We start from the raw sequence: 144179 nt of genomic DNA, 5'->3' as shown, positions 1-144179 counted from the left end.
CCAGCACCATTTGTTGAAAAGGATGTCCTTTCCCCACTTTATGTTTTTGTTTGCTTTGTTGAAGATCAGTTGGCTGTAAGTATTTTGGTTTATTTCTTGGTTCTCTATTCTGTTCCTTTGGTCTGTATGCCTATTTTTATACAAGTACCATGCCGTTTTGGTGACTATGGCCTTATAGTATAGTTTGAAATCGGGTAGTGTGTTGCCTCTAGATTTGTTCTTTTTGCTTAGTCTTGCTTTTGCTATGCAAGCTCTTTTTTGGTTCCATATGAATTTTAAATTGTTTTTTCTAATTCTGTGAAGAATGATGGTGATATTTTGATAGGAATTGCATTGGATTTGTTGATTGCTTTTGGCAGTATGGTCATTTTCACAATATTGATTCTACCCATCCATGAGCATGGAATGTATTTCCATTTGTTTGTGTCATCTGTAATTTCTTTCAGCAGTGTTTTGTAGTTTTCCTCATAGAGGTCTTTTGACTCCTTTGTTAGGTATATTCCTAAATATTTTATTTTATTGCAGCTATTGTAAAAGGGGGTTGAGTTCTTGATTTGATCTTCCACTTGGTCACTGTTGGTGTATAGAAGAGCTACTGATTTGTGTACATTAATTTGTGGAATTCTTTTATCAGTTGTAGGAGCTTTCTGGAGGGGTCTTTAGGGTTTTCAAGGTAGACAATCATATTGTCAACAAACAGTAACAGTTTCACTTCCTCTTGATTGATTTGATGCCCTTTATTTCTTTCTCTTGTCTGATTGCTCTGGCTAGGACTTCCAGTACTATGTTGAAGAGGAGTGATGAGAGTGGACATCCTTGTCTTGTTCTAGTTCTCAGAGGGAATGCTTTAAACGTTTCCCCTTCAGTATTATGTTGGCTGTGGGCTTGTCATAGATGGCTTTTATTACATTGAGGTATGTCCCTTGTATGCTGATTCTGCTGAGAGTTTTAATAATAAAGGAATGCTGGATTTTGTTGAATGCTTTTTCTGCATCTATTGAGATGATCATGTGATTTTTGTTTTTAATTCTGTTTATGTGGTTTATCGTATTTATTGACTTTCGTATGTTGAACCATCTCTGCATCCTGGGTATGGAACTCACTTGATCATGGTGGATTATCTTTTTGAAATGTTGTTGGATTCGGTTAGCTAGTATTTTGTTAAGGATTTTAGCATCTATGTTCATCAAGGATATCAGTCTGTAGTTTTCTTTTTTGCTTGTGTTCTTTCCTGGTTTTGGTATTAGGGCAATGCCGGTTTCATAGAATGAATTAGGGAGGGTTCCTTCCTTCTCTAACTTGTGGAATAGTGTCAAAAGGATTGGTACTAATTCTTTGAGTGTCTAGTAGAATTCTGCTGTGAATCCTTCTGGTGCTGGACTTTGTTTTGTTGGTAAGTTTTTAACTACCGTTTCAATCTCACTGCTTGTTATTGGTCTGTTCAGGGTATCTAATTCTTCCTGATTTAAGCTAGGAGGGTTGTCATTTTCCAGGAATTTATCCACCTCCTAGGTTTTCTAATTTATGTGCGTAAAGTTGTTCATAGTAGCCTTGAACGATCTTTTGTATTTCGGTGTTGTCAGTTGTAATATCTCCTGTTTCCTTTCTTGGTGAGGTTATTTGGATTTTTTCTTTTCTTTTCTTGGTTAATCTGGTTAATAGTCTATCAATTTTATTTATCTTTTCAAAGAATCAGCTTTCTGTTTCATTTATCTTTTGTATTTTCTTTTGTTTCAATTTCATTTAGTTCTGCTCTGATCTTGGTTATTTCTTCTGCTGGGTTTGGGTTTGGTTTGTTCTTGTTTCTCTAGTTCCTCGTGGTGTGATCTTAAAATGTCAGTTTGTGCTCTTTCAGTCTTTTTGATGTAGACATTTAGGGCTATGAACTTTCCTCTAAGCACCACCTTTCCTGTATCCCAGAGGTTTTGATAGGTTGTGTTATTACTGTTGTTCAGTTGGAAGAATTTTTAAATTTCCATCTTAATTTCATTTTTGACCCAATGCTCATTCAGGAGCAGGTTATTTAATTTCCATGTATTTGTATGGTTTTGAAGGTTCCTTTTACAGTTTTATTTCTCTGTGATCTGAGAGAGTGCTTGATATAATTTCAATTATCTTAAATTTATGGAGGCTCATTTTATGCCCTATCATACGGTTTATCTTGGAGAAAGTTCCATGCGCTGTTAAATATAATGTGTATTCTGTGGTTGTTTGATGAAACGTTCTATATATATCTGTTACGTCCATTTGTTCCAAGGTATAGTTTAAATCCATTTCTTTGTTGACTTTCTGTCTTGATGACCTGTCTAGTGCTGTCAGTGGATTATTGAAATCTCCTACTATTATTGTGTTGCTGTTTATCTCATTTCTTAGGTCTATTATTAACAGTTTTATAAATTTGGGAGCTCCAGTGTTAGGTGCATATATGTTTAGGATTGTGATATTTTCCTGTTGGACAAGACCTTTTACCAATATATAATGTCCATCCATCTTTGTCTCTTTTAACTGATGTTGCTTTAAAGTTTGTTTTGTCTGATATAGGAATAACTATCCCCACTCGCTTTTGGTGTCCATTTGCATGAAATGCCTTTTTCCACCCCTTTACTTTAAGTTTATGTGAGTCATTATTTGTTAGGTGAGTGTCCTGAAGGCAGCAGATGGTTGGTTAGTTCTTATTCATTCTGCAGTTCTGTATCTTTTAAGTGGAGCACTTAGGCCATTTACATTAAATGTTAGTATTGAGATGTGAGGTATAGTTGCATTCATCATGCTATTTGTTGCCTGTGTACCTTGGTTTTTTTGTTTTTGCTTTTTAACTTGTATTTTTGTTTTATATGTCTAGTGTGATTCATGCTTTAAAGAGATTCTGTTTTAGTGTGTTTCCAGGGTTTGTTTCAAGGTTTAGAGCTCCTTTTAGCAGTTCTTGTAGTGGTGGCTTGGTAGTGGTGAATTCTCTCAGCATTTGTTTGTCTGAAAACAATTGTATATTTCCTTCATATATGATGCTTAGTTTTGCTGGATACAAAATTCATGACTGATAATTGTTTTATTTGAGGAGGCTAAAGATAGGGCCCTAATCCCTTCTAGCTTGTAGGGTTTCTCCTGAGAAATCTGCTGTTAATCTAATAGGTTGTCCTTTAAACATTACCTGGTGCTTTTGTCTCACAGTTCCTAAGATTCTTTCCTTCGTTTTAACTTTAGATAACCTGACGGCAGTGTGCCTAGGTGATGATCTTTTTGTGATTAATTTCCTATGTGTTCTTTGTGTTTCTTGTATTTGGATATCTAGGTCTCTAGCAAGGCCAGGGAAGTTTTCTTCAGTTATTCCCCCAAATATATTTTCCAAACTTTTAGGTTTCTCTTCTTCCTCAGGTACACTGATTAATCTTAGGTTAGGTCATTTAACATAATCCCAGACTTCTTGGAGGCTTTGTTCATATTTCCTTATTCTTTTTTCTTTCTCTTTGTTGGATTGGGTTAATTCAAAGACTTTGTCTTTGAGCTCTGAATTTTTTTCTTCTACTTGTTCATTTCTATTGCTGAGACTTTCCAGAGCATTTTGCATTTCTATGAGTGTGTCCATTGTTTCTTGACGTTTTGATTGTTTTTTCTTTACGCTTTCTGTTTCCCCCTTCACATCTGGTATCGTTTTTTGGATTTCCTTGCATTGGGCTTTGCCTTTCTCTGGTGCCTCCCTGATTAGTTTAATAAGTAACCTCCTGAATTTGTTTTCAGATAAATCAGGGATTTCTTTTTGTTTTGGGTCCATTGCTGGTGAACTAGTATGATTTTTGGGGGCTGATAACCTTGTTTTGTCATATTACCAGAATTGGTTTTCTGGTTCCCTCTCATTTGGGCAGGCTCTGTCAGAGGGAAGGTCTAGGGCTAAAGGCTGTTGTTCACATTCTTTTGTCCCACAGGGTGTTCCCTTGATGTAGTACTCTCCCCCTTTTTCTATGGATGTGACTTCCTGTGAGCTGAGCTGCAGTGATTGTTATCTCTTTTCTGGGTCTAGTCACCTAGCAAGTCTACCCAGCTCCTATCTGGTACTGGGGGTTTTCTGCACAGACTCCTATGATGTGAACCATCTATGGGTCTCTCAGCTGTGGACACCAGCACACTATTTGGGGAGTCTCCTGGGTCCTGCAGGAGAAGTCCGCTTCCTTCAGTGGGTCTGTGGGTCTTCTCGGGATCTGTATGAAGCTCTTAAAGTTCAAACTGAGATATAAAGCTGAAACAGGTCAATGCAAATATGGAGTATCTAACTTATATAATTTTTTATGTTTGTCTATTTTGAACTGTGGTAGCATTTACTTTTGCTTTAGGTTAACGCTTTAAAGCCTTCAGTTGCTCCAGTGGGAGATAGAATCATTCCCCCAGCTTTCTGAAGGAATGACCACTTCAAAATAGGAGCCAAGAGGATAATCTATCCTCCCTCTGAATGTTTACTGTTTTGAACACAGATTTCTGAGATATTATGTGTCTGGAGAGGACCAGAGTGCTGATATTATTTTTGACTTGAAAATATGTCAATGATAAAATAGGAGTCAACACATAGAATTGAGGTTCATAGAGCAGGCACACATTTTCATATAAAGTGATCCATCTCCTCAAACCAATATTAGGTTATGATATATTTACTTAACATACTGTAAACAGAGCTTTTACTTCATCTATGTTAGAACATTAACTTCAGAAGGGACCTTGGAAGTCTAGTTGATGCATGAATTTTCAGAATCTATATCCAACCTCTCTATAAGTTTCTGTGCTCTATAGCTTCATCTCCTCATGACACGGCTAGTCTAATTTAGGATAGCTCTGTTAGTTGAATAGGTCTTTCTCATAAGGAGTTGAAATTCCTTTCTTTATCTTTGGATAGATGCTAGTTTGCATTGGTACCTTTTGTAGGGATCCAAGGGATGGAGCTGTGACTGGTGGGTGAAATTTATCTGGAGGCTGATCATTATTATTTAAAAAATTTCCACTGGTAAAAATTATCTTGGCATATAGAATGGACTGCTTCAGGGTGGTGCTGGTAATGAATTACCCCTTACTGGAAGAAATAGTTCGAGTTAGGCTGAGTAATCAATGGGCCAAGAATACTGCTCAGGAGAGTCAAGTATCTAAATAAAGATTGAGATAGGTGACATTTAAATGAGTCATTTAATCCTGAGACTTTATGATAGACTTCTTTGGATGCCTCTTCAGGAATCCGTATGTGTACACCCAACTGCCTGCTTGCCATCTCCATAGATATCTGAATATCATTTCAAATTCAACATATCTGATATTACACTCTTGATTTATTTTTTCAGTTCTGCTTATTCAACTATCTTCCTCAATTTTCATGTCAGTAAGTAGGTCCTCTGCATAGCCATCAAAATAATTCTTTAAAAATTCTCCTATCCCTTCTCATCTTACCTCCTGTTCACTTTGCCTGGAATGTCACTCTCCCTTCATATATTTGCATGACTAACCCTTCATTTCCTTGCCTCTGCTCAAATATTATCACTTCTGAAATGTTCTCCTGGACCACAATATCTGATGTAGCACTCCCCGGCACCCCTCTTTATTATTCTTTATCTCTCTTATGTACTCTAATTTTCCACGGTAAATTGACATCACCATCTAATATTTATTTACTTGCTTAATTGATTATTGTCTGTCTCCCTAGTTAGAATTTAAGCTTCTTAGGGAAAGGAGATTTGTTATATTCATTGCTATATCCTTAGTGCTAAGAACCACTCCTGGTCAATATTAGGTATTCAATAAATATATGTTGAAATGATGTTAATAGATAATAATAGAGATATAATGTAAACAGGAAAATTAAGAGTAAAAATGTAGCATAAGCTAGCATACACAGAAAAAGAAAGGAATGGTTCTTATTAATTTTTCATAGCAAAGCAAAATAACTTAAGGGCTTTGATGCATGCTCACAGAACCTTCCTTCCAAACCCATCATTTTCCTATGAACTTTGAATGGTCATTTGTGCATATGTTCACTCTCGGCTTTCATTTCAAAAGGAATGGAGACATTGCAAACCTCTCCGCCCTGATTGTGATCAGTTTCTGTAGAGAATACAGATCCCCGGACATATCAGATACCAGAGTTGGCTGACACTGAAAGATGGCCAGGGGTGAGAAGTAATCATTGGTTTTATCCCTAAATCAGCTTTATAGGTGGAAGACAGATCTGTCTTTGTTATCTACAGGGAAATCCTTATTTGCCCCTTCCACAGATATAGTCTTTCTAATTCCAAATCCTCTGGGTCTAGGCTTTCTAACCCACGCAAATTATTAAGTTTCAAGGTCTTTGTTTAAACATAACAAACTTCCTATCTCAATTAAACTTAGATGGGATGACAGTCACTTTCAATTTTGCCACAAAAAAATGTAATTATTTCTCTTTTTTGCTTTAATAAGATAGCTTTGTTCTAAATAATAATATGTAATGATTTGTATTTTTTCTAAAATTAATGTTACTATATTATATGTCTATTTTTTAGTTTCTATTAATAATAGGAAAATCAATATTCTCTGAGTGTATACATTTTAAATCTTTCCTATGTAACAAGAATTTTCTTTTTCTTTCTTTCTTTTTTTTTTTTTTCTTTTTTGAGACAGAGTCTCATTCTGTCACCCAGGCTGGAGTGCAATGGCATGATCTCGGCTCACTGTTAACTTCCGCCTCCCAGGTTCAAGTGATTTTCTTGCTTCAACTTCCCAAGTAACTGGGATTACAGGCATGTGCCACCACGCCCAGCTAATTTTGTATTTTTAGTAGAGATGAGGTTTGACCATGTTGGTCAGGCTGGTCTGGAACTCCTGACCTCAGGTTATCCACCCACCTGGGACTCCCAAAGTGCTGGGATTATAGGTGTGAGCCACCGTGTCCGGCCCACAAGAGTTTTAAATGCTAGCGGGGAAAGCAGTGGATTTTTATTTTTCTTAAAACTTGAATACATCATCTTATAATTATTATATCATAGAATTTAAATTTGTTGAGAACAAATTTTGTGGGGATTATTTATTTAACTTCTGGAAGACTTCTATTTTAATGAGAAATGTATCAGAGAAAATAAAGAAAAATGTTTCTAGATTCTTCAAGGAATGAAGTTGTTTTCTTAATAAGTCACACTTAGAGTGATACATTAAATGAGAGAAAGGTGGTTGTCAATATGTTCTATTCTGGAACAGTTTAGCAACTTGTGAAATATCAGACTGTTTGGCCCAATATCCCCACTTCTAGGCATTTTCCCTGTGGAGATAATCATACAAGAGTGAAAAGACGTAAGCACATGAATATTTCTTATAAATCTGTTTTTAATATAGAAAACTTGGAAACATCCCAAACATTCACCAGTAGGGGACTGATTAAGTAAATTACTGCATATACAAATAATAAAATTCTCAAGTCATTAAACTTGATGTAGCTCAATATTTATTGACATTAAGTGATATCTGTGACATACTGCTGAGTGGAAAAAACAAGTGAAAAATGTCTAAGTATGGTTCCATTTATGTAAAATTATATCCTTTAGAAAGACATTCATTGAAATGTTTTTTTATGATTATTTATGGGGAATGGAATTTTGATTTTTTTTCTTAGGCTTTTTTGGTTTTTACAATTCTGTTATGTATATGTATAATTTAAATAAAAACAATGTGAATTTATAGGCAAATTTCTTAGAATGAAGTAAAATGTAATTGGAAGCATACTGCTTGGACCTATTTATGGAAGCAAATCTAACCAAAGTCAATTTGGAATCAGTTTGTTTAATGTAAGAAGAATATTGGAAATAATATTATATAAGGAATTTCTTAATGAAAATAAAATTTTAAAAAGAATTTTAAAAGGTAATATAAACAGCATAACCTAAAATGTCATTTTTCCTAGCTTCATTGAGGTATAATTAAATATGAAAATTGTATATCTTTGAGTTGTATGACATGATGTTTTGATATATGATACATTGGAAAATATTTACCACAATCAACCTAACTAACGTATCCATCACCTCACCTAGTTATCATTTCTTTTTTCTGGTGAAAACTCTTGAGATCTACTGTTTTGGCAAATTTCAAGTATGCAATAAATTACTGTTAGCTGTAGTTATCATGCTGTACATTAAGCCGGCAGAAATTACTCATCCTTTAACTGAAAGTTTCTAGCCATCAACATCTTCCTTTACCCTACTCTGCTGCCTCTAGCCCCTGGTAATCTCCATTCTACTCTCTGTTACTACGAAATTGACTTCATTTGCCATTCTGTGTCTGGCTTGTTTAATTTAGCATAATGTCCTTCAAGTTCAACTATGTCACAAATGACAAGATTTCTTTCATTTTAAGGCTGAATAATATTTCATTATATATAAAATATTCATATATATATCCTTTACTTTCCATTCATCTCTCAATGGATAATTTGGTTGTTTCCATACCTTGGCTACTGCAATGAACATGGGAATGCTAATATCTCTTTGTGATAGCAATTTTATTTCTTTTGGATATATACCCAGAAGTGGGATTTCTGGGTCATACACTAGTTCTATTTTTAATTTATTGAGAAACTACCATACACTTCCCATAATGGCTATTCCAATTTATATTCCCACCAATGTTTTATAAGGGTTTGCTTTTTTCTTCACATCCTAACCAACACTTTTCTTTTGACTTTTTTTGATAACAACCATCCTAACTAGTGTGAGGCAGTATCTCATTGTGGTTTTGATTTGCATTTCCCTGATAATTATTGATGTTCATATACTTGTTGGACATTTGTATGTCTTCTTTGGAAAAATGTTTTTTAAGATTCTTTGCCTATTTTTAATCAGGTTATTTGGTTTCTTTTTTTTTTTTTTGCGATTGAACTGTAGGAATTCTTGTATATTTTGAAATATATGATGATATTATATTTTATATACTTTTTATGTATTTTGGACCTTAACCCCTTAACAGATATGTGCTTGCAAATATTTTATCCTATTCTGTGGGTTGTCTTTTCATTTTGTTGAGTTCTTTCTTTGCTGTGCAGAAACTTTTAAGTTTGATGTAGTCCAACTTAAAAATTTTTTTTTGTTTCTGGTACTTTGATGTCAGATCCAAAAAAATCATTGCAAAGACCAATGTCATAAAGCTTTTCCCTTATGTTTTCTTCTAGGAGTTTTACAGTCTCAGGTCTAACACTTAAGTCTTTAATCCATCTTGAATTAATTTTTGCACATGGTGTAAGATAAGGGTCCAATTTCATTCTTTTGCTTGTGGATATTCACTTTTCCCAACACCATTAGTTGACGAGACGGTCCTTTCCCCATTGTTTTTTCTTGGAGCCTTTGTCAAAAATTAGTTGACAATATATGTGTGGGTTTATTACTAGTCTCTCTATTTTGTTCCATTGGTCTATGTGTCTGTTTCTATGCCAGTATCATACTGTTTCGATTACTATAGCTTTGTAATATAACTTAGAATCAAGAAGTGTGATGCTTCCAGCTTTGCTCTTTTTGCTCAAGATTGTTTCAGCTATTTGGAGTCCTTAGGGGTGCCATATGAATTTTAGGATTGTTTTTCTATTCTGTGAAAAATGCCACTGAGATTTTAGTAAGAATCGCATTGAATCTGTAGATCAGTTTGGGGGCATTTTAAACAGCATTGTTGTATGAACATTTTAACAATATTCTTCCAATCCATGAACATGGATATCTTTCCATTTATTTGTGTTTTCTTTAGTTTTTTTTTTCAATATTTTATAGTTTTTAGTGTATTGGTATTTCACCTCCTTGGTTAAAATTGCTCCTAAGTATTTTATTCTGTTTGATGCTGTTGTAAATAGGATTGTTTTAATTAAGAAGTTAATTGTTTTCTTAATTAAAACAATCCTATTTACAACAGCATCAAACAATTAATTACATTGTTATTGTTAGTGTACATAACATAACTAATTTTTGTATGTTGATTTTGTATCCTGCAAGTTTACTGAGTTCATTGATTAGTTCTAACAGTTTTTTGGTGGAGTATTTATGGCTTTCTATATATAATATTATGTCATCAGCAAACAAAGGTAATTTTAATTTTACTTTTTTTCTCCAATTTAGATGCCTTCTATTTCTTTTTCTTACTCTGGCTTGGACTTCCAGTACTATGTTGAATAGAATTGGTGAGATGAGCACCTTTGTCTTTTAGTTTTTCTCTGGTGAGAATGACATGAGCTGTGGGTTTGTTATATATCCTTTAATATGTTGAAGGACATTCCTTCTATACCTAATTTATTGAGGGTTTTTATCATAAAATTATGCTGAATTTTGTCAAATGCTTTTTTCTGTATTTATTGAGATGCTCATGTAATTATATTCTTCATTTTGTTAATATGTGGTTTTACATTTATTGATTTGCATATGTTAAACCATCCTTGCATCTGAGGAATAAATACCACATGATCATGGTGAATGATCCTTTTAATTTGATGTTGAATTCAGTTTGCTTGTATTTGTTTGAAATTTTTGCATCTATGCTGTTCAGGGATATTAGCCTGTAATTACCTTTTCTTATGGTATCCTTGTCTGGCTTTGGTATCAGGATAAAGTTGACCTTGTAAAATGAGTTTGGCAGTATATCCTTGTCTTCAATTTTTTGGAAGAATTTAAAAAGAATTGGCATTAATTTTTCTTTAAATGTTTGATACAATTCATCTGTGAAGCCATTCAGTCCTTGACTTATCTTTTTTGTTTGTTTGTTTTTTGAGACAGAGTTTCGCTCCTGTTGCCCAGGCTGGAGTGCAATGGCACAGTCTCGGCTCACTGCAACCTCCACCTCCCAGGTTTAAGTGATTCTCCTGCCTCAGCCTCCAGAGTAAATGGGATTACAGGTGTGCACCACCACACCTGGCTAATTTCGTATTTTTAGTAGAGACAGGGTTTTGCCATATTGGTCTGGGTGGTTTCAAACTCTTGACCTTAGGTGATCTGCCGGCCTCAGCCTCCCAAAGTGCTGGGATTACAGGCATGAGCCACGGCACTCGGCCCCTTGACTTATCTTTTTAAGGAGAGTTTTAATTACTGATTTAATCTTGTTTTTGCTATCGGTCTGCTCAGATTTTCTATGTGTTCATGATTCAGTCTTGGTAGGTTGAATGTTTTCAGCATTTATCCATCTCTTCCAGGTTATTAATTTTTTTTGGTGTGTAATTGTTCATAGTAGTCTCATGCATTTCTATGGTATCAGTTGTAATGTCTCCTCTTTCATTTATAACTTTATTTATTTGAGTCTTCTTTTATTAATTAGTCTAGTTAGACATTTGTCAATATTTATCTTTTCAAAAAATAACTTAGTTTCAGTGATCTTTTGTATTGTTTTTCTCATCTTTATTTTGTTTATTTCTGCCTTATCTTTTTTATTTTCTTCTATCTGCAGACTTGGGGCTTAGTATTTTCTCTAGTTTCTTGAGGTGCAAAGTTATATATATATATATATAGATATAATTTTTTTTTTTTTTTTTGAGACGGAGTCTCGCTCTGTCGCCCAGGCTGGAGTGCAGTGGTGCGATCTCAGCTCACTGCAAGCTCCACCTCCCGGGTTCACGCCATTCTCCTGCCTCAGCTTCCTGAGTAGCTGGGACTACAGGCACCCACCACCATGCCCAGCTAATTTTTTTGTATTTTTAGTAGAGACAGGGTTTCACCGTGTTCGCCAGGATGGTCTCGATCTCCTGACCTCGTGATCTGCCCGCCTCGGCCTCCCAAAGTGCTGGGATTACAGGCGTGAGCCACCGCGCCTGGCCCAAAGTTATATTTTTTAATATGAGATCATTCTTTTTTTCTTAATTTAGGCATTTATCACTATAAAATTTCCTTTTAGAACGGTTTTGCTGCATCCTACAAGTTTTAGTATGCTGTGTTTTCATTTTTGTTTGTCTTAAAATACTTTTTGTGTTCCCTCTTGATTTCTGCTTTTATCTATTGGTTTTCAGGAGTGTGTTGTTTAATTTCCACATATTTTTGAATTTTTCTATTTTCTTATACTACTGAATTCTAGTTTTATATCATTTTGGTTAGAAGAGACACTTGATATAATTTCAATCTTCTTAAATTTTTTAGTCTTTGTTTTGTGGCCTAACACCTAGTTTCTCATAGAGAATTCTATGTGTGTTTGAAAACAATGTATATACTGCTGCTATTAGGTCAGTTGTCCTGTATATGTTTGTTAGGTCTATTTTGTCTGTAGTGTTATTCAAGTCTGCTGTTACCTTATTGATTTTCTATCTGGACAGTCTTTGTATTGCTGAAAGTGGGGTATTGAAGTCCTCTACTATTATCATATGGCCGTCTATATCTATCTTCATTACTGTTAATATTTAATTTGTATCTTTAGATGTTCCAATGTTGGGTACATATATATTTACAATTGCTATGTATTCTTGATGAATTGACTCCTTAATCATTATGTAACACAATACTTGGTCTCTTGTGACAGTTTTTTACTTAAAGTCTGTTTTATCTGCTATAAGTATAGCCTGCTCTGTTTTGCTTACCATTTCCTTGAAATATCTTTTACCATTCCTTTATTTTTAACCTGTGTGCACCCTGAAAGCTAGTCTCAGGTATGCAGCATGTAATTGGATGTTGTTTTTTTAAAATACATTTGGCCACTTTGTCTTTTGATTGGGGAATTTGATCCATTTATATTTAAAGTAATTATTGATAGCTAAGGACTTACTACTGCTATTTGTTAATTATATTGTGACTTTTTTATAGTTCTTCTGTTCATTCTTTCTTGCCGTCTTTCTTTGTGACTTGATAATTTTCGTAGTGGTATGCTTTGATTCCTTTTTCTTTCTCTTTTGCCTATCTACTACAGACTTTTCCTTTATGGTTACCATGAACCTTACATAAAACATCTTAAAATTATAGCAGTCAATTTTAAGCTAATAATTAATTTGACCACATAAAAATCTCCACATTTTAACTTCTCCTTTCTGAACATCTTATGTTATTGATGTAGCAATTTTTAAAATTTATTTATTTATTTTTGAGATGGAGTCTCTCTCTGTCACCCAGGCTGGAGCAGTGGTATGATCTCGGCTCACTGCACCCTCCACCTCCTCAGTTCAACTGATTCTCCTGCCTCAGCCTCCTGAGTAGCTGGGATTACAGGCATGCACCACCATGCCCAGCTAATTTTCGTATTTTTAGTAGAGATGGGGTTTTGCTATGTTGGCCAGGGTGGTCTTGAACTCCTGACCTCAAGTGATCTGCCCACCTTGGCCTCCCAAAGTGCTGGCATTCCTGGCAGGAGTCACCATGCCCAGCCCTGCAGTTTACAGTTTTGTGTGTCATGTATCCATTAACAAATTATTGTAGCTGTAGTTATTTTTAATACCTTTGTCTTTTTATTTTTGTACTATACTAAAAAGTGATTTTATGCATCATCATTACATTATTATTCTACATTTGACTATATTACTTTTAGAGTGAGTTTTATACTTTTCTATATTTCCATGTTGTTAGTTAACATTGTTTTACTTTAATTTGAACTACACCCTTTAGCATTTTTTGTAAGGCAGGTTGAATGGTGACAAACTCCCACAGGCTTTGTCTGGAAAAGTCCTTATCTCTCCTTCATTGCTGAAGAACAGCTTTGCTGATTATTGTATTTTTGGTTGACAGGTTTTTTTTTCTTTCAGTACTTGAGCATATCATTCTACCCTCAGGCTATGGGTACCTGATAGCCACATAGGGGTTCCTTTGTATGAAATGAGTTGCTTTTATCTTTTTGCTTTAAAAATTCTTTCTTTGTCTTTGACTTTTGACAATTTGATTATAATGTGTCTCAATGAAGATCTCTATAACTAAATACAAAATTAATTTACTTACGTTTCTTTGTGCTTCGTGGGTGTAGATATTCACTTCCCTCTCCAGATCTGGGGATATTTCTGTCATTATTTCTTTAAGTGAGCCTTCTACCCCTTACTCTTTCTCTGTTCTTTTGTGACTTTCACAATACATATATTGGTTCACATGATCATGTCCCATAAGTCCTGGAGGCTTTCTTTTTTCTTTTCATTTCTTTTTTCTTCTTGTTTTTCTGGGTTACTTCAAATGACCTATGTTCAAGCTCACTGATTCTTCTGCCTGATACAACCTGCTGTTGAAGATTTCTAGGGTATTTTTCAGTTTGGACACTGGTTCTTTAGCTTTAGAATTTATGTTTGGTTCTTTAAAAAAATCATTTCTGTGCTTGAACTCCTTATTGAGTTTTTCATTTTGTTTGCATATTGTTTTTCTGATTTTTTTTTTTTTTTGAAATAGAGTTTCACTCTTTTTGCCCAGCCTGGAGTGCAACGACACGACCTTGGCTCTCTGCAACCTCCACCTCCCAGGTTCAAGCAATTCTCCTGCCTCAGCCTCCTGGGTAGCTGAAATTACAGGTGCCCACAACCACACCCAGCTAATTTTTTGTACTTTTAGTAGAGATGGGGTTTCACCATGTTGGCCAGGCTGGTCTGAAACTCCTGACCTCAGGTGATCCACCCACCTCAACCTCCCAAAGTATTGGGATTACAGGCGTGAGCCACCTCTCCCAGTCTCTGATTTTTTTTTTTTTTTTTTGGTACACTTGTGTTCTCTTGTAGTTTACTGACCACAGGTGACTGCCTGGCACTAGAACAGGCCTAGAGGCTGGGTTTGCATGGGCAGACCAGTGTTCTGGGGCCACAAGGGCCAGCCTAGAACCTGGGTCTACTGGGATAGATATGAACCATATGTCTGCTGGAGTGTGGGGCTGCAGTGGCACCTGGTTAGAGCCTGTATTTGTAGGAGCTGGCCTGGAACATGGGTACATGTGTGCTGGTCTGGCGACTGGAGTCACGGTGGCTGACCTGAAGCTGGGGTTCATGGGTACCAACCTGGCACAGGAGTGGGCCTGGAGGCTAAATCTGCTGGGAATTGGGACCTTGGAGGCCAGCAGCCAGCCTGGAGCCTGTGTTTGCAGGGGCTGACTTGATTCTGGTCACGTCTAGAGCCTGTGTCTTAGGAGGGTGGCCACCTTAGGTCTGTGTGTGCTGGTCTGGTGCCTGCAGCCACAGCAGTGTGTCTGGAGCCAGAATCCACAGCAAAATCAGGTGCTCCATTCACTTTTATTCTCCACTGGGAGTTTCTTTCTCCACACTATGCTGCCCAGGCATGGAAAAAGGCAGTGTATCTTTTCTTCTGTGCTACACCAAGGCGTTGCAATTTTTCACTTGAATCCTTTAGTCTGTTAAAGGTATTTTAGGGCATGGTTAGTTGTTTGTGATGTTTCTCTGACAGAATAAATGCTGGAAAGTCCTATTCTGCCATCTTGCTGATGTCACTCCCCCATATTTCTTGACAGTAGACACTGCCATTGCTCAGTTTCCCTCCCTTCCCTTTTACTTCTTCTGTACACCCCTCCACTGTCTTTAATGTGATTTTACTTTTAACAGCTTCTAACCTGTCACTCTTCTTCAAAGGACTGTCCTTAGGCCACTGGAACAGCTTTATTCACAGACACAGAAGACTAGAAGAGCCTGGAAGTTTTTGATCCCCTACGATGATGCTTAGCCAATGAATAATCGATGAAGGAAGGTAGATGAAAGTCTACCTTCCTTGCCTTAGGGCACAACGACTTTGAGGCTCTAACTTATGCTTCAGAATCTCCTACAGAATCAGACTGAAACTACCCTCCTAGGAATTTGCTAAAACCATAGTATCCTTGGTTTCATTGTTTTTCTTTTTCTTTCTTTCTTTTCTTTTCTTTTCTTTTTTTTTTCTTGAGATGGAGTTTTGCTCTTGTTGCCCAGGCTGGAGTGCAATGGTGCATCTCAGCTCACTGCACCCTCTGCCTCCTGGGTTCAAGAGATTCTCCTATCTCAGCCTCCCAAGTAGCTGGGACTATAGGTACCTGTGACCACGCCCGGCTAATTTTTGTATTTTCATTAGAGATGGTCTTTTGCCATGTTGGCCAGGCTGGTCTTGAACTCCTGACCTCAGGTGATTCACCCACCTGGGCCTCCCAAAGTGCTGGGATTGTAGGCATGAGCCACCATGCCTGGCCCATTGTTTTTCTTTGTTATGTTTCCCCCTCTTCCTTGTTCGCTTCTTATGGGAACACTTCCTTGTGCACAAATCCTCATCTCAAAGTCTGCTTCAGAGGAATATAACATGACAATAGATCCAGCATTGCTTTCCAAGTATTTCTAATGAGTTTCCAGAATTGAATTGAACAACAAAACATCCATAGCTTCCACATTAGACTAAAAGCTCTTTGCTCTTTGAAGGCAGATAGAAATGTTTGATTCTGATACTTATTTGCCACTGAACCTGAAAATAAAAGTTTACACTGAGTGAGCCAAATTAGTGAATCGTTGGAAGATATTGGGTCAGTAGTCAGTAATTTTATTTAGGATTGTCCCTAGGTGAATTAAATGAGAAGTCTATGTCTCTCATAATCTTGTGACTAAATTAGTCTGATGTCTCCAGACACAAGTTGCTTCATTTCTATCAACCACTGTTAAGGATTGGATGACAGAGATACATTCTACCTTGAACATTTCTTAATTCTAAAGAACCAGATGAATAAGGACAGTACTTCCTCTTCACTCAATTATGATAAATTACCTTATCTTTTATATTGTGTTGGAGAGCCAGGGGAGTGATTGTTCTTTTTGTTGCTTTTCAATTTGTCCTTACTTGCATAGTTCTTGAAATTAGAGGACATATGTGGTTGGTAGAAGTCAAGCTGGTAAGTTTGCAATCAGTGTAATGTAATGAAAGTCATCTAATTGAGGTCTGTTTCGTTTTCTTTTTCTACATAATGGGGGCATAGTAAGTATTATGGGATATTAAGTTAACCGGTGATATTTTACTATTCATGCCTAGCATCCTAGCATGAAAATCCATTTCCCATTGATTTGATTTAGTTCTGTGCATCAGGAAGTAGATAACTAAAGAAAGTGATTAAATTATTAATTAAATATGGTTTCTTTTCTTAGTCATTCATCCTTAGAAACCATTACATTATTTATCCCCCACTCTGTGGAAAAGTAAAATCCTCTCCTCAGATAAGTTTTATTTTCCCTAAGTGATTTTCGTAACCCTAGTATATATTTGCTGTTCGAGAAATAAGTGGTCAGAACTATAATTTGTCTAATGACTTCATTACGAATAGAAATGTAACTTAGATGTTCACTCTCTTTTACTTCATTTTTTTCCTTTCACAGTTATTTTTCACAACTTGGTAGTATCAAGAAAAATAAGACCCAGCCTAAGAATTCTTTTCTTTCTGCTCTCAGCATCAGTTAGTGAATATATATGCATAACCCTCCAAACAAGGAAGATTAACAGTTTTGAAACTTGTCCCTACCTGCAACAGGGACACTGAAACATACCCTTTCTGAAGGCAGACCCCTGAGATTTGGGTTCTGCCTGGTAATATGGGAAGAGAGATCAAAATTAGTCAACAGCTGGATGTACACTAAGTATTTGTTTCCTTTTATTATTTTTTAAGCTCTCTTGGATTGCATCTTTTAGAAACACCAGAGTTATGCTTATTAAATTGAACGAGTTAGCAAATATAGAGTACTTAGAATAGCTCCTGGAACATTGTAAGTTCTCAGTAAATATTAATTATATTGTAGGTCCCCAAACCCTTCTCTTACACCTTTGGAGTCAGATGTATTTTTGGGATTCAGAATTTTTTGGATTTTGAAACAGTATGTATAGTATCTCTAGCACCCCAAAATCAAACACATTGATTATTTCTGCATTGAAACACATGAATATTTACACAAAGTATATAGCAAATAGTCTCATGTTAATTCAGGTCAGATTTTCCACTGAATAAATTATTTTAAAGCTTAGGGCTTTTGGCTTGGTGTGGTACCTCATGCCTGTAATCCCAGCACTTTGGAAGGCCTAGGCAGGTGGATCACTTGAGGTCAGGCATTCAAGACCAGCCTGGCCAACATGGTGAAACTCTGTCTCCACTAAAAATACAAAAATTAGCTGAGCTTGGTGGCGCACACCTGTAATCCAAGCTACTTGAGTGGCTGAGGCATGAGGATCGCTTGAACGCAAGAGGTGTAGGTTGCAGTAAGCTGAGATCATGCCACTGCACTCCAGTCTGGGTGACAGACTGAGATTCTGTCTCTAAATAAATAAATAAACAAAACAACACTTTGTTTTTTTTTAAAGCTCTTTGAATTTTGTCATTATAGATAGGAATTATAAACTTGTATCATCATCATCATCAGTTTTTCCTTAAAACTTACTTCTAAAACATACCTCCTTTTTTGGCACTAGGTAGGGCCTAAATAAATAAGGAAGCAAACAAAATTCTTGGAATCCTTTTGTTAAAAAAATTATTTCCAAGAGATTTTAATTGCATGAAAAAGATGTTACCAGAAGCACAGTAGATAATTATTTAATCATAATTATATATTCTGTCATTTTTTCTGATCTTTAGCTGTCTTTAGGTCCAAACAAACCTAAATTTCAATTCTGGTCCTGTCCTTTATGGAGTGGGCCAATCAACTTCTTTTTGGAATTTCAAGGAAAAGCAGTTCAAACATCAGCAAAAAGTCAGGACCAAATGAATATATTTACTTAACAGCCCTGAAAGAATATGAGACAAAGAAGGGCATCTTTATTTTAGATATCCACACAGACACATCAGACCTTTAAACTAAAGCAGTCGTTTGAATGTTGTTGTCATTACTTTGAGAATTTACCAAGAAAAAATTTCTGAAGGCTCTCAAAATGACAGTCCATATTTATCCATATATTAACCATTCTAAATCGCTTTATTCCTTTGTGTAGAAACAAGTTTCCATATGATATCATCTTCCTTCTCCCTAAAAAGTGTTAACATTTCTTACAGTGCATTTGTTAGTAATGGATTCTCTCAGATTTTGTGGTATGAATGTCTTTACTTTTATTATTAAAAGATATTTTTACTGGCTATAAAATTTAGGTTGAGTTTCTTTCAGAACTTTAAAAATGTCATTCCATTGTCTTTTCATTGGCATAGTTTCTTATGAAAACCCATGGTTTTCTTCTGTAGTAATGTGTCCTTTTCTCTAGCTGCTTCCAAGATTTTCTCTTCATCACTTGTTTTCAATAATTTTGCTTTCTTTGTGTTTAACTTGCTTTCATTGACTAAAAGCTCTTTGATCTGGTATATGGTATTCATCAAATTTGGAAAATATTTGGCCATTAATTCTTCAAATATTTTTCGAACCCTTCTTCTCCTTCTGGAACTCCAATTACATGTGTTAGACTGCTTGATATTGTCAATCATGCCTCAGTCTTTCTCTCAGTGATTAATTTGCAATAGTACATATCTTCAAGCTCTTTCTTTCTGTATTATCTAATCCACTGTTAATTCTATCTTTTGAGTTTTTCATTTAAAATATATTTTTCAGCTCTAGAAGTTCCCTTGCTTCCTTTTTATGTCTTCCTTTTCTTCTCCTCATTGTGTTCATATTTTAAATTCTTTAGAATGTTGAATGTATTTTTAATAGTTGTTTTAAAGTTATTATCTATTAATTCCATCATTTGTGTCATTTCTGGGTCTCTTTCTATTGACTAATTTTTCTCCTGCTATGGGTCACATTTTCCTGAATTTTCATATATCTATCAATGTTTTATTGGATATTTCACCTTGTGAATTTTATATTGTTTCATGGTGAATATTAATGTATTCATTTAACAGATGTTGGACTTTGTTCTTGTAGGCAGTTAAGTTACTTATGATTGACTTGAGTCTTTAAATTCTTTATTTATAAACTTTATTAGGGCAGTTATAGAGTAGCATTTATGACCAGGCTATTTTTAGCCCCACTACTAATGTGTAATCCTTCCCAGATGTCTACTGAAGACACTTGTATTTCACAAAGTCTCCACTTTTGCCGTACGTGAACCATTTGTGAGCCCTGAGAATTGCTCGACTTAACCTCTCTGGCAACTGTCCTTTCCCTAACACTTATTCTTTGCTTGGCTTCATGGAGTTTCTCCCTATGTGTGGGTAGACTGGCATTCAGTCAAAATCTCAAGGAAATGCCCTAGCAGATTTCCAGAACTCTCTGTCTTTTTTTTTTTGAGACGGAGTCTCGCTCTCTCTCCCAGGCTGGAGTGCAGTGGCCGGATCTCAGCTCACTATAAGCTCCGACTCCCAGGTTTACGCCTTTCTCCTGCCTCAGCCTCCCGAGTAGCTGGGACTACAGGCGCCCGCCACGTCGCCCGGCTAGTTTTTTGTATTTTTTAGTAGAGACGGGGTTTCACCGTGTTCGCCAGGATGGTCTCGATCTCCGGACCTCATGATCGGCCCGTCTCGGCCTCCCAAAGTGCTGGGATTACAGGCTTGAGCCACCGCGCCCGGCTCTGTCTTTTTTTTTTTTTTTTTTTTAATTTCCTCCTCTCTACTACTATGCCCCATTCATATTAGCCTCCAAAGTCAAAACTTCAATCTCTGTCTTCTCAACTCAGCAAGATTGCCAAGCTGTTTGGTGTCTGCCTCTCTATACTGCATCTAGGCAGAGAGCCAGGGCAGTCATAGACTCACCTAATTTTTTTCCCTCTCTCAAGGATCACAATCCTGTGCTGCCTAGTACTTAATGCTTAAAGATAATTGTTTTATATATTTGTCTAGTTTTCTAGTTGTGTATGGCAGAGGGTAATTCTGTAGCCTCGGCCACTTTTTAGCTCCGTGACCTGGGCAAATTACTTTGTCTGTCCAAACCTCACTTTTTTCATTAGTAAATGAGGATTATATTCTAATGACTTTTAGTGTGGTGAGTATTAAATGAAAGAATATGTCGGGTACTCTGCCCATTCTAAGTTCTCAGTAAAAGGTCGCTGCTGTCAACAATTTAAAGTCAAAAGTCACACAAGAAAACTTTATGGAACCAATTAGGCCTTTTCAGATTGAAATGTTCCATCTTATTGAGTGATTCATTTTCCCGTTTTGTTTTGTTTTTTCCTCTATACTCATCCACTCACAATAATGGGCTAAGGTCATTTACTTCTAGCTTGAACAACAGACAGGGAAGATAGGCCAAAAGATAATGAACTTGAAGGTTTGTATGTGACTATAAACAACAGAATACAATGTACTTAGAGTAATAGCTGGAAAACTAGCTAAGCCTGGCTGAATATCAACAAGAGAGTTCATGTGTGACATGAGAAAGAGGTAGGGGATGAGTATAAGCAAACAAAAGCCATAGCAATTTATGGGACTGAGGAGTTTGTAATTAAGATGATTTCACCTTCAAGTAATGGCAAACCCTTATTCAAAGTGCTTAAAGCAATGGTAAATGTATTATCTCATATGATACTTTTACAATACATACAAGATGTCTAGCATATGCTAGCATAAAGGTCAACCTTTTAGAGGGAATTAATTATTTTTGAATGGTGACATTTATCCATCAATTTTAATGTATAGCATGTTCCAAAATAATACTGAGCTGGCTGTTTTCCAAGTTTGTAAATAGCAAATATCCCCTTAGAAGCATAAGGATAGAATTAATATAAGAGAAACACCTTCCAGCAATCAGCTAAATCAGAGCTACAGAATTAAAAGAATAAATGTATAATTAAAAAAAAGTCAAGTGTACCAAAAGGTATAAATGAAACATGCCTTGACTTAGAGGTGGTGTCTAACCAGGGTTTAGTTAGGTTAAGGTTGGCATTAAACTTAAGCTGGGAATACATCTAACACACTGAGTACTTAAAATATACCAGGCAGTGTTCTAAGAAATTCTCATGTAGTAGTTCATTTAAGCCTAACAACAACCCTATGAAGTAGGTGCTATTATCTCCATTTTGTAGTTAGAAGAACTGAGATGCAGCAAAGTTAAGTGATGGGCACAGGGTCACCTAGCTGATAAGTGTTGAAGCCAAAAATTGAACCCCAGGCAGTTTCACACTGGTGGTCATATACACAACCATGAAACAATTTGACCCTGGAAGCGGGGAAATAACTTTCTGAGGATCTCAGCTCTTGCTACACTCAGTAACGCAGTACTAAATATGGGACTGCTTAGAGGTTAACGGTAGAGGTTAAGAGCCAGCTCCTGTTGCTTAACTTGTCAGGAAATCGTAGTTTACTTGAATGCCTCTGTTTCCTCATCTGTTAAACTGGTCTAATACAGATGCTCCTTGGCTTATATGATTGAGTTATGTCTTGGTAAACTAATCATAAGTTGAAAATATCATAAATCAAAAAATGGATTTAGTACACCTACCAAACATCCTATCTTAGCCTAGCCTACTTTAAACAAGCTCAGGATACTATCATTAGCCTACGGCTGGGACAAAAATCACCTAGCACAAATATTTTATAAAAAATTGAATATCTCATGTAACTTACTGGATACTGTACCAAAAGTGAAAAATCAGAATGGTTATATGGGTACTTGCTGTGATTTGAATGGTCCCTCCCAAGTTCATATTGAAATTTAATTTAAATTCTGCCCACATGAATGGATTAATCCCATCATTGCAGGAGTGCATTGCGTATCACGGGACTGGGCTCCTGATAAAAGGGTGAGTTAGGCCTCATTTCTCTCTGTCTCACATATTCTCCTGCCCTTCTACCCTTCCGCCACGTTTTGACACAGCAAGAGGCCCTTCATCAAATGCGGAACAGATGCTGGCCTCATACTCTTAGACTTCCCAGTCTCCAGAGTTCTGAGCCAAATAAACTTCTGTTCTTTATAAATTACCCAGTCTGTGACATTCTGTTATAACAGTAGAAAATGGATTAAGACAGTACTTGAAGAAGTGTGGTTTCTACTGAATGCATACGGCTTTTGCATCACCTTAAAGTCAAAAAATCATAAGTAAGTCAAACCATTGTTAAGTCAGAGACTATCTGAAATTGCATGTAGCTCTTCCCAAAATTTACTATGCATTAGATCCAGAATGTTGTGATTCAATAAAACTGTGGCAGGGCCCAGGCATCTGCATTTTAAATAAGTGCCTCAAGTTATTCTGATATATTCTGTTCTTGAACACCTTTTGGGAAATACTGAGAGATGAGATCATGCCTGTGAACTAATGGGCATAATCCTGGCACATGAATATTGGGCAGAAGTGCCAGTTCTTGTCTATTTCAGTGTAACAGAGATAGACGTAGGAGGGGTCTCTCAGATCTCAGATGATATTGCAGATGAAGGAACATATTATGCTAGGATGATGACAGTGGCATCAACAAAGATGATAATGAAAATAATCAATATTCTGGTATCCTCTATTTTGGAATAGATATCATGAGGAGAAAAGGAGGTTACCAGTTCGTTTTATTCCCATCCCCAAAGCTTCTTAAAAGGACTTTATTGGAGGCCTAGGGGGGCAGATAACGAGGTCAGGAAATCGAGACCATCCTGGCTCACATGGTGAAACCCTGTCTCTACTAAAAATACAAAAAAAAACTAGCTGGGCGAGGTGGCGAGTGCCTGTAGTCCCAGCTACTCGGGAGGCTGAGGCAGGAGAATGGCGTGAACCCGGGAGGCGGAGCTTGCAGTGGGCAGAGATCCAACCACTGCACTCCAGCCTGGGCGACAGAGCGAGACTCCGTCTCAAAAAAAACAAACAAACAAACAAACAAACAAACAAAAAACTTAATTAGGTTTGTCTTCAGGTTTAACAGAAGAGATTTATTCTAATTTTAAGAGTCCTGGCCAGGCGTGCGTGGTGGCTCAAGCCTGTAATCCCAGCACTTTGGGAGACTGAGGAGGGCGGATCATGAGGTCAGGAGTTTGCGACCAGCCTGGCCAACAGGGTGAAACCCCATCTCAATAAAAATACAAAAATTAGTGAGGCACGGTGTCAGGCGCCTTTAATCCCAGCTACTCCTGAGGGAGGCTGAGGCAGGAGAATCGCTTGAGCCTGGGAGGCAGAGGTTGCAGTGAGCCAAGATCGCGACACCGCACTCCAGCCTAGGCGACAGAATGAGACTGTCTCAAAAAACACAAAACGCAAAAAACAAGAGTCCCTTGGCTAATTCTCTTCCCATGTTTCCTTACTTACTGTGTATGCCATTTTTTTTTTTTTTTTTTACTGGAAATAATCTTTCACCATACAATTCAATGTAAAAAACAAAATGTAAATGTCTAGATGAAGTAATGTTTAGTTTGAATATGTTTCAGCAAAAGGTCATTAGTCATTCAACAAGTTCATATACCTCCTTAATAAATCCTTCCTTGTTTTGATAGAGCAAAGTAATGAGGGAAACTGGGGGTCTTATGGTACCTAAAACAAGGGAAGGAAATCCATGAGGATGGGGAAGTGGAGTAAGGTGCAAAAAAGTAATGAATATGGAATGCTAATCTGTGTCTAGCTGTAATTGACTTTGTTCTTTTAGTTGGGCTGGTGTCATTAGAACTCTGAAGGGTAATTTGTCATACAACTGCAAATACAGGCATCTCTTTTGCATAATTTATGAAGTTTAATTAAATACAATGTTTATTTGATTTTCTTAAACTCAGTTTTTAATGGAGGCAGGGTTATATTATAGTGTAATGTCTGGGCCACAGAAATCTAGTCTTAAAATATGTCCGTAACCTAGCATAACTAAATGTTGTGGATATGCTTCAATGTAACAACTTTTACGCTACCAACAAAATACCTTAAAGTAGAAAATTTATAAAGCGTGCTCCATTCCCTTAATATATGTTAGAAATCATGGTGCATAAGCAGAAGTTGGAAGCATTCAGGGACTGTAGCTTGGATTTTGGTGTAAAGCAAAAGGAAGGCTCCATGCCCCTGAAGGAAGGTACAGCATGAAGTTTGAAATTAGACTCACCAGGCATAGGGTTTGTGTGACCTTCTGAAAATCACTTTACATCTCTGAACCTCAGATTCATAATGATGAGTCATGAGAATGAAGTAAAATAATGCATGTAAAATGTCTATTTCAATGTCTGGTACATAACACAGAAAGACATTCAAGATGCAGTAGCTCTTATTGCAATTCCTTAAATGTTTATTATATTTTCTCTGCCTTAGAATCTCAATTTGCATGTGCTCAGAAAATTATTATATATTTAAAAAACTAACTTAGTTTCTAAAATGTTGTGTGTAAGGTGATTTGTGGTATTTAAATACATGTGACAAATGCCATAGTCTGCACTTACCTGATTTTCAGCCTTAGAATCACTTAGAAAATGACTTGATGCTTGAAAGTGCAGCAGGCATTTTGTAACCATGAGACCATACACATGAGAACAAAAGATATCTAATAATAGTGGAACAAAAAGACTGAGAGAGCCTGGGATTGTGATGGAATTATTGAGCCATTATTTTAGTGCTGGACTGATTATCTCTGCACACCTTGTTGTATTAGAAAAGGAAACCTCTATTTCTTTCAGTCACTCTGTTTGTTTAATTCTTGTTATATTAGAAAAGTAAACCTCTATTTGTTTAAGTAACTGTAGCTTAATTTATGATACTTGCAGATAAATGTGTTCCGGTCAATTAATAAAGACTAACAATCCTGAATGAGATAAGGAGAGTACCTGAGACAGATGAATCAGCTGACAGGATGGAGTATGCTTGTCACTAAATACAAACTAGGAGCATTAAAACTCGTGGGAGTGGAGTGGCCAGAGGATCTTGTAAGAACGATAACATCTAGCATTCAATGTTTTAGTAGCCAGAGGCTGCTAAATTCCATGCATTTAATGCTTTAGTGGCCGGAGTCTCTGGTAAGAACTGTGTTGTGTTCTTACACCTTGCAATGCAGGATTGTTTTTAGTAAAGTCTGTTAATCTTATTACTATTTTATGAGTGGAATCTTGTGGAAATTAGAGAAGGGTTAAATTTCTCATCTGGATCAAAAAGGACATAACAGAGGCAGCACATGTGGGAGTAGGAGTCACAAGGTCAAGTTGAATTTAGAAACATAAGTTCATGTGGAATTCACAGATATTTTGGGGTAAGCTGTAGGCTTGCAGGTTGTAGTATCCAGAGTTGGAGTTTGAACCAATTTTGCTTGGGTATTTGGGGTTGGAAGGCTTCTGGCTGCATTTGATTTGTGTATCTTTAATCCAATGACTTTACAGTAAATTGGCCAAATCAAAGAATCTTAATAGTATACCTTTACCACTAATACATCAGAATGCTTTAAAACACTTTTTGTTTTTCCTCTTGTAAATAGAGGAAAATCTGAAGATAAAATAGTGAATTCATTCTTGTGAGTCATACTACATAAAAATATATACAACAAAGGATGCCATTTATGCTAGATACTATATATTAGTTCAGATAACCTGTATTCCACTGTTTCTTCCAAGAGGGGAGATTGAAAAGTGAAAACTACTTTTCCTAGATTCCCCTGCAGCTAGGGCTTTGGCTATAAATTCAATTTTGCCAATTAATGTACCCAATAGAGATCTGAATCAATTCTTATGAATCTTAAGAATTTCAGTGAATCTGATGAAGACATTTTGGTTATACACCATGTTTCTTGGAGTAGTTATTTTTAAAGGTTATTTAGCTATATCTCAATTATGAAGCCGTTATTGTCCCTGAACACTCTGGAAGCTAGAGAATGAATACTAGAATTACTCTACTTTCAAGGCTCCTATCTCCACATTCAGAATAATATTATATCAGAAGTTACAATGTGTTAAGTATATATTTTTAACCAGTCTTTTGATTTCTGTTTTATAGGTGAGGACAATTAGGCTCAGAGCTATGAGAAACTCACTGAAGGTCACACAGCTAGATGTTAGTTCCAAAATTTAAACACAGGGCTTAACACTGATTTTTCATGTTCCTGTTTCATAAACACAAACATGAGATACGTAAGTGAACAAAGCAGAACAGAGTTCCTGACCATTCAATGCTTACATTCTATGGGGGAAGATGAAATAAATAAATATAGATGCTAGGAAGGAAAATCATGGTAAAGAGGCTGCAAAGGGACGGGGCAAGGTGTGTGTGTGTGTGTGTGTGTGTGTGTGTGTGTGTTATATGAGGTGGCAGGGGAGGGCTTCCTTGATAAGGTGTCACTTCAGCAGAGACCTGAAGGCAGTGAGGGAGTGAGCAATGTACGTATCAGGACAACAGCGCTCAAAGCAGAAGAGAATGCCCAGTGGGAAGAAAATGTTCAATGTGTTGTTCTGAGAGGTAGAAAATATGAACAGTATGAAAACATACACTTTCTTAGTTGTCTGATTTCTCCCCTTTAATTTTAGAATTATTTTCCCCTTACTCCACTATAACCCAACCCTCACTCACAAAGTTGAAAAATTATTTTATATCATCTTTATATATATTTAAAATTTCCTGGGCATCAGTGACCTACAATTGTGTTAATTACTTGGTCTTCCTTTCACAGTAAAACAGAAAAGCAGTCTAGAGACGTCACAACCAGAACATCAAGTAAACATATATCAGATTCCTAGAGCTGCTGTAACAAATTGCCACCAACTCTGTGGTGTGGAACAAGAGAAATTTATTCTCTAATAGTTCTGGTGGCCAATAATCAAGGTGTCAGCAGAACCACGCTCCCCCTGAAGTTTCTAGGAAAGCGTCTTTCCTCGTCTCTTCCTTGCTTCCCATGGCTGCTGGCATCCTTGGCATTCTTTGGCTATAGGAGCATCACTCCAGTCTCTGCCTGTGTCATCACATGTTCTTCCTTCAAGTGTGTCTCTTCTGTGTCTCCAAACCTCCTTCTTATAAAAACACATGTTGTTGCATTTAGGGCTCACACCAATTGAGTATGACCTCTTGTTAACTTGGTTACATCTGCAAAGACCCTATTACTAAATAAGGTCACTCACATTCATAGGTTCCAGGGGACATGAAGGTGGGGGACTCTATTCAATACAGAAGGGAAATCTCAAGTATAAACTGCCTTTCAGTTCAATGGAAATTCAATTCTATTTACCCCAATACAGGAAGGAAATTCGATTCGACCCAATATAGGAGGGAAATCTCAAACTGCCTTTCAGTTAAATGGAAATCATCTCTTTCATTCCATCCCCAACCTCAAACACATAAATTGATTCACTTAAAGTCTTTCGTCTATAGCAAGAGTCAGCAAACTTTTTTCTGTACAGGACCAGATAGTAAATATCTTAGGTGTTGGGAGCCATTAACTCCGCTGTTGAAGTGTGAAAGCAGCCACAGACAATACATATACACATGAGCAAGGCTGTTTTCTAATAAAACTTTATTTGCAAAACAGGCTACAGGCTAGATTTGGCTTTGGGCTTTAGTTTGCCAACTCCTGATGTATAGCACTGAGAAATTCCTAAAAAAGAAAAGAGAAATACATACAGCTACCTAAATTCCTTTGAACTTTAGTAAAGAGTCCAGTGAAACTTTGGTTTAATTGTAGATCAGAAGAAAATGAAATTTATAACTTTTCCAAGAAATTAAATTTACTGATTTGAATAACTCTTGCCTTTCCCTTTCTATCTCAGCTATTGAAGAGCACTAAAATGGGAGAAAAGAGAAAGGAGAAGTTTAGGTGTGCCAGGCATATTAGAGTTAAAGTGCTAGCTGAATATTACTGTGAACACAATGTGGTTTGTAGCATTTTACAGTAAAATAAATGTTGAAGCCATTCCAGAAAATACTGTAACAGTCATACGGGGTAACCAAGTGGTGCCAATTTAGTCAAGTAAAAATAGTGCACTGGAGTACAATTTAATATGTTATGGAAGATATTCATGAACTTGGAAGTCTGGTTGTGACCATGATGATTAGACCCCAGAGAAACCTAAGGGACTTGACTCAATACTTGAAAAGATGGAAAAGAGCAGGATTGCCTTCGTGAATAACCAGCACTCCTATTGATTGTGCCATCTAGTCCATGACAAGAAATGCTGACACAAAACAAAGTAGAGATCCTTAAACAGCATTCAACAGTGAGAATGGTACTTAGAGAAAGAGGGTTTTACCTTTGGAGAATGACACGCCACTGAATGGCCTGACGTGAGAAGGCACTAGTAGGATATCTGTAGGGGAAGGTAGCGGAAAGGGGAGAAACCTACTGTGTAGACTGCTATACAACTGTGGTACCCCAAGAGTCTAGCAAAAGTGGAATTTAGGAGAAACAAAGTCTTCAAGATCCAGGGACATTCTCCTCATGGCAGCGGCAGCCTCGGTGAGGGAACACGTGCCCCTTTGAGGTTGTCTCTTTGTCTGGCTGATCCTGAGACTCTCATCAGTACAAATGAAGATAGATGGCAGCTTGATATACTTCCTCATTTCAAAGTGATGCAGAGTATATAGATGATGTCATTGCCAGGTCTGATTTAGAAAATTCAAATGGGGCTATTTTCTCTCTCTCTCTCTCTCTCTCTCTTTTTGAGTCAAGGTTTTACTCGTTTGCCCAGGCTGGAGGCCAGTGATGTGATCATGGCTCACTGCAGCCTCAACCTCCTGAGCTCAAGTGATCCTCCCACTTCAGCCTCCCCAGTAGCTGGAACTACAGATGCATACCACCACACCTGGCTAATTTTTGTATTTTTGGTAGAGATGGGGTTTCGCCATGTTGTCCAGGCCAGTCTCGAGCCCCTGGGCTCAAGCAATCTTCCCACCTCAGCCTCCCAATGTGCTGGGATTACAGGTGTGAACCACTGTGCCTGACCAGATGAGGCTATTCTCTAGTGGTAGACATTACTTGTTGTCAGTGGAGCTGAGAGTTCTCACTCCATGGAATATGCTAGCTGGTTTGTGAAAATATTTTCCATCTGGGCTTCCTCCCACTGATAAGTGGGCAATGTGAGCCTTGAACTGAATATGTGTGATTAGTGCTTGGGGCTGAGAATAAAGTAATTACTTGTGTATTAGAACTGGAAGTATGCATCAGAACATGGACAAAGGCAAATAATCTTGCTCTTAGTGTTTGATTAGTAAAATGACACAGATAACCTATGATGAATGAATATGTTAAAGAGGAGTGCAAGAGTATCATAGGAAGAATGGCAAGGACTGGAAGTCTAATCAAATCCAGATGGAATGTGATAAAAAGTGGTTCCCTAATGATTGTTACTATTACATCTGGAGGACTACTCTTGGAACATGAAGGATGGGAGAAGTAAGCCAGAGACAAGAAGCAAGCCTGAAGAATATGGAATTGAGTGGGTGTCACCAGCTCAGCCCATTAGCAGGGGTGCTCTGAGCAGCTGGTAGGAGCATTCCCACCCATAGGCTGGCATACTGACATAGCATTACTGTTATGAAATCTATTAATTGTGCTAAGTACTTTATGTCATAACATCATTCAATTCTGGCAAAACCTCAGGTGATTATTATCATCTCCACATTACACTTGGGTTGGCCATGCCTCAGCAAGGTTAAATGATTTAACTGCTACTTACAGCTAGTTAGTGGCAGAGCCGGGGCTTCAGCCAAGTTTGTCTGAAATGAAAGAGCATGCCCTTGGCTCCTTGTTCTGTTGCCTCTTCCATATGTTTCCCTCCTGCAGGTGGGATATTGGGCCATCGCTGATTGATCCCACTAGCCTTTCACACCATTCAACTCGCATCTTTGGCTTTTTACTCTGTACCTGTCAGCTGGATTGGTTGGAGCAGATCAAACTGCTGTACCAAATAGACCCGAAAGCATAATGCCTCGAACACAACAGAAGATGTCACACGTTTAGTACAGTCCCCACCCCAATAAATATTAGCTATTTATTATTACATACCTGACACACTTTCCTAAAGATATCTCTGTGACATAAACATTATCCTAATTGTACAGAGGAGAAAACTGAAGTCCCACAGCAAGTAAATGGCAGAGCAGGGACTGGAATCCCAAGCCCATGCTCCTAACCACTGAACAATCCCTTCTCATAAGTTAAGTGGAGGAAATAATTGGCCTCTGGCATGAGAGAACTGAGCTCTTTACACTCTATTTAAATGTTTTCCATGTTAATTAGATCTAAAATGTAACTGTCAGTATTATTCTCCGTTTTCCATCCAACCTGGGTCTGAAGAAAGGCAGTCTGCCTTCAGTTAATTGTATGGCACCAACAGCCTGCTGGCAAACAGTATGTGCAAATACTTGCTAACACAGACCAAAAGTTTGAACTTGAATACGTTTATTTCCAGGGAAGACTTTTAAAAATACTTCCCTTTAGAGAGTAACCACAAGACAAGGTTATACTTTAAGAAAACAAGTTGAAGTGGAGAAGATAATTTTTTAAAAATATTATTTTACTTATTATAAGTCAGAAACCATATGGAATTTCCACTCTTGCATAGCTCGTAAATGACTTTGCCTGGTTTTCTTGAAACTTGACCCTCCAAACTCCAAACTCAGCAAAGTCGAAAGATGAGTCGGTATCTGGAATTGATATTCTACAGGCCAGCCTCTTACACAAGGCAAGTTGTTCAGGAAGGAAGGGAGACTTAAAGATTGGGGGAATGAGACATCCCTTTCAGCCATCACATTTTGACCTGATCTTACCTCTCAAAGCCCTAACATTTCTGTTTCTGGACTAGAAAAGTACTCCTGTTGTCATTTACTTTTGCTATTTTTCGAGGAAATGAGGACAATTAGTGTATTCTTCTAGGAGCATTTTTATGCCATGATATGTATACAAAGCAGGCAATTGAACAGAAACATAGGTGCACCTGGGGCGTCTGATTACTTGGTATCGTTTGGTTTAATATTTTTAGGTATTTGGCAGGGTGTGGTGGCTCACACCTATAATCCTAGCATTTTGGGATGCCAAGGCAGGTGGGTCACTTGAGCTGAGGAGTTCGAGACCAGCCTGGGCAACATGGCGAAATCCTGTCTCTACAAAAAAATACAAAAAATTAGCCGGGTGTGGTGGCAGCGCCTGTGGTCCCAGCTACTTGAGAGGCTGAGACAGGAAGATTGCTTAAGCTGGAAGGGGGCAGGGGATAGAGTGTCAGTGAGCCAAGATTGCACCACTATACTCCAGCCTGGGCAACACAGCGAGACTCTGTCTCAAACAACAATAACAACAACGTTTTTAGGTGTTTATTAAATGTTTATTTAACAGTGGTGTGGTTGTGACTAAAAGGAGTAATTTTTGTTTTTCATGTAGTAATAATTTCTACTTTCCCAGAAGCAGGAGCAATATACATTTTGCCAGTTACAAAAGAAAGCTGTGGAAAGTAGAGGTAGTTGGCATATATTTTATCTCTCTCTCTCTCTCTCACACACACACACACACACACACACACGTATGTTTCTGTGATACTTGAGTGAATCTTTGTGGGTTTGTTGGGCTAGCCTGCTCCTCAATCTGGCTCTGAATGCCAGGTTTCCCTTGTATCAGTTAGCAATTGCTGAATAACAAACTACCCCAAAATGTAATGGCTTAAAACAACAGCTCTTTATTATTCCCTAGTCTATTGGGAATAGACAGTTGGTAGAACTCTAAGATAAACAGACCTGCCCAGTAGACTAGGGAATAATAATAAAGAGTTTTGTTTGTTTGTTTGTTTTTGAGACAGAGTTTCACTCTTGTCACCCAGGCTGGAGTGCAATGGCACGATCTCAGCTCACTGCAACCTCCGCCTCCCAGGTTCAAGCGATTCTCCTGCCTCAGCCTCCCAGTAGCTGGGATTACAGGTGGCTGCCCCCATGCCAGGCTAATTTTTGTATTTTTAGTAGAGATGGGGTTTCGCCTTGTTGGCCAGGCTGGTCTGGAACTCCTGACCTCAGGTGATTCACCTGCTTCGGCCTCCCAAAATGTTAGGATTACAGGCGTGAGCCACCATGCCTGGCCAAGAGTTATTGTTTTAAGGGCTGTGCTTTACTAATTTAGCTGGGCTTGTTCATGTGTTTTCTGTTATCTGGTTGAGGAGGGTTTCTCCTGGCATGAATTTACTCTACTCTAAGTAGTCTCTCTCATCTTCCAGTTGGCTAACCCAGACAGTTTCTCAGGGTTGAGGCAGGAATCCAAAGATGAGAAAACTGAAGCACATGAGTTCTCTTGTGGTCTGGCCTCAAACTGATGTCATCGTTTCTGCGGTATTCTATTAGCCAGAGCAAGTCACAAAGCCAGCTGGGTTTAAGAGGTGAGGAAATAGACTCTACCAGCTGACAGGAAGAACTGCAATGAGCATGGATAAATGGGGTGAGTAGAGAATAGGAGCCATGTTTATGATCAATCTAGCATAGTCTGTAACTGTGAAATCATGATGTGAATAGAGTTTGTCTTTGGTAAGTCACTTTTTCCTTTTTTATAGTATATGTTAGTGGAAAGATGGGTGGATTTGGGGTCAAGGACCCAGGGTTAAGTCTAAGCTCTGCTTTTGTCTTTGGCAAATCATTTTGCTCTCTAAGCGTGAATTTGTTTGTCTTTAAAATGGCATGATGACATTTGTCTACCTGTCTTCTAAATTTTTTTGCTGTATAAATTCTTGTGTTTAATAAGTAAGGTGAAAAAGACTCTCCTCCTTAGCTATTCAGAGTCTTTATGGTGGTTCTTGGCTGCTGAAGCCCCATCCACCACCACCACCACCATCTTGTTTCAACTCATGCAAATATCTTCTGTTCCCCTTAGGTTTGCTTCTCCAGTCTCTTCTCCCACCCTGATCTGGACCTTCCTCAATTCTCACTTTATTTCCCCGTCAAATGTGAACTCTTTATTTTTCTTGCTTTAAAATTGTGTAGCTAATTTGATAAATGACTTCAACCAAAATTGATATTGTTTCTAGATGAAACTGGTATTTTTGCATCAGCCTACGGAAAAAATCAGCTATGTCCATGCTTCTGTTAAGCTGCCCTAGATTTGCAAAGCACTTTCTGTGTGCCTCTTCAATAGTTATCACCATTTCTGGAGCCCTGATAAGGGCTTCAGATACATTTTCCTCATAATCTTGACCAAAAGTCAAGAGCCTCAGCCCTGCCACTGACTAGCATTGTGATTTTAGGCGTGTCACCTCCCTTTACACTTATTTTTTTCTTACCTCTAAACAGGGAAGATTTGATAAACTGATCTTGAAAGGCCTCTGAAATACTTGAACTTATGACATTCTAGAATATTTACAAAATAAAACATGGAGTATCCAGTATTGTTTTGAATATTTCTTTATTTTGTAGTTTAGCAAGTCTTTTGTAGCCAATGATGTCTCAGAAAAGAGGTAATTATAATCATAATTAAAACAACAAATATAAGTAAGCCTAAATCCCTTCTTGGCAAGAGGTTGTTTTTTATAAAAATCATCTCATCTCTATTTTGCTGTGCTAATATCATTTGAAGAGTTTTTATTCTGTAATCAATGGTAATATCTTAGATGAGAAATATGATTTATGTAATAGAATGGATGATAGAAAGAGAAAGGTGAGAAAGGAATGAGAGAAGGCAAGAAACTAACACTAACTGAACTCTTACTGTGTGCATAGTAAAAAATGATTACAGAAACATGACCCTTGGCAGAGATCGCTGGGTATTCTCCAAATTCTAGGTTCCTTTCTTCCTGGGCACTTGGGCAGGTTATATCTCTCAGCTTCCTGTAGATGGCTGTGTCTCTGTGCCTGAGTACCAGCTGATGGGATGTGAGTGGAAGTGGTGTCCCATCTCCTGTTCTGACTTCCAGAAGCCTCTCAAATATGCTCTTGCCCGTTTTGCCTGCTTCCAGCTTCCCTGGGTGAAAATGATGCCTAGGCGACCTTGAAAGTCCTGTGTTGATGACCGCAGAACCGCCATCAACCTGTGCCCCTCAAGCAGAGGTGTGCTGCTGATGAGGCATGCCTGCCTTGCCCTGCAAGGTGAGCGAGAAGAAAACCTGCATAGTGGTTGAATCATTCTGCACTTTGCAGTCCGTTTGTTACAGGAGTTTAACATCCTCCAATTAATACACAACATTAATCTTCAAATCATTCCTAGGAGGTACTCTTTATTTTTACAGGGGAAAAACTGAGGCCCCAAATGAGATGGGGACTTTCTCAGGTTATGCAAGTGGCAGAACAAGAGTCAAACTGGGGTCACTTCAACTCCCCTCATACCACAAACATTTCTTTCATGCATCAAGAGACTACCAGAATTTTAATGTAGAAATTTTCATCATACTTCTACATGTTGGGCAAAGATGTTGAAAGATAGTAATTCCCACATCATTCTGTGTCCAATATGAGCAAGAGGCAATGTGCCACAATGGGGTTAGGTTCTGACAGAATCTAGGCCAGTCATTTAACTTCTAAGGGCCTGAGCTTTCCAATCCAGATAATTAAAGTAAAAATTAAAATAGAAAACTGGCCGGGCACAGTGGCTCACGCCTGTAATCCCAGCACTTTGGGAGGCTGACGCAGGCGTATCACGAGGTCAGGAGATCGAGACCATCCTGGCTAACACGGTGAAACCCCGTCTCTACTAAAAAATACAAAAAACTAGCCAGGTGAGGTGGCGGGCGCCTGTAGTCCCAGCTACTCGGGAGGCTGAGGCAGGAGAATGGCGTAAACCTGGGAGGCAGAGCTTGCAGTGAGCTGAGATCGTGCCACTGCACTCCAGCCCTGGTGATAGAGGGCGACTCCGTCTCCAAAAAAAAAAAAAAAAAGATAGAAAACCAGAGTTTCCTAAGACTGACTGGTAAGCCAGTTTCCATTCCTATTTCCCTTTCCTTAAAACAATTAAGTCCAACTCAGTCTTAAAAAGTTGTCCCATTCTGAGGCATAAAAACCTTCAAAAAGTGTGATTGAGTATTAAAATAAAGCATGTTAAGCACTTGCATATTGCCTAGCATATAATAGGTGCTCAATAAAATAATAATCTTTTAAATAAGGCAAAATTGGCACTTATGAATACAGTGTTTGTGTACTATGTTCAGACTTGCTCAAGCATTCTGGATTTCCTTTTCTTGCATTTATCTATTGGGGTGGGATTTGCCTTATGATTAGCATATGTTATAAGCATCTTGGTCTGTTTTTCAGGAAAAGGAGGTAATTTGGGCTGCAGGCATGTTCTCATTAGAGAAAATGAGGGCAGTTACTGGTTAGTGTTCAAGAACAGCAAAGCTCTTTCAGTTGCTTAGCAACTGAAGCTAAGGGGTGGGGAGACACTGTGTGAACAGTGGGGAAGAGAGAAGCAGGGAGGAGTGTAAAAATGAATTTAATGTCCGGCTCATTCCCAGGTGGGTGAAAAGTGATTTATATAGCTCTGGTATTTATAGCTATTTATTTGTTATATGACTGGAAATTTTAATGAAATATTTTGAAATTCAGCAGTGGTAAGTCACAGTGGACATTTATTGCTCTAATGCAGGGGAAATGTAAACTGTTTATTTAACACGTTGATTGCAAATGAAATATGGAAATGGTTTAGAAGTCATCTAGCTTTGGAAATCCTTCAGGCTGCACAGACACTACTGCCACCGTGTGGACAATGCAGGGAGCCTAGTGGGAGCTGAGGGATGGGTATAAGAAGCTCCATCTCTGAGGCCTTCCGATGGTTTTGCTCATGTGCCCCTGAAAATAATTTTGAAAGCTTTTAAGTTGATATGTAAACATTTTAATTATAAGTTTAAATGGTTGTAAAGAATATAATCTCCTATGGTTTATGAATATTGACATTTCAAAATAAAATTGCTCTATTTCTCCTTTAAATGTATAGAAGGGAATTTAAATACCAGAGGGATTTGATATTCACCAGCAGCTATTTTTAAATTACACAAAAAAGCTTTTTTAAATGGGTAATTTTCACATAATTCCTTTTCCTCCTTGGACTTATATTTGAATTCCATTTCCCCAACAGACTTAAATTCTGTTTTACGCACATTTATGTTTTAATATATAATGCTATATTTAATATTATGTATATATAAAATACTATATGTTTCTCTGTAACAAAATAAATATATAAGTTAAAATTTAAAGTATGATTTTTCTGTTGACCACAAGGCTTTAGTTATCTACATTTTTAAGTATACAATTGATTGAAACACAAATATGTTAAAATACTTATCAATAATTATTAAACATTAAAAAGTAATACTTTAGATATACGAGGCTTTAAAAAATTAGTTTACATATCCATGATGAATATTCATATTGCTAGAATGAGACAAGGGTTAGATTGATACTGATCATATTTATCATTTTTCTCTAGTTGTAAGCCTCAAGAAACTTCACTCACAGAATTAAGAATGGAAGAAATTTTATTAGGTAGCATTAACTGAATTTTTAGGACAATTTCCAAGTTATTTGCCTCAAATGATGTATACTTTTTAAAAAATTTTATTTTATTTTTGAGACAGAGTCTCGCTCCATCGCCCAGGCTGGAGTGCAGTGGTGCGATCCTGGCTCACTGCAACCTCCACCTCCTGGGCTCAAGAGATTCTCCTGCCTCAGCCTCCTGAATATCTGGGATTACAGGCGCTCACCACCAAGCCCGACTAATTTTTGTATTTTTAGTAGAGACGAGATTTTGCCATTTTGGCCAGGCTGGTCTCGAACTCCTGACCTCAGGTGATCCGCCCGACTTGGCCTCCCAAAGTGCTGGGATTGTAAGCATGAACCACTGCGCCCAGCCGACTTACACTTTAAATAATTTTCTTTTTTTAATGACCAGTGGACAACCCGATTAGGTTTTGCTTCAAGGTTGTTGACAGCCAAAGAATCAGAAACCACAGGACCTGCAGCAGGATTTGGTGCCCAGTCATCAGAATCATTTACTCCTTCAGCACAGACACTAATATTTCAAATCATTCCCGTGATGGATGTTCTAGAGGTTTCTATACCCCAGACAGGGAACCTTTGTAACCTTCAGTTGCATGGGAGGTAAGCTCTTCTTTTGCAATGAGAGGGAATATTTAGAGAAAGGGGCGATGGGAACAGAGAACTAGCTTAACAGTTGACCAGAGATTACCTAGGCAAATACATTTTAGAGATGCATACAGATGGAATTTGAAGATATAAATAAATTAATCCCGCTAAAATTATCTGTATAGATCTATCCTTTGAAAAGTCTTTCCACACCAATGCTGAAATCACTGGTTTATCCTAAAAGCTTGTCTATAAGGAAGCTTTTCATAAGGCTGATGCCAAATGAGCTGCCATGGTAGGGGTTGAGGGGGCATAGTTAAGGTTTCAGTGTTGGATTCACTGAGTTTAAGTAACTATTATTTGGCTATAATAACTTCTGCCTAAAAAAACCCCAAAAAACCAAACCAACAACAAAAGATGGTATTGGAAAATGTTAGCAATGATTTTGAAAGCTCTGATTTTCTAAAATCCCATGTTGGCCATGCTGTGTTGGTCCCCTCACTTATTATTATTAAATTGTGCCAGTCAGGATAGCCTAAATTAGGTTGAGATAGCAAACAACCCCAAAACTCAACAACTTGAAGACAAGTCCTTGTTCATTACAATTTGGCTACAGCTCTGCTTCTTGCCCAAGACAGTAACAGAGCAGCAGCCCATTTGGAGCATCTTGTTTCTTGGCAGAGAAACAAGACCTTATAAACCATGAGCAGTCTTTCAAAACTTCTGTTCCAAGGGAAGACACATCATTTCCATCTAGTTTCTTTAGAAAAAGTAAGTTCATGGCCTCTCTTGAGTTCAACATGGTAAGGATGTACAAACTTCCTCCAGGAAGAGATCACAGGTCTTCAAGCCAATGTAATAACTTATCACAAAATTCCAAAATCTAGGAACTGTTGGTAACCACAGTAAACAGATGGTTGTTATTTTCTAAAATGGTTAAAAATACAGTTGACCCTAGAACAACATGGGTTTGAACTGTGTGAGTCCACTTATACGGGAATGATTTTCAACAACGGTTACACCCAGCAAGCCTGCTTCTCCTGCCTCCGCTTCCACCTTCTCCACTTCTTCTGCTTTTGCCACCCCTGAGACAGCAAGACCAACCCCTCTCCTTCCTCTTCTTCAGCCTAGTCAATGTGAAGATGATGAGGATGAAGATCTTTATGATGATCCACTTTCATTTAATGAATAGTAAATACATTTTTTCTTCCTTGTAGTTTTCTTAATGACATTTTCTTTTCTCTAGCCTACTTTATCATAGGAATACAGTATATAATGCGTACAACATGCAGAATATGTGCTAATCAACTGTTTATGTTATTGGTAAGGCCTCTGGTCAACAGTAGACTATTAGTAGTTAAGTTTTGGGGAAGTCAGAAGTTACATTTAGATTTTCAACTACATGCAGGTCGCAGCCCCAACCCCTTCATTGTTTAAGGGTCCACTGTATTCATTTAATTTTATAAATTACTCCATCATACAGAAAAGTACAGAGATCAATACAAAAAAGACATGAGAATTTATATCCCCAAATTACCACCTGTTAACATTTGCTATATTTATAGCTTTTTCCAGTCAGCAGTATATATTTTAGACATATCCATGTTGTTACATATAGATCTAGTTATTTCAGTTAAACTATTTAGTAGTAGTACATTATGGAAATAGATCTCAATTTATTTATCCATGTTGTTGGAACTTCAATTTGTTTATAGCTTTTGATTGCTGCGAACAATGGCACAGTGAACACCGTTATACCTGTCTCTCTGTGTACGAGAGTTTCTCTAAGATTTATGCCCACAACATAATTGAAAGGCTTCAGAGAGTGGCCTTGTACGGTTTAAAAAGCAAATTGCTTTTCAAGTTGCAGCTTTAGAAATGGTGGCTCTAAGGGGCCAGAGTTCACAGGAAATAAAACTGCCGCTTTTCTTGGCAGAAGGAAGACGAGACAGCCTCATAAGCCTCTCCTGGGCCCCTGAGTGGTGAGTAAGGCAGTAGAAAGCTTTCATAGAGCCTGTGAGTGCCGTGGTGACATTGAACTGAGAGCCAGCTGACCTAGAGTGGCCTTGCCTTCCAATGAGGAGGGCCGAGCAAGGCCTAGCCAGGTATTCCAGGTAGTGAATTTGGCGCCCAAGGAAGTTGCTGTGACATCAAAAGGGATAACTGGGGCCAAAGAGCAAAAGGGATAACTGGGGCCAAGGAGCAGAAGGGAAAATGTACATCTCAGCTGATGACAATTTGAAGAGGTAAGGACTGAGAACTAGTCTGCCCTTGCTCATGGCTTGATGTGTGACTGTAGGAAGCGGGTTCAGGGCTGTAGTGAAATTGCTGTTGCATCTATTTTATGCCTTTTCCATTCTAATAGAACCTGATTTTTGGTCAGGTGTTACCCCTCCTCCCCAGGTCCCAGGAGCTCATGTGCTTCAGTTCCAGGGTAGGTCTAAATGGAATAAAGATAATCCTATCTGGACCTAACTGATGTAGAAATGGGTATGGAACCCAGTTTGGACCATCAAGAATTGAGGAGAGACTTACTGGGGAACTCTGAAAAAGTTCTTACCCCTCTGGAAGAACTTTCATAAGTTGTTTTCTTCTCTTCCTTTGAACTTGGCTTGTGTAGAACCATCATGGCTGCAGCCTGCGGATTAAACTGACATATGGAGCAAAGCAGAACCAAATGAACGGGAGCTGAAACGAGCTGGAGTCCTTGCCCTACCTCTGTGCTTTTAGTGAGGTAAGCCAACAATGACCCTTATTGTTTAAGCCTGTTTGAATTATGTTTTCAAATACTTGCCACTGAAAGTACTTCAACTGCCTCTAGAGAGTTTCAGGGAGTTGTGTGTAGAGTGGGGGCTGAACTGACTGAGAATAATTTCTGCCAGAAGATAGAATGAGGGCTTAAAATAGAAATTAATTTCAATGCCAGAAATATATACACACACACACACACACACACATATATACACATATATATGTGTATATACATACATATATATACACACACATATATGTATGTGTGTGTGTATGTGTGTGTGTGTGTATATATGTAGCCCTTGCTTTGCCTGGTTCTAATATGCATGTATGTCAGTTGTCATGGGTTAAATAATATCAGTCTTCTAATACCATGGTTCAGATTTTAGTTACTATGATACCCTCTCTACATAAATAACAGATGCCCATCATGACCAACAAGCAATCATGTCATTTATTTCAAAGTCTGTTGTTGATGCACAAAGTCTCTCTTCATGTAGACAGCAAAGCATGGAGTAATGTTGCCTGTTTGTTTCCTGGTGATAAACACATGACATTTAATAAAATGAATAATCAGGAGACACAATTGGCCAGTAAAGACGAAAGTGAAGCACCATATGAGAAACTGTAGATATGCAGTTATGGAAACGTAATGAGGGTGAATGTATCAACCTGTGAGGCAAATGGCTGTAATGAAAACAATGAAGGTGTCCCAGAGAAAGAGATGTCTGCAAAAACTATCCATTAAATGAACTCTTGGAGATATTTCTGCAATCAAAAGTGCAAAAGATAAAATGTTGGAAGCTGATCCAAACTTAGAAAGGAACATGACAATTCCCCAAGGCATAGAAAAGACGTTCAGTACTTATCATAAGTTATATGTTGATGAGAAGGTAAGTGCTCTTCAAGCTGCTCTTGATAAGTTTTTACAAAGAAATAAAACACTTTAATTTTCAATCTAATATTAAAAATTATATACTAAATAAATATTAGTTTTAATATCTTTTCATTTCTCTATAGCCAACAGTAAGAGAATTTTTAATATCTTGATAAAAATTTAAGAGGTCACAGAACACTTGCAATTATGCATGCATGCTTTTGCAGCAGTCACTTGGCTTAAAATGCCTCCCACATTTAATGACCTCTTAAATTTAGCAATCTAATAGGCATCTTTCAAGACCAGTTCAAATGTGAAGATTGCTTTGCACATTTTCAGTTTGCATGATTGTTTTTATGGTCTTGCAGTACTGTGTAAAGAGAGGACTGTCTGCATAATAAAATTACAACTTCCTGCACATACAAGTGTGTTGTCTATAAAATTCATACAATCTGAGAATTGTATGGATGGGTTTGCATGGACTACACCTATCACATTTTGTTAAAACAATTTGTCTTAGTTTGGTAAGTGGCATAGCATAGGGGTGAGTGTGCAGGACTGGGATATTTGGAGTTTTGTGCTCTGGTCTCAGCTTTGTGGTTACATTACTGTATAATGCAGGACAAGTTACTTAATTTCCTTGTTTCTATTTCCTCCCTGTAAAATAGGTGCACAAATAAGACAATTTTTAAAGTTCCATTGGGCATTAAGTTTCTAGAGTTCTCTACCGTTATTAAAGAGAAAAAAAGAGGGTAGAATGCCCTCCCACCAAGGCTTCTTCTGTTTGCATAGGAACCATGAATGTTCATTGAGTAAATAAATAATTAGCATGACTATGGTGCAGTAGGGCTATGCATAAAATGTTTGATTTTGGTGAGAAGCTTCTGTTTATTGTACTCACTATTTTCATGTTGCCATTGCTTATTTAACCACAGCTACTCTAATAAGTCAGGGTGCACTATTATGTATCCTTTTCAGCATGGGTGACTATTTGTTCATACACTAAGCCCAATGCTGGGCCCTAGATGAGAAAAAGTGAATTCTTGCCTTGAAGGATCTCACAATGGGGTGAGGAAAACAACTTCTTTCTGAAGGATGGACATTTGAAATGGGTTTGGGAAGATGCATATGAGGTAGCCTGACAGAGGAAGAGAAATGGGGGTGGCAGGCCATGTTAGAAAAAGGGAATGGCTGGCACTAAGGCATGGATGAATAAAATAAGATGAAGGATGTGATCACCAAGAGTAGAGTGACAGGATGGGCAGAGGAGTGGGGAGAAGAAGGGAGTAGAGGTGGGAGATAGCACTGCAGGGTTCTGTGTAGAAATTAGAAAACACTCCAGGTATTTCTAACAGGAAGGTTCTAATACAGGGAATTAGGTGCTTACACAATTGTAGGAGGGAAGGGAAAGTGGAAATTAAGGGGCTGTTGTGAAGTGTTTCTGGATCGCGCCACCATGGCTGCTACTCAGAGGATGGGGCGAATGCTGCTGCTGCACGATGGCTGGAAACAGTGTAAAACCACTGCCAGTGTCACAACTGATACACAGTCCTGGACTAGACAGTAGAATAAAGCATGGCTGCTGCAAAAACTGAGCCTGCTGCAATTTGTGCATGAATTGCTTCTACTGTAAGAGGGAGAACAGCCTCAGCTTCCTTTCTACCTACCAAATCTTGCATGAGTCTATTTTACTAACAAAATCATCTGTAGCAAGGGAATGTGGGAAATGTAGTTGCCTACCTTGTTGCCCCTGTGATTAAAAAAACTTAGAAAAGGAGTGAAAATCAATGCTGAGGGTCAACAGGCAATATCTTGCATAGCTGGCAGGCAAGTTGAGAGCCAGGGTAGACTCTGTAGGAACTGGAAAGGCATGCCTAAGAGGAAAACGCTGCATGTCATGCCACTAAAGTTTAAATGCAGAGGCCAGGCGCGGTGGCTCACGCCTGTAATCCTAGCACTTTGGGAGCCCGAGGTAGTCAGATCACAAGGTCAGGAGTTCAAGACCAGCCTGACCAACATGGTGAAACCCCGTCTCTACTAAAAATACAAAAATTAGCCAGACGTCGTGGTGCGCGCCTGTAGTCTCTCAGGAGGCTGAGGCAGGAGAATTGCTGGAACCCGGGAGGTGGAAGCTGCAGTGAGCCGAGATCATGCCATTGTACTCCTGCCTGGGCAATAAAGCGAGACTCCATCTCAAAAAAAAAAAAAAAGTTTAAATGCACAATTATCATGATTAATTTTGTTTTATGAACATTGGTGATGCTGTGGAGGCCATTCTAAACTAAAACCAACCAACAAAAACAAACAAAACAAACAAGCTACGTACGCGGAACCGTGCAATGAAAGAGCCCTCTAAGGTTTTTAAAAAACAATGTTTGTGCTAACTCATCCATCCCATATTCTTCCCCCCAACTTTGTATTGGGTACACATTTTGTGGTGGGTATGGTGAATACGGATGTAAGTCGCCTAGGGGCTCTGCCCTTATGAAGCTAATATTGTTTTTCTTTTCAGTGAAGAGCAAACACATTTTAGGGGTTGTTTAGGGGATTCTTTGCTTCTTGGAGTATCTTCTGCTGCTTGTAAGATAGTCTAAGAAAAAATGGTCTCATAATCAAACCAGTTAAAAAACTTGAATGTATATTTCCTCTTATAAGTTTATGTCTCTAATCTTACAGTAAAAAAATAACTGTTTTACCAGTATTATCCACTTTTGATTCTTACTATTAAGAATATTGAGTTAATATCTTAATATGAAGAATATTGAGTTCTTCAGAGCACAGTGGGGGCAAGACTGGATGTTTCTACATTAATAGAAGAGACAGTCAAATTAAAGACTACCAGTGGGTTAGTTACAAAAAGAGGATTTTGATGTAAGAGAATGAAAATCAGAAAATAATTTTAGCTTTGGGTATGATTTATTAATTTCAGAAGCATTTTCGGGTAGAAAAGGACATCAAATTAAACTGATTTTCACACTAAAAACAAATTGATAGCTGTCAAAAGTTACTCTGATAAGTGTGAAATATGGAGTGCCGTAACTGCAAATCCTGGACAATGGCAGCGTGTAACTATTGTAACAGGAGATTGAATGGGAAGCTTGGCTATATCACCTAGTCACAGGAAATGCTGCATTCCAAAGGTGTTGGACTCTGCAGGATTGATGGAGGAAGTTTTACAAAACTAGTGAACCAAGTATTGAATGTGTTCACCTACAAGTCTGTGAAAGGGTTGAAGGGATGGAAAAAGAAATGGATTTAGTGAGGAGCTCTTTGAAGTTATGCTGTAATTCTTCGTTTCTGCCACTTACGAGCCAATAAGGGGAGGTGTTCAGGGTGATGCTTCTCTCTCACCTCTTTCCTGCAGTGAGAGGTATGCTCTGGTGTCTGACTCACCTAGGGGACCTATGGGAGATGAGTGGGCCAGCAGCTTTGGCAGTGGAGGGAGGGAGAAGCCTGTGTGTTTGGCTGGGTTTTCTCTCCTAGAATCAAGGTAAAGATCACTGCATGTGGTTGATAAGAGATAGGGCCTGTATTAGTCCATTTGGATGCTGCTGATAAAGATGAACCTGAGACCGGGTAATTTACAAAGGAAAAAGAGGTTGAATGGACTCACAGCTCCATGTGTCTGGGGAGGCCTCACAATCATGGCAGAAGGCAAAAGGCACGCCTTACATGGCAGCAGCCAAAGGGGATGAGAGCCAAGTGAAAGGGGTTTCCTCTTATAAAACCATCAGATGTCATGAAACTTATTCTCTACCACGAGTACAGTATGGGGGAAACCACCACCATGATTCAGTTAACCACACTAGGGCCAGACTAGGACCATTCAAAATCCTGCCCAAGGGTCTGTGTGGAATGGGCAGCAGGAGAACCAGCGGCAGAGGGAGAGCTGCAGCTGGAAGAGTATGTATTGCTTGCATCACAGGTCAGGCAAATGCTCTCAAGATGAGGCCTTTGAAGAATTCTCCATGTGAATCAGCTCAAACATCTCCAAGTGTCACCTCAGAATTTAGCAGGGGAGTCCGACAACAGTGCAACATAGATCACTCCGGGGATATAAAGAGCTAGGGGACATCAGATTAAGTCTGCTTGCAGGTCAATTTAAAAGTGAGGGCTAACGATAGAAATTGGCTTTCAGTGAAAGGTGAGCATTAGCTACACTGAGAAGAAGCATTTGACTTAATGGATGCCACAAGAAGTTGAGGGGTGGTCTGCATTTACCTGTGATTCCTAGATTGGATAAACATCAGAATCATCTGGAAGCTCCAAACCTACAGAGAGTGGGACTTAGAAGAAACCAGAAGCTCAATTACACAGTACCTCAACCCCCGCAAGTTCCCATGAAATTCTGATGCAGTAAGTTTCAGCATTTAGCAACCACAGGGTGGTGTCAGCAAAAAGATCTGACTTACGTTTATGAGGGCCTGGTTGGCTATGTTGTAGCTGTTCATGGTTTTACTCAAAACAGTATGCAAAAAAAGCCTACCAAAAATACAACCACCATCTCTTCTTAAATGAATTATTTTTTATTGCTATTTTATAAAGCTTAATATTTCCTAAAAATATTAGAAAAGAATCAGAACAAAAAAATCAGTTTACATGTAGTACAGTTACAAGTAAATAGCTATACATAATATAGCCATTAGGAAAAAGAACAGAGCTAAATAATAAGAAAACAAAAGCAGTAAGCAGCAATAAAATTAATACCTACATACAACTAGCAGTGCAATAAGATAAGCAGAAAGCAGCTTTACGTTAAAAGAAAGTTATTTAAATACAGAAATAGCACCTTACAAAAAGGAATTGAGAAATGTAAACTTGGTAGGTAGATTCAAGTATAAAAGTTATACCCCCGACTCTTGTACCAGAATGAAAGGGTTTTACAAACCCTGGTCAGTGTAGGGCACACACAGCCTCTGTGACAACTCAAAAAAGCTGCATTCTCTTAGTAGGACCACCACCGATTATTTTTTTCTTTTACTAAATTATACAATAATAGACTTAAGATTGCCATTGCTTCTTCACTACCCAAAATATCCAAGTCTAGCGCAGCAGCTTCAATTCCACCAGTTGTTCTGTAAGATTCCTTTTCCTGACAAACAACCACTGCATTATTATTTTTACATATAAAGCCACATTAAGAAGTGGATACTGAATACAGAAGCAATTGTGCTTGGTTTTCTATTCCTAAGTATGGTCACCAAGTCATAATATCCTCACCAATGGGACTGCTTCTTAACATCCCTCAAGAAATATGAATTCTGAGGTTAAGATGGTTATATCATGATCAGAATTTAAAAAGATAGCAAAAATGTTAAAATAAGCATACAGCATTCAGGAACAGTGAGGGGAAAGGCAATTTGTGTTTCCATCTAAATGTAGACCTCTCCATGAAATATTTTGTGGAAGTTCTTAAGCATGGGAGAGTTAAAATGCATACACCCTGCACAGATTGAAACCTGAAAAAGGTATATTTTTATTTGTTTTGATAGAGAACCCATCAGTTTTAGTTCAGGATCATCAGTACCATGCAATTGTTGATGTGGTTAAAAACCACATTTTTAACCTAACTCTATAGAAGACTGTAAAAAAGGGAAAAAAAATCTTGTAAACTTTAAAAGTTTAGTGTTGATAAAAATTTTTATATAAGTAGCAAATTTATTTAATGTAGCTACCTACCTCAAGTTTAAAAAAATCTTGTGGGGGTAATAAGGCTAATATTATCCTGTAGTTAATATAAAGCTACTTTATTCAGACTCCCAGAGTCTCTTAAATTAATATTTTTATTCTTTCATATAACATTTTATTGGGTCAAAAAATTAAAATAAAATAAAACCCTACACCAGGATTCTACATCTAAGATAGAAGTTTTAAGAGAGGAAGAAGGAAGGAAGAAAAGAAGTAGGAAGGAGGGAAGGAAGAGGGAATGAAGGAAAGTAGGAAGGAGGGAAGGAAGAGGGAATGAAGGAAAGTAGGAAGGAGGGAAGGAAGAGGGAATGAAGGAAAGTAGGAAGGAGAGAATTGCTCCCTTGTTCTCTGAAGAGACAAGAGAGAGGTAAATATCAGCAAGTCTAGGAATACAAAGAACTAGTATAGTTTGGCTACTTAATGCGCCCCTAAAGTAATGTGGGTTAAAAAAGGGAAATTGCATAACAGTTTCCAAAATTGTATTCATGCTAGAACAACCAACCCCTGTGCTCACCATACTTATTTTTCAGAGGTACCATCTAACTACGGTTTGAATATCCTTGGTTATGAAACATATGTCCATTTTCCCTCTTACTCTTCTGCACATGAAGTAGAAGAAAAACAAAAGAATCATCTCTTGCCCTATATCAATTTTCACATAATTACTCTTCAGAATTCAACGAAAAGGTCTCATCCAGGTTCCAATTTCCCATGTAATCACTTTCTACCATCCTGATTTTTACAAACAGCAATTGTTAGAAGACATCCATATCTCATAGCTCTACTGCTAAACATTTAAATAAAAAACGCAGGGCATGTAGTGAAGGAAACTGGGCACAGTAGGATTTTTAGAAACGAACAGTAATATCTCACTGTTCACACAGTTATTTGAGAAGCAGCAGTTAGGCTGCTAGAGTTCTAGAGTTCATCTTTGTTCTCATGCCCACAGTCAGGGTTAGCACAGTTCATTTACAGCAAGGTGTGTCATTCACAGTTATTTTGGTCTTGACATGTGTCATGTAGATACATTTATCCACATTATTACTAAGTTGTAGAATAAGTGCAGGGCAAATTATAGAATAAAAGTACAAACATTCAAGTCGTCATACCCTGAAAAAAATGTGTTAAAGACTGTAGTTGTAAACTTTTTGCACTAAATCCCATTTCAGGAACAAAATAAATAATACCATAGGATTCACAACTGAAGGTGGCTTCCTGATAAAGCCTAAGGAAGCAGTAGCTTTTTTAAACTGCAGAAAGGAAGCTTCTCTCACCACAGATTTACTCAGGGTAAGTGGAAATACATGTTAAGAATGCTTACCCTAGTTAAGTGCTAGACAGCGCCCCTCTTTAGAAAAACCACAAGGCTCCGGTAGCCTATTCAGATCTACTTCCAGCAATAAGACGATTCTTGAATCAAAACCACTAAAGTCAGTCGGCGCTTTCACTGTGACACCATGCAGAGAGTCGGAACTCTAACTGGTATTAAATGCACAATTAATTACTTTCAGGAAATCAGATGATTGATGATGGTGGGAAGTTAACAGAAGTGTGGATGAAAGACAGAGGAAGGACCCGTGCTCTGGACGGGAAGGTTCGCATTCCGTCTCGGACATCCGGGACTCTCAGGGCGTTTGATCCCTCCCCCACCTGGCAAAGCAGCAGGTCAGTCAGCCCCGCCGCTGGGGATTTCCAGTCTCCTCTGGGCCGAGCTGGTGTTTCGTGACTGGTTCCTTTCTCTTCTCTTCAGGACAGGGTCTCCAAGGCTGCCGGGTGTCTTGAAAAATGTCTCACGATGTGTGCGTTGGATGCTCTTGGGGGTCACTGGAACTGGTGACTAAAAAAAGAAAAAAGTAAAAGCAGAAGTGAAGTTACAATGTTTCTAATCCCTGAGTAGAAAGGCAGCCCTTTCTTGACCTGTGTGTTAGGATCCCAAGGCAGGTGTTCCTTCTTCTTTGCTTTCCTATCATACTTATGCCGTTTGTCTCCCCTGCTTACCACAACTGAAAATTAAATTCACATTTGTTGTTTTGGGTGCAGAAAGGCAGTCTATCAAAGAGGTTACAAGTATGGCATCTAGAGCCAGGGACTGGGCTCTACGACCGTTGACAAGGCAATCTGTCCCTCAGTTTCTTCCTCCATCCATCAGGGATGGTAAAAGTACTGACTTCACAAGGTTGAAGGAATTAAATAAGATAATAATTGTAAAGCACTTTAGAGCATGTGAAGCCAGCATGGTTTGTGTATTGGCTGTTTCTCTTTACTTGCTAATATTTATCCCCTAATGTTAAATGTTAAACATTTATTCCCTTAATGTGCCCTAAAATGGCAGGGACCATTACCCTGTTCACGGCTCTATCTTCATTGCCTAGATCGGTGCCTGGCACATGGTGATAGAAAATTCTGTGTTATGCTATAATCATCTTGTTTTAAACCTAACATGTTCATTTCAATGTCTTGCAAACTTTTGAGCCTCTGAATAACTTGTCTAATATTTTTTGGCTAAACATAATTCTTTGTCTGGGAGAGTAATCACTGTGAACAACCTAATGTATAATGGGAATTCAACAAATATTTGATTGAACCACAAATGGAGGTTGGGAACAAATATAGACCCATTAACTTATATCAATAATATATCTTTATGTATATTTTTATGTTTTCTGAGTATGTATAGATGTATATACATACAGACATTATACATATACACAGTCTCTAAACATCACATCTTAAGAAATGACTGACAGGCTAAGCATCTCTGAGTTACTATCAAGACTTCTGTTTCTTTTGATTGTTTTTAAAGCTGTATAATTAAAATTTAGGGTGGCTTCTTTTATTGACCTAGTGAAATAAAAGCTTGAAGATCATCAAAATAATACAACTATTTAGCATTCCTCAAAAATCCCCCCGAACTATGCCTAAAACAGGTCCCTCTAATTAAAAGAAACAGAATGACACCTAAAAACATACATTTTTGTCTCTAAAGCACAGGATCTCTCACCTCATGTCTCAGTGCTTTATAAAAGGAGCAGATAATTCTAGGTCTACAATGGAAGCCAGGTGGAGCCTGACCTAGTGCCTCTGTCCGGCAATCATGTGGCTAAAATGAAAGCTAGTTAAACACAGGCATACCCCTTCCCAGAATGACAGTGTCTTCAGGAAACTTCAGGCCTCACCTGATGTAATTTTACTACTGAGACTGGATGTCCCATGTAAACGGGGGACTCAGATTGGACGACACTGTGTGACCTTGACATCACTGGACTCAGGTTTAGTGAGGGCTGACCCTGAAGCTGAGGGTCTGCAGAAGGGAGTGTGGACGACTTTGGATTAACCACAGCTGTGGGGCCGACGAGAAGCTGGGCTATTGATCCAAGGCCAGGCAGGCTGAAATTCACAGGTCCTGTGTTTGGGAGAGCACCAAGAGTAGAAGAAACTGGGCCCGGCATTGCAGGAGAATAGAGAACAGGAAAAGGGCCCAGAGATGGAGATGGTAAGACCATGCAAGGGACACTGAAAGACGGCAGCTGACCTGAGGACGGGCCCACAGTAGGGGGGGTGTGACTGCCAGATAAAAGTACATTGAAACCATTTAATCCTGAAAGAAAAGCAGAACAGGTGAAAATCAATATATGTCATCATGAGGATACCATTCAAGCTCACATTTGTCATGGCCCTTTCAAACGGGAGTCCACAATAAATCAAAGAATGATGAGGCCTTCCCCCAGGCCAAACAGCCCACACCCTGCTCCTTCACAGCTGTGGCCAAGATTGTAATCCCACATTTATCTGATGCCTGTGAAGTTTTTAACATGAGTTCCACTGAACCCAAACTGAGAAGGCAAAAAGCTTGGATGGGAAAGATTACATCTTTATTTTTATTTATTTACTTATTATTATTTTTTGTTTTGTTTTGAGACACAGTTTTGCTCTGTTACCCAGGCTGGAGTGCAGTGGTGTAATCATGGCTTACTATAGCCTCAACCTCCTGGGCTCAAGCAGTCATCCCATTTCAGCCTGCAGAGTAGCTGGGACCACAAGCACACCACCACACCCGCTAATTTTTTTTAATTTTTTGTAGAGACAGGGTCTTCCTATGTTGCCTGGCTGGTCTCAAACTCCTGGGCTCAAGTGATCTTCCCACCTCAGCCTCCCAAAGTGCTGAGATTACAGGCATGAGTCACTGTGCCTGGCCAAAATATCTTCATAAGTTCCTAACTGAAAATTTTTATTTCCCTCAATTATCACAGGCAACAAATCAACAATTTTAACAGTACCTTGACTTTGTCACTAGGAAATAGTACAGACATGTGAAAATTACATTAAAGCTATTACAGATTTCTTAATATACTGTCAAGCTCATCACAACTTGGAAATTTTGACAGTATTGGGCTTGCTGCCAGGTCTTTTTATTACTATCAGTAATTTTAAAAATGGTTGTTCTAGTTGCATTAAATATAATTGGCTTCCTTTGTAATCCCATGTATTTAATTCTATGTATCCATAAACATTCTGAGGAGGAATCCATGGCCTTCACCAGACTGCCAAAAGACCCATGGCACAGAAAAAGTTAAAAATCCCTGTGCTGGGCTGTAATTTTCATTCAGCAGGGGCTGAATCTATTTTTGTTCACCTGTGTATCCCCAATATTCAGTGCTTAGAGAAAGCACTAAAAGATATTTACTAAAGGAATAAAGAATTTTTTTCTAGATAAGTGAATAATCATAAATACTAACCTAACCTGTTCTAGCAGGTTAGGCTTAAGCCAACAAGGAATTGAGGAAAATCAATTTAGGTATCTCTGCATCAAGAGTAGCTTTATGTACAAAGTATATATTTTTAAAATCTGGTGTCTACTGTATTTCGGCTTTAATTCAAAATAGTAACAGCATTTATTGAGTCTTGCTAAGTGCCAGGTGCTATTATTCTAAGTGCTTTAGATGTATTATCTTATTAAATTTAATTCAATTTTCACAGCATCTATATGAAGCAGGTGCTATTATTACTGCTATTTAACCAATGAGGATGAAGAATACTTAAGTTCACGCAATAATAAGTGGTTTTAAATGTCAAGCCCTCTTACTCCAGACCTGGCGCTTGGTCATGATGCTATATACTCAGTACCTCTAGATGTTCAAGACCTCAAAACACTAGCTGCACACAATGGCCAACAGGTTCATACTGTTATACTAAACCAATGCTAGATGCAGCTGAATTACCGTGCTTTTTCACCAAATAATGTTTAATGTATTTTTTTTTAATCATCTGCCTCAACTATTTTCCCATTACTCCTGAAGTTAGTGAAAGTAGAATCAGCTTCTCCATTTATAGATGGAGAAAACAAAGGAGCTAGGAGTAAAATGACTCAGGCACATCAATAAGCCACTTTGGTCAGGTGACACAGACAAAAATTTAAAAATCCAATTCATGATCTGACTGCCACAAGGGACTCTAAGACATGATGATATCCCTTACCTGTGGGAGACTGCACACAAAGATACTGTAGCAAAGAAGGCTCTTTGGTGCTTTCATTTTCTTTTGAAGGCTTTTCAACATCTGTATTTCTTGAAGGATTTCCCCACTCAGAAGAAACAGAACAGGTTGCTGTTGCTTTTCCTGAAGTCTCTTCTGCAGCAGGGAGTTGGCCATTCACATGAATGTCTTTGAGGTGTATAGATGCCCTGTTACCCATAGTCTTGGGAGAGGCAAGGTCTGTGGAATCTGAGAGTTTCTAAACACAACCAAACCAGGAAGCAGGAAAGTAAGTCAAAATTCCAGTAGTAAATCTCTTTTTTTTTTTTTTTTTTTGAGACGGAGTCTCGCTCTGTTGCCCAAGCTGGAGTGCAGTGGCACGATCCCAGCTCACTGCAACCTCCGCCTCCCGGGTTCAAGTGATTCTCCTGCCTCAGCCTTCCAAGTAGCTAGGATTACAGGGGTGTCCCCCATGCCTGGCTATGTTTTGTATTTTTAGTAGAGATGGGGTTTCACCATGTTGGCTAGGCTGGTCTCGAACTCCTGACCTCAGGTAATCCGCCCGCCTCAGACTCCCAAAGTACTAGGATTAGTAAATCTTTTTTTTTTTTGAGACGGAGTCTCACTCTGTCGCCCAGGCTGGAGTGCAGAGGCGCCATCTCGGCTCACTGAAAGCTCCACCTCCTGGGTTCACAACATTCTCCTGTCTCAACCTCCTGAGTAGCTGGGATCACAGGTGCCCGCCACCACGCTCGGCTAATTTTTTTTTTTTTGTATTTTTAGTAGAGACAGGGTTTCACTATGTTAGCCAGGATGGTCTTGATCTCCTGACCTCGTGATCCACCCACCTCAGCCTCCCAAAGTGTTGGGATTACAGGCGTGAGCCACTGCGCCTGGCTGGGATTAGTAAATCTTAATAACAGCTCTCTTAATATTGCTAACACATAAAGGTAGCATACAGCTGCGTGCTACGCTGATTTGTGTATGTCAGTGGTTTCCATTGTATTTGTAGGAATCGTCTGAAAATGTCATGTCATGTGCATTGATAGTATTGTGATTTCAAAGTAGAGAAATGATAGAGATTTTAGCAATGGAAAACTGGCCATGGTGGTTAGACTGTGAGATATATTTCTGAGCTAGTAACACACATAAAGGGTGTTGATACTAGTCTTTTGGGGTCTCATAAGAACTGTGGGCTGGCCCAAGATGTCTTGGTTACCTAAGACATATGCCAGTCTTTCACTTCTGATCTGCGACCCCAGGCTATCTACAAAATGAGAAAGATTCATTCTGGCAGGAGAAAAAAATAGAGAAAGGTTCTTAATTAGTGTAATGATTTCCAGGAAATGTGCCCAGCCTACCCACTGCAAACCACTGTAATGACAGTGCTCCTGCTTTCTGAGAGTTTTACTGGTCATATCTCATTAACCTCTGAATGGCTACTAAGCAGGAGATGTGGACAGCTCATATTTTTGTTCTTTTCATTTTGAAGCTAGGGAAACAGGATCACTGAGCAGTGAAGAGAACTGGCCAAGCAAAACATCTGATAGCCAGACAGCACCCACATTCCTCCCTCTGGAACTCAGCTGCATCCTGGATTAAAATGTTTATTTCAGTGATCCTAATTTGTTTTAAAAAAAGGATGTAAAAAAACAGGAAGGAAATATATAAACATGTTAACAGTGATACCTCTATGTGGTGGGATTCTGGGTAACTTTTCTTCTTTATACTTTTTAGCATTTTATAGAAAGTGTGAGTTTTATAAAAATCACCTTTCTTATGCACTATTTTAAGGCAAGATTTTTGGCAGAGCCACTCCAGTGCTTAATTAATTACGCAAGTGACATGAAATAGCCCCATATTCCAGACTCCATCGCTTATTAATATCAGTGTATCTTCATTAGGAAGCAGCTCAGGGCTAACAGGATGTCACCAGACACATCCACCTGCACTCCCTTACCTTGGGCATGACGAGTGACAGTGGGCCGTCTTCATATTCCCTGCTTTGCCTTTTCGTGGCTGGCTCATCCTCCTCCTGAGGTTTCCTTTCCTCACAGAGGCGCTTCTGAGCTGAGGGTGCGGATGACAGCTCTACTGTGGCTGTGGCTTCTGAGTTTCTGTCATCCTTCTCTGACCCTGACCCTGACGCTGGTCCCTCCTGCAGACTTCCATACAGCATGAACAGTGAGGCAGAGGGCACGTACACTAGAGGCTGGCCAGCAAGGAGTGCCGGCTTCAGGCTCTCCACAGCAGAGGCTGCAGAAGCAAGTGAGATGTTCACTTGTCCATTCAGACCGTTCTGCACAGAGAATGCCTGCAGGTCCGTCTGAGCAACAGAAAATACCGGGTGGGCTAAAGGATTAACACAATATTCTGGGTCAACCGAGAGGACAGGGAAAGGAGCAACAGGGTCCAAGCCACTTGATGGAGGCACCACTCCCTTACTGGCAAAGGCTTTTCCCCTGTAATAAAAAGAAACGTAATGAAGTTAGCACATTCTACCAACTCCTGACCCTTTACTTTCCCAAAGAGAGCCATGCCAAATCAGGAATGAGATAATACTCTTCAGGCAGATAGGAAAGCGCACTCGCTGAGCACATGTTAGCTCATGCCAGAGGCAGACACCCAGGTATGGCCTGGATAAATGGTTAGGATGGGGTAGGAGAGCCGATGTGGGAAGAGCCATTGGAATCTCAGGTGAGAGTGAACATTCCTTCCTCCTCCATCTCTTCCACATCTGATCGTTATCAATTACCGAGCACTTACATCCTTGCCAGGCATGTACATACTATTATAATTAGCATAATAGTATAACAATTTTATGCAATTATTATAATAATAGCTACTCTTTGGCCGGGTGCGGTGGCTCACACCTGTAATCTCAGCACTTTGGGAGGCAGAGGCGGGCGGATCACGAGGTCAGGAGATCGAGACCATGGTGAAACCCCGTCTCTAATAAAAATACAAAAAATTAGCCAGGTGCAGTGGTGGGTGCCTGTAGTCCCGGCTACTCGGGAGGCTGAGGCAGGAGAATGGCGTGAACCCGGGAGGTGGAGCTTGCAGTGAGCCGAGATCATGCCACTGCACTCCAGCCTGGGCAACAGAGCGAGACTCCGTCTCAAAAAAAAAAAAAAAAAAAAAAGCTACTCTCATTTCCCCCAATTTACTAGTGAGGAAGACTGAAGTGCAGCGGTTGATCACCCCGTCTTGGGTGAGCCAGTTCTGAAGTGGGAAGCTGGGCCCATGCCCACATCTGTTTGATGGCAAAACCCATGTTCTCAGTGATTGTGAGAGACCCTGGGAGAGTAACAGAGACTAGACTTTGATTTAAAAAAAGATTAATCTCATTTGTCTCATTTCACAAATCCAGTATGAAAGAAATGGAGTGGGCAGCGAGGAAACAAACGTGTCTTCTCAATTATTATTTTCTACCACTTTTGTCCCATTCTGCTCTGTGTTGTTAACAACATTTTAGGCAGCACACAGTCAAAATTAAGTCCCATAAATGTGCAAGTTTATAGGCCAGCACGGTGGCTCATGCCTCCTGTGGGGTGCCTAGGAGGATTGCTCGAGCCCAGGAGTTTGAGGCTGCAGTGAGCTACGATCGTGCCACTGCATTTCAGCCTGGGTGACCCTGTCTCTAAAATAAGAAAATGAAATAAATAAGATATAAACAATGTTGAAGCCTTTCGTTTGGAAAAATTTTGAAATATTTAAAACCATGTTTATGTTCTTAGTATATTTTTAGGAATAGAGAAGAACCATCCTTTAAGAAATAGTAAACAGAGGGCCAGGCGTGGTGGCTCATGCCTGTAATCCCCAGCACTTTGGGAGGCCGAGGCAGGTGGATAACCTGAAGTCAGGAGTTCAAGACCAGCCTGGCTAACATGGCGAAACCCCGTCTCTACTAAAAATACAAAAATTAGCTGGGCGTGGTGGCGCGTGCCTGTAATCCCAGCTACTCTGGAGGCTGAGGCACAAGAATCACTTGCACCTGGGAGGCGGAGCAGTGAGTCGAGATCATGCCACTGCACCCCAGCCTAGCCAACAGAGTGAGACTCTGTCTCCAAAAAGAAAAAGCAAAAAGTAGAAAAGAAAAAAGAAAAAAACACACACCCACAACAACAACAAAAAAACAGTAAACAGAGGACTAGGATTTCTTTCCGTCTTTCTGATAGAATCATGAAGACCTGTTTTGCCCACCATCTCACTGCCCACTGTGCTGCTGAGAATAAAATGGAGCACCCTGGGCCACAGAGATGAATCACCTCTCCAATCAGCTGCCTCTGGTTGAGTAATGGGGATTGCTCAGCTCTGTGAAACTGAACATGCCCACCCTGGGTATATCACCCACCATCCCTCCACCTAGCCATCCACCTTCAACTTCTCCATCTCCACCAATGGTATCACCATCACCTGACATGCAGACATTCTTTCTAATGCCTGTCTCCTTTAGCGAGCCTTGCCAACTCACTGTCTCACACTGGTTTCCCTTTCTTTCCACCTCTGGTGAGCACAGCTCAGCTCTGCCCCACAGCAGACCAGAACGACTGCAAATGCTCTGTTCTGTGGCCTGCCTTTCTCCACTCCTAATCCCACCTGCGAAAAGTAGCCAGGATGATCTTCATCAGTGAACCTATAGTAGCTCTTTATGGTTTCCCTGATGAATCCAAACTCTTCTCTGGCTTTCAAACTTGATCTAGTTTTTGCCAACTTTTTGCCAACTTGATCTACTTGCCTCCAACACCTAACCTCTTCTGCTGAATGGTTTTTCCTTTTCCTGTCCTATTTGGACAAACCATGACAGCAAAACGAGTCAGGCTTTGGTGTCTTCTACTCCCTGGCCCTGCCTTGTAATCTGCTTCTTCCCATATCTGTCATTAAACACTTTTATGTTTTTCAGAAGCTAGCTGTCATTAAACACTTTTCTAATTACTCTGTTTAGCGTTTCTTCTGCTTTCTCTGGTGATACAGGATACCTTTCAAAATCGGGCCCCAAATTTAAGTCAGACAGCCTGGGTATATGAATCCCAGCTTTGTCACCTATTAGCAATGTTACTTTGGGCAAGTTACATAACCTTTTGCACTTCAGTTTCCGCTCTGTAAAATGAGGGTAATACCTCTCTGTAAAACCTCAAAGGATTGCTCTTATGATCAGATGAGTCAATATACACTAAGGCTCCTGGAACAGTATATCTGGTAGGTAGTGGCAAAACCAACTATGATAATGATGAAGTGATTCATGGAACTCTGATACATCATTTCTCAGGGTCATGTTAATTATGAATTGTCTCTTTTCAATGTTGGTCTTTTTATCTGTTTCCTAGAAGCCATCATAGCTTACAGTATCCATTTTTCATACTTTGGTGTCCCTGATGCTAGTTCCTGCACAGTGTAGGGCACAAAGGGAAAACTTACCAATTCCTAACAAATAAATGGCTGACCTAAATTTTTTCTTTTGATAGGTGGCATCGCAATTTAGTCAAAGTTAACACTAGGAGACAGAAAAGAATACACTCTGAGCTTTTATAGACTACTTACTGTGAATTGTCTTCTATTTTCTGTCTGTAGACAGCTGCCAGGCTTCCAATTTCTAAAGAGTAGCCACCTGATCCTGAAAAGGAAGATGAAGGCTTAACAAATATAGCAAGAGACTTATACATACCAACTATATACTGAGAATTATATAGCTGAGAATTCATTATTCTCAGCTCAGAGATTACTCAAAACTGTTATGGTTTTGCTTCAAAGAGAAATTTTCAGAAGCTAACTGTTCATGGTGAATTCAGGTGTCATCAAGAATTCAAAATAAGCGTGGGCAACCCAGGGAGACCCCATCTCTACAAAAAAATAAAAAATTAGCCAGGCATGGTGATGCATGCCTGTGCTCCCAGCTACTTGGGAGGCTGAGGTGGGAGGACTGTTTTGAGTCTGAGGTCAAGGCTGCAGTGAGCTGTGATCATGCCACTGTACTCCAGCCTGGGTGACAGAGTGACCTTTCTCTCAAAAAGCAAAAAAAAAAAAAAAAAAAAAAAAAAAAATTATTCAAAACAAGCATTGCTTGGTAGGTCTAACGAGTTTCTGAGATACATCAAACAGGCCAACTATGCCAAACCAACTGGTCTACAAGGTGACTAGGATCAATTTTAGGCAAGGGGTCATGTTCATAGACTGTGATATCAGCATCTCCTTTGCCTCCAATAATTGCTTGACTTTAGCTAAGTAAAAAGTAGACCACTGGAAAAAACAGGCAGGGCTGAGAGAGTCAGTTTGTTCGGAAACGCCAGCACATGGGTGCTGCACTGGCATGGGCTACAGCTACATGGCAACGGATGGACTCCATAGATTATGCAAGGGCAGATACCTTGTTCTTCTCTGTACGGGCTGCTGGGTTCTGAGTTCACCTTCCTCTGGATCCTCTCAGAAGCCTGAACTGTGTTAAAAGAACCATGGCGAGCCAGCTTCTGTTTTGCACAGACTTGAATCTGGCCATATGTTTCTCTTTTCAATTCTGGTAAGACAGATGCAGAAACATCCACCAGTTCTTCATCTACATAAATGAGAGAATTGGTAGTGTTGTTATACAGCTGTAATTCAGGATAATTTTCGTCTATTTAAGAGATGGCTTTGAACCTATAATTGTAATGGAGCTACTACCCTATAAATCAAAAACTAAGACAATCAAAGGAATTTTATGAGCCTTGTCTCAAACCCCAATTTCTTTCAATGTACTTATTTTTTTTTAAGTTAGTGGATGACTATAAAATGAGACTGAATCCATGTATATTCTAAAATTATCTGAACTGCAACAGAAGTAGAGCAAGATGTTCTTCAACCCGAATTAGAATGAGCCTCACATTTTAGATGCTCTATTTGGGCAGAGAGTATCAAAGGAAAGCCCGACCATGCTCAGCCCAAAATGAATATTTTGAGATTCACTTTCAAGATTAACTGAGATCAGCTTCCTATGCCACAGATCTACAGCAATGAATAGGAGAATCTCTATTTTCTGTTATGCTTTATTATTTCTTTCTTATGCAGTAGGAGGCTCGAAAGGTTAGGCCCTGGAGACACTGTTTGTGTCTAACGGAGTGTATGTGGGGTTAAGATAGAACTTTCTATATAGACTCAGGCAGCTATCCATGTTGTACAGATGGTCATCTCTACCTTATTCATTTGTGCTAATTTTTTTCTAAGCTCAAAGCATGCACATTTTAGTTAGAGAATTGATGTAATAAACTGAAAGACCCAGCTAGATTTACATTTTCTAAAACATGCATTTCACATTAATTAAACTTTGAAATGAAAATAACAACAAAAAGTAATCTTTACAGTTTTCTTTTTCTTAGAACAAAAGCCCAGTTAGAAAAATAAGAAATTACAAAATCAAAAAGAAAACAGGTCAAGTCAGTAATAGGGGCCACATTTGCCTCCTTCCTGAAACAAAATATTGGACATACTGCATAAAACTGTGGCTCTCAACACATTTGGGCATCAGGACATGTAGGACAGTGATCTCTATGAGACAGGAATCAAATAGGGTGAGCTCTATGATGCTTTTAGCTTACTGCCTGGAGAATGTTTCTAGGTTGGGATGTAGGGAGAGGGACCTAGACAGAGACTGGAGGTCCCCCTAAGTTGAAGATAGAGCTGGGAGTCCTGGAAAGTCAAGGCAGCTAGGGTTTGCAGGGCAGAATGCTGGAGAGGAGGGCTATACAGAAAGAGAATGCTGGGGATTTGCAAAGGTCCAAACTGAACATTCACTGGAGTACTGATGCATGTGAGAAAGATACCCAAGGCCAGGGAAAGAACCATTAGAAAGTACTAGAGGGAACAATGTCTGCAGCTCATAGAGGACTGGGAAAAGTGCCTGTTGCCAATAGCTACAGTAGAAAAACCTAATTCAGGAGGGATTGGTTAGAGTACTAAAAAAGGTGTTGCCCCAATAAGGGGAAAAACATACTAAAGACTAAAAGCTCATAGAGTTTTGCTGAGCCAAACTTAAAAGCAACACCCAAAAGGATCACTGTTTCCGTATAACTTCCCAGAACAAAGCTAAAACATTTTTAGGAATACAGAAATGTCTAGCACCTAATAATGTATAATTATCAGTGTCTGGCACACAACTGAAAATATGACCCACAATGAGGAGAAAAATCAATTGAAATGGACCCAGAAGTGAAGCAGATGATAGGAAGTAGACCAGCACACTAAAACACATATTAGTATTGCATACCATAAATTTAAGCCACTAGAGGAAAGACTGGATATGTTATCTTAGAGACATCAAAAATGTAAAGGCTCAAATCAAACTTCTAGAGATAAAAAAATACAATGGTGGGGATGAAAAATACAGTGTATACAATTAATGGCAGATTAGAAAGTGTAGAAATAAATAGAGAACTTAAAGACATAGCAATAGAAACTGTACAAAAATGAAACACTAGAAAAAAGACAGAAATGAACAAAGAATCAGCAAACTGTGGGACAACGTTAGGTAACCAAAAGCAAGCATAAGTGGAATCTGTAAAAACAGCAGATGAGGGGACAGGAAAAATATTTGATTAAGTAATGGCTGAAAATTAGCCAAATTTGATGAAAACTTTAAACCCAAAGATCCAAGAAACTCAACAAATCTAAGTACAAGAAACATGAAGAAAAGGACACCAAGTCATACATCATCAAATCGCTTAAAACCAGTCATAGAGAGAAACTTAAAAGCAACCAGGGAAAAATGACACATTAACATATAAAGAACAGGATGATGGTTGATTTCTTGCCAGAAACTATGCAGGCTAGAAAACAGTGGAGCAACTTCTTTAAAGAACTAAAGGACTGAGTGTGTGGGCTCACACCTATAATCCTAGCGCTTTGGGTGGCTGAGGTGGGATGATCGCTTGAGCCCAGGAGTTTGAGGTTGCAGTGAGCCATGATCGTGCCATCACGCCACTGCACTCCAGTTTGGGTGACAGAGTGAGACCTTGTCTCTAAAAAAAATAAAATAAATTAAAAAAAAAAAAAAAAAGGAACTAAAGGAAAAAAAAAACTTCAACCTCAAATTCTTTTAGTTATTTGATACAGGGGCCTTACTGTATTGTCTAGGCTGGACTTGAACTCCTGGGCTCAAACAATCCTCCCACCTCCTTCCTCCTGAATAGTGGGGACTACAGGCATAAGCAATGGTGCCTGGCGTCAACCTAGAATTTTTTACCCAGCAAAAATGTTTTTCAAAAGCAAGGGCACAATAAAGACATTCTCAGACATACAACAGCTAGAAGAATTCATCATTGGCATACTTGCACTAAAAGAAATGTTAAAGTTCATCAAGCAGAAAAAAAATGATATTAGATGGAAACCTACATTTGCAAAAAAATGACAAGCACTGGAAATGGTAACAACATGGGTTAGGGTTAGGAAATTTTCTTATTAAAGTTTCTTTAAAAGGTAATTAACTGTGGACCAGGCGTGGTAGTTCACACCCCTAATCCCAACACTTTGGGAGGCTGAGGCGGGTGGATCACTTGAGCTCAGGAGTTCGAGACCAGCCTGGGCAACATAGTGAAACCCTGTCTCTACCAAAAAAACAAACAAAAAGCCCCCAGTAACACACCATGGGGTTTGTAACATATATAGCAGTAAAATGTTTGACAGCAATAGCACAAAGGCCAGGCAGGGAGGAATGAAAGCAAGTTATTGTAAGATTCTTGTACAATACATGTAGTATACTATCACTTGAAAGTAGACTGTGACAAATTAAAAATGTACACTATAAACCCTAAAGCAACCATTAACACAATAAAGAATTATAGCCAAGAAATCAACAAAGGAGATAAAATGGAAGCATAAAAAATACTTAATAAATCCAAAAGAAAGAAAAAGAGGAAAAAGAAACAATAAGCAAATAGGACAAATAGCAAGATGACAGATTAAAATTCAAGATCAAGAATCACATTAAGTGTAAATGGCCTAAATAACCCAATTGAAAAGCATAAATTGTCAGATTAGATTAAAAAGAATTCAACTATGTATACTGCCCACCAGACACTCACATTAAATAGAGACAGAAATTATTTAAATAAAAGGATAATATATATTATGCTAACTAATAAAAAGAAAGCTGAAGTGATTATATCACTATGAGACAAAGTAGATTTCAGAGCAAAGAATTATCTCCGGGAATAGAGGGTAATTTTATAATGATAAAAGGGTCAGTTCATCAAGAAGACTTAGTGATCCTAAATATTTATGCAGACAGAGTTCATTGAAGAGCCTCAAAATCCATTCCACAAAACTTTAAAGAACTGCAAGAGGAAACAGACAAATCTGCAACTATAATCAAAGATTTCAATATCCATCTATCAATAATGGCTAGAACAAGTAAACATAAAATCAGTAAGAATATAAAAGAACTGGACATTTATAGAACATTCTACCAAACAACAACAGAATATATACTCTGTATATTTGTGTATATTCACCAAGATGGACTGTGTCTGTACCACAAAACAGGTCTCAATAAATTTAAAAGATTCAAGTTATACAAAGTATATTCTCTGGTTACATGAAATGAAATTAGAAATCCATAAGAGAAAGACATTTAGAAAATCCCAGAATATTTAGAAACTATATGACACGTGTCTGAATAATTTGTGGGCCAAAGAAGACATCAAAAGGGAAAATAGAAAGTATTTTGAATTGGAAGACAATGAAAACACACATATCGACATTTGTTAGATACAGCTAAAGCAGTACTGAGAGGAAAATTTATAGTACTAAATGCTTATTGGAAGAGAAGAAAGGTCTCAAATTAATTATTTCAGCTTCTACCTTAATAAACTACAATAAGAACAAATTGAACTCAAAGTTAAAGGAGCTATAAAGAGATAATCTGAATAGCTCTATAGCTATTCAAAAAATGTAATCTGTAGTTAAAAACCTTCTCACATAGAAAGTTTTTAACTACAGATAAAAACCAGACCCAAATGGCTTCACTGAAAAATTCTTTATTTATCGATTCTTCACTGATAAATTCTTCCAAACATTTAAGGAAAAAATAATAACAATTCTACACAAACTCTTCCAGAAAACTGAAGAGGAGTGACTACTTCCCAACTCGTTTTAAGAGGTCAGTATTAGCATGACAGCAAATAGACAAACAGATCAATGCAGCAGTATGGAGAGTCCAGAAACATTACCATACATATATGTGGTCAATTTATTTTTAATAAAGGCACAAAATAAATTTAGGAGAGAAAGGATAATATTTTCAACAAATGGTGCGGGTACAACTGGATATCAATATGTAACCTCCCATCCTCTCAGAAAAGCACCCCATTGATCCATAACTCACACCACATGTGTGATCTCGTGTTAGGCAAAGATTTCTTACCTAAAAACTGAAAACATGACCCACTAAAGAAAAACATTAATAAAAATTAATATATTAGTGGAATTCCTGAAGATTAAGATCTTCTGACTTTCAAAAGACACTGGTAAAAAAATGAAAAGACAAAGCCACAGATGGAGGGGAAATATTTGGAAATCATATACCTGATAAAAGACTTGTATGCAGAATGTATATGCAACTCTCACAGTTCAATAATAAGAAAGCAGACAACCCAATAGCAACAAATGGGCAAAAGATCTGAGCACATCCTTCACTAAGGAAGATAAACAGATGGCAAAACAGATGCTTAACATCATTAATCAGTAGAGAAATGCAAATTAAAACCAAAATGAGATACCACTACACACCTATCAGGATGGCTAAAATTAAAAAGACTGACCATATCAAGTTTTGGCAAGATATGGTTGAAATAGAACTCTCATATACTATTGGTAGTAAAACGTCATAACTGCTTTGGAAAACAGTTTGGAAGTTTCTCAAAAATTTCAAACATCCACCTACCATACGTTGCAGCCTTTCCATTCCTAGGTATCTACCCAAGAGAAATGAAAACATATGCCCATACAAAGACATGTACATAAATAATTGCAGGAGCTTTATATATAATAGCCTCTTCAGCAATAAAAATAAATTACTGATACATGCTACAATATGTATAAATCTCAAAATAATTATGCTGAGTGAAAGTGAAAGGAGCCTGATCAAAAGGGTACAGTTATAGTTGATTCTCATTATTCACAGTAGTTATGTTCTATAAAGTCACTGCAAACACCGAATTAGCAAATATTGACCCATTGCTTCTAGGGGACATAAAGGGTTAGGTTCCTGTGAGCCTCTGGTTACAACATTTTCATTAGCTGATCAATATATGACCTTGTTTATGTGTGTTTCTTTTTAAAGAAATCTGTTTAATATTTGTTGATTTATTAACATTGAACTTGGCCAATAGTACTATAACTCATACCTGATCAAAGCTTATCTAACACATGTATATTCTCTGTAAGGCACAGTGCAGCTTTCTTGTGTTAAGAAACACTAGACAGCAATACTTGGGAGCCAAAAAGCACAAAAATGTGAAAAAGTGGCACTAAAAAGACTGCAAACAGAATGCTGGCTTATGGTATGAGAGCTGGAACAAGAAGGCAGAGTACTGCCTGATTCATCTGGGAACATGTGCATTGGGAGACCCAAATTCTTCACCAAGCTGTGCATGACCACAACTGACTGTGGAAACACCCTGAGTACTGACTTTGGAGTTACAAGTTAATTTTAGTAAGTAGAAAGATTCACGAATAAGAAATCTGTAAATAATGAAGATTGGCTATATATGATTCACTTACAACAAAATTATAGAAAATACAAACAAATCCAGAGTGACAGAAAGCAGGTCAGTGGTTGCCTGGGGATGGGAGTGGGGACCAGAAGGGAGGAATTACAAAGCGGGCAGGAGGAGGCTTTTGAAGGTAATGGATATGTTCATTATCTTGATGATTTCACAGGTACACACATATGAAAAACTTATCAAATTGTAACTTTAACTTCCTGCCATTTATTACGTATCAATGACATCTCAATAAAGCTGTTAAAAAGAAAACACCATTCATAATACACTGTGCTATGCTGGTAGGAAAGAGGAGGAGGAAGACATTTATAAAATTTGTGAGAAATGGCTAGGCAAGGGATGAAGAATGGCTCAAGGAATCAAAGGAAACTTGATGTTATCAGTAATGACACTAGGGAATACAGAAAGATCAGGTTTCCAGAGGGCAGAGGAAATACGTTCAATTTAATTTTCCTGACCTGCCTCCAAAGTCTTTCTCTCATGTCAAATCAGAGAGTTCTCCCCGTTCTGTCCCATGGTGCAAATACACGAACGTCTCGACTTCTCAACAGCTGCTCATCTTCCAGCTATTTTACTTTCTTTTTCTTTCTTTTTTTTTTTTTTTGAGACGGGGTTTCACTCGTTGCCCAGGCTGGAGTGCAATGGAGCGATCTTGGCTCACTGCAACCTCCGCCTCCCAGGTTCAAGCAATTCTCCTGTCTCAGCCTCCTCAGTAGCTGGGATTACAGGTGCATGCCACCATGCCTGGCTAATTTTTGTATTTTTAGTAGAGACGGGGTTTCATCATATTGGTCAGGCTCATCTCGAACTCCTGACCTCAGGTGATCCACCCGCCTTGGCCTCCTAAAGTGCTGGGATTACAGGTGTGAGCCACTGTGCCCAGCCCAGCTATCTAATTTTCTTCAATGGTACGACCACCTTTGAGTCCTTCCTCTCTTTTAATCATTGTCCAAAGACTCTTGGTTAATTCTGTCTATCACATCTAGTCCAAATTTCTTGCCTTAATTTTTGAGGCCTTCCAAAAATACAGTCCCTAGTGATCACACTGTAACACTGTATCTCATTATTTTTTATCCCATGTTCTCTTCATCCTTCCAAAACCTAACAGCCCATCAGAACTTAATCTGTATCCTCTCTGAATGCCTATAGAGCCAGTACCACCCCATCTAGAGTGTAATTGCTCTCCTAACTTTCAAATGTATGCTAACTATATGCCTAATTATAGAAGCTCATTAACCAAGTAAAGTGAGTAAGGCACTGTTCTGGATACTATGGGGTAATCAAGGATGAATAAAGATGATGTCTGGTCTCAAATGTGTAGGGTAGGGATGACACCACCGTATCAACCTCATCCAGCACAAACCGCACAATACTCAATTGCAGTCATTCAGATGAGACACTCTGCTCTGGGTTATCAGGGAAAACTTCATAGAGGAGTTGACATTTGAGCCAGATCTTGAAGTTTGAGAGTATTTTCATGTTAAAAAGAAGAGGGCTTCACAGGTGAAAAGAATGGGAGAAACCAGAGGCAGAAAGGAGAAAATGGCAAAGTTGTATGCTTCATGCAGGCAGGGACTGTGTCACCCATATCTTCAGTCTCTCAGGGCCCTTAATATAGTCACTGGCACACAGTGTTCTATGCACTGGGTTGAATTTGTTATACTTGATTTTAAGTGGTTTCATCTAGATCCTAAGTGAATAATGTGCTACAAGTGAGGTGGAGAGCTATATATTTATAAGTCTGGGTTAAGTGGCTCACATTTATACCACTAACACCAAAATTGGAAGGGTAATTTAAAAATGACTTTAATGGCTTCTTCCCAGGCAGTACAGCTGTATGTAAAATAGCTGGTGCAGTTGGATCTAGTCCCTGATTGCTCATATATTACCCATGAAATAAGTAGAAGATAATATCCTCTTTGACTCCAGTTTTGTAAAATTATATTTATAACCTTTTAAATAAAAAAAAGTCCATTACATTCATACTACATTTAGATGCAATCTTACCACATATAAGTTTTGTGATAGTAATTGACGTGATCTTTACTCATAATTTTTACATTACGTAGAATTTCAAAGAGAAACCACGTTTTATTCTGCTAATGTAGCAACAACTGAAGTTCAAAAGAGGTGTCATTTTTAATTCTGGGTCCCAAACTTTCAGGAAAAAGCTTCAGAACAAAATTTAAACAGTTAAAGAGCTGTAAATTAGTAGTTAGAGAAACTCCCACGTTATAAACGCTCAGTATTTCTTTTCCTACCGTGTGTGGGCAAACCAGCATGCACAATTTGTAGGCTAATGTTAACCGTTCCAAGAGTGGAGTCACTAGTCTATTTTGTATGTGACATGGGAAAAGATCAGTCTCACTGTGTAGTAGATGTGAGACCTGAAAAAGGAACTGAGAATTCGAAATAAAACAGCCTGCTAGCAAAACCACGCCACCTTACCATTTGAGCTGAAGTCCACAGGCCCGATCCACTTGAAGGCTGGTTTACGGCCTCGCTCTTCTGTTACATGCACTTTCTTTATCAGAGCCAAGCTGGTCAAAACATTGGCTATGTCATAGAGGCGTCGTACCTTTGCTTGAAGATATAAAACACGATTATGATCATGCTGCCTGTGACACCATAACAGTTTAGTTTATGTGACAGGTGACTTTTCTCGGCTGCCATATAAACCTCGGGTGGAAAGTAGCAAGTTGGGATGAGGAGACCAGTGGCTGTGTCATAAAATCACCCAGGATTTATGTACCTGCAGTATCTGAAGGCTAAGGGAAGGTCAGTGTGTCCTTCCATTCCCACAACTTCACACCTCTTACAAGAGGCACCTGGTGACACATAGGGAGCACTGTGATTGCAAAAACAGCAAGGGAGGGAACGGGCTGTAATTAAAGGCTTAGTAATTGTAATTCTGACATGGCACGTCAAAAGCATGCCCTGAGTTTCTCCCAGCAGGAGACTGTGGTGCCAGCTCCACCAGGCAGCTGATCTGTGAAAATGACAAAGATTCCCCAGAGTTTCCTGCCAGGCTGCACTCCTGGGCACACAGGATGCTCAAGGTCAACAGTACAACTGTGCTAAAGACAGGCAGCTCCTCACCTGAAATCGTAGCATTCCAGCTACCCAGTGAGAAGCGGTTGGATGGGCCTCACCTGAATCTTAAGTGGCTTTGGGAGAAACACTTAAATATGTACAAAGTAGAGGAAATACTCAGAAGGGGTGGTAGCACATGAAACAGGCAGGATAATGACCACAGAGTATTTTCTATTCAAGAAATGGATTTACAGGTAGGAAACCCACTTGACCTCGGTGTTAAGATCAAGCAAAGAAGTTTGAATTATCATCTAGAAATAGTAAGCATTCACCCCAGATGCAGCTTTCTTCTTCCCAATCCTGATTTTATCTAGCCATTTCACCCACAGGGTGACTGTAATTTCAGCTGGAAACAAAAAATAACTAGAGAGTGTTGCAGCTCATGGCTTCCCGGGGCTTACAGGCTACCAGCAGCCCAGGGCATTTGGCTCAGTATCCAAGCTGGACAGAAAAGGAGGATGCACTGGGTGTGATGCTTGGAAACTCTCTCCCTGTCCATGTCCCACCACCCTTACCCTGGGCATTCTTCTGGTTCTTACCTGTAGACAATTTTCATCTCCACCCTTCAGAAGAGTATGCAGGGGGTGGGGAAAAAAGGGGAAAGAAAACTCAGACATTCTGTCTTGGATGCAGCATTACTAAAGAGAAATGCAAAATAATTCATACCCTCCCTGACCGGAGTTCTCAGGATAGTGTTCTGTTTTTCACTCTACTGAAATCATCAAGAAAAAGGCACTGACAGGACTTTAAGCTGAATTCTAGTAGGTGACTAACTTACCTGTCACAGCACCAAAAACCTTGATGAATGCAGGAAAGGAGTACGTAAGTCAAAAACAATATATATATTTTTAATCTTGGAAGGAGAAAATATCAACACATGAAATCCCACCCTTTTTGTACTAGTAAGTTGATGTAGGTGAAGATTCTTACTTTTAAATTTACTGTGGTCCGGGGCATCTTGGCTTTCTTCTATCAGTATTTTGGCAGCCACATCCAGAGTGACAATCTTGGTTTTGGAGACGAGGAACAGCATGACAAACTTCTGGCTCATAATTCTCAGAGACTTGTCTTTTCTACTGTTTGCAGATGCTACACAAGGAATGAAACAAAAGCATCAAAGCACATGATTTTCTACAAGAAAGACTATACTTGCAGCTTCCCAAAATGATCTAGCCCTATCAGCAGATGGAAAGATCACCCCTGTCATAGGCAGAAGCTTACTGGATACACATCGCAGAAGTCAGCTCAGGAAGAAATGAGGCCGATTTTCTTGTGGCTCGTAAAATTACTCTACAGTAGGCATAAACTCTGAGATGCATATTTTAAACCACTCAGTGCTTTATACTTATACTTCCTATAATAGAATCCATACGGTAGTTTTACCGAGGCAACTTCTTGGAAAGATTAACGTAGAATAATAAAAAGATAGGGTAGGAAGATAGAATTGTTTTCAGAACATCAACTCTCCTCTCAAAGGCAAATTGCTACTCCATTTTTATTTCTCTGTGCCTGCAATATCTAGACTATACCCTAAACATAGTAGATGCCCGCCTCTTCCACTTCTTTTCAGAAATATGTGAATAAATGAACTATATATAAACAGGAGACAGATTAGATATGTGCTCCTGTGGATGGCAGGCAAACCATCTCCGACAGATGGCTGTCTTCTCTGGTTATTAAGATAAGTACTGGCTCATGAGGTGGAACTGAAAGGCATGAGGCAGTGAATCTAATGAAAACCAGGCCCACCTTTCTTTCCATTTCTTATATTTGCAAGTGAGACGTGACACTTGTACTCTGTCATCTTAACAACAGGGATGAAGATCAATGGCTAAAACAAGAATAGGCTAAATATGAATTGGGAAGGAAGAATGATGCCGATGTAAATAAAAATTCTGCACCAAATGAAAGCAGAGGTTGTCTGTCTTTCTTATCAACATTTTCTGCGAATGGAGTTATTTTCTAAGTAGTCTAAGTCTACTTCAGTATATAATTAGATAAAATTCTTTGAAAATACAACTTTTTCAAAGTAAATCTTACAGGTGCACAAAAAGCAGCAGCATGGGGCTGCCAATCTAAAAATGGGAGTACTGCTAGCGATCTATTCTCCCAACAGGCCAAACTCGAGTGAACTGCCATCAGCCAGGTTTGTTTAAATGAGGTCGAGTGGACAGTCCAGTTGGGGAGTCATCTGCTTTCCTTTCTTCAGTGAAGAGAATAAGAGGACATATCCCTCCAGGTTTGTCAACCTGGCACTTCCCATCCGAGCAGTGAATCTCTACAGAAAAGACCATCACTCGCTCTTTCTCTGCCATTACTCATGAAGTTACAATGGACTCACAAGAGGGATAGTCGGGTTCAGAGAAATCCAATAACTGTTGTTCCTGGGAATCTGGATCGCCATCTTTTTTACGTTCTCCAAATTTATAATCCATCAGATCCAGCTCTTTCTGTTGGAGGTAGGCCATCTGCTCTTCATATTTCTGCTCCTCTCCTAGTCTCTGGAGGTTCCTCAGGGTTTTTGGCAGGCTGTGCCGTCCATGCCAGCCATACTGATTCTTAGCCACCCGGCTGACCAGATGCAGCGATTCCAGCACATTTACAATGTCATAGATGCGTCTCCTTTCCACACCTGTTTAAAAACAGAGGCCGATGGACATCATGCAGACAAACATTTTTGAAGAGAAGTTTCTTGAGGGCCTGGACTATGTCTGTGAACTACTTTGTCTGATCCCCAATATAATGCCCACTGCGTGGATGCTCAAGAAATTCAACCTGTAAGGATGCAACCAATAGAAATTATTTTTCTTTTTCCTTCTTGAGATCCAACCCTTAAACAGATCTAAAATAAAACATCTATCCAGAGATGGTGACATTTCCATCTGTCTGACATAAACAGTACAGCAACTGCTCTTTAGACCCATCAGGCAAACCACACAAACATTTCAGCATGCTGAAACTGGTGGTCTGAGCAATACACGTAACAGTGTGCCTAATGGACACTTGATGAATGGATGGTTGACTGTGATTTGTACTCCTAATTATGCAGACTATAAAATCAACTGTGTCCAATAACTGACACTTCCCTATTAGACAATACTATCTATCCTTTCACGAAGTTCCAATGATATAAAAATATTACCTCGATAACGCTCTCAATGGACCAGTAAGGAAAATGGATGCAAATATTATGTTTTCTATTTTGAACTGGAAATGCAGGTGTCAAAGGCTTGAATACCCTTCTCATATTGCTGAAGGAAGCCAGAGCTGGGGTTGGAACAACATGGGAGTCTCCTTTTGTTCATCATGGCTATTAACAATTCTCTGTGTTCTCATTCACCATAACCTGGCAAACAGCCCAAAAGTGAAGCACAGATTCTCCAGTACAAGCTGACCACGAGGCTCGGCAGCTCACTACTCACCTTCCCAACACTCCCAAGGCAGCTAGGATTATAAGCTGTCCATTAAACCTAGCAAAAATACTTATAGTGGTTAAGGTGGGGGGTGCTCTGGGGTCAGACTGCCTACATTTGGATCCCTGATAAATCCCTTAGTAGCTGAGTGATCCTGGGAAGTTACTTAACCTTTTTATGTTTTTGGATTTATCTTATATAATAATGAGGATGAAATCTAACTGTAACTGTAGAGTCTCCAGTAGGTGTTAATTTTAAATAAATACTTTTGTCATTACTTTTGGTATGACATTGGTTATACCTAAAATCCCTGCTAGCATTAGAGGTCATAGTAGAAACAGATTTTAAAAATCTCATGTCTGTGATTCATTCTGTTATCTAACAGGCCCTTGGGCCTATAGCAAAAGCCTCCAGGCATCTTGCAGAAAACCAGCCCAGCTACAAAGATGCCTTCTTTCATTTGCCAGGAGCTGTTATATAATCAGGGCAGACTCTGAATGTAGCTGTTGGCCCTTCAAAAATTTAACATGAGAAATATACCAAATTACAATGAGAACTCCAGAGCTGAGAGGAAGTTCTATCACATGCATGAAGAAGCATTTCACAGTCAATCAGAACATTTCAGCTCATGACCCTGAAAGGCTTGTTACCCTCACAAGCTCAGGCTTTGGTGCCAGATGCCTGCCGGAAGGTGCTGGCAGGAGCAGGCAGCAGCTCCTTGTCCAGAACTGCCTGCTTCTTTATTCTAGTCTGTTTTCATGTATTAACACATCTTGTTTACAGCATAACATTCTATAAACCTTCCCATTATAAATGTCATGTGACTGCAACTGACATCCCAGGGCCAGCCATATGCCTGCTGTTTTGTTAGTTGATATCTGACGACAAGCTGTTAAGTCTCCATCTAGTGGCTAGACATCCCAAGAAGGGAAAATAAAAGAAGGTTCTGACCACCCGGATGATTCTCAGGATGCACAGTGGCTGTTCAGTAGGTGCTTTTGGTGAAAACCAACATGACAGCTGCCTGTCTGCACAATCCCTTAACCTCTTTCATCTGAACTGAGCTTAACTATCCACTGGCTGGTGCACTAAAAAGTTCCATTTCACAAGTCTCAAGACCCATAGATTACTCTGGGGGCTTGCTCTGTTAGAACGGTTTTCCCTGCATTCAGTCTTCTTTTTCTTTTGTATTGAAGTCATTCTATTAACCCCAATCATGGCATTAGTTATATGGTCAAGGATTTACTAATTTTTGCTATGCTTCCCTTAGTTGCTGGTGGGACTTACTAAGAATTCTCAGTCCAGAAAAATAGTTTCCTAGGCTGTGCTATTAAGTTACTCCCAGTTCTCTAAACTGTTACCCATGATATCCAATGTCAAATCTACATAGCACTGGAATCTGGAAAACAATGCAATTTGAATGCTCTGCACATCCTCAGTAAAATACCATCTTGCAATCTGTAACCTGGGATGTAGCACAGAGTTAAGACTCAACCCCAAAAGATAGTTGGCAGTGAAATAGCTTCCAGCAAGGAACCCCATTTTATGATGTCACATGAAAAGATGGCATGCTTGTTTAGCAGGTCTGGGTGATCAGGAGGCACTGGGAAGCTGTTGTAAAAATCTCTAGAGTTCTGCTCCAGGCAGCCATAACATGGGGTGTGCACAACCATCTGTAGTCATATGCAAGTAGGAGTCTACGTTTCTGTCCTCCCTGGGATGCAACACAGCCCTCAAACATCTAATCCTTTGTCTTCTGCAGGGACACCAGTGCAAGACTCCTTAATGGAAGTTGGGTACATGGAGGAAGTAGGCTTCCTGAACCCCAATGAGAAGGGTATCAGACAATCTGTCATTTTACCTTCCTTACTGTAAGACCAGTTTCTAGGACCCTGGACCCAAAAGCCCTCAACTGGCTCTTCACCATGCCTATTGGAAGATGCTGGCAGGAGCAGTCAATAGTCCCTTGCCCAAAACTGCCTGCTTCTTTATTCCAGTCTGTTTTCATATGTTAACACATCTTGTTGAGAGAGTATAACATTCCATACACCCTCCCATTAGAAATGCCATGTAAATGCAACTGATACACCCCAGGGCCAGCAAGGGACCCCATTTTTTGATGCTCAGTTGGCTCACTTTCCTTTTTTGATTAATTGCCCCCAATTCTAGAATACTATATTACACTTCTGGGCTCCAAATCGGCCCCCAAACCATAGCACTCGACTTCCTCTTCCTATAGAGATGGACAAGGCAGCTAGGGTATCGACATTCTAGTAAGAGCTGAGTAGAAACTGCTCCACATAATTAGAGCTCTCCATGCCAGCCATTGACTTTGGCATGTTACTGACATTATCCCTAACTTTGCTATGTCTCCGCAAGGTAGGTGCTGCGGTCTCTAAGTTATAGACCAAAAGAAAAAAAAAAAAGGTTAATTCACTTTTTAAAGCTCTTACAGCCTGTAAATTAGAGAGCTGGGCTTCAAATCTAGCCCCATGTGACCCAAAGCCCAGCCCATGGTCTTCTTATCATAACCCACTATCTCTTCTTCTCAGTTTCCAACAACCAAAATCTATTTAGCTTTCAGCTTGAATAATTCAAGTTGACGTTCCTCTACTTGGGCACATTTCTCTAGGATATGGAAGAAATAGAACTAAGAAACAAACTAAAAATTATAATCTATCATTTATTTGGCTGATTTCTTCAGAACTTTTTCTTTTTGTGTGTGTGTGTAAAACCTTCCTATTTTTAAGGGGACACCCTGACACCTTCAAGTCATTGTGATTTCTGCTTACTTAACGATTGTCAACAATACATTCATTCTGGAACTAACTGCAATGTCCACTAGGGGTCTCTATTCTGAAGCAGGTGTATACGTATTTCCAGCACATACACCCATCTCACATCATACACTCATGCACGTGAACACACGGATTCTTCTTTGTTATAAGATTTAGTTGTTTGAGTTATGTCCAAATGACCTTTTTCTAGTTTGACCCACTTGCTATGCCAATCATCGTATAGGGCTTTAAACATAATGCTCTTGCTCTCAAATCTTGCTTTACAAAGTTGAAATCACACCAGTTCTGAACTCCTGGAAGCATTATTAAAAATAAAAAGCAGGCTATTTCTAAATAGTTTTGCATCTGTCTGAAGTAGGATGAATTTAAAATGAGATACTAATTTGTAATGTAACTCTATTATAAAAATATTACTCACTACAAAAATATATTTTAAGGTTAAAAGAGACTGCATTCTCATTTGGTCCTGAGGTCTGAAAGTCTCCCTGAAATTCTGTGTATAATGAAAACAAATTTGACAATGACAAAGGAAGCTCTGCCTATTCCTCTGTCTTCACCCAATTGAGGGGCTCACACTACCTCAACCTTCAGCCTGCCCAAGGAAACCAGTTTCCCACTGTAACTGGAGACAGGCCTCCAGGTAATCTGATGATACATACCAAGACTGACAGCAACTTCATCTAGGGAGATGGTAGTTTTCTCAGTTGACAAGGGATAACTTGGATAGCGAGCTAGAAACTTCTGGCACAGGAGTCCTAAACTTTTCTGTTTTCTGCTTGGCCTTTGCTTTTCAAATTCGTCCACAGCACTGTCCCCAACAACATCAAGCTACAGAGGGCAGATAGAAGGGAGGGGGAAGATGTCACAGTTAACATCCTAATGGAGAAATGGCAATGGCCAGTACTGGCAAACTGGGGGGACATCTCAATACACACCACCTTAGATTCTGGTTAAAATACATTTCCTAATCTAATTCCCTGAATGTTTTATCTATTGTCTTCCCTGGACTGATTTTTTTTTCTCCTTTATAATTTGAGGCTGAGTCTATTAGTGAAAAGTTTGACAAATGAAAAATGCAAATCATTTACAGGTTGCTATGGTCTAGCTACTAGTGCACTCACTGGGCCTGTGGAATCAGCATCACCAAGAGCTTGTGAGATGCAGAAGCTCAGGCATCAGCTATATCAGAATCTGCCTTTTCATAAGATTCTAGGTAATTTTTATTGACGTGGAAATTTCAGATGCACTGGCCTACATTCTGTCACCAAACTGCTTTAGATTTTACAATTGACCAAAGGTTGATGAAAGTGAATGAAGGCAGTCCAATCATATTCTTCCTTATCCTTTTATTTGTAAATACATTAAACTATCATCCTGTCTCCTCAACCCACATTTGAAAGGGGCTCCATTCAAGCCCCAAGAAAGTAAAAGGCTTTTCGACAAATAGATTCAAGAGAAAAGTGATATAATCATTTCTATAGATTCAGAAAAAACATTTGATAAATTTAACAGTCATTCACGACTTTCAAAAACACCTTTAAAAAACTAGGAATAACACACCGGGGCCTGTCGTGGGGTGGGGGGGAGGGGGGAGGGATAGCATTAGGAGATATACCTAATGTAAATGACAAGTTAATGGGTGCAGCACACTAACATGGCACTTGTATACATATGTAACAAACCTGCACACTGTGCACATGTACCCTAGAACTTAAAGTATAATAATAACAATAATAAAAAAAACTAGGAATAACAGAGAGCTTCTTCAATGAAGGGTATTCATGAAAACATCTATTTATAAAACCTTGGACGTGTTCCCCTAAAGTCAGGAAACAATATGGATGCCCACTATCACTTTCTCTTCTATATCATATTGAAGACCCTAGTCAATGCATGAGGACAAGAAAAAGAAACTGAGGCACAGGGACTGGAAAGGAATCAGCTACTTTCCTTCTGCAGAAGATGTCACTATTCACACAAAAACTCAAAAGAATTTCAGACAAATCATTAAAAATAGTAAGAGAATTTGGCCGGGTAGTTGAATACAAGATAATATGTTTTTAAAAATCAGCTGCATTCCTATACAACAGTAACAGCAAATACACTGAAAAGACATCATTTATGATAGCAACAAAAATGGTAAGGATTTTAGAAATACATCTAGCAAAAATCTATTTGCATAAAATCCTAAAACTTAGATTTTAAAGAATACTTAAAATTTAGTGAAATACATTGTCTTCATAGATAAAAAACTCAGTATCTTAAGGAGGTTAATTCTTAATCTCTAGATTAAATGCAATCTCAATAAAATCCAATCTGAAACACATATGGAAGAACAAACAGCCCAGAGTAGCCCACACACTCTGAAGAAAAATAAGTTGAGGGTCCTGTTTTACCTGATTATCAGTGCTTATTACAATAGGGTATTAGGACAGGGATGGACAATAGAACAGGAAGAGTTCAGAAACAGACACCCATGTAAATGGAATTTTGATATGAAAGCAGTTGCACTGCGAGCTGAGGGGAAGAGAAAGATCTCCTGAAATAAATGGTGCAGGGACAACTGATGATACGTACAGAAAAACAAAGTTGTATTCTTGAATCACACCATACACAAAAAGCAATTCCAAATGGATCAAGGATTTCAACATGTAAAGCAAATTTTAAATGAAGAAAATGAAGGAGAATATTTTTCTAACCTTGGAATAGGGAAGAGCTTCTTCAGACACAAAAAACATTACCCTTAAAAGGAAAAAATGAACTATATTAAACTTAAGAACTTTTGTCCATCAAGAAATAACATAAAGGGAAAAGACAATTACTGAACTGAAAGAATAGATACATAACACATATAATAAAGGTTTAGTATCATTATATAATCAACTCCTACAAATCAATATAACAACAACAACAACAACAACAACAACATTAAAATTGGCCAAGAACACAAACAGGCATTTCACAGAGAAGCAAAAAAACATGGTGGCCAGTAAACATGTGGAAAGAAGCTTAATCTCATGAGTAATCAAAGAAAAGCCAATGAATATCACAAAAAGATATATACTGTATAATCATGAGATTAGCAGAAATTACTAAATTAGACAATTTCAAGTGTCAGAGAGGATATGGATGACTAAAACTTTATTTCTGGGGGGAGGCAAATAGTACTTTGAAAAGCAATTTGGCATTATCTTGTGAACATCTCCATATCTAATGACGTAGCACCTCCACCAGTAGGTATGTACCCAAAACAGTAGTTCTCAAACATTTTGCTCACAGGACCCCTTCATGTTCTTAAAAATTACTGAGGATTCCACAGGGCTTTTTGTTTATGTGGGTTATCTATTGATAGCTACCATGTTAGAAATTAAAATTGAGGCAGTTAAAATGTCTTGTGAGAAAGGGGTATTTTAAATATTATTTTTCAAATCTCTTCAGTTTCTGGATTAATAGAAGAGAACTGATTCTTGTGTTTGCCTTTTGTAGTCAGTCTGTTGCAATACCCACATCATGTACTTCCTGGAAGACTCCAGTGTATACTTGGGAGAGAATGAGAGTTCAAATGGCAAAGGTCTTTGTATAATTATGAAAAGAGTTTTGACCTCCTCACTCTCTGAAAACTGTCTGTGGACACTGAGGTCCCCAGATGACCCTTTGAGAATCACTATCCAAGGGAAATTGTTGTGTATGTACACCAGGAGACATAAACAAGAACGAATATCATAGCATAGTCTGTATTAGCCCTAAACTGCAAACAACCCAAATGGCTACAAACAGGAGAATGAATAAATTGTGGTGTAGTCATGCAGTGGATTATCATACAGCAATGAAAGAACTACAGCTACATGCAAAAACTTAAGGATGTATGTTGATTGACAAAAGCAAGTCCCCTAAGACTATACATACAAATTCAGAAGAGTGGTTACTCTGTTGGGGAGGGAGATGTAAATTAATTACATTGTACCCATTTTTGAGCTGAGAGGTAGATTCATGGTGTTAAAGGTACTGCAAAGGATAAGTGTATTTTAGATGATCAAATAGTCTATCAAAAGGTAACAAAGACTAGTTTAAAAAAGGTATTAAAAGTCTGTTTTAACATAGAGTACCCCGAGACAGAAAGAAGGGAACAATAGACACCAAGGCCTGTTTGAAGGCAGAAGGTGAGAGGAGGGTGAGGATTGAAAAACTACCTATTGGATATTATGATGATTACCTGGGTGACCAAATTATCTGTACACCAAACACTCGCAAAATGCAATTTACCCATGTAACAAACCTGCACATGTACCCAATGAACTTAAAATAAAAGTTAGAAAAAGGAAAAAAAAAAAAACCTACTTAAAATACTTGACTTTGACCTAATAAATCAGACATTAAAGCATCAGTATAATAAGTTTTCTGGATATAAGATCAATACACACACACACACACACAAATCAATTGTATTTGTATATACTAGAAACAAACTAGTGGTAATTGAAACAAAAAAAAATTTGCAATGGCATCAAAAAATTTGGAAACCTAGAGATAAACCTGACAAAAGATGTATAACACCTCTATACCACAAATTGTGAAACAATGCTGAAAGATATTAAAGCCCTAAATTTTAAAAGAAAGTCAGTTTTAAATCCGCCAAAATTTTAGGCATTTATTTCCTGCAGGTGGTGAACATTTCTAGCGACTGATCAGCTAAAATCTCTCTATAAAGCCTGGGTAGAAACCAAAATTTTAATTGTTTTAGGGGCATGTTTGGTAGAACAACTAGTTCTACCAAAGTAAGAGATTAACAATGTTACCTTGTGAAAGAGGTCACTAACAATTCCCACTGGCTGATTTTCACTTTGCTATATTTTTGTCAAAAAAAATTACAAAAAATCTAATACTTATATGCCTTTGACAACAAAAGGCATATTCTTATTTAGTTTTTAGAACCCCAATAAAACCAGGACAGGTACCACCAGCCTCATTTTACAGGCGAGTAAACTGAGATGCAGAGATCCTGAGTGACATCCCCCACTCACGCAGCTAGTGATTTGAACCCAAGGCCTTAGAAACCAGCTCGTGTGTGTTGCACATCAAATATAAAACAGAAAGGAAGCCAAAGAACAGCCCAGACTTAAAAAAAGGAATTGTGAAATTCCTCTGGCTTCAAGCACGTAGGAACTACTGTGTGATTTGTATTTAGTTACGTGAAAGAATCTCTTACTACTAGCACTAACCTACTACTGCAATATATATAACCGATTAAATTCATTTTGTTCTATGAATTTCAAGTTGTAATTCAAGACATCTTTTTTCTCTCTTCCCAATTATTTCATTTTGGCAATTTTTATAGCTTGAAAAATCCGCCAAAAAGAGAAAAATGGCTAAGAATACTGAAATCTGCAAAACTTTTCTTAGAAAGTCTGGGAAAAAGCTTGATGGGAAGTGAAAATAATTGACTTTTTTTTTAAAAAACAAAGTATAGACATACTGCTTATTCAACAGCACTGGTTCCCCACAGAACAGGTAATTTAAAGACGGCTTAACTTCAATAGAGCCCCAAACTAACAAACTGAACATATATAATAATGGAATTTCCTAAATAAAAAATATTTACATTGACATTATCCCTAAAATCTGGGCAAAATTAAAATTCACAGCAGCATTTAAATAATCCAAATTCCTTCATTAAATAAAAATGATTAAATATCATTACTTTAAAATAATTTATCATTTTAAAATGAGCCCTGGTCCAGGGACTATCATACAGAAAAGAAAGCATTCGTTATGAAAAATAAGATAGAATGAGAATTCTGCTATAAATCAAAAGATATTCAGTTTGCCATTGCTTTTGGCTTAATAGGAGCTGAAAAGTTGAGAGTTCTATGACTTTTTAATAATCAAGTAAAATTGTTTAAGTTCTATAAAATCCCTGAGAAGCACAGTCTGTTTACCTGTAGAGAATCTGTAAATGCATCGTCCTTGTTTTCAATGGGTCGGAATAGTCCCTTTTTCTTCTCCCGGTCCCTTATATCTGGGCTGGCAGCACTAATGAGCATCTTCAGGTTAGCTGTGGGTGTCCATGGTTCCGCTTGCTGTCTGTCAACAAGCTTAACTGGAGTAATGGGATTTCTTTCTGGAGTAAATTTTTTTTGCTTTGATAAATCAATTGGTTCATTTTTTATTGGAGTCTTCGGGGCCATCCTTGATCGATCAACAAATATATTTTCCTATTTTAAAAAAGAGACTTTTAGCAAGAATGAGTAAGGGCAGGTATCAGCTAAGAGTACACTTTGTTCCCACCATTCACTAAGACTTGAAAATACAAATAGGACCGTATGTTTAGGGCTGAAAAGTATCAGGAAAGGACTAACAAAAAGTAGAAGGCGTCATGGGAATCGAAGAGTGGCTCCAGTGAGAAGCAGATTATAATCTGCTACTCCTTTTACAACTATCTTTCATGATATCTCTGTAAGAGAAATCACAACGTATCTGTTACTGTTGCATGTTTGTAACAGATGAGGACTATGAGGGCAAATGCAGGTTGAGTCCATATTGTTTCTAAGTGTCATCTTTTTTCAAACACCACTTACAAGTTTGCATTGACTAGTGAAGAGCAACAATGCTTTTGTAGTTCAATGTGCACCACTGCTAATACAGCACTTAGTAGCAGGACCAGTTAATGGAAGAGCATCCAACAAAATCCCACATTTTAAGCCACCCTAGAGAGCTCTCTAATGTCATTCTCCTAGAGCAGTGCATCTCAAACTACCCATGGTAAAGGACTCGTTTTTTTAGATTTCCAAACTCCTGCAAACTGATATGTGACCTTACTTCATAGGACTAATATGCAACACAACTCCCACCAGATGTGATTTGCCATTTGAGTTTGTCACTCAAACTGACCCATAGCTTCTTCAACAAGAGACCACTAATCATAAGCTTAGATATGGTGGCAATACTGAATTGCTACTGAGGTTTATTTTTCTTCCTTTTTTTTTTTTTTAAAGATAGGGTCTCACTCTGTTGCCCAGCCTGAGTACAGTGGTGTGATCGTGATTCACTATAGCCTCAAACTCCTGGGCATGTGCAATCCTCTTGCCTTAGCCTTCCAAGTAGCTGGGACCACAGACATGCACCACTACACCCAATACTTTATTTTATCTTTTGGAGATAGGGTCTCACTCTGTCACCCAGGCTGGAGTGCAGTGGCATGATCACAGCTCACTGCAGCCTCAAACTCCTGGGCTCAAGTGATCTTCCCACCTCAGCCTCCCAAAGTGTTGGGATTTCCAGTGGTGTGCATAGTACAGTGACAGTGGTGTGCACACCATTTCCAGTGCACACCACTGCACCCAGCTAATTTTTAAAATTTTGTGTGGAGACGGGGTCTCGCCATGTTGCCCAGGCTGGTCTTGAACTTCTGGCTTCAAGTGATTCTCCTGCCTCCGCCTCCCAAAGTGCTAGAATTACAGGCATGAGACCCCACACCTGGCCTTTTTAAATTTTTTGTAGAGATTGGGATCTCACTGTGTTACCAAGTCTCGTCTCAAACTCCTGGCTTCAACTAATCATCCCATCTTGGCCTCTCAAAGTGCTAGGATTACAGGCATGAGCCATCACACCTAGACTACTGAGGTTTTTAAGTGCTTAACTCCCAAGTTTCATTCTTTTTTGCACCCTGGTGATAATTTGTGGAATAGCATCTGCCTCCAGACCACACTTTGAGTTAGAATGTCTTAAATAATTCTAAGAAAAGATTAACGATGGGCCCATTGTAAAAAAAGACTAAGTATATAGAATCCACCTTTGGAACTACCAAGTAATTAAAACATATCTTTCCCCTAAAAAAGTTTCAAAAATTCAATATGAGAATTTGGTAATTCCATATTCAAAAACAGAAAGATTCTGCTTTCTGTAGTATTCCCTTCTAGTCAACAGTGTCTTACATAATTACAAAGGTAGATGAATTATCTGTCACTCTGTCCCTGTACACTCCATACAGCTACTGAATGGTTGTGTTTTGGTTGAGCAGGGGTTTACAATAGTGTTTTCCTATAAATGAGCAATGTGTGAAGAGGTAAAATATTGGGAGAAACTGGAGTTTGTGTAGGCAAGGCAACTCTTGCTCCTTGGATCAGCAGAAGCTGCAAGCTAGTCATGGCAACATTCAGTCCTAGTGTAAGCAGAAGGAGAGGAGTCAGTGGAAGTGGCGATTTCTCATACTACAGTAAGTACCCAGCCCAGAGTGCTGCATCTACCCACCTCTTTTAACAAGTCCCTGTTAGCGTGCTATTCTGATAAAGGCTTCTATAGGTGAACTCTCAAGGGAAATTACTGTTTACTGTGTGCCACACCCTGTTTCATGTATTTTGCATGTATTGACTCTTCATCCAATCCTGTGACATAGGCATTAACATTTTTCCATTGTATAGATGAAGAAACTGAGGCACAGAGAAGTCAAATAACTTGCCTGAGGTCACCTATGACCTCATTCAGTGTAAAATCATTGGTATGCAAGAAATAGCTGAAGGCAGAACTTTCTGAAATTCTCCATCTAAAAACGAGCTTGTGTCCTGGGTACAGAGTGGGAGAAGTTATCTTTTTCACAGCTCCAACCAAAGGTAGCCAGCAAGCCACTGATCCCCACTAGCACCTAGGGAGAGGCAGCATGGGGAAATAGTTATATGTGCAGGATGTAGGTCCAGCTAACCTGCCCCTGCTACATATCAGCAGGGGTGAGTGTGGCAAGTTCCTGTACCTCACTATACTTTGTTTCTCTCAACTGAAAATGAAGTTCATAAAAATACCAATCTCAAGGGTTATGAGATGAGTTCCTGGACTATAGGGAGTGCTCGATAAAACTTAGCTATTATCTTTTCCCTCTTTTCTGTTCTTTATTACCATTCACTCGCATTTCAAGCTAAATATACTATAGCACATCATATTGCTATTTAACTTCCTGGATGTGTGTCTTGTCTCAATAATAAGACTGTGCTCTTGAGAAGGTCAAGAAGCAAGTTCTACATGTCCTGTTTGTCACAATTTTCGGCACAATGCCTTGCCTACTGCAGGTACTCAAAGAACACTGTGCTTTGATGAGTTATTCCAAAAGGTATCCTCATGGTGGAGGGTGTGGTCCAGGCATGCTGGGTGGACAGAGATTCACACGCCTTCTCCATTGCTTCCAACAGAGTTACTTTTTCCCTAGCGAGGGAGCAATTGAGAATGGATTATTTCTTTATACACTTTGATATATTTTCACTGTAGTTTACTGAATACTTAAAGTAGGATGGGAGTTAGGTCATGTGGTAGGTTATGATTGTATTACACCTCCACATCAAGAGAAAAAAATGCTAAGCCAATTGTATTCTAGGGTCTCAGGTGGACAGAAAGTCAACTGCAATCTAGTCACACCTTGCTCCATCTGTCTGTCCTGCTATGCTGACAGCACATACGACTGTGGAAAGGGCACTGCAATGGAAACCTGATTTGTGTCCCAGCTGTTTGTATCTTTTTGATCCTGGACAACTGTTTATTCTGTCTGGGCCCAGGTCTCCGTATGTATAAAATGAGGAATTTAGATGAACGTGTCTATTTCCAAGGTTTTCTAGCAAGGCCGCATAGCTGTGGAGGGGATGCTGGGATGCACCCTATCTCTTCAGACATGACTCATTCCCCGGCTGCTGGAAGTAATGCCAACAGTCATCCCATAACCGGAAGGCTTTGGCTGAAAACGGCTGACTCGTCCAAGGTCACACCACTTCCTGGGAAGCCTCTCCTGTACTCACTGGCTGGTAGAAGTAGCACAGACATATAAAAGCCAGGCCTCTGGGAGGCCAAGGTGGGCGGATCACGAGGTCAGGAGATGGAGACCATCCTGGCTAACATGGTGAAACTCCGTCTCTACTAAAAATACAAAAACAAAAATTAGCCGGGCGTGGTGGCAGGCACCTGTAGTCCCATCTATTCTGGAGGCTGAGGCAGGAGAATGGCGTGAACCCGGGAGGCAGAGCTTGCAGTGAGCCAAGGTCATGCCATTGCACTCCAGCCTGGGCGACAGAGAGAGATTCCGTCTCAAAAAAAAAAAAAAAAAGCCGGGCCTCCTTGCCCCAACTCTGGACTCCTCTGATGGCTGCCCTAGAACTCCCCAGAGGTAACTTCCACTGTGACTGTATTGCAGCTCCACTTATCCTTCTGTCCAATTCCATGCCTTCCTGTCCCTTCCCTAGGCATTGATCCCAAGAGTACTTCCTAATAAACCTCCTGCACACTTAACCTCTGGGTAAGATCTGCTTCAGGAAATCTAACCTGCAACAGCCTGGAAATCACTCCCTCCATTAGAGTGTCTGGAGAAATGTATCCTGTGAAATGGCCCTCTAGTTCTCTATATAAATAGAGGTAATACACCTTGGCTTACCTACCATAGAGTTGCTGTGATGATGGGCTCAGAAGGTCAAAGCACTCTGTCATCTGTGAAGTGCTATACAAATGTTCATTATTATTACTAATAACACCAGCACACTGACTATAAGGTAAACTGGTTTGTGCTGCCACAGAAAGGTCTTCGTTGTCTTGGTTCTAGTCCTGCTCCTGTGTCCGATACGGCTTTGATCATGTTATCTCAAACAATATACACAGTCAACTGTATATATTAGCTTGGGCCATATTTAGCCAGCCTTTTTCAGTTCCCTCTCATGCACATCCCACATTCTGCCCAAACAGTCCCCTTGCTACTCAGACCTGCCCTGCACTTTATCACAGCAAAGCTGGTGCTCACACCACCACTTCCTCTTTAATGCCACTGGCTTTGCCTGTTGAAATTCTGTCTGCTATTTAAGTCTCATTGCAACGACTACATGTTAGAAAGTGTCTCCTTCTAGCTATGGACCAACAACTCTCCTTCTTTCCAGAGCACACTTTCTAGAAGCAATCCCCACTGAGGGTTTTCTCTGCCTACCTCCTAGGGGGTCCCTCAAACTACCAGTCTGTTCTGATCCACTGGTCTTACTTAGGTCATCTCTCCATTGCCAGATCAAGTCCATGGCAAAATATCTTACTTGACCTCACTGCAGCAGTTAAGACTGTTGACTATTCTTTGCTCTATAGAACTCTCAGCCCTTAACTTGTGAGATTCCACTGTTTCTTTCTCTCCTGGTTCTTCTCATACTTCTGACTATGCCTTCTCAGCCTCCTTCTATTTTCACTCTTACAAACTAAACCACAAGAGTCCACACACAACCCTCTGCTGCTCTCTCACTATTTGCCACTCCCATGTATAGAGCTTTAAAATCGGCCTATATGCTGACAATTCCCGTTCGGACTTGATTACGACCTTTCCTGAATTCCAAAATCAGGCTACCTGCTGCTTTCTGCACATATTTATTTACCTATAAATCACACAGCTACAAACATATTCTAAACTGAACGCACCTTCTTTCTCACCCACTCCCAAAAGAGATGAATGACCTACAAAGAACACCCATGTCCATTAAGTTTGGGCATTGTCCCCAAATATGCCATGCTCCCCTCTTCTACTTGCTGAGACTCAGTATTCCTTCCTTCCAGCCACAGCTCAAGTGCTAGCTCCTTCACAAAGCTCTCCTAGCTTCTTTGCTCCAGACTACCTGTTTTCTACTTTTGTTGTCTCAGGTGCATTGTAAACAGGTAAGAGGCATAGTAACTTTGGATAATGAAGTCGGAAACTCCTTTATGTTTTAAAGAAAAGTTTCTCCATGACTGGTAAGAAGGTGCATGCATAATACAGTACTTACAGACCTTGACCAAAGGGCAAATGGCCAAGAAAGAAATCCTCTAAATGACCGCTGATCCAGCAAGACACCACTCCAGGTATTCCCCAGAGAGATTCCAAGAAGGAACAACTCAGCACCACTAGCTTCCAGTCACTCTTGATTTCTTGAACATTTTTTGAATGCTCATACCTCATGCTGTTTCTTCTGCCTAAAATGTCCATCTCATTCACTCTTGCTTTCTTGGAGGTTGAGCTTCCTCATCCACTAATGCTTAGCCCAAATGTCCCTTCCTCTGTGAAGCTTTTTAACCCTCTCTGAACTTCCCATGAATTTATTTCTTCCTCTTCTTTCTGCCCAGGTAATTTGTTCCTACTCCTAGTATAGCACTTACCAAATCACAGTATAGTTTTACATTTGGGCCCCTGAAAGTCTCCCTGGTAACTGAGGGCAGGGTGGACATCATGTTCATCTTTAGGCTATCAGTCTGATTCCAAACAGTGTGAAGGCTATATGCCTATGGGTGCTTTACAGAAACTCAATGTGGGGAGTATTATATATTAATTCCAATTTATGGAAGAAAAAAATGGACTTAGGGAGATTAGGAAACTCATTAAATCACCATATCGCCAGCATCTGGAACAAAAATATTTGTTGAAAGACCTTGTAAGTATATTTGTTTTAGGTCACATAGCTAACAAATGGCAAAGCAGGAAATCAAACCCAGGACCCCTTGGCTCTTAAACCCCATGTTTTCATTATCCCTAGAAAGCATCCTTCCTTTACTTCATAGCAGCATGAAAACGAGAGACAGAAGCCCCTCCTAGTAACTCTATGAAAGCACACTATTCTCATCTCTTGCCTTCTATTTGAGGTGACATAATCCCTGCTTATAAATGTTATTTCAAACATTTTCACTGCTTTCCCAATCTCTTTAAGTCACTTGAGTTTTTTTTCCTACACACATTAGAATGTGAAAGTTCAACTGAACACAGTAGCACTTTCTGATGCTAGAGGAGAAGGGTCCTTGTTGAAGGTACTTGATAAAAGTCATTGGCCCAGAGGAAGAGAAGTAAAGCACTAACTTAGACTTTATATAAATGTACGGATATATATTTTTTCAAGGCTAAACCATCCAAATTGGAAAGGAAAACAAAGTTTTGCTCTAAAACTCTCAAAGTCAAAACTCTGAATATACACTTTAAGTCTGGGCATTTCCACCCTCACGACTTAGATGATTAAAAAAAAAAAAAAGGGCCACTTTAAATAATCTTCGCTTTATCTGTGGTTTCACTTCCAGTGGCCAACTGTGGTCCAAAAATATCACATGGAAAATTCCAGAAATAAACAATTCATGAGTTTTAGACTGTGTGCAGTTCTGTGTAATGAAACCTCACGTCATCCTGCTCCGTCCTGCTTGGGATGTGACTCACCCCTTTGTCCACCGTATTTGCACTGTAGACACTACCTGCTCATTCATTAATCACTTAGCAGCCACTGTGCTATCAGGCTGGCCGTCATGGTATTGCAGTGCTCATGTTCGAGTAACTCTTTTTTGACTTCATAATGGCTCCAAAGCACAAGAGTAGTGATGCTGGCCATTTGGATATGCCAAAGGGAAGCGATAAAGTGCTCTTTTAAGTGAAAAGGTGAATGTTCTTGACTTAAGGAAAGATATGCCGAGGTTGCTAAGATCTACTGTAAGAATTAATTTCCTATCTGTGAAATTGTAAAGAATGAAAAAGAAATTCATGCTAGTTTTGCTGTCATACCCCAAACTGCAAAAGTTATAGCTATGGTACATAAGTGCTTAGTTAAGATGGAAAAGGCACTAAATTTGGGGGTGGAAAACATAAACAGAGTAAGCAGAAATGTGTTCCAACTAATGACAATCCGGTTCACTATTATCCACAGTTTCAGGTACTCACCGCAGGTCTTGGAACACATTCCCTGTGGATAAGGGGGACTACCGTATTTCTTTACCTAATAAAAATAAATCAAAATGCTGGACAAAAAAAAAAAAATCCCTAGATGGGGGAGCATACAATCTGCATCTATCCTAAATTAACAATTATCAAGTATTCTTCAAAGGCTCATATGAGCATGGGTTGCTTTGCAACCAAGGAATTTCACTGTTGATGCTAAGCCTAAAAATAAGACCAGGAGCTCAGAGAAGTTCAATGCCCAAGTTGCTACTCACAGATTTATATTCAAAGTTTCTAAAACTTATTTTGTTATTTCTATTTGCCTCTGCCGAAAAGTGCTCAGATAGTTTAGACATTGTTATGGCCAGTTTCTTTGTAATGCTTCTTGAAAACAACACCTTGGTCTTACAAATCACAAGGAGTGCAAAATGTAAGGGAATGGCCTAGTGCAAAACTAGCAATAGTATGGTAAAATATTCAGAATATACTGATGAGTTCAGCCACTTTATCTCCCTATATGGTAGGCACAGGTCTACCATATAGGACCTGTGAATGGAACAGACTGTGAATGGAACAGTCTCTGGGAGCTAGTTCATCGGTATGAAGACATTTCACAGCACTTTAATAATCCAGCATTTATGCCTACAAAGACATTTATGTCTATTTTCCTGGGAACTGAGGCTTAGCATTCCTACAGAGCATTAGCTACACTACCCTTGACAACTGTATTATAAACTTTGATTGCTGTAGCCAGCATATTTTTGACGAATATAAATTGGTTACAACATTACATGGAACCTCGCCTATTTTTCCCACTATATCTGAGAGTAGAATTGCAACAATAATGGTTTGGATCGCTCTATTTTCTAAAAAAGAATGTTTCTATAATGTTTATCAATATTACTTATTATGCTTAAATACAAATACAAATGGCATGTTGGAACACTTAATTGAATTGAACATCACCATCCTTAATATGTTAGAAACTAAGGTGTTTATGTTAGCTTACCTTTTGTGCATTTTCCCCATCTTCAATTGCAAAATCCAGTCTGGGCTGCCTGGGGCTGATCAGGTCTTTTAGTGTTAAACAATTTACCTCCATCTGCAATGCACAATTACACTAGAAAATGATTTTGCAATTAGGTACCTTTTCCTCAAACAAAAATATCTACATATGTGTTACTTGTTTGTCAGTATGAAACTCCCCCTTGCCTAAGCAAATCCTGGGCATTTCCAGGAGTTGTAGCCACCCTCAACTTTCTAAAACACACGAAAAAACTCTAACACCTCAAGTGTGCTTAGTAATACTGAAAATCTGGGAAGAAAAAAAATCTACAAAAACAGTACTTCTTTATGAAAAGCTAGACGGCAAAATAAAGTTACCAAGTCGGAAGGATGTTGGGCAAATCTGTCAGAAAGTACAGGGTCTCCCAGGTCAGTTAATTTTGGCGCAAAGAACTGAGAGGAATTCGGCTTTGAGGGGTTTTGAATCAGGGGGAAGGAAACCCGATCGCCAGACCAAACCCACTCAGCGCTGAGCGCAGCCACTTCCCAGGCCTCCAAGCAGATCCCCCAAATAAACTCCTCCAATGAAAGCCCCAAGTTGTGGGGAAGGGCAAATTCCCTCTACTGCCGGGCTAGAAGGAGAGCTGCGCCCGGCACACCCTCTGCGCACCGGGTCCCCCGGCAGAAACACCTCGAGCCCTCGCCAGCCGGGGGATGTGAGGGGTGGCAGGTTGGCAGCCGGGGCGGAAGGGGTCCCCGTATCCCAATTCCCGCCTCCCCACCAGAGCTGGGGCCGCACGCTTATCGCTTACCCCTGCTTTCCGAAGGAGGCTTCCTGCCTCTGCAGGGACCTCCACCGACCCAAGCAGATGAGGGAAGGTGGTGCGGCGATCAGCAGCCGGGCGGCGGCATCGGGAAGGGAGAGCTAGGTGCGCAGATCCCCGCGCCGAGTGCCCTGGGCTGGCGGGGACCCCGCGGCGTCCCGACAGCGCCAGCGTTCAGATCCGCCGAGCGCGACTCCAGCCTGGATCGTAGTCCCCGCTAAAACACCTCCTCTGGCGCCTTGAGACCGAATTTGAGAATCCACCAATCAGCGGCGGCCGGCGGGGCGGCCCCGGCCAATCGTGCGGCGGCACGGCCCGGGCTCACCGCCCCTCGGAGTCTTGGCGCTCCGAGTCGCGCGTTTTGCCCTCACCCGCCCAATTGTTGCCGCCTCGGCCCCCTCCCCCTTCCGGGTACCTGGAAACCTCGGGCCCGGGAGCCAATTCCTGCTGGGGACGCGGGCCCGGGAGGCCGCGGGAAGCCAAGGTGGGGGCGGCGCGGGGCGGCGCGGGGCGGCGGGAGAAGGAAGAGGAGGAGGAGGAGGAGGGCTCTTTTGTTATGCATAGAAGACCCGCGCACGTCCCCAAGGCTTGCCGCGCCCGGGGACCCCGGGCACAGCCAGAGGAGAGGAAAGCAGATGGGGTTTGGAAGAACGTTCTACACCCTCTGGATGCTGCTGCCGCCATCCCCACCCGCCCTCAGCAACCTGTGCGGAAGCGGAGTTGTCCAGACTTGCCGGGGCAAACTTCCTAACACCGCACGCTGGTGTGACACATGAACCATGGTTACCGCTCTGCTGTGAGCAGATGGCACGCCAGTTAGCCCTGGAGACCAGACTGGAAGCCAAACCAGCAATTTTTCTGTGTGTGTGTGTGTGTGTGTGTGTGTGTATGTGTGTGTGTGTGTGGCAAATCCGGAAATGTTTTTTGGTATTCCCTTTTCGGCACATTGCAAATAATTAGGAGGGAAAAAGCTTTACATAAAAAAGTAATTCTTTGCAATAGGGACTAGCATTCTGGGAGACAGTCTAGAAAATTTCCTCAACACCACTGATTTGTATTAACTGTTTCACTTCTTTCATCCTACAGTTTCTTGTTTAAAATATGAATGTTGGTAAAGATAGATTTTCTACAAAATAGACTTTATTGTTTAGAAGTTTTCAATTTACAGAAAAATTGAGATAGTACCAAGAATACCCATATATTCAGCACCCAATTTCACCCACTATTAACATTTTGTGTTAGTATAGAATATTTTTTGAAATTAATGAACTAATATTGGTAGATTCTTCTGAGCTAAAGTCATTATTCAAATTTCCTTAATTTTTTCCTAATGCCCTTTTTTTTTTTTCTGTTCAGGATACCACATTACCTTTAGTTCCCATGTCTCTGTAGGCTCCTTTTGGCTATGACAGTTTCTCATACTTTCCTCATTTTTGACACCTGGACATTTTTGAGTCGTATCAGTCATGTATTTTGTAGGATATCCCTCAACTGAAATGTGAGACAGCCTTAAAGCATCAGACATTCTTATATGTACAGACATTTCCCTACACCCCATATACTTTACAGCAAAGGTATCATTTTCCTTTCTATACCAAGGCTCCACTCTTCACCACTTACCCTCCAAATATTTTTATTTTATTTTATTTTTGGAGACGGAGTCTCGTGCTGTCACCCAGGCTGGAGTGTAATGGCAAGATCTCGGCTCACTGAAACCTCCACCTCCTGGGTTCAAGCGATTCTCTGCCTCAGCCTACTGAGTAGCTGGGATTACAGCCGTGCTCCACCACGCCCGGCTAATTTTTGTATTTTCAGTAGAGACGGGGTTCCGCTGTGTTGGCCAGGCTGGTCTTGAACTCCTGACCTCAGGTGATCCGCCTGCCTCCAGCTCCCAAAGTGCTGGGATTACAGGTGTGAGACCCTGCGCCCAGCCTCAAATACATATATTTTAAATGAACTCTCAGCAGAATTCAGAATGCTCAGTCAAGTCTTTCACTTTGTACTCTAGATTGCTGGTAAATAGAGCCTTAAAAAAAAAAAATCACTGCTAGGTCATACATTGAAAAGAGAAAAGTGTACGAAACATTAAACAAAAGAAACAATAGTAATAAAAATCTGACATTTTTATAGGAATAACATTTTGAACTGAAAACTCTTTTGTAGGTAGAAACCTAATGAGAAGTTTAAAGAATAAAAAACTGCAACTTACTAAATTTCGCACATATGTGGAAGCAGGAAGTAGATAAGGAAATACTTTTCCCAACGGTACTCATTTTCTATGGCTGTTGTAACAAATTACCACAACTGGCTTATGAGGACACAGATTTATTCTCTCACATTTCTGGAAAGTTAAGGTGTTCCCAGGGCTACACTCCAGGGGCTCTTGTCCTTTTCTCCTTCCAGTTTCTGGTGGCTGTTAACATTCCTTGACATGTGGCAGCCTCACTCCAATCTCTACCTCCATGGTTACGTTGCTTTCTCTTTTGTCTGTTAAGTCTCTCCCATGTGTCTCCTATGAGGATACCTGTCACTGAAATTAGGTCCTACCTGGATAGTCCAGGATGATCTCATCTTGAAATCTTCAATTTAATTGCATCTGGGAAGATCCTGTTTCCAGAGTCATAGTTCCTTCATGGGTTCTGTGGATTAGGACATGAACACACCTTTTTGGAGCCCACCAGTCAGCCTTCTAGACCAACATTCAAATTATTAAAGTCCATTCATTTCTCTGATATTTCAAAATACTAGTGATGGTTTCTTTGAGGTTAGACAGTTTCATGGTGCCAAACTTTTCCTAGCATTTTCAGAGTAAAAGTACTTTTTCTATTTTGATACAAATGTAGCCTCTATTCAAGTTACAAAAAATACTCTGTTGGATACATCACTTCAGGCACTTATAATTTCATTGATTATAGGAGTTATCTTAGATTTGGAGGAAAACTGGAAAATAAATATTTGATGGACAAATTCAGAGACGTTATTCCAACACACTTATATTGATGTTTTATATTGATGTTTTTAAGTCCCAGCATGCATACATAACCTGTCAATCTCTCGGTGATTCAGTTAACACTGATGTTGGCTGAGAACTAGGCTGGAGTATCAAGAAGAGTCTTGACATGTGACCTCTCCATATGGCCTGGTCCTCCTTACAGCATGGTAGCTCAAGATAGTTGGACTTCTTCCAGGGTGGCTCCTGGGATCCAAAATGAACATGCCATGTAGCAAAGTGGAAATAGTATCATCTTTTGTGATGTAGCCTGAGAAATGATAGCATCAATTCCACTACAGTTTTTGGGAGGAAGCAGTCAAAAATCCACCCATATTCAAGGGGAGAAGACATACCTCACTCTCAATGGGAGAAGTGTCAAAGAATTTGGGGCCATATTTCTCTCTACATATTTAAATTATACTTAAGTTCTGGGATACATGTACAGAACATACAGGTTTGTTACATAGGTATACACATGCCCTGGTGGTTTGCTGCACCCATCAACCCGTCATCTACATTAGCTCTTTCTCCTAATGCTACCCCTCCCCTTGCCTCCGTCCCCTGACTGGCCCAGGGTGTGATGTTCCCCTCCCTGTGTCCATGTGCTCTCATTGTTCAACTCCCACTTATGAGTGAGAACATGCAGTGTTTGGTTTTCTGTTCCTGTATTAGTTTGCTGAGAATGATGGTTTTCAGCTTCATCCACGTCCCAGCAAAGTACATGAACTCATCCTTTTTTATAGCTCCATAGTATTCCATGGTGTATATGTGCCACATTTTCTATTATTGATGGGCGTTTGGATTGGTTCCAAGTCTTTGCTATTGTAAACAATACTGCAATAAACAAAGGTGTGCATGTGTCTTTATAGTAGAATGATTTATAATCCTTTGGGTATATACCCAGTAATGGGATTGCTGGGTCAAATGGTATTTCTGGTTCTAGATCCTTGATGAATCACCACACTGTCCTCCACAATGGTTGAACTAATTTACACTCCCACTAACAGTGTAAAAGTTTTCCTATTTCTCCATATCCTCTCCAGCATCTGTTGTTTCCTGACTTTTTAATGATTGCCATTCTAACTGGAGTGAGATGGTATCTCATTGTGGTTTTGATTTACATTTCTCTAATGACCAGAGATGATGAGCTTTTTTTCATATGTGAGTTGGCCACATAAATGTCTTCTTTTGAGAAGTGTCTGTTCATATCCTTTGCCCACTTTTTGATGGAGTTGTTTTTTTTCTTGTAAATTTGTTTAAGTTCCTTGTAGATTTTGGATATTAGTCCATTGTCAGATGGAGAGATTGCAAAAATTTTCTCCCATTCTGTAGGTTGCCTGTTCACTCTGATGATAGTTTATTTTGCTGTGCAGAAGCTCATTAATTTAATTAGATCCTAATTGTCAATGTTGGCTTTTGTTGCCATTGCTTTTGGTATTTTAGTCATGAAGTCTTTGTCCATGCATATGTCCTCAATGGTATTACCTAGGTTTTCTTCTAGGGTTTTTATGGTTTTAGGTCTTATGTTTAAGTCTTTAATCCATCTTGAGTTAATTTTTGTATAAGGTATAAGAAAGGGGTCCAGTTTCAGTTTTCTGCGTACGGCTAGCCAGTTTTCCTAACACCATTTATTAAATAGGGAATCCTTTCGCCATTGCTTGCTTTTGTCACGTTTGTCAAAGATCAGATGGTTGTAGATGTGTGGCATTATTTCTCAGGCCTCTGTTCTGTTCCATTGGTCTATATATCTGTTTTGGTACCAGTACCATGCTGTTTTGGTCACTGTAACATTGTAGTATAGTTTGAAGTCAAGTAGCGTGATACCTCCAGCTTTGTTCTTTTACCTAGGATTGTCTTGGGTTCTTTTTTGGTTCCATATGAAATTTAAAGTAGTTTTTTCTAATTCTGTGAATGAAGTCAATGGTAGCTTGATGGGGATAGCATTGAATCTATAAATTACTTTGGGCAGTATGGCCATTTTCATGATCTTGATTCTTCCTATCCAAGAGCAGGGAATGTTCTTCCATTTGTTTGTGTCCCCTCTTATTTCTTTGAGGAGTGGTTTGTAGTTCTCCTTGAGGAGGTCCTTCACATGCCTTGTAAGTTGGATTCCTATGTATTGTATTCTCTTTGTAGCAGTTGTGAATGGGAGTTCACTCATGATTTGGCTGTCTGTTTGTCTGTTATTGGTGTACAGGAATGCTTGTGATTTTTGCACATTGATTTTGTATCCTGAGACTTGACTGAAGTTGCTTATCGACTTAAGGAGATTTGGGGCCAAGACGACGGGGTTTTCTAAATATACAATCATGTCATCTGCAAACAGAGACAATTTCATTTCTCTTTCTATTTGAATACCCTTTATTTCTTTCTCTTGCCTGGTTGTCCTGGCCAGAACTTCCAATACTATGTTGAATAGGAGTGGTGAGAGAGGGCGTCCTTGTCTTGTGCCGATTTTCAGAGGGAATGCTTCCAGTTTTTGCCCATTCAGTACAATATTGGCTGTGGGTTTGTCATAAACAGCTCTTATTATTTTGAGACATGTTCCATCAATACCTAGTTTATTGAGAGTTTTTAGCATGAAGCACTGTTGAATTTTATTGAGGACCTTTTCTGCATCTATTGAGATAATCGTGTGGTTTTTTCATTGCTTCTGTTTATGTGATGAATTACGTTTAGTGATTTGCCTATGTTGAACCAGGCTTGCATCCCATGGATGAAGCTGACTTGATTGTGGTGGATAAGCTTTTTGATGTGCTGCTGGATTCGGTTTGCCAGTATTTTATTGAGGATTTTCGCATCAATGTTCATCAAGGATATTTGCCTGAAAAAATTTTTTTTGTTGTGTCTCTGCCAGGTTTTGGTATCAGGATGATGTTGGCCTCATAAAACGAGTTAGGGAGGAGTCCTTCTTTTTCTGGTTTTTTTTTTTTTTTTTTTTTGGAATAGTTTCATAAGGAATGGTACCAGCTCCTCTTTGTACCTCTGGTAGAATTCGGTTGTGAATCCATCTGGTCCTGGGCATTTTTTGGTTGGTAGGCTATTAATTTCTGCCTCAATTTCAGAACTTGTTATTGGTCTATTCAGGGATTTGACTTCTTCTTGGTGTAGCCTTGGGAGAGTGTATGTGTCCAGAAATTTATCCACTTCTTCTAGATTTTCTAGTTTATTTGCATAGAAGTGTTTATAGTATTCTCTGATGGTAGTTTGTATTTCTGTGGGGTCAGTGGTGATATCCCATTTATCATTTTTTATTGTGTCTATTTGATTCTTCCCTCTTTTCTTCTTTATTAGTCTTGCTAGCAGTCTATCAATTTTGTTGATCTTTTCAAAAAACCAGCTCCTGGATTCATTGATTTTTTGAAGGGTTTTTCGTGTCTCTATCTCCTTCAGTTCTATTCTGATCTTAGTTATTTCTTGTCTTTTGCTAGCTTTTGAATGTGTTTGCTCTTGCTTCTCTAGTTCTTTTAATTGTGATATTAGAGTGTCAATTTTAGATATTTTCTGCTTTCTCCTGTGGGCATTTACTACTATACATTTCCCTCTAACCACTGCTTTAGCTGTGTCTTTGGGGCCATATTTCAAAACTACTGCACCAGGTTTTATGCCAATTGAAGTATCTTACGGCTCTACCTCAATAATTTTTGCCTGAGAAGTCACTGACTTTGAAACAGTATAGTGTTACCTACATGGCAGCTCTCCCTACATTTCTGTATTGTGCTAATCTTGTGGTTCTCAACCTCGTCTATTCTTTATAGTCATCTGGGGGAGATTTTAAAAAATACCAGTAGCTGAACCCCACACCTAGAGATTTCTGATTTACTTGATCTGGAATTGGCCTTGGATATCAAGTATTTTTTAAGTGCTTAGTGTGTTGCTCCTTAGCATCTTGCTAGGTGTATCCTTCTTTCATTGATTCTTTTGGATGCTTCTGACTCAGTTGTTTCAGAAATGGATCCTCACATCCCATCAATGAGGACAGGAAGAGCTGGACAGGTGTGCTGTCCCCCAGAGTAGGCACAGAGGTTTCAAGGGACTAAATCTCACTGGTTTGTGGCAATGTCACTGGTTTTTGGAAGGAGTTGAGGCTGTAAATGAGAAATCTGACAAACAGGGTGGAGATAGAACAGAAGAGTGAGTAACAAAAGCTGTGTTCAGAAGGATGTACACAGATGATATCTGACATTCCTCTCTGCAAAAATCTCCACCACTTCTCAAACCTGTGAATAGTCTTTTACCCTTTTGGGGTTTCAGATCCCAAGGTTACTCACACTTTACAGAAAAAAAGAGATTTATTACATTTTACAGAAAGAATATACTATAGTAAAGTACAATTCATGTTAGTCAGCTCTAGGGCAAGATAGTGTGAGTTGTTCAGTTAAAGTATCAGCCTCCTCACATACATTCCTTTTCTCCCACTACTACAAGCGCAATCATCCTGGTGTGACATTTGTTCTCAAAAGTGTAGTCACAGAAAGGAATTGGTAACTGACTTTTTACCAGAAAGATAACAGGGATCTTGGCTTCACATCCTGGCAGTTCTCAAGTTTCTTTGAGTGGACCTGTTCAACAGTTCTTAACCCGAGGCTTGCCATTTAAAATGCACTTTAGTTTTCAGCCATTTGTGGGTCTGAGAATGTGATGCATTTGCGTCTCTATCTGATAACAACTTCAGAGAAGGCAAAAAAAATCTGTTCTTGAAGCAACTGTAAGCAATGTGAGGAGAATGTGAGAAACCAAAGTGATTGGTTCCTGCTCATGACCTTAGCCACAATAAAAGAAAATAAGGCCAGAGGGTATTTATGGCTCCCATCTCAAATGACATCCAGATGTCCAGCTATTTAAAGGGAGGTGCCTCAGCTGTGATCGAATGTCCCATAGGAAATGGAGGGAATTCATTCTTTAAGTTTTAGACTCCTTGTAATCCTTAGTACTATGGAGCAAGGACAGTAGTCTTAAAATAGTCACGTGATTTGCATCCTCACTGAATGAATATAGTGTATTTGGTATTTGGTATGCATATGTGTGTATGTGCGTATTTGTGTGTCAAAGGCAGGGGCTGGGGAGGAAGCTGTGTTAAAGCAAGTGTTCCAGATCACAGAGGACTGGGTAAATTTTAAGTTGGATGTTTCTGGGAAAAGTATGAGAATGGTGAGTGTATAATGGACCACTCCTTTATATAATGTGCATTTATAGCTGCAGATTTGGGCAATGTTATTTGGAGGCAATGCAGTGCACCCATTGGTGCAATAAAAATGGCATGGACTACTGCCCTGGATGTGAGATTCTGGAGAAAATGGGGAACACAAGCTTCCCTCTAATCACCAGAGTTTTATCCAGAAGGGAAGGGATTCACTTTGAGGAGTAAAGAAACATAGATTCTAGGTCAACCTTGGGAATGAACTTCCTGGGTGACCTGGAACAAAAGCTATTCCCTACATAGGCCTTAGTTTTCTCTGTGAAGTGATGGGCTGACTTGGAAGACCTCTGTAGAACCTGTGGATTCTTAATATTAAATGCTTAATACTTAATTATTCTTATTTAAATATTAAGTAATATTATAATACTTAATTGGATACTTAGTGTATCCCTTAAAACAATTTGCTATTGACTCCTAATCACTCAGTATGGAAATGTAAGAATATTGCTAAAACCACTTTCTTATTTTCATGTTTGGTGAAACTGAACACATTCTTACTAAATTACATTATGTACCTTTATACATTAATAATGAGAATGTTAAATATTGGGCCAAAGTGGCCTTTGTGACCTTCACTTTTTAAAGCTTAGAATTAAATCGCTGAATGTAATTTTTAATACTTACCAAATAGCATTATGTTAATAGCATTTTTTTTTTTGAGATGGAGTCTCGCTCTGTCACCCAGGCTGGAGTGCAGTGGTGTGATCTCAGCTCACTGCAACCTCCGCCTCCCAGGTTCAAGCAGTTCTCTGCCTCAGCCTCCCGAGTAGCTGGGATTACAGGCACCCACAACCACGCCCAGCTACTTTTTTTTTTTTTTTTTTTTTTTTTTTTAGTAGAGACAGGGTTTCACCATCTTGGCCTGGCTGCTCTTAAACTCCTGATCTTGTGATCTCACCCACCTTGGCCTCCCAAAGAGCTGGTATTACAGGAGTGAGCCACTGCACCCGGCTAGCATTTGTTTATTATAATACGTTGTATGACTAAATGAGAATTTTTTTCAGTGTGCAGTGGAAAGAGGAGTTTGGAGTAAGGGGTGATGGAGAGAGGAGTTTGGGGTTAGCAGCTCAGGGACTGAAAACTTAAGTTCAAATACAACGCATACATTTTTCTAATCCAGAGTCACCTCATCAGATGTAGAGCTTTCTACCTTGAAAAAACTAGAGATGTAGGATATTGAAGCCACCATGTCTTCACTAGACAATCAGAGGGAAATATTAATGGACAAAGGTTAAAGTATTGTCTACACAAAATCAATGTTAAAATGCAAACTTCCTGGAAAGAGTAATAATTTAACCAACATCATTTATGTAGCACATAAGACATCTTTCCTCAAACCATACCTGGGGGTTAACCTTAAAGTTGGAAACAATGTTTTCTCTGTAACATCTTACATATAATACTGGAATTTCTAACTTTGTTCAAAGACTCACCCCGCCCTCCCAGTAAATTCTGGGAGTCCTCAATCATCCAGACTCTTATAGAAGTTATTTCAGCCTTTGTGACACCCCAGGACTCCACTGGCATGTGTTGGCTTCTTTCTGCCCCACTGCTGATGCATGACATCAGGTATCTCCAGGTAGTACGACTCTTTCCTGCTAACTAAGCTGTCATCACTCAGAAGGGCAGGAAGCTCTGTATCCTCCATCAAGGGAGCCAGGCTGCTACTGCCATCAGTCTGGATCTTTGCTGCGTTTAAGACTGGAGCTCCTGCTGCTACTGGTTCTGCAGAGTGTGGGAGATGGCACTGACCCCCCTCTTAAACCCTCCCACTCTCTGCAAAGTCATATCAGGCCAACACATCTCTAATATCTAATATTTTGTTGCATTTATTTCTTCCCTCTTAGGCCTACATCTGTTTATTAAGGTGGTCTAGTATTCTTTGTTTCTCTATGTCTAATTTCTATTTATTTAGCTGATGAAGTTAAATTCTTCCTATTGTTTTGACTCAAGGGGGATCTCTTCCTGTTATCACATTCAGTTTCACTGGATTTCTTATTGTTTAATAATATTCCCATGTGGCCACTTCTGCTATTTTCTTAAGCTTGCTGAAATTTGCACTAGGAATTTCTTTTTTCATTTTACTGGTTTCTTTACTTTTCTGATGATTGTTAAATATTTTATTGATGTTTGCAATTACAATGACATAATGCTAGAGTATTCTTTTTGGGTAGTTTGTTTTTGCTCTTTTCTCTAATTTTTTGTAATATTGTGATTTTATTTATTTATATGTTATAATTTTATTTTTATTTATTTTATTATTATTATTATTATTTGAGATGGAGTCTCACTCTGTCACCAGGTTGGAGTGCAGTGGTGCAATCTTGGCTTACTGCAACCTCTATGTCCTGGGTTCAAGCGATTCTCCTGCCTTAGCCTCCCGAGTAGTTGGGACTACAGGTGTGCGCCACCACACCCAGCTAGTTTTTGTATTTTTGGTAGAGATGGGGTTTCACCATGTTGGCCAGGATGGTCTCCATCTCTTGACCTCATGATCCACCCACCTCCACCTCCCAAAGTGCTGGGATTACAGGCATGAGCCACCGCACTCGGCCATATTATTATTATTTTTTTTAGAGACAGAGTCTGATGTGGTTTGGCTATGTCCCCACCCAAATCTCAGCTTGAATTGTAACTCTTACAATTCCCATGTGTCATGGGAGGAACCTGTTGGGAAGTGATTTAATTATGGCAGTGGGTCTTTCCTGCGTTGTTCTCATGATAGTGAATGAGTCTCATGAGATCTGATGGTTTTCAAAATGGGAGTTTCCCTGCACAAGCTCTCTTTTTGCCTGCTGCCATCCATGTAAGATGTGACTTGCTCCCTTCGCCTTCCACCATGATTGTGATGCCTCCCTAGACACATGGAACTGTAAATCCATTAAACCTCCTTCTTTTGTAAATTGCCTAGTCTTGGATATGTCTTCATCAGCAGCATGAAAACAGACTAATACAAGGTTTTGCTCTGTTGCCCACCCTCTATGATGGTGGCAGTGGCCATATCATAGCTCACTGTAATCTTGAACTCTTTGCTCAAGCAATCCTACCATCTTAGTGTCCCATGTAGCTGAGATTACAGGTGCATGTGACCATGCGCAGCTAATTTTTTAATTTTTGAAGAGATGAAGTCTCACTATGTTGCCCAGACTGGTCTTAAACTTCTGGTGTCAAGCAATCATCCTACCTCCCAAAATGCTAGGATTATAGGCATGAGCTACATTGCCTGGCCTATTTTTGCTGTTGTTGTTAATATTTAAAAATCTCAAGAAGATTCTACCTTAGTCTGTGTCAACATAAACCAAACAAAATTGTTAGTTGAAAAATAATACAGTTCTGTAGACAATTTTCTTTTCTTCCCCAGTGACTCTTTTAAAGGAGTAAAAGATTATAAGCTCACATGAAGCATTTGACAACATATTTTAAAGAGAGGAAAGCAGACAATTTTGCCAATATGAGATACCACGTGTTATAACTGTGTGGCTAAATTTAAAAAAAAAAAAACAAGAGATGAATGAACATTTTTACAATAGTAAGAAAATAATTGGGCTTTCACCATTATCTAATGATTCTTTCATTAAATATGCAATTACACAGTGAAGAAAGGAAACCACCATAGAGTCTGTGAGGCTGATAAGAGGCAAGATTCACTGAATTTAAGGGCTTTTAAAAGGACATCTTGAAGTTTTCTAATTAAAGTGGTAGTCTGATGGTTAATTTTATATGTCAACTTGTCTGGGCCATGGTGTCAAGATAACAAGATATTTGGCCATTGTTCTAGATGCTTCTATAAAGGTACTGCTATGGTTTGGATGTCTCCTCCCTCCCAAACTCATATTGAAATTTAATTGCCTTAGAACAGTGGGAGTGTTAATACAAAAATTTTTCCAAAAATTTAATCACCATTTTAAGAGTACTAAAAGATGGGGCTTTAAGATGAAGCGATTAGGCCATGAAGATTAATGGCCATGAGGAATGGATTAATGTCATTATCTCGGGAATGGGTCAGTTATCTCTGGGGTGTGTTCCTGATAGAAAGGATGAGTTCAGCCCAGTTTTCTCTCTTTCCCTTACTCCCTCTCTATGTGATGCCTTCTGCCTATTATGATGCAGCAATAAGGCCCTCACCAGATGTAGTCCCTTGATCGTTTACTTCCCATCCTCCAAAACTGAGCCAAAAAAAAGAGAAAAAAAAATTTGTCTTTATAAATTACTCCCTCTTAGGTATTCTGTCATGGCAGCAGAAAATGGACCAAGATGGGAGCTTTGGATGATATTTACATTTAAATTAGTGGACTTTGAGTAAAGCAGATTGCCCTTCATAATGTGAGTGGTCCTCATCCCATCACTGAAGGCCGAACAAGAACACAATAATGACCTTCCTGGAGCAAGAGTCAATTCTGCCTTCATACAATAGACTGCCTTTGGACTCAAATTGTAACTCTTCCCTAAATGTTCAGCCTTCCAGCCTCCTTCGTCAGATTTTGGACTTGCCAGATTGCCACAAATCACATGAGCGAATTCCTCAGAATAAATCTCTTTCCATATTTACATCCTATTGGTTTTGTTTCTCTGGAAAACCCTGGCTAATACAAGTAGCGTAATATTTTTGTTTGTTTGTTTGTGTGTTTTGAAACAATCACAGTTGGCCGTTTGAAAGAACTCCAATCTTGTCCCTCAGGCCAGTGGCAATCTCATCGTTAACCTGAAAGATGGCACCGAAAATGAATATATATTGATAGCATTAAATCTCAGTGAAAAGTATTTATGACCTAGGTAACTCAGAAAGCATTCATAAATCCTTCAGCTAGTTTTATTTACTTTTTGCACATTAATTATTAATACTTGTAATGAAACAATAACACTATTATGCACTGGCAGAACCCTTTACAGTACAGAGGACACCAGGCACTTTATGAGGTGCTGGGAGCTAGTTTCTGCTCTCAATGCATATATAGTTCTCTGACTTGAACCAGCCAGAGCGTAAGTAGCATTTATGCCTGAATTACAGACAAGGAGCCTTTGGAATTACCTTAGAGCTATATTCAGAATTCAAATACTGCTTATCTCCTCCCACACAACCACCCAATTTAAACCCCCTTCATCTCTCTCATGGATCATTTTAATAGTCTTAAAACTGATCTCCCTGCATGTTGTCCCTCTGTAAATTGTTCGCCAATAGTAGCTACAGGAATCCAATTAAAATATCAGATCGTGTCCCCTCTCTGCTGAAAACACTCTAATGTTTCCCCAACTCATTCAAAATAAGGGCTGAAGTCCTCCCAGTGGCTTGAGAGGCCTTAAAGATTTGTCTTCTTTTTACTGCTCTCATGTTATCACCTTCAGTTATTCCCCTTGTTTGCTTTGTTTCAGCCACAGTTGGCTCTTAGGGGGTCCTTGGAAATACTTGTTATTCTTCTGCTCCAGGAATATGCATTTATATGCATGTTCTCCCTGCCTGGAACACTTTCCATCCAGTATTTCATCAAGAGCTGCATAGCTCTCTCCTTTTCTTTCAGAAGCATATTCATTAAGGTAATGCTAGATTCTATACCAAGAAAACCTCAAAATTTCCGTGGCTTAACAAAAGAGAAGTTTATCTTTCACCCATGCAATGGTCTAAGAATGATGTCCCTGGATAGCAGGTGGTTTTCCTGTATGTGGTGACTCTAGGACCCAGGCTTCGTCCACCATAGTGCTCTGCAGTGTCTTTACACAGGCCCCTAAGTCCTCTGTTTCCAGCTTGAACAAGAAGAAAGAGACAGTATATAAAGCATACATCACTCTACTCACATTCTCTTGAAAGAACAACCAGTCACATGGCCACTGTGGATTCAAATGGAGCTGTGATTGTAGTCACTGGCTCTGCAGCACATTCCAGCAAGAAACTAACACTATGCATGGAGAGAAAGAACTCATGGGGCAGCTAGCCACTGCTACTAAAAACTACCCTCTGGCCACCAAATATCTGTGTGGCCCCTTCCCTAAAGGAGAAAAAGTTCCAGCCACCATAAAGTGCAGTAACTCTGGCTAATGTGACTCCTTTGGTTCTGAGATCTGTGAATTTAAAGACACATTTTTTTGCCACTTCCTGCATCCACCAATCCGATACAGCAAATATGAACCAGGAACAAGGTAACTACAATAAAAACTCTTATTTGTACAGGGGAAGACTGGAAGACCTATGGCAGCAACTGGTCCATAGCAATGAGGAATCCAGCTGGGTAGACATTATGAAGTCTCTCTGCCCTTGGATAGAGCAGATTTCTTCATTAGACCATGGTCCTGCTCTGTAGGAGGAAGTTCCTTTACCCTGTTCTCTATGTTCCTGGGCTCTGCTCCCTGTGATGTTCTTTGTCGATTTTACTTCCTGGCAGTATCTGAGATTGGCATCAAGGAACATGACCTCCTTGGAGCTTGCACAGCTTTCATACCTGCTTCCTACTGGTAGATATTTGAAATCCTGGGGAAATTTTTACAGCCACAGGTTTTTAAGACAGTTTACTCTTTCTGTGAATTTTTGGGAAACACGATTCCCTTGATTTTCATTCAGTTCAGTGTGACAGTGACCATATCCAAAGTTATTTCCTAGAAATGATGCTAAAAGACTGCTCTGCTTCTTTCCTTGTATTTGCTTGTCTCTGTACTTTTCTCTCTTAATTTAATGCAGTAAACTTGAAGCTCTCAGGGTTGGTAGAAAAAGAATTCAGTTACTATGATCTCTGCTTCAACCTTGCAAACCTCTGCTCCACCAAGACAACTCAAGGGCGTTTTGGCTGAATGCATTTTAGGTCCTATCGCCTACTGCTTGGTGTCTAGAAGCAGTCAGTTTTCCAAACCTGCAAGACTCTAAATTCATCTTGATTTCTGGATTCTTTTTATCTTTTATTTCTGCTTGCAAACCAACCAATTGTTTCCTGAACACATTTCTTTCTTGTAACCCTTGTTCACTGCAGAAAAGAGCATTCAGCATATTTTACGGCCTTAGTTATGCCCTCCAAAATTCAGATGTTGATGCCCTAACCCCCAATGTACTGTATGTAGAGATAGGGCCTTTAAGGAAGTAACTAAAGTTACAGGAGGTCACAAAGGTGGGGCCCTAATCAAATAGGACTGGCGTCCTTATCAGAAGAGGAAGAGGCCCAGGAGTGTGCATGTGCAGAGGAAAGGACATGTGAGACCACAGTGAGCAGGTGGCCATCTGCAAGCCAAGGAGAAAGGCCTCACCAGAGCCAATCCTGCTGGCATGTTGCCCTTGGACTTTTGGCCTTCACAACTCTGAGAAAATAAATTTCTGTTGTTAAAACCACCCAATCTGTGGTATTTTGTTATGGCAGCCATAGCAGACTAATACAGAATCTAATGACATTCAGTTCTTTTTTTTTTTTTTTTTCCTGAAACTGGGTCTCACTCTATCACCCAGGGTGAAGTGCAGTGGCGCAATCTTGGCGCAACCTCTGCCTCCCAGGTTCGAGTGATTCTTGTGCCTCAGCCTCCTGTGTAGCAGGGACTACAGGTGCCTGCCACCACACTTGGCTAATTTTTGTATTTGTAGTAGAGATGGGGTTTCACCATGTTGGTCAGGCTGGTCTTGAACTCCTGACCTCAAGTGATCCGCCACCTCGGCTTCCCAAAGTGCTGGGAATACAGGTGTGAACCACCATGCCTGGCCGACATTCTAGTCTTTCAAAGCACTTACTCTAATGCTACAGCATCGCTAGGTACTTGGTCTGTCTTTCAAGTGTCCATAGTAAAATAATGTAACACAGTTCTCTGCTTTCCAGATTCTAATATCTATTTTGAACAATCTGTTACCTGACTGCTAAAACAATGCCTTATGTTTTAGTTTTGAGTTTTAAATATACTACTTCAAGAAATCAGTTTCTGCAACCAGCAGACTTCAACATTTTGGAAGCTTAATGTAAAAAAGTTTACTTCTCTCTCATGTAATAATGCAGTGTGGGTGTTCCTGGTTGACGCTGGCTGTCCTCCATCAGGGACCCCCCCACCCGCTTTAATCTCATTGCTGTACTGTGTTCTAGACCTGCACTGATACAGTGCCACATGTGGCTACTGAGTTCTTGGAAAGTGGCTGGTAGCTCTTGAAATGTACTCTAAGTGTAAAGTACATAGTGGATTTTGAAAAAAAGAATAGAAATTATCTCTAATATTTTTCATGTTGAATACATACTGAAATAATATTTAGAAATATTGTGCTTGGAAAATGTATTGTTAAAATGAATTTCATGTGTTTCTTTCTACTCATACAGAAAATACAGGAGAATATATATGGCTCACTTTATATTTCTGCCAGACAGAAATGTTCTGAAGCCTCCGAGTCTTCCGTTTCAGCTGGCAGAAGGAGAATGAGACGGGAGAGAAGGTATACCTAATTCATTAAAGCTCCAGTCTGGAGGTAAGATAAGGCACTTCTGTTCGAATTCCATTGGTGATAATTAGTTACATAGCTGTGTCTACATGCAAGAAGGGCTGGGAAATGCAGTTCTGGCTCAGAGGCCAGCTCTTAGCAATAATTCTGCACTAAGCAGGGGAGCATACATTTTTGTGGACAGCTAGTTCTATCTACCACAAGGTCTTTGCTCAAACATCATGTCCTCTGCAAAGTCTTCCCTGATCGCTACAACTACCCTGAGCACTCACTGTCAGCATTCCCTGTCTACTTTGTCTGTTTTGTCTTTCTCTAGAATGCCTTCACTACTTGGTATATTGCATGCTTTATTTTTTCATTTTCTGTCTTTCTCTTTATATGTATAATGTCCATCGAGTCATCCTGTTTTGTCTGTATATTCAGTGCTGTGTGTCCAGTGCTTGGAACTGTGCTGCCATGTATGAGGCACTCAAGGTCTGTATACCGACCCAAATACAATGACCCTGATCAATCTGCTAAACCACAAATAAAGCTTTGAGGAAGACCTTTTGGGTCCTTGTGATAACATAGTTCAAAAACTCATTCGTGTGGTTCAGATAAATAATGTACTATGTTCTACCAGGACATGTAGTTATGAGAAAACCAGAGTTAGACATAACGGCAATATCAGCTTACCTCGCAGATGTTAAACTGGCTGTCCCTGAGCTGAAATGACACTTTGGTGTTTTATGTTGTTGTTTTTGTTCTTCACGGTATTAAATACTTTTTTTGAGAATTTTCACTTTGTATCTATTTTTACTAGTGGCTAACTGGATACTTTTACTTTACAAATCAAGATTCTATTTTTAATTTGGCTGTGAGTGATTATTTTAAAAATTGTATCATATCAGCATACTATTACTGCTGCTACTACTACTCCTGCTAAGTAGTTTGTGGGGTTAAAAAGAAGGCAGCACATAACTTTTCACAACAAATCTATGTAAGCTGAGAGGAAGAATATACGAGTTAGGTTTCTAAATTCCTTGTATTGTTTGGAGAGAATTAAAGCATTAATGTGTAGACTTTGTTATCATTTAAAAGATAACCAATAGACTAGACATAGAGTCTGTAATCTTTAACCAATAGAATGCAGAAAAATCAAGTAAGAAAGCAAACTACAATTCCAATCCTAGGTTTATACCCAAAAGAATCTAAAGCAGGGACTCAGATATTGTAAACCCATGTTCCTTGAAGCATTATTTATAATAGCTAAAAGGCAGAAATAACCCAAGTGTCCATCAGCAGATGAACAGATAAATAAAATGTGGCATATACTTACAATGGAATATTATTCAGTCATAAAAGGAACAAAGTTGTGATACATGCTGCCACACTGATGAACCTTGAAGACTTTATGCTAAGGGAAATAAGACACAAAAGGATAAAGATTGTATGATTTCACTTACATGAAATATCTAAAATAGGCAAATTCCTGGACACAGAAAGTACATCAGAGCTTACCAGAGGCTGGGGAAGGGAGGAATGGAGACTTATTGCTTAATGGTTGCACAGTTTCTGCACCGAGTGGTAAATAATTTTGGCAATGGTGGTGATGGTTGCACAACATTGTGGATGTAGTAACACCACTGAAGGAACATTTCGAATATTGGTTGTTTCTCTCTTTTTCTTTGAAAAAAAAAAAAAAAGGTTAAAATGGCAAGTTTATGTGATGCATATTTTACCACAAAATTTTTAAACAAATAGTAAATTAACAATTTACCTGAAGAAAGAATAAGAAAATAGAAGAAAGTGCAATAAAGTACCAGCAAGGTGATAGAATCCATATCAGGTAACAGTGTCTGTGAATCAGCTGAACTCACCAGCTGAAAAATAGAGATCATTAGATGTAAAAATGCAAAATCCACTTGCATGTTTGTAAGAGACATACCTGAAACATAAGGACGAAGGAAGGTTAAAAGTAAAAGAATAAAAAAAAGACGTACCAGGAAAATGCCAAAAGAAAGTTGAGATTTCTGTAGTAATATTAGTTAAACTTTAAGACAAAAAGTACTGTTAAAGATACAGATCTTGGTGAGGATGTGGAGAAAAAGGAATGCTAGTTCACTGTTGATGGGAATGTAAATTAGTACAACGTCTATGGAAAACAGTGTAGAGATTTCTCGAAGAACTGAAAACAGAATTTACCATTTGATCCAGCAATCTCACTACTGGGTATCTATGCAAAGGAAAAGAAATTATTACATCAAAAAGGTACCTGCTCTCCTATGTTTATTGTAGCACTGTTCACAATAGCAAAGATATGAAAAGAAACTTAGTGTCCATCAATGGATGATTGTATAAAGAAAATTATATATATATATGTGTGTGTGTGTGTGTGTGTGTGTGTGTGTACAATGGAAAACTACTCAGTCATAAAAATGAATGAAACCATGTCATTTGCAGCAACATGGGTGGAACTGGAGACCATTATCTTAAGTGAAACAACTCAGAAACAGAAAGTCAAATACTGCATGTTCTCTGGGAGGCAGAGGTTGCAGTGAGCCAAGATTATGCTACTGCACTCAAGCCTGGGAGATAAAGCAAGACCTTGTCTAAAAATAAATAAATAAATAAAATAACAAAGCAAAAACTAGACAAATACTGCAAATACACACTTATAAGCTAAATAATGTTATAATGTTACACATGAACATAAAATGTTACGCATCATAAACAATGGAGACTCAGAAGGGTGAGGGCGGGGAGAGGGAGAGAGATGAGAAGTTACCTAATGGGCACAATGTACATTGTTTGGAGAATGGTTACACTAAAAGTCTAGACTTTACCACCACTACCCAATATATCCATGTAAAAACACTGCACTTGTAGCTCTTAAATTTATTTTTTTAAACTACTGTTAAACATAAAAAGAGTCACAATGCAATGATAAACAGTTTATCTAAACAGAAAATTCTAATAATTCTAAATGTGCAGGACTCAATAAAATATATAAAACACAATAGAAAATTTATAAAGTCTTAAAATACAGAGAGTGAATTTGATATAACTAGAGAAGAAGTAGATAAATCCGATATTCAAATGAAAGATTTCAACACATATCTTTCAATTAAAGTTGTAGAAACCAACACTATGTTGAATAGGAGTGGTGAGAGAGGGCATCCCTGTCTTGTGCCAGTTTTCAAAGGGAATTTTTCCAGTTTTTGCCCATTCAGTATGATATTAGCTGTGGGTTTGTCATAAATAGCTCTTATTATTTTGAGGTACGTTCCATCAATACCGAGTTTATTGAGCGTTTTTAGCATGAAGGGCTGTTGAATTTTGTCAAAAGCCTTTTCTGCATCTATTGATATAATCATGTGGTTCTTGTCTTTGGTTCTGTTTATATGCTGGATTACGTTTATTGATTTGCGAATGTTGAATCAGCCTTGCATCCCAGGGATGAAGTCCACTTGATCATGGTGGATAAGCTTTTTGATGTGCTGCTGAATCCGGTTTGCCAGTATTTTATTGAGGATTTTTGCATCGATGTTCATCAGGGATATTGGTCTAAAATTCTCTTTTTTTGTTGTGTCTCTGCCAGGCTTTGGTATCAGGATGATGTTGGCCTCATAAAAAGAGTTAGGGAGGATTCCCTCTTTTTCTGTTGACTGGAATAGTTTCAGAAGGAATGGTACCAGCTCCTCCTTGTACCTCTGGTAGAATTCAGCTGTGAATCCATCTGGTCCTGGACTTTTTTTGGTGGGTAGGCTATTAATTATTGCCTCAATTTCAGAGCCTGCTATTGGTCTATTCAGGGATTCAACTTCTTCCTGGTTTAGTCTTGGGAGAGTGTAAGTGTCCAGGAAATTATCCATTTCTTCTAGATTTTCTAGTTGATTTGCGTAGAGGTGTTTATCGTATTCTCTGATGGTAGTTTGTATTTCTGTGGGGTCGGTGGTGATATCCCCTTTATCATTTTTTATTGTGTCTATTTGATTCCTCTCTCTTTTCTTCTTTATTAGTCTTGCTAGCAGGAAGTTCTGGCTAGGGCAATCAGGCAAGAGAAAGAAATAAAGGGTATTCAGTTAGAAAAGAAGAAGTCAAATTGTCCCTGTTTGCAGATGACATGATTGTATATTTAGAAAACCCCATTGTCTCAGCTCAAAATCTCCTTAAGCTGATAAGCAATTTCAGCAAAGTCTCAGGATACAAAATTAATGTGCAAAAATCACAAGCATTCTTATACACCAGTAACAGGCAAACAGAGAGCCAAATCATGAATGAACTTCCATTCACAATTGCTTCAAAGAGAATAAAATACCTAGGAATCCAACTTACAAGGGATGTAAAGGACCTCTTCAAGGAGAACTACAAACCACTGCTCAGTGAAATCAAAGAGGACACAAACAAATGGAAGAACATACCATGCTCATGGATAGGAAGAATCAATATCGTGAAAATGGCCATACTGCCCAAGGTTATTTATAGATTCAATGCCATCCCCATCAAGCTACCAATGACTTTCTTCACAGAATTGGAAAAAACTGCTTTAAAGTTCATATGGAACCAAAAAAGAGCCCGCATTGCCAAGACAATCCTAAGTCAAAAGGACAAAGCTGGAGGCATCACGCTACCTGACTTCAAACTATACTACAAGGCTACAGTAACCAAAACAGCATGGTACTGGTACCAAAACAGAGATATAGACCAACGGAACAGAACAGAGTCCTCAGAAATAATACCACACATCTACAGCCATCTGATCTTTGACAAACCTGAGAGAAACAAGAAATGGGGAAAGGATTCCCTATTTAATAAATGGTGCTGGGAAAATTGGCTAGCCATAAGTAGAAAGCTGAAACTGGATCCTTTCCTTACTCCTTATACGAAGATTAATTCAAGATGGATTAGAGACTTAAGTGTTAGACCTAATACCATAAAAACCCTAGAAGAAAATCTAGGTAGTACCATTCAGAACATAGGCATGGGCAAGGACTTCATGTCTAAAACACCAAAAGCAATGGCAACAAAAGCCAAAATTGACAAATGGGATCTAATTAAACTAAAGAGCTTCTGCACAGCAAAAGAAACTACCATCAGAGTGAACAGGCAACCTACAGAATGGGAGAAAATTTTTGCAATCTACTCATCTGACAAAGGACTAATATCCAGAATCTACAAAGAACTCAAACAAATATACAAGAAAAAAGCAAACAACCCCATCAAAAAGTGGGCAAAAGATATGAACAGACATTTCTCAAAAGAAGACATTCATACAGCCAACAGACACATGAAAAAATGCTCATCATCACTCGCCATCAGAGAAATGCAAATCAAAACCACAATGAGATACCATCTCACACCAGTTAGAATGGCACTCATTAAAAAGTCAGGAAACAACAGATGTTGGAGAGGATGTGGAGAAATAGGAACACTTTTACACTGTTGGTGGGATTGTAAACTAGTTCAACCATTATGGAAAACAGTATGGCAATTCCTCAAGGATCTAGAACTAGATGTACCATATGACCCAGCCATCCCACTACTGGGTATATACCCAAAGGATTATAAATTATTCTACTACAAAGACACATGCACACGTATGTTTATTGCGGCACTATTCACAATAACAAAGACTTGGAATCAACCCAAATGTCCATCTGTGACAGACTGGATTAAGAAAATGTGGCACATATACACCATGGAATACTATGCAGCCATAAAAAAGGATGAGTTTGCGTCCTTTGTAGGGACATGGATGCAGCTGGAAACCATCATTCTTAGCAAACTGTCACAAGAACTGAAAACCAAACACCGCATGTTCTCACTCATAGGTGGGAATTGAACAATGAGATCACTTGGACTCGGGAAGGGGAACATCACACACTGGGGCCTATCATGGGGAGAGGGGAGGGGGGAGGGATTGCATTGGGAGTTATACCTGATATAAATAATGAATTGATGGGTGCTGACGAGTTGATGGGTGCAGCACACCAACATGGCACAAGTATACATATGTAACAAATCTGCACGTTATGCACATGTATCCTAGAACTTAAAGTATAATTAAAAAAAAAAAAGGAATGAAAACAAAAGAGATTTATAAATCACAAAAAAATAAAAATAAAAAATAAAGTTGTAGAAACCAAAAATGAATATATGGAAGACTCAAATCATATATTTAATAACCTTCAGTTAATGGATATATATAAAACTACGTACTCAGCAATTATAAAATATGTATTCTTCTCAAGAACATATGGAACACTGAAACAAAAAACCAAATCTGATCATGTGTTAGGCCATAAAGTAAGCTGTAAGAAATAAGTAGGTATCACATAACTTATATTTTCTGTCAACAATGCAATCTAGTATAAAATCAATAGCAAAAATATTTGTGAAATGCAAAATCTCATACATTTGAAAATTTAAAAATATACATATCTAAGTAACTCTTAGTCAAAAAGGAATAATACTGAATATTAAAATACACTTAGACATCAATGATAATAAAAATGCTAAAAATAATTACTGGAACAATGAGCAAGAACGTCATTTAGATGGAAATTTTTAATAATAAATCCTCCTTTTTTAGAAAAAAAAAATTGTCCAGACATGGTGGCTCAAGCCTGTAATCGCAGCACTTTGGGAGGCCAAGGCAGAAGGATCAGTTGAGGCCAGGAGTTCAAGACCAGCCTGAGCAACATAGAGAGATCCTGGCTTACAAAAAATAAAATAAAACAATTAGCCAGGTGTGGTGGTGCATGACTGTAGTCCTGCACACTCAGGAGGCTGGGGAGGGATGATAACTTGAGCCCAGAGAGTTGAGGCTTCAATGAACTGTGATCGCACCATTGCACTCCAGCCTGAACAACAGAGTGAGACCTTGTCTCTATCCAAAAAAAAAAAAAAAAAAGAAATAAAGAAAGAAAAGAAAAAAGAAAAGGTAGATTGAAAATCAAAATGTGAGGTATAGTTAGAAAAAATATTGATTAAACCAAATGAAAGTAAAATATAAAAATAAGATTAGAAATTAATGTAAAAGAACACAGAGATGCAATGGAGAAGATAGACAAAGCCCCAAATTCTACACCTAGGTATATATCCCAGAGACAGTCTTACACATGTGCATCAGATAAAATTAACATAAACGACTGTAATACGTTAATAAAATTGAGATAAAAATGGCATAAGGAAAAGTTACAGATAATAAAAATGGACTCAAAGAGAAACAGAAAATCTGAATAGCCTTATATATTTTACATAATTTGAATTAATAATTAAAAGCCTTTACATAAAGAAAACTCTAGTCTCAGATGGACTTACTAGTTAATTCTACTAAAAACTTCAGAAGCAATATTTCCAGTAATACATGACAGTTTTCAGAAAACAGAGATTAAAAAAATCACTTCCCAAGTCATTTTTAATATTTTCAAGTCAGCATTTCCCTGATAATAAACATATTAAAAGGTAAGAAAACTAAAGACAAGAACACAGACCAAAAACATTTAAGCAAAATATTAGCAAACCAAGTCTAGCAACATAAATAACACCTCATGACCATATTTGATTTATTCCAGATATGCAAGGTTATTTTAGCCCTCAATGATCAATCAATGTAATTCACCATATCAAAAAAACAAAGATGAAAAACCAGATTATCATCTTCATAAATGCAGTAAAAATATTTTTTCAAAATTCAACACTCATGAATGACAAAAAAAAAAAAAAAAAAAAAAAACTCTGGAAAGCTAGAAATAGAAGAAAATTTCAACCTGGTAAGTGGAGCCTGTGAAGAACCTACAACTAGCATCATACTTGATAGTAAAGATGGGGCCAGGTGCGGTGGCTCACGCCTGTAATCCCAGCACTTTGGGAGGCTGAGGCAGGCGGACCACAAGGTCAGGAGTTTGAGACCAGCCTGGCCAACATTGTGAAACCTCGTCTCTACTAAAAATACAAAAATTAGCCAGCGATGGTGGTGGGTGCCTGTAGTTCCAGCTACTCAGGAGGCTAAGGCAGGAGAATACTTGAACCCAGGAGGTGGAGGTTGCAGTGAGCTGAGATCATGCCATTGCACTCCAGCTTTGGCAACAGAATGAGACTTCATCTCAAAAACAAAACAAAACAAAAATAGTAAAGATTGAATGCTTCCCCTCTAAGACTGGGAACAGGCAAAGGTGTTTATCACTGTGATACAATATATTTTTTCTTTCTTGTTTTTTATTATACTTTAAGTCCTGGGATACATATGCAGAACATATGTAACAGGTTTGTTACATAGGTATCCATGTGCTATGGTGGTTTGCTGCACACATCAATCTGTCACCTACATTAGGTATTTCTCCTAATGCTACCCCTCCCCTAACCCCCTGAATCATAGGTCCTGATGTGTGATATTCCCCTCCCTGTGTCCATGTGTTCTCATTGTTCAACTCCCACTTATTAGTGAGAATATGTGGTGTTTGGTTTTCTGTTCTTGTGTTAGTTTGCTGAGAACGATGGTTTCCAGCTTCATCCATGTGCCTGCAAAGGACATGAACTCATCCTTTTTTATGGCTGCATAGTATTCCATGGTATATATATGTGCCACATTTTCTTTATCCCATCTATCATTGATGGACATTTGGGTTGGTTCCAAGTCTTTGCTATTGTGAACAGCATCACAATAAACATATGTGTGCATGTGTCTTTATAGTAGAATGATTTACAATCCTTTGGGTATATACCTAGAAATGGGATTGCTGGGTCAAATGGTATTTCTGATTCTATATCCTTGAGGAACCGTCAGACTGTCTTCTACAGTGGCTGAACTAATTTACCCTCCCACCAACAATTTAAAAGTGTTCCTATTCTCCACATCCTCTCCAGCATCTGTCGTTTCCTGATATTTTTGTAGAGATCCTGGTTGTTGCAATAGGCAAGAAAGAAGAAATAACAGGTATATAGATTGGCAATGGAGAAGTAAATTGTTCCATTTGCAGAAGATATGATAGTTTAGGTAAAAAAGATCCTAATGAATCTTTACAAAAACTACTAGAATTAGTGAATTTAGTCAGATGGCATGCTACAAGTTCAATATACAATACTCTTGATTTTTTTTATCCTACCAATGAAACACTTGGAAAATCGAATGCTATTTACATAGCATAAAAATAAACCATCTAAAAATACATTTTACAAGATATATGTAACACTTGAACACAGAACAATATCAAACATTTCTGAGGGAAAGAAAAGAAAATCTAAAAAGAAAAAACAGAGATATATATCATGTTCATAGATTGGAGAACCCAATGTTATTAAAATTTAAAAGTTTTCCAAATTGATATATCAATTTAACATAACCCCAATCAAAATTCCTATAGGCTCTCTTTTGTAGATCTTAGCAAATTTATTATCAAATGTATATAGAAATGCAGGTGACCTAAAATATCCAATACAATTTTAAAAATTAAGAATGAAGAGAATTTATACTATCTAATTTCTAAGTGCCATAAAGTTAAGAACTCAAGATCATGAATATTAGCATAAGAACAGACATATAGATTGATGGGCTAGAATAGAGAGTCCAGAAATAGGTCTGTATATACAATTACCTGATTTTGACAAAGATTTCAAGATAATTCAATGGATAAAATGGTAATTATTTTCAACAAATGGCATTAAATAACTGGGTATCCACATGGAATAAAATAAAATCTCAGCATATACATCACATTATACACAAAATTATCTTGAAATGGTGGATCATAAACCTAAATGTAAAAGCCAAAATGATAAAAGTTCTAGAAGTTATAGGAGACAATCTTTATGAACTTGGAGTAGGCAATAGTTTCTTAGGTAGAACACAAGAAGTACAAATCATAAAATTATGAAAGAGGATAAATTAGACTTCCTCAAGATTAAGAACATTTGTTCTTTGAAAGAAATTATTATGGAAATGAAAGCCATGACACAGATTGGAAGAAATGATTCTCAATACACTTATGTAAAAAATGTACTTGTATCAAGAATACGTAGAGAACTCTCACAGCTCAAAAACAAGACGAACAACTCAATAATAAATGAGCAAAATATTCGAAAAGATACTGAGCCAAAAAAGACATACAAATGGCCAATAAGCACATAAAAAGATGTTCAGAATTATTGGCCATCAGAAAAATGCAAACTAAAGCTACAGTGATATACCACTATTTATCCATCAGAATGCCTTGAAAAATGAAACATACTAGCAGTATAAAATGTTGGCAAAGATATGTTGCATCCGCAACTCTCATACATTGCTAGAGGGAAAGTACAATGGTACACACACTTTGAAAAACAATGTTACAATTTCTTATAAAGTCAAGCATATAGTTATCATTTATCTGGCAATTCCACACCTAGGAATTTACCTAAGAAAAATGGAAGTATATATCCACATAAAGCTTTGTTTATGAAATCTGTAGCAACTTTACTTATAATAGTGCCAAACTGAAAACAACCTGAATGTCCATCAGGAAGTGACTGAATAAATAAACTATGGTATAGCCATACAGTGGAATATTTCTCAGCAATAAAGAAAAATAAAAAGGAATACACAACACTCAAGAATCTCAAATATATTATTTGTGCAGCAAAAGAGCCATTCAAAAAAGAAAAAAAAAAAAAGGATATATAGTGAGATTCCATTTACTTGGAATCCTAGAAAATGCAAAATAAACTTTGGAGACAGAAAGCAGACAAATGATTTCCTAGGGCCAGGAGTGAGGTAGGATTGATTGCAAAGAGACACAATGAATAGTAGCATAAGAGTAGCACAAGACGAAGCAGGCAGTTCCAGACCTGAGCATATGTCCGAGAGCAAGCCATGCCCAAACTTGCTGGATTCAAACCACAACAGCTTGTTATTCTCAATGTTGGCTTGAACTGTGGCAGGGTGAAGCTGAGTGTTTCCTGTGCTTCATATGATTGTATCTGGGGTGATTCATGCGGCTGGACTCAATGGGTAGCTCAGCTGGGAGCTGCAACATGGCAAGGCCTTTGTCTCTCAGGGCCACTTTCCACATCATTCAGTGTTTAGCCTGAACTTTCCTACATCATGGTGGCTAGACAACAGTTTAGTTAATCTTATCATGTAACCGTTGCTTTATCCCTTCAGCCCATTCCCTAAACTCCAAAGAAACATAAGACACAAGACATGCTCATGAAGTTCTCTCTTGCTCCTCTGCTTACCTTCTACCCATCAGCATTTTTCTCATCTTATAATGCCATCTCAACTAGCACTTTCTTGATGATGTCTAGGTCATTTTCCCATACTCTTTAATAGCAGCACATCAGTTACTTCTTGACTTTCCACAGAATGCTATTTGTCCCTCTGTCTTGATTTATCTTGTTGTGTGTTTTTCATTCTGTCTTCTGCTTTGTGTTTTGTTCAGCTGTTTAGTTGCTCTGGGAAAGGCCTGGTTTTACCCCATGAGTACTATTCTGGGAACTACTTTTGTGTGGTCTTGAGAACATCTTCTCTTCAGACACACGTGCTATTTAGGTGTCTCAAATTTCTTTTTCTTTTTTTTTTTTTTTTGAGATGCAGTCTTGCTCTGTCGCCTAGGCTGGAGTGCAGTGGCCGGATCTCAGCTCACTGCAAGCTCTGCCTCCCGGGTTTTACGCCATTCTCCTGCCTCAGCCTCGCAAGTAGCTGGGACTACAGGTGCCCGCCACCTCGCCCAGCTAGTTTTTTTTTTTTGTATTTTTTTAGTAGAGATGGGGTTTCACCAGGTTAGCCAGGATGGTCTCAATCTCCTGACCTTGTGATCCGCCCGTCTCGGCCTCCGAAAGTGCTGGGATTACAGGCTTGAGCCACCGCGCCCGGCCGTCAACTTTCATAAGAGAATGTCAACTCTTTCAATTTGGATTGACCAATGAAACATATGAAATTGAGCACTGTAAAATAATTTGTACTTCAAATTCTTTTCAGAGGTTATAACCTAGAAATCTCTGCTACCCAGAACCTATCAAAAGCTCACTTATGAAAAGCAATATAGATGGAGAATTGCCTGAAGGATATGCAGTCCATCCTTTCTCTAGATACATTCAATTTTATTTCTGGATTAAGCCAAACCAAGAGAGAACTGCAGCCTGAAATACTTTTGCTTTAGTTCCCTAGATAATTGCTTTAACGGAGTTGCTCTCAGCATTATGCCACAGACTTTCATTTTGAAGGATATTATGAGGAAAAGCTTGTTTACCTTTTTGCCAATAAATTCAAAAATCTAGATGAAATAGGTGATTTTCTAAAAAATTGTGAATTATTAAAATGGACTCAAGTGGAGTTAGAGAAACCTGAATAGATTGATGACCATGACCAAAGAGGGAATTATGAAGATGGCTGACGATTTATTCTCCACCAGAGCTAAGCCCATTTGTTTTGTTTGTTTTTTTTTTAGTCGTTATCTACTGTTTATTTAGCTAGCGATTGTATGTCTCCCCCATCTTCTTCTCTTTGTTTTTCTTTTTTTTTTTTTGGTATAAATACCATGCCTTCCTTTGGGGATGGATCCACTCTCACCCCAATTATATGATACTGTGATAGCAGAAAACAATTGTACACTGACTCAGGTATGTTTGAGTGTAGTAGCATATATCCCTGTATTTATTGCTCCAAGGTGACCCAACAAAGTTAATTGAGCCCTGTCTTGTAATATGTAATATTGTATTTATGGGAAAAGGTCTCTTCTGGGTTGCTAAATGGCAATGGTATAAGCCTAGAACTGGGTATGGTCACAGTTACCCTCTCCCACATAGATTAAGCTGATCTGCAATGAGAGAGAGGACTCAGAGAGGGATAGTGGGGTGGGGTTGGTATACAGTGACGAAGACAGACACACACACACAGTTAGAAACCTCTGACTGACCAAGAAATGGAGACTGAGACAGGCAGAGATGCATAAGACATAGAACTTAGACACAGACATAGACATAAAGAAAAAGAGAAAAGAGATAGATCCCAAGATTGTCTATCAGTGCTACTCCTGTCCTTCCTACATGTGAGATACTAATTTGTTTAATTTCTTCTTCTTCTTTTTTTTTGCTAAAGCTAATTTTATTTAGTCATCTTCCACTTGCAAGTGAAATACTTCTGACCCAAATGGTTCTATTGCTGAATTAAAATAATAATTAAGGAACAGATAATTCCTTTGTTCTTTTTGCTATTCCAAAGCAGAGGGAAAAACACCCATAACATTTTCTACCTGTTTTATAAGGCTAGTGTAACTGTGATATAAAAACTGAAAAGTCACAGCACGTGAAAACAACGAGTAGAAGACTATAGATGCATATATCCTAAATGTAACCGGAAGACATCTAGATCTTTGTCCTCACAGGCTGGTTCCATTTGGCCATGCATTATTCACTGCAGAACTTACCCTCTTCTCTGATTTACACAGAAAACCCTGTCACGTTGTCCCTGTCCAGATAGACAAGGTTTTGCTGTAGTAATAAATAAGCCCGAGTTCTCAGTGGTTTTAAACAATGAAAGCCTATTTCTTGCTTGTTCTTTCCAGGGTCAGCTGGGGATTTCCTCACTGAGGAGTATACAGGTTTCAGAGTATCAACCATTTGCCACATTACTTAGTGATTGCTACAAGAGGAAGGAAACATGGAAGATATTTGAGCTCTTGAAGCATATCACAGAGATGATATATTTAATATTCATTTCCATGTCATTGGCCATGGGAAGTCACATGTCTGCATCTATCTTTTGAAGGTCGATTAAAAACAATCCTACTTTCACTCCAGAAGTAGGAAGAACTGGAATATTTGCAAAGAGTCCTAATGATTACCAGTGAACTCTTTCCTTCCTTCCTTCCTTCCTTCCTTCCTTCCTTCCTTCCTTCCTTCCTCTCTCTCTTTCTTTCTTTTTTATTATACTTTAAGTTCTAGGGTACATGTGCCCAACGCGCAGGTTTGATACATAGGTATACATGTGCCGTGTTGGTTTGCTGCATCCATCAACTCGTCATTTACATTAGGTATTTCACCTAATGCTATCCCTCCCCCAGCCTCCCACCTCCCGACAGGCCCTAGTATGTGATGTTCCCTGCCCCGTGTCTAAGTGTTCTCAATGTTCAATTCCCACCTATGAGTGAGAACATGTGGTGTTTGGTTTTCTGTCCTTGTGATAGTTTGCTGAAAATGATGTTTTCCAGCTTCATCCATGTCCCTGCAAAGGACATAAACTCATCCTTTTTATGGCTGCATAGTATTCCATGGTATATATGGGCCACATTTTCTTTATCCAGTCTATCACTAATGAACATTTGGGTTGGTTCCAAGCCTTTGCTATTTTGAATAGTGCTGCAATAAACATACTTGTGCATGTGTCTTTATGGTAGCATGATTTATAATTTTTTTGGGTATCTACCCAGTAATGGAATCGTTGGGTCAAATGTTATTTCTGGTTCTAGATCCTTGAGGAATCACCGCACTGTCTTGCACAATAGTTGAACTAATTTACACTCCCATCAATAGTGTAAAAGTGTTCCTACTTCTCCTCATCCTCTCCAGTATCTGTTGTTTCCTGCCTTTTTAATGATCGCCATTCTAACTGGTGTGAATCTCACTGTGGTTTTGATTTGCATTTCTCTGATGACCAGTGATGATGAGCATTTTGTCATGTGTCCGTTGGCTGCATAAATGTCTTCTTTTGAGAAGTGTCTGTTCATATCCTTTGCCCACTTTTTGATGGGGTTAGTTTTTTTCTTGTAAATTTGTTTGAGTTTTTTGTAGATTCTGGATATTAGCCCTTTGTCAGATGGGTAGATTGTAAAAATTTTCTCCCATTCTGTAGGTTGCCTCTTCACTCTAATGGTAGTTTCTTCTGCCGTGCAGAAGTTCTTTAGTTTAATTAGATCCCATCTGTCTATTTTGGCTTTTGTTGCCATTGCTTTTGGTGTTTCAGTCATGAAGTCCTTGCCTGCCCATGTCCTGAATGGTATTGCCTAGGTTTTCTTCTAAAGTTTTTCTGGTTTTAGGTCTAACATTTAAGTCTTTAATCCATCTTGAATTAATTTTTGTGTAAGGTGTTAGGAAGGGATCCAGTTTCAGCTTTCTACATATGGCTAGCCAGTTTTCCCAGCACCATTTATTAAATAGGAAATCCTTTCCCCATTTCTTGTTTTTGTCAGGTTTGTCGAAGATCAGATGATTGTAGATGTGTGGTGTTATTTCTGAGGCCTCTGTTCTGTTCCATTGGTCTATATATCTGTTTTGGTACCAGTCCCATCCTGTTTTGGTTACTGTAGCCTTGTAGCATAGTTTGAAGTCAGGTAGTGTGATGCCTCCAGCTTTGTTCTTTTGGCTTAGGATTGTCTTGGCTATGCGGGCTCTTTTTTGGTTCCATATGAACTTTAAAGTAGTTTTTTCCAATTCTGTGAAGAAAGTAATTGCTAGCTTGATGGGGATGGCATTGAATCTATAAATTAACTTGGGCAGTATGGCCATTTTCACAATATTGTTTCTTCCTATCCATGAGCATGGAATGTTCTTCCATTTGTTTGTGTCCTCTTTTATTTCCTTGAGCAGTGGTTTGTAGTTCTCCTTGAAGAGGTCCTTCATATCCCTTGCAAGTTGCATTCCCAGGTATTTTATTCTCTTTGTAGCAATTGTGAATGGGAGTTCACTCATGATTTTGCTCTCTGTGTGTCTGTTATTGGTGTATAGGAATGCTTGTGATTTTTGCACATTGATTTTGTATCCTGAGACTTTGCTGAAGTTGCTTATCAGCTTAAGGAGATTTTGGGCTGAGACAATGGGGTTTTCTAAATATACAATCATGTCATCTGCAAACAGAGACAATTTCACTTCCTCTCTTTCTATTTGAATATGCTTTATTTCTTTCTCTTGCCTGATTGCCCTGGCCAGAACTTCCAATACTACAGTGAATAGGAGTGGTGAGAGTGGGATCTTTGTCTTGTGCCGGTTTTCAGAGGGAATGCTTCCAGTTTTTGCCCATTCAGTATGATATTGGCTGTGGGTTTGTCATAAATAGCTCTTATTATCTTGAGATATGTTCCATCAATACCTAGCTTATTGAGAGTTTTTAGCATGAAGCGCTGTTGAATTCTGTCAAAGGCCTTTTCTGCATCTGTTGAGATAATCATGTGGTTTTGTCGTATGTTAATGTGATGGGTTATGTGTATTGGTTTGCATATATTGAACCAGCCTTGTATCCTAGGGATGAAGCCAACTTGATTGTGGTGGATAAGCTTTTTGATGTGCTGCTGGATTTGGTTTACCAGTATTTTATTGAGGATTTTTGCATCGATGTTCATCAGGGATATTGGTCTAAAATTCTCTCTTTTGTTGTGTCTTTGCCAGGCTTTGGTATCAGGATGATGCTGGCCTCATAAAGTGAGTTAGGAAGGATTCTCTCTTTTTCTATGGATTGGAATAGTTTCAGAAGGAATGGTATCAGCTCCTTTTTGTACCTCTGGTAGAATTCGGATGTGAATCCATCTGGTCCTGGACTTTTTTTGGTTGCTAAAATATTAATTGCTACCTCAATTTCAGAGCCTGTTATTGGTCTATTTAGAGATTCAACTGTTTCCTGACTTCGTCTTGGGAGGGTGTATGTGTCCAGAAATTTATCCATTTCTTCTAGATTTTCTAGTTTATTTGCAGAGAGGTGTTTATAGTGTTCTCTGATGGTAGTTTGTATTTCTGTGGGATTGATTGTGATATCCCCTTTATCATTTTTTATTGTGTCTATTTGATTCTTCTCTCTTTTCTTCTTTATTATTCTTGCTAGCTGTCTATCAATTTTGTTGATCTTTCCAAAAAACCAGCTCCTGGATTCATTGATTTTATGAAGGGTTTTTTTTTGGTGTCTCTATCTCCTTTAGTTCTGCTCTGATCTTAGTTATTTCTTGTCTTCTGCTAGCTTTTGAATTTGTTTGCTCTTGTTTCTCTAGTTCTTTTAATTGCGATGTTAGGGTGTCTATTTTAGATCTTTCCTGCTTTTTCTTGTGGGCATTTAGTGCTATAAATTTTCCTCTACACACGGTTTTAAATGGACTCTGGTATGTTGTGTCTGTGTTCTCATTAGTTTCAAAGAACATCTTTATTTCTGCCTTCATTTTGTTATGTACCCAGTAGTCATTCAGGAGAAGGCTGTTCAGTTTCCATGTAGTTGTATAGTTCTGAGTGAGTTTCTTAATCCTTAGTTCTAATTTGATTGTACTGTGGTCTGAGAGATAGTTTGTTGTGATTTCTGTTCTTTTACATTTGCTGAGGAGTGCTTTACTTCCCATTATGCAGTCAATTTTGGAATAAGTGTGATGTGGTGCTAAGAAGAATGTATATTCTGTTGATTTGGGGTGAAGAGTTTTGTAGATATCTATTAGGTCCACTTGGTGCAGAGCTGAGTTCAAGTCCTGGGTATCCTTGTTATCCTTTTGTCTCATTGATCTTTCTAATATTGACAGTAGGGTGTTAAAGTCTCCCACTATTATTTTTTTATTTTTTATTTTTGAGACGGAGTCTTGCTCTGTCGCACAGGCTGGAGTGCAGTGGCCGGATCTCAGCTCACTGCAAGCTCCGCCTCCCGGGTTTACGCCATTCTCCTGCCTCAGCCTCCCGAGTAGCTGGAACTATAGGCGCTCGCCACCTCGCCTGGCTAGTTTTTGTATTTTTTAGTTGAGACAGGGTTTCACCGTATTAGCCAGGATGGTCTTGATCTCCTGACCTCGTGATCCGCCCATCTTGGCCTCCCAAGGTGCTGGGATTACAGGCTTGAGCCACCGCGCCCGGCCAAGTCTCCCACTATTATTGTGTGGGAGTCTAAGTCTCTTTGTACATCACTAAGGACTTGCTTTATGAATCTGGGTGCTCCTGTATTGGGTGTATATATATTTAGGATAGTTAGCTCTTCTTGTTGAATTGATCCCTTTACCATTATGTAATGGCCTTCTTTATCTCTTTTGATCTTTGTTGGTTTAAAGTCTGTTTTATCAGAGACTAGGATTGCAACCCCTGCTTTTTTTTTTTTTTTTTTGCTTTCCATTTGCTTGGGATCTTCCTCCATTTCTTTATTTTGAGACTATGTGTGTGTCTACATGTGAGGGGTCTCCTGAATACAGCAAACTGATGGGTCTTGACTCTATCCAATTTGCCTGTCTGTATCTTTTAACTGGGGCATTTAGCCCATTTGCACTTAAAGTTAATATTGTTACGTGTGAATTTGATCCTGTCATTATGATGTTAGCTGGTTATTTTGCCCGTTAATTGATGCAGTTTCTTCATAACATCAATAGTTTTTACATTTTGGCATGTTTTTGCAGTGGCTGGTACCAGTTGTTCCTTTCCATGTTTAGTGCTTCCTTCAGGAGCTCTTGTAAGGCAGTCCTGGTGGTGACAAAATCTCTAAGCATTTGCTTCTCTGTAAAGGATTTTATTTCTCCTTCACTTATGAAGCTCAGTTTGGATGGATACGAAATTCTGGGTTGAAAATTCTTCTCTTTAAGAATGTTGCATATTGGCCCCCACTCTCTTTTGGCTTGTCAGATTCTGCCAAGAGATCTGCTGTTAGTCTGATGGGCTTCCCTTTGTGGATAATTCGACCTTTCTCTCTGGCTGCCCTTAACATTTTTTCCTTCATTTCAACCTTGGTGAATCTGACAGTTATGTGTCTTGGGGTTGCTCTTCCTCAAGGAGTATCTTTGTGGTATTCTCTGTATTTCCTGAATTTGAATGTTGGCCTGCTTTGCAAGGTGGGGAAGTTCTCCTGGATAATATCCTGAAGAGTGTTTTTCAACTTGATTCCATTCTCCCCATCACTTTCAGGTACACCAATCAAACGTAGAGTTGGTCTTTTCACGTAGTCACGTATTTCTTGGAGGCTTTGTTCGTTTCTTTTTACTCTTTTTTCTCTAACCTTGTCTTCTCGCTTTATTTCATTAATTTGATCTTTAATCACTGATACCCTTTCTTCTACTTGATCAAATCAGCTATTGAAGCTTGTGCATGTGTCATGAAGTTCTTGTGCCACGGTTTGCAGCTCCATCAGGTCATTTAAGGTTTTCTCTACACTGTTTATTCTAGTTAGCCATTCCTCTAACCTCTTTTCAAGGTTTTTAGCTTCCTTGCAATGGGTTAGAACATGCTCCTTTAGCTCAGAGAAATCTGTTATTACTGACCTTCTGTAGCTTACTTCTGTCAACTCATCAAAGTCATTCTCCATTCAGCTTTGCTCCACTGCTGACGAGGAACTGTGATCCTTTGGAGGAGAAGAGAAGCTCTGGTTTTTAGAATTTTCAGCTCTTCTGCTCTGGTTTCTCCTCATCTTGGTGGTCTTATCTACCCTTAGTCTTTGATGTTGGTGACCTACAGATGGGGTTTTGGTGTAGATGTCCTTTTTGTTGATGTTGATGCTATTCCTTTCTGTTTGTTAGTTTTCCTTGTAATAGTCATGTCCCTCAGCTGCAGGTCTGTTGGAATTTGCTGGAGGTCCACTCTAGACCCTGTTTGCCTAGGTATCACCAGCGGAGTCTGTAGAACAGCCAGTATTGCAGAACAGCAAATATTGCTGCTGATCCTTCCTCTTTAAGCTATGTCCCAGAGAGGCAGCCACCTATATGAGGTGTCTGTCAGCCCCTCCTGGGAAGTGTCTCCCAGTTAGGCTACACGGGGGTCAGGGACCCACTTGAGGAGGCAGTGTATCCGTTCTCAGAGCTCAAATGCTGTGCTAGGAGAAGCATTGCTCTCCTCAGAGCTGTCAGACAGGGATGTTTAAGCCTGCAGAAGTTTCTGCTGTCTTTTGTTCAGCTATACCCTGCCCATGGAGGTGGAGTCTATAGAGGCAGTAGACCTTGTGGGCTCCACCCAGTTTGAGCTTCCTGACCACTTTTTTTTAACCTACTCAAGCCTCAGCAATGGCTGATGCCCCTCCCCCCACCAGGCTGCTTCCTCACAGGCCGATCTCAGACTAATGCACTGGCAGTGAGCAAGGTTCTGTGGGTGTGGGACCCGCTGAGCCAGGCACTAGAGAGAATCTCCTTGTCTGTCGGTTGCTAAGACCTTGGGAAAAGCACAGTATTTGGGCAGGAGTGTACTGTTTTTCCAGGTACAGTCTGTCACGGCTTCCCTTGGTTAGGAAAGGGAAACACCTCGACCCCTTGTGCTTCCCAGGTGAGGCGATGCCCCTCTCTGCTTCGGCTCACCCTTTGTTGGCTGCACCCACTTTCCAACCAGCCCCAATGAGATGAACCAGGTATGTCAGTTGGTAATGCAGAAATCACCTGTCTTCTGCATCGATCACACTGGGAGCTGCAGTCCAGAGCTATCCCTATTTGGCCATTTTGGAATGGCCAAAGAACTCTTTTCTGTTCACCGATTATTTGGTTAGCTTTGCTTTCTACGTTCAAAATATAACTGTCCCCATTGTAAGGGAGACTACTCAAAATTCACATAGTGTAACAAGACCAGACTCCACATCCAGGATCTCTGGGGGATGTGTGATGGTCTTTTCATGAAGACAAAGTAATGCTTAATAGTCTCTTTCAGGCATGGATGTGGTTTCTTTTCATCTGGAAACTTATGAATTAAAATGTTATCTGCCCTTCACATACTCAATATACACAGGTGTTGGACAACTCAATAAACACTTTCAGAGGAATAGGAAAAGAGCCTGTTTTCTGGATGTGGGGATTATTCCTTGATCAAGTCTTGATTTGCCTCTCTTGACCATTATTCTTCATTGTTCCTTGCTTCTACCTCTAAGAAATGCTTCCTTTTTTCCATTATTGTCTTCAGTGACATCTGCAATGAATATTGGGGACTATGTCTTTTATTGGGGCAATTGGCTTTATCAGTCCATTTTCTGTCAATGCAAGATTGGGGTCCATGGTTGTCTTAAATATAGAATAGTCATAATCATTTTCAGTCCAAATTGTTGTGTACTTTTGCCATACAAATCACTCAAAAACATGGATTCCTTCTTTCCTATTAGATTTCAGTAAGCTCCATGTGCCAATAGGTGTAACCACAATTCTTTTCAGGACATAATTCTGACAATTGCTATATGCCTTGTTTACTTGATCTCGTGCCAAATGATTTCTTACCATACAGCAAGGGTTTTCATCTTTTCATGATCTAGCACTGTTTTCTTCACCAACTATTTTCCATTTCTTGATACAATGCCAAATATTTTAGTTTTTTTTAAATGTAGCAACAGTCAATGCTATCACTTTTCGTATCCATTAGAATAGACTGGGTTATGCTGTGATAACAAACAATCTACAAATTTTGGTGGTCTAAGACAGCAAAGAATTTTTTCCCACCCCCACTATGCTTATCACAGGTTGACTATGGGCTGTGTTCTATATTGTCCTCCCTCAGGGACATAGGTTGTTAGAGATGCTATTATCTTGAACATGCCTGTATTAGTCTGTTCTCGTGCTGCTAATAAAGACATACCCCAAACTGGGTAATTTATAAAGGAAAGAGGCTTAATTGACTCATAGTTCCACATGGCTGGGGAGGCCTCACAATCATGGCAAAAGTAAAAGGGGAAGGAAGACAGGGCTTACATGGAGGCAGGCAAGAGAGAGAGCATGTGCAGGGGAACTGCCCTTTATAAAACCATCAGATCTCATGAGACTTACTCACTTATCATGAGAACAGTGTGGGAAAAACCTGCCCCTATAATTCAATTACTTTCCACCAGGTCCCTCTCACAACACGTGGGGATTATTACTATTCGAGGTGATATTTGGGTGGGAACACAGAGCCAAACCATGTCAATGTCAGTAGCCATGTTTGGGGGAAGAGAATGTGGAAAACCACACAGGTGCTTCAAGCTTCTGTCTAGAAATGATCTATGTCAGTTCCACTCACATTTATTCATCAATGCAAGTTGTAACTAATTTTAAGAGGTTGAGAAAATTAAATTCTACCATATGTCTGAAAGGACAGAGAAATAGGGTATCAGTGAACACATCCAATGGATAACACACACACACACATACACACCCCAACATTAATAACTTTTGTGGAATTTATTGAAAATTTGTGGGGGCCAAAAGAGGAATTATATCGTATTGTATGTAGAATTTTGCTAGAAAAATCCTCATCTGAAATTTCTCTTTTTCCTACGTCCTTTTCTATGGTGGTAATGCTTTGTTTTTCTCTTCTTCCCTCGTGCAGCCTGCAGGCTCACTGGCTCTACTCACTTTGTCCCTCAGTTTTTATGTTTTGGACTTAAAATTCCACACTCCTTCATCACAGGAAACAAATTCCATTATCCTTGTTATTTGCACATCCCCTCAAGGTCTTATATACCACCCCAAGAGGCTTTTGAAGCATTTCTTCTGAATAAATGTAGTGCTTTCTCTAATAAGAATTCTGGTGGATGTAATTTTCTCCATCTTATTACATTAATAATGTATTAGCAAGTCTGATATAGCATTACCACAGAGGTTTTGTTCCAGAAATGAAAGATAGTTTAGCATGGTTTCATTTCATATTTATGAAGATATATATCTTTATATTAATAGATTTAAAGAGACTACCTATGTGATCATCTAGATCTGCTCTGAACATACCCAGAACTGGGTAATTTATAAAGGAAAGAGGCTTAATTGACTCACAGTTCCTCTGACTTCACAGCTCTATCCAAAACTGTAGACACTAGTCATATGTGGCTATTTCCATTGAAATTTGAATGGCTGAAATTAAGTTATTCAAAAAGTTTCATTTCTCATTCCTATTAGCCACTTTTAAGTGCTCAGTAGTCACATGTGACTAGAGGTTATGGTACTGACACAGATAATGGATGCTTCCATCATTGGGGAAAGTTCTATTGGATAGTTTTGCTATAAATCAATGCTGCAGAGTCATTTGATAAAAGTAATAGTCATTCTTGATTTAAAATGTATAAGCTGGGTGTGGTGGCTCATGCCTGTAATCCCCGCACTTTGGGAGGCTGAGGCAGGAGGATCACGAGGTCAGGAGATTGAGACCAGCTTGGCTAACATGGTGAAACCCCATCTCTACTAAAAATATAAAAAATTAGCTGTGCGTGGTGGCATGCACCTGTAGTCCCAGCTACTTGGGTGGCTGAGGCAGGAGAATCGCTTGAACCCAGGAGGTGGAGGTTGCAGTGAGCCAAGATCGCACCACTACACTCCAGCCTGGGTGACAGAGCAAGGCTCCATCTCAAAAAAAAAAAAAAAAAAAAAAAAAGAAAACTTATAGGAAATTAAGGTTAGAAGGAAACTTTCTTGATATGAGAAACAGTATACATAAAAACCAGTGGTAAATATAATAACTAGTAAAATACAAGTGGCATTCGATTATATTCAGGACAGAGGATGACCATTACTATCACAACTATGTCCATTAGAATCAGGTTTTGTTTTGATTAAAAACAATTTTATTTCTCTCGCTTTTAAGAACACTGAAGAAAGGCAGTAAAAGGTGGCAAAGTGGGTCTAATCCATTGCCTCTCTGGGGACCCAGATTCATTCTATCACTGCTAGGGTGTGATCTTCATTCTCATATTTCAAGATAACATTCAAGTTCAGCATATCCTTATTTAAGTCAGAAGGGTGGGGAAAAATAAGAGGACAAAGAACAGAGGAGGCCTAAGTCATTTCTGCTGTTTTGTAAAGAATGCTTGTGGAAGTTATGGCATGATAGTTTTGCTTGCATTAGCCAGTAATTGATCACATGGCCGCACTTTGTTGCAAGGAATGCTGGAACGTGTAGCCTTTAATCTGGTTAACCATGTGCTTGTCTAAAAACTAGGGTTTTCAGTGAGTAAAGAATGTATACTGGGGAACGGCTAATACTTTCTGCCTTACCACCTTATTTAACATTATTCTGGAAGTCTTAATCAAAACAATAAAATAGAAAAACAAAGAAGTACAAATGTTGGAAAGAAACACATGCAATTATGTTTCCTTTCAGAAGATATAATTAAATGTTCCAAAATCCAATTGAATTACCTGAAAATCTATTAGAAATGAATAGGATAACTCAGTAAGATGTGGGAAATAAGATACAAAATTCAAGAGGTTTTCAATGATGTTTTAGCCCACGAGAGACTAGAAATATAATGAAAACATATGGAAATAAACATATAATTCCTATGGATAAATTTAGCAAGAAATGACTGTGACTCATGAGATGAAAATGATAACATTTTATTGAAAGGCATAGAAAGAAAACCAAGGTAAATGAAGAATCATGGCAAGTTCCTGGATGGGATGATTTAGTGTTGTAAACATATCAGTTCTTCCCAAATCTGTAAATTTCATGTAATTCCATTCAAAATGTATTTTTAAATTGATAAGTTAATGGTGAAATTTATGTTAATGATTGACTGTGTTAGAATAGAAAGAAAACTGAAAATGAACAATGAAGGATATGTTCCCTAGCAGATGTCAAAACGTACTATAAAACTATGGTAATTAAAAGTGTAACACCAAGGTGGGAGGATCACTTGAGCCCAGGAGTTTGAGATCAGCCTAGGCAACTTATTGAGACCTTGTCTCAACTTTTTATTAAAAAAAGTGTGATAGCAGCTGAGAGATTGATAAGGGGACAAACTAGAGTCCAAGACAAGATGTATATGGCAGATGAGAGCAATGTAGTGTGTGGTGGAGTGCACAGATTCTGGAACCACACTGTCAAGGTACAAAGCACTGCTTTGCCACTTAACGGCTTGTGACCTTGGACAAATTATTAAGCCCTCCGTATTTCAAATTTCTCATCTAAAAATTAGGGATAAAGTGGTCCAGACCATTTACAGTTGCTGTAGGGACAATAAATGTAAAGCATTTAGAAAAATGCCTGGCCTGTTGTAAACACCAAAAAAGTTTTAGCTAATGTTAATGCCAGAATTTAATATATAATAAACATGCCATTAAAATCAGTGGAGCATGAAGGTACTATATAATGCATAGTGTTGGGGCAGTTGACTTGCCATTTGGAGAGAAAGAAATAAAAGAAGAAAATAAAGGAAGAAAGAAGAAAGGAAAGAAAAACAGAAAAAAAAAAGAAAGGAAGAAATTAGAACTCTGGCTCACAGTCATTATAAATTAAATAGTATAGATTAAATACTTAATTATAAAAATCATTATAAAAGTACCGGGAAGGTGAAGAAGAATATAAAAAGTATTCTTTGTGTGTATAAAGTCTTTTCATATTTTTTTCCTATTTTTAGCATGATACCAATGCAACAAGCCAGAAAAGAAAACATTGGCAGTTGTTACTTTCAATCAACAAGGACATTGAGATAGCATGAAGGATAGGGTGGTAGGGATATGAGGCAGTGGTTAGGCAGATGAACAAGTTTGTTTAAAAGCATCAGAACAAGTTTGTTTAAAAGCAACAAGCATCTTTTGTGTCTTAATTTCTTTTATACACAGTGCCGCATATATAGTTTAGATTTTCATTTTGAAATGTGGCCCTTTGGTAGCAGAAAATGTCAATGAACATAATAGCTTTTACTTTTTAATTTTCAGGAATATTTACTTATGCAAATAAGTGTTAAATGATTGCTTTTTCTTTGAACCGTGTATTCAGGAGATTCTTATAGGTTTAAAAATTAGATGATAATGATGGGGAAAACATAGCCCTTTAAATCAAATGTATAAGATAGCAATAGTAGAGCACCTTGGCTGTTCCAGGTTCTAAATTGGAAGTGGGTTGTTTCGTGAAGGAGGACAATATTGTTTTTTACATTATAATTGTTTTTATAATGCACGTTTGTGATGGAAATAACCATTGCAACTCTCCTTTTTTAGCTTTATAGAAAATGATATACTTAGAAAATTACCTAAATATAAAAAATTATAGCAAAAAGGACACAGCTTGATATTGCATTGACTACATGCTATTCATTATGATGAGAGCTATAAAAATGTAGACTCTACAAGGTATATTTTTATGCAAAAATTGATATAGCAGATTGAAGATTTATTTGGCAAATAGCTAGTGACTTTTAAATATAGAAACATTAAGATTTATTGTGTCAATCTGGCTGCCACCCACGTTGTGCAATATTTAAAGCTCTGAATTAAAACTCTATAAGATGAGCAGGTGATGACATACAACATAAAATAATCATTATAGAAAAATCAGACCACTTGGGTTTTTTTCCCTGTCAAATGCCCTAGAGTTTAAATCCCATGTGCATTAATGGACTTCTGTTTTCACTTAAAAATGCTCTCTGAGAATTATCAGGACATCAAAGTGACTGTAGCTACTAATAGGTATTTTCCTTAGCTGTGAAATATGAAAAAAGCTGATTTCTTTTTTTGAAGTAAAAGTAGTAAGCAAGACCATTTTGTATATTTGATATCCTCTGGTTTATGAAATGATCCAAACAAGTTCAGTCCCCCTGCCTCAAATGAGCTCCTCATATAATTCATTCCCTGTGAGTTCCAAAGGGAAAGAATTAGGTGTCCTGTGTTGCTAATTAAAATTGCTAATTTATTAATGCACTTCTGAGATCATTGCTTTCCTAAACCCTCACCCAGACAAATTAGACATTGGTGATGTGGTCATCTTATTCATCCCTCTCTTGTCTTCTTCCTCTTCCAAATAAATATGAAATTTTACAGAATGATTCACATCATGACACACATGGTGGCAGTTGTTACTGTTTTTGTATTGGGAGAAGCTTCCATTTCTGCAGCATATCAAATCTGCTTCTTAGGCTCAACACCCTTGAAGCGGCATCCAGGTATTTATTCAGAGGCTATGTGCATTGTGGTAATCTCCACTTCTCAAAAAACAACAGCAAAAAGGTGGGGGCAGGGCAATAAATGAGCATGAACTTTTCTAAGTCACATCTCTAAACTTTCTCCAAACAATAACCATCAGAAAGGGCAATTAACCTCTCATCTTTTTGCCCTAATGAATTTCAGCTTTCTTCAGTGTGGGTGCACTCTGAGGCAGCATCAGACTCTTCAATATTGCCACTAACCCTGGCCAATCAACTCTCTTTCACCTTCAAGCAATGTCCCTTTCCCTTTTGGATTCTGCCTCCTGTCCATACTATCATCTAAACACCTTCTGACTGTCATTCAATCCAGGTCATTCCTTCTCATTTGTTGAGGATGTCAGCATACGGATCACCATCTTCCAAGTCACGCCATAATCCTAATTGACTTTACTATCACCATGGATGATAAATTGTACACTTTACTCTCAAAGGATCTTGACCTTCCTGTATTTCAGCTACCTGCTGGGTCCAATCAATACCACCTCTGAAATCTTTAATTCAGTCTTTGTCCCTAATTCAGTCACCCTAAACCCACGGCATTGCTTCTTACCTGCCTTTTCTGTTCTTTTATTCTATCCTCTTAATTCAATTCTTCCCTGCGGTCTTAACAATTCTAGTCTCTTTTAGGTAAAAGTAACTTCTTCCCTGATCACAAGTGAGTCTCTAGCTGTCTCCTTGTGTTTTCCATCTGCTTCTCCATCAAATGCCTCGCAAGAATTATCTTTATTTTCTGCCTTGACTCATTCTGTGGGAGTCAGGCAACTGATTCCATCAAGTCAATGAGATTGCCCTAGCCATCATCTCCTAACCATTCTCCAATGGACTGTTTTCAGACTTCATTATAGTTCATCTCTCTGCAGCACTTGGCCTATAGTCAACTTTTCTTCCCTGGTTTCTGTGGCACAATTCTGTCAGAATCCTCTCATGATTTCTTTTCAGTCTCCATTGCCAGTTCTTCTTCTTGTTCCCACCCTAAAATGTAGATAATCTATTCTTCTCTTCTTTTTGTAAGTGTTCAGCCTGGACATTTCATCCTCTCCTGTGACTTCTATCTATAGGCTGAAAATCCATGAACTCAAAAGAGGTGAATAAATGAAAAATTGCTTTCAAAATAACACATCTTGTCTTAAGACTGATTTAAAATGGCTAAGAAGGGTACAAACATCTACTGAGTAGTACAAAATTAGTATGAGGTAAAAGAAAAAAAAAATGAGGGTGAAGACAAAATATAACCCACGTAGAGTGAAGCTAAATGTGAGTCCTAAATTTGAAAATTCTAAGCTTTTGAGAAGCCAGTGAGAAGAGGATGACATCTCATCATGGTTACACAATCCAATGGTCTAGAAATACAACCATTCTTGCTACTGAGACGAACAAAGGTTTCTCTCAGGGTGGGGTGAGGAGGCCTCCACATAATATGGATCACATCCTCCTTGCCTTCCTTCCAGAAGATGCCCTCATGAGTTCTCAGGGTCTGTATCTTATAAACATCTTGCATTTAGGAAATAGATATGAATAAGATTAAATTTAGTTAAAGCAATTCAGTTATAGGCCAATATAACATGGTCTCTGTTCCTATGGAAATGTTTTAGAATATGTTTTTTATTTTACTTAACTTGAGATGTCTTGAAGTGATGACAGCTTTATTGTCTTGCAAGCAATTCTCCCTAAATATTCTTTAAAACACTTTTTGATACCTCTTGAGGACATTGAGCATGAGATTCTACTCTGTGACAAGTATTTAATCTCATGTACTTATATTTCTAGCTTTATTCTAAATACTTAGTAGTTATCTGTACCTTGATATCCCACAGATATTTCACTTTCCAAAACTGGATTCATGCTTTCCCTCCAAACCGTTTTCTCCTAGTCCTCTGACAGGAAACGACATCATCATGCACTCAGTTTTACCAAGAAATCTTGGCATCATCCTCTGCTTTAGTCATTTGTTTTCTTCATTCCTCACACCTAATCAATACTCAAATCCTGATATAGACTCCTTATATCTTGAGTCTGTCCTTGCTTTCTAGCTCCACTGTCCCTGTTTTAGTTCATTCCGGACCTTATCATTTCTTGCCTGAAACTACTGTTTCATTGTCTTAACTGTCTTCTTTGGTCAAAGCCTGTCCCTTCTTCCTCTGATCCCGTTGCTATGTGGCTCACTTTTGTATCTCATGTTTACCACAGTGGCTAGCACTTAGGCAAGAAAAGTATTTTTATCAGATGGATTCATGGGTGAATGAACGACTGTACACACATGTGGGTCTTATGAGGGGCTTATGAGCTTATAATGCTGCTTTGTAATATTAGAATTATTTCTATGTGCATTCACATGCTGTCAGGATTACAGCAAATAGTTGTGCAGAGTGGTAAGTAACAAAGTGTTACAGAGTGGTAAGTAACAAACTTGTTTGCCCACATGAAAGACAAAAAAGAAGGCTCTAAATCAACAACAAAGTGTTGTTTCCCAGATTTAGAGCCTTCTTTTTTGTCTTTCATGTGGGCAAACAAGTGAGGAGAAGAACAGAGAACTCCCCTCTGACATTATTGTTAGAAGAGACTTCAAGAGGCTGGGCACAGTGGCTCATGCCTGTAATCCCAGCACTTTGGAAGGCCAAGATGGGATGATCACCTGAGGTTGGGAGTTCAAGACCAGCCTGGCCAACATAGAGAAACCCTGTCTGTACTAAAAATACAAAAATTAGCCATGCATGGTGGCAGGCACCTGTAGTCCCAGCTACTCAGGAGGCTGAGACACGAGAATCGCTTGAGCCTGAAAGGTAGAGGTTTCAGTGAGCTAAGATTGTGCCACTGCACTCCAGCCTGGGTGACAGAGTGAGATCCTGTCTCAAAAAACAAAAACAAAACAAAAACTTCAAGAGAGGCCTATAAAGAAGGGGAAGGAGAAGGAGATGAACAAGCACCCTTACAGCAGCTGTGTGGCAGCCAACAGCCCTGGCAGTGGGAGAGAGGAATAGACTCAGAAAAGCAGTCAAGATTGAACTAAAGACCCAGGTGTGGAGACACTCAGGTGGAGAGAAATTCACCTGTAATGGGGTGGCATTTGTTGGGAGAGGAGGAAGGGAAGGAATTTATATGAATCTTAGGAACATTGTGTGGGAATGTGTGAAGGAAGCTGTAGGGAAAATGGCAAGGTAAGTATAGTATGTGAAACGGTAATTGGTGGAGGGTATAAAGCAGCATTATGAGAGGCTCTTGAAGGGAGTAATTGTGTTAAAGCACTTGACAGCTACAACCCATCATCTGCTAGAAGTAGGGTCGCTGTCGTGTTTATAACCAAGCAGAACAGTGCCATGAGTAGGCTAATAGAAGGGTGTCAGAAATGCATGCAAACTGCATTGAGAGGGGAGCCCTCTTTCTCTGTTCTGTTTCTCTGTAAGAGGAGGGAATGAGCTAGAGTAAACTGTTTCAATAAACATCACTTTATTTATGATGCTGGTCCTGGTATCTCAGAGGTAGCAGTACACACCCTTCTGTACTGCATCTTACCAAGGGACTGAGCTAGTCAGGAAAATAGATTTCATATTAGGTATTAACTCCTGTTGCATACTCAGGCTTTGACTTACACAAGAAGCTCTGTCTTAGGGGAACTGTACGCTGATTAGCAGAGAAGATCTCTTGGAGCAAAAGCTTTTGCTGAAATCTCTTGAATCATGGAACCATTTGTTTCTACTTAAAGACATATTGATCTCTCTCTTTCTTTCCACCACTGGAGAAGAGAAAATAAAAGGAAGTCAATGTTTCTAGCTTATTGAATATCTACTGACAGTAACAATCACATCAAGAGCTAACATGTACCGAACACTCACATGTTAAGGGCACTGGTCTCAGTGCTTTAATTGTATTATTTTCTTTTATTTATTTAATCCTTGAAATAACTCCATAAGGTGGATATAATTCACCATTACCAGGACATATCTCCTTCCAAGGCAGTGGAAAATCTTATATATCAACTCAGGGAAGATGGGAGTTGAGCAGGCCACACTGCTTTTGTAGCTCTTTGGAGATCTAGGGAAGATTGCATTACTTAGAGCTGTGGTGTGCTCATCTGTAAATTTCAGATGTAATAGCTGTCTTGAAGAGTTATCTTGAGAATTAGAGATCATATTATATAAAAGGTCTAACACAGGGGCCAACACAGAGAAAGTACCCAATGAAAGGGAACTAATGTCATATACTTTCTGACTGGATTCTTTACTATGCTCATATCTTAAAGTCAGAATAAAATTAATCATCACTTTTCCTTTTCAACACCCTACTTAAAAAAAAATCTGTAGAAAAGGGAGTTCTGAAGCAGATCATCAGAGCAGCTCATAATGAAAATGAGCTGATGGAGTTCTTTCCTCTGGCTAATATATTTAAGCCAGTTCTGTTAAATAATATCCAAATTTCTAGCCCAAAGAGTTAATATTATAAACAGGGTCTCAGTTTTCCACAAGTCTGTATCTGAATGTCCAGTGGAGACTGAATTAGAAAGAAAAGTTTCAGGAATCTGGACTAAACCAGGTTATTTTAAGTTAATATTTGACCTTCAAAGGGGCAGGGCAAACCACAAGTAAAAGCGATCAAGCCGCAGGTGGTCCTAATGACATATTTCCCTAAGTAGACTTGAGTAATCTTAGTAGAATGAAGTGATACAGGCTAGTTTTTGATCACTTCAGATGGTCCAAGGTTATTTGGGTACTTTTAGCAAAACAAACGTCAGAAGTGAGAAACACTGACATATGGTGGAAATGGTTCATGAAAAAGCTAATAACACTACTAATTTCTGTCATTAGCATCCTGGGGAAGCTACAGAATTATTCAAGGCTTGGTCTTAATTATCTTCTAATGAAGATTTGATTTAATTTGCTATTTGTAATCTCTCATTCTTATTTTTCTTTCCATACCTTTGCCTTGTTTTTAAATTTGAGTGTTAAAATATTCCATGCTTAATGTTCTCAGTTCAGAGCTCTTCAGAGGAAGTCCTATATCAATCTTACAAGTACTGTAACTACTTATGAGAGGATCCGCGTTACTGTGGCTAGTCATATTTTTATGTGCTACCTGTACTCACGGAAAGGAATGAGGGAGGGGTTCAGAGAGAAGCAATGTGGAATCCAGTTCTCTAACTCTGTCCAAATTCTGCTCTCTCAGTTTGCTTTAGCTTTGTTAAAAAATAACTTTTAGGCTTTCTTTGTATTTATTAAATTAAAATTTTCTTTCTTTTTTCTTTTTTTTTTTTTCAAGACAGAGTAGTGCTCTGCTGCCCAGGCTGGAGTGCAGTGGTGTGATCTCGGCTCACTGCAACCTCCACTTCTTGGGTTCCAGTGATTCTCCTACCTCAGCCTCCTGAGTAGCTGGGATTACAGGCATGCGCCACCACACCTGGCTAATTTTTTTGTATATTCAGTAGAGATGGGGTTTCACCATGTTGGTCAGGCTGCTCTTGAACTCCTGGCCTCAAGTAATCCACCCAACTTGACTTCCCAAAGTGTTGGGATTATAGGTGTGAGCCACTGCACCTGGCCTAACATTTTCTTTATATAAAAGGACTACATTTACATTGTTTAGAGAGTCAAACAGTTCTATGAGGGTCATTAAGATAAACACTAACCACTAATGCCTCCCACATTACTCATTACCCAGAGGTAAGCACTTTTGTCTATTTTTAGATATTTTCATTGATGCTTGATAGCTGGACATCTTTAAATAATTTTAATGTATTGCTATTTCTTGCTTTTTCAGTTTTAGCCCTTATTTACTGCTTTCCCACAATGAAAGGTAAAGGTTTAACTCGTTCACTCACCTCCCTGTCCACCCCAAATGCATGCACGTACTCCCCATCTATCCATTCTCTCATCCTCTCAATATAGTTTTATGATATTTAAACATTTGTTTGGATCTATATTTAGCGTTTAAATAAGTATCCCTAAACAAATGCTCGTTATACTTGAGTAATGTGTTATACTCTACGATTACTTTTCTTTACTTGGTGATATGGTTTGACTGTGTCCCTACCCAAATCTCATCTTGAATTGTAGCTCCCATAATCCCTACATGTCATGGGAGGGACCCAGTGGGAGGTAATTGAATAATAGGGGTGAGTTTTCCCATGCTGTTCTCATGAAAGTGAATAAATCTCACGATATCTGATGGTTTTTTAAAGGGCCGTTCCCATGCACACACTCTCTTACCTGCTATCATTAAGACATGCCTTTGCTCCTCCTTCACCTTCTGCCATGATTGTGAGGCCTCTTCAGCCCTGTGGAACTGTGAGTCCATTAAACATCTTTTTCTTTATAAGTTATCCCATCTCAGGTATTTCTTCACAGCAGTATGAAAATGGACTAAGACACCTGGCAATACTTTGTTTTTTGGGGATTAACAACGATCTTCCTTGATGATAATTCTTTTTATGTATTTACTATAAATTCAACCCCAACCATCCCCCCACACCCATTGTCTAAACCTTTTATTAACACAAGAAATATTCTGTCAGTTTCATCTTTTGGAGATAACTTTCCTGAAAACTTCTAATTAACTCAAATTTACATGGCAACTTTCAAGACCTGCTGCAGAACTATCCCCTAGGTTCTCATCCTGGGAGTTTCTTCTCCTTCTTTCTTGTGTTAGAATCTTTGTTTCTTCAGTTCTTAGTCTTCCTCTTCATTTACTTCCCCATTTTAGTGGATCACATTCTTCAGGAGCCTCTGGAGAATGAAAGATGGGAGGTAAATTTTTTGATACTCGTATACCTTTAAATGTATTTGTCCCATCTTCACATTTAATTGATAGTTTTGCTGGACATGAAATTCTAAGTGGCAAATCATTTTCCCTCACAAGTTTAAGGTCATTGCTTTGTTGCTATTTCATAGCTTCAACTGTTGTTGATGAGAAACCAAAATGCCATCATTATTTTGGATTGTGTGTAAAACCTATTCTTTCTGGATTTTTTTTTTTTTTTGTATCTGCTCTTCTTTCTAATGTCCTGAAGTCTTACAGTAATGTGTCGTAATGTGGGACTATTTTCATCCATTGTGCTTGGCATTCACTCTGGAAACCTGTCTTCAGTTATGTTCACATTTTTTAAACTTGGTTTTAATTTTATCCCTCAACATGATCTTTTAAAATATGCCTATTCCATTGCAATTGGATTTCCTAAGTTAATCATCTGATTTTCCTATTTTTGTTCTACTACTTACTACTTCTGTCCTTTTCCTACTTTCTGAGAGGTTTCCTTATTATTTCTTTTCTCTCTCTCTCTCTCTTTGTGTGTGTGTGTGTGTTTTGAGACAGCATCTTGCTGTTTGCTGTGTCACCTAGGCTGGAGTGCAGTGATGCCAACATGGCTCACTACAGCCTTGACTTCTTGGACTCAAGTGATCCTCCTGCCTTAGCTTCCTGAGTAGCTGGGACCACAGTAGTGCACAACCTTGCCTGGCTAATTTTTTATTTTTTATTTTTTTAAGAGAGAGGATCTTGACATATTGCTCAGGCTGGTCTCAAACTTCTGGGCTCAAGCAATCCTCCTGCCTGGGCCTCCCAAAGTGTTGGGATTACAAGCTTGAGCCGCTGTGCCTGGCAATTATTTCTTTTAGTCTTTCTGTTATTTTAAATTTCTACAATCATCTTTTAAATTTTTAAACATCAATTTTATAGAGGTATAATTTATACAAACAAAACATACTTATTTAAGGATACAGCTTAATAAAGTTTGACCATGTATACTCAATCAATACATGGACATTTCAATTATACCAGAATGTTTCCTCATGTTCCTTTGCAGAGTTTTATTGTACATCTTTTTATCTTTCTACTTTTAACCTATCTATTTTTATACTTAAAGTGGCTCCTTGTACATAGCATATAGTTGTGTTTTTATTCTTTATACAGACTGACAACCTCTGCCTTTTAATTGGCATGTTTAGATCATTTCATTTAATGTAATTATTTCTCTGGTTGGGTTTAAATAGACCATCCATTATGCCATTGGTTTTCTATTTGTCCATCTAATAATTGTTCATTTTTCCTATTTTTCTACCTTATTTTGGATTAATTGAATTTTTTTTTAGTGTTCAATTTTGTTTTTACTCTTGGCTTATTCACTATAATTCTACTACCATCTTTTAATTTCGTTCAAGAGATTGTTTTGATTTCAGAGTATTCTTTTGTGTGCCATCCTATTCTTGTCTCATAGGTACATTTTTCTATTAAAAATATTAATACATTTTTGAGGTTTTCTTTCCATTGCACAGTCTTTCCAAGTTTCTTTCCTCTGTCTATTTTGTCTTTCTTAAAAAATTTTTGTAAACATTCGTGGTATACAACATGATGTTTTGAAATATGTGTACATTGTGGAATGGCTAAATCAAGCTAATCAATATATGCATTACCTCACAAAAGTATCAGCTATTTGTGGCAAAAATATTTAAAATCTACTTTTTAAGCAATTTTCAAGCATACATTATTATTAACTATAGTCACCATCATACCATAGATCTCTTGAACTTATTCCTCCTGTCTAATTGAAATTTTATATCCTTTAACCTACATCTCCCCATTTCCCTTCTTGTTACTTCCTACCTCTTCCATGAGTTTGACTTTTATAGATTTCATGTATAAGTAAGATCACGCAGTATTTGTCTTTCTGCGCCTGGCTTATTTAACTGAACCTAAGGTCCTCCAGGTTCATTCATGTTGTTACAAATAAGAAGATTTTCTTTTTTTAAGGCTGAATAGTATTCCACTGTGTATATACAGTTGGTTCTCTATATCCATAAGTTCTGCATCTGCAAATTCAACCAACTTTAGAATAAAAAGATTTTAAAAACTTCTTTTTTTTTTTTTTTTTTTTTTTGAGACGGAGTCTCGCTTTGTTGCCCGGGCTGGAGTGCAGTGGCCGGATCTCAGCTCACTGCAAGCTCCGCCTCCCGGGTTTACAGCCATTCTCCTGCCTCAGCCTCCTGAGTAGCTGGGACTACAGGCGCCCACCACCTCGCCCGGCTAGTTTTTTGTATTTTTTAGTAGAGACGGGGTTTCACCGTATTAGCCAGGATGGAAAAAAACATCAACAATAGAAAACAAAAATAAAAAAGATACTATATTACAGCTATTTACATAGCATTTACATTGTATTAGGTATTATAGGTAATCTAGAGAGTTTTTTTTTTTTTTTTTGAGATGGAGTCTGGCTCTGTCGCCCAGGCTGGAGTACAGTGGCATGATCTCGACACACTGTAAGCTCCGCCTCCCGGGTTCACACCATTCTCCTGCCTCAGCCTCCTGAGTGGCGGAGATGACAGGCGTGAGCCACCATGACCGGCCTAGAGATGATGCTTAAGTATATAGAAGGTTATGTGTAGGTTATATGCAAATACCATGCTATTTTATATAAGGAACTTGATAATCTGAGGATTTGGTATCCTTGAGGTATTTGAAATACAATTATATATTATATTTTCTTTATTAATTTATCTACTGATAGACCCTGAGTTTGATTCTGTTTCTTGGGTATCATGAATAACACTGCAATGAACACAGGAGTACAGATATCTCTTCAATATCCTGATTTCATTTCATTTTGATATATACCCAAGAGTAGAATTGCTGGATCATATGATAGTTCTATTTTTAAATCTTGGTCTTTCATGTAAGAGACTTTCCTCAATGTTTCATGGCATACCATGAGGGATTCCAGTTTGGATATTGACCTATCAACCAAATTGAATCCTTTCTCTTTTGGAGTTTATAAGGTAAGGCACACAGCAGGAGAACAATTAGGCAGCAGTAGGACAACCACATTGAAGAGAGGCTGGGACAAAGGGAAGCTGAGTCACAAGAATGAGTCAACAGCTCATGACTATTTCAGGGGATGACAAACAGATGCTATGAGGTCTCTGGGACTGTGGATGTCTATTGTTTTCTGAATGGGGATGAATAACTTACCAGGTCCACGAAGGCAAACTGAGTGACTACTGACATAAGTTTCTGGGTTTTCCATTTCCTTGTACATCCTTACAACCATTTCCTACTACACGATTAAACTGATGGTGCTTGTGTCTTGTAGCCTACAGGATTGTATTAGGACTGCGTGTATCCTGAAGGAACCCCTTTATGGTTCTCTAGAGAGACAGAACTAGTAGGATAGATATATATGTATAAAGGGGAGTTTATTACATATTAACTCACATCATCACAAGGTCCCACAATAGGCCGTTTGCAAGCTGATGAGCAAGGAGAGCCAGTTCCAGTCCCAAAACTGAAGAACTTGGAGTCTGATGTTCAAGGGCAGGAAGTATCCAGTATGGGAGAAAGATGTGGGCTGGGAGGATAGGCCAGTCTAGCCTTTTCACATTTTTCTGCCTGCTTTATATTCTAGCTGTGCTGGGAGCTGATTAGATGGTGCCCACCCAGATTAAGAGTGGGTCTGCCTTTCCCAGCCCACTGACTCAAATGTTAATCTCCTTTGGCAACACCCTCACAGACACACCCAGGATCAACACTTTGTATCCCTCAATCCAGTCGAGTTGACACTCAGTATTAACCATCACAAAGGCCTTAGCACACAGAAATGATACAACGTTGAATTAGAAGAAATAATTAGTATGAAGGTTAAAATCTGCAGGCTATAGATTTTTGGCTAACAGTTTCACAAAATTCCTGTTTTCTCTGGGTGCCTGTAAGGCATACAGACACTAAGAGTACGTACTCTGTGATGAGTGCTCTGTGGATTTGAATCCTGGTTGTGTGGCCTGAGCTTCTCTGAGCTGTATTTCCTCATGTACAGGGATAATAATCAAAGATAGTC

General features: G+C 38.9%; 1 protein-coding gene across 1 annotated transcript; it reads right to left on the bottom strand.

The window, feature by feature from the left end:
• Positions 1 to 45850: 45850 nt before the first annotated feature.
• Positions 45851 to 90268, bottom strand: E2F7 (E2F transcription factor 7). The gene is made up of 13 exons (XM_033221194.1): positions 90031 to 90268; positions 89223 to 89315; positions 80493 to 80768; positions 75216 to 75384; positions 70687 to 70977; positions 69276 to 69434; positions 67701 to 67835; positions 58868 to 59053; positions 58045 to 58117; positions 54464 to 54965; positions 52507 to 52762; positions 50208 to 50629; positions 45851 to 48868 (listed from the first exon to the last, which is right to left on the bottom strand). Exons 2-13 carry the CDS (start codon positions 89313 to 89315, stop codon positions 48698 to 48700), a joined length of 2733 nt encoding a protein of 910 aa, XP_033077085.1. The 5' UTR covers positions 90031 to 90268; the 3' UTR covers positions 45851 to 48697.
• Between the last annotated feature and the right edge of the window lie 53911 nt (positions 90269 to 144179).

The sequence above is a fragment of the Trachypithecus francoisi genome, unplaced genomic scaffold, assembly GCF_009764315.1.
Source record: "Trachypithecus francoisi isolate TF-2019V2 unplaced genomic scaffold, Tfra_2.0 Lachesis_group11, whole genome shotgun sequence".
Lineage (NCBI taxonomy): Eukaryota > Metazoa > Chordata > Mammalia > Primates > Cercopithecidae > Trachypithecus > Trachypithecus francoisi.
Note: the sequence above shows the minus strand (reverse complement) of the source record. Positions and strands in the feature narration are given on the sequence as shown.

Excerpts from the sequence above, each read along its gene's own strand:
- E2F7 (XM_033221194.1), bottom strand. The coding sequence starts at position 89,315 with ATGGAGGTAAATTGTTTAACACTAAAAGACCTGATCAGCCCCAGGCAG. Across the intron at positions 75,385-80,492 it reads CATTTACAGATTCTCTACAG|CTTGATGTTGTTGGGGACAG; the intron begins GTAAACAGACTG and ends TGCCCTCTGTAG. Across the intron at positions 48,869-50,207 it reads CAGTAGTAAAATTACATCAG|TCACCAGTTCCAGTGACCCC; the intron begins GTGAGGCCTGAA and ends TTCTTTTTTTAG.